Here is a 126,684-nt window from a genome sequence, read left to right as displayed (position 1 = left end):
AAGCTGTATATAAGACAATATCTCCATTGGTGTATTATTCAGAATATGGCTACCAGGACAACCTTGTTTCAGATTCCAAGATACTGAAAGATGTACTATTTTATTACCCAGGCAGGGACTTTTACTAAGATGCATACTTCAACTTCTTTTTCAGCCTTTGAGAAAGGTTCCGATATTGTGTGCAAACCTGGAAGAAAACTAACAGCATGCTATCAAAATAAATCTCACTCAGCTGAAAAAGGCCAAATAAAGGTTAATCCAATTACTTAATGGTTGTCTCCTTTTGCCTCTTCCTTCAGGCAGCTGTGCTTTTACATGTTCTGCTTCCCTCTCCTAACATGTTTTATAGAGTTCTTTCTTTCAAAAAGGAAAAGTACTTCACTGTGCTCTCTAAACATAGTCTTTCTCCATTATGAGAAACAGATATATGCTCAAAGACTTGAACATTAAGTGCTGAAATTCCTCATTTATAACAAATATTTAATTTCATTTAACATGAACAGGTCATTGCCCTTAAATTTGTTTGACTTATTCTTGAGGTTAGACCTTTTAATGAATTAAATATATAATAGGAATAGCACTGAAAAATTAACAATATTTTTCTGGGGATTTGATCAATAACATTAATACTTTATTGTAAATACATGACTCCAGTGACAGCAGCATAAATAGCCATAGGAGTCAAATAAATATGCTTAATAGAACTCTAATGAGAACAAAATTTAATGAACTGCATGTATATGTTTCAACATTCCTGCTTCAGGAAAATTGAATGTGCTAACTCCTGCTAACATCATCTCCCTCTGGGAGTTTACTGCCCAACAAGTAAGCTGCACAAAATGATAACCGACGTACTGGGAGGGAGGACAGCAAGCAAAGAGTAAATGAGATGGCTGTGACAATTAATCTTTGGCATCCACTTATAGCTTGTGGAGTAATTATCCTGCTGCATTTAAGATACGTCAAAATGTTCATATCTAGAGTCGCCTTAATTAGACCTCCTGTTCAGATAAAAAGCACTCCACTGTCATCCTCTCAGCCAGAACTGTCATAGCCCATCCTTGGTGGTGTCCCCTGACACCAGCTGAGGTGGCACTATTTATTCCCCCATCAGCCTGACTCAGAATTCCTCTCTTCCTTCAATAAAATTGCAATATTTGAACTGCAAACATTGCCCAGAATGGATTCTGTTTGGTAGCCTACTCAAACACTGACATCAATCCTCTTTATTGCTAAATGAAAAGGGAAACCTTCTTTCCCCTGTGTGTTTTTACTGTCACACACTCAGTGAGCAAAATTTTAAGTTATAACAATGCGACTAGGAATAATAATAACAATAATAACAATACAAATAATAACAATAACAATAATAATAATAATAATGATGAATCTCTGTAAGATTTGGGGAGATGGACTGGATGGCTAAACTACAAGGTGAATTACTTGCTGGACCAAAAACTAGCTCAAAGTCATGACTACAGTTCAGAGTTTAATTGGACACTGGTTTTGACCCATAAAGTTTAATACTGGAGATAGTACTATGTAACTTCTTCATCAACAGCCTGGAGGAGGGAGATAAAATCTGTCCTGAGAGAGAGAAAACTAAATCAAGGGGAGTGGTTTATACACTGGAGGGCAGATTTCTCCCCAGGACCTCAACAAACAAAGTGACAAAGAACAACAGGATCTTCAACAAAGATAAATTGCAGTGCTGGGGGGCATGAAAATCCCACACAATATTACAGGCTAGTTGCCAGCTGGCTGGGTAGTACTTCTAAAGAAAGAAAAAAAAATGGGGATCATGGTGGAATCAAGTTCAACTTGAGGCAGCAGTGCATCCTTGCAGTGATGAAGGTTAACCACATGCTGGCTTGCTTTAGCAGGATTTTGCCAAGCAGTTTGCAGAAAATGATATTCTCTACAGGGAACCTGTGAAGGAATATGTGGTACCTTGTCTCCAGTTTTGCCCCGTTACAAGAGAGCTGACCTGCACAGAGGCCAGAGGAGGGCAAATAAGGTGGTTGGGCTCCTGCAGTGCATGATGCACGGTTCCCCACGCTGACAGGCTGAGGGAACAGGGTTTCTTCATCCCATAGAAGTGAAGGCTAAGGGTGAAGTCTAACTGCAATCTTCCACTACCTAAAGTGGGTTTACAAACAAAATAAATCTACATCCTTCTTGGAGGTGTAACGGTGACAAGCTGAGTCAAGAGAAAAAATGTCACCATCAGAGTAGTAAGCATTGGAGTAGGTGCCCAGGGATTCTGTGGAAGATTTTCAAAATTTCACTAAGTCAGTTCCTGAGCAAAGTTATGCAACTTTGACAAAAGTTCAGGTTTGTGCAGGATGTAGGACCAGATGACCTGCAGCACTTCCTTCTAACCAGAACTGCCCTGATTCCTTCAACCTAAATTCTATCTCTAACCCTGCTATGCTTAGTATTGAAGCCTCTTGGACCTGGGGGAAACTACAGCCCTGTCAATCTGACTTCAGTGTCAGGGAAGGTTATGGAACAGACCACCTTGTTGGGGGTATTGGTCAACAGCTGGCCAAATATGAGCCAGCAGTGTGCTCAGGTGGCCAAGAAGACCAACAGCATCCTGGTTTGTATCAGAAACAGTGTGGTCAGCAGGACCAAGGAAGAGATTGTTCCCCCTTCCTCGGCTCTGGTGAGGCCACACCTCAAATACTGTGTTGAATTTTGGGCCTCTTACTTCTAGAAAGACATGGAGGTGCTGGACAGTGTCAAAAAAAAAAAAAAAGGTGGGGGGGGAGGCAAAGAAGCTGGTGAAGGGTCTAGAGAACAAATCTTGTGAGGACCAGTTGAGGGAACTGGGGTTGTTTAGCCTAGGGAAAAGGAAGCTCAGGGGGAACCTTATCATGCTTTACAACTACCTCAAAGGAGGTAGTAGCAGGGTGGGTGTCTGTCAGTTCTCTCAGGGAACAAGCAACAGGACAAGAGGAAATATCCTCAAGTTGCACCAGGGTAGGCTTAGGTTGCCCAGTTCTTCTTTGTTTTTGAGTATATAATTATGTTTTTGACAAAAGTTAGCAGCATAACAATAATTCATTCATATCCCCTTCAGCACATATCAGTTATTTTGGTTCAGCAAATCAAAATTACATGAGCAGTAGACAAAAAGCTCTGACCAAATAAAGAAACAGGGATAAAAATGATAGGTTGTTTGTGAAAGGAAGGAGCAATATATATATATATATGTATTTCTGTTTTTCTCTGTGTGTAAAGTGTCATCCTTCCTGTTCTACTATATTAGTACTTAATTAATAGTCACTTGTACATTCACATTGATTTGTAGATATTTTTTAACCCCTTTATATTGCATCTCATATTATGGACTTATTTTAAGAATGACTTGTGTAACTGCAACAATGATTCGTGTGAAGCAAAAGATATTCAAATATTTGACATACAGACATACCTTGTAAAAGAGATCAGAAAGAAATCTTGTCTATACGCAGCTCTGATTCAGAGTACTGTGTAACAGTCCAGGTGCATTATACTTTTTTTTATCCTTATTTTTTAAACTGTCAGATATTATCACTGGAGGCAGACTCTAAGACATGATAAGCCAGTAGTTTGATCTGATATAACAATCCTATGTTATTGTGATGAAAAAGTAAACAAAACATATTTATAGAAGTATCTTCTTCTGTAATGAAATATGTTCCTCAAAACATTCACACACTTGCATAGTTCCTATATGACATGTTGATGTTGTGAAGAAAAATCACAAGGCCCATGTCAAAAATAGTTAAGAAGTGCTCATCATTTTATAGCTGCAGAGGAAAATAAGGCAAGAGATCAGAGCAGCCTTGCCATTAACAACTCTGCATTTAGACCAAGTTAGCCATGCCTGTCATTTCATTTCTCCCTTTGCCAGTTCAAATGTAAAGTACTGAATGCACAAATAGCAATATGTGCAAGCAGTTCCTAAAAACACGACTCTCTTTCAAATATATATGTGTTCTCTGACCCATCTCATTACAAATAAAATACCAGAATTTTCTTCTGAAGGCTCTTTGTGAAAGAAAATTCCTTAATCTGCACAGGCTTTTCTGCAGTGGAGAAAATCACTACTGGCAGGGCATGCTAACATATTTCAGAGAACAGTTCTATCACCTGCAGTAGTAGTTAGGGTTTAAAGATAACTTGTGGTCTGTGCAGGGGGTTAGACTATATAGTCACCCACGAACTTCCTAGACTAGGAAGGTGGAGGTGGGGGTTCACCTAACTAAATGGTAATCTTTACTGCAAATCACCCTTCCTCATCAATGGAGAACTTGTCAGCAATGTCAGAGAGAACAGGTACAATTTATAAAACATGCATCTGAAATAGAATAGGTGAATTGTAGCTTTCTCCATTGTCTTCTGAGCAGGCCTGCACTGATAAGACAAGACACACATCCCCTCTGTGTGGCTATGTCCATGCTAGCACTTCCACTATTGATAGTGCTAGTACAAAAGCAATTCTGGTAAGTACTGTAATTCAAGCTTTTCTGTATGAATGTTGTTTTCATCTCAGTTTGGTGCCTGAGGAAAATGATGTTAGTTGTATATTTCCTATAGGTCACATACAGTTGCTTAAAACCAGATGAGGTATTTAAGTGATTGTTAGCTATCTAATGTGCTATTTTTGCTGCCAATTACCCATTGTTTTTATTTTTATGTAAGGCAAAGAAAACACTGGAAAGGTGGTTGAATGAGTAGTAGTCCACAATGAAAGGAAGTCATAAAATGGCCTAACACTTAGAGGAAAAAAAGCCTCCTACTACACCAAGCACAGGCATCTATGACCTTTTCAGAATCAACCTCTTTACAGTCCACTGACAATGTCTATGAGCTGCTGTCTACAGAGACATCCTCTTCCACTGATTGAAATACTGAGTGGTCATTTTATTACCAGAAAAATATCTGGAGTTTCTTAATTTCTCACATCTCCTAAATCAGAGAGATTTTATTAAATTTAAAACCCTGAGTGATTTTTTCCCCATACCAGTGACTGAATCTTTTGATGAAAAGAAACAGATCCCATCTGTCTTCTGATAACAAAGCTTACATTTGGTCACTGCAGAAAGGACAGATATTTTGCTGTTTACATGGAGAGGAACATAACAGAAGCTGGAATCACACAACTATTGGATTTATTGTCTCTGTGTGTTTCAGACTGATTTTTCCTATGTCATTTAGACAATTCTAGCAATGCCACATTCAGTCTTGTCCCTAAATTAATCTTTACCCAGAGAAGTGTTATCAGAGATCATAAGAATGTGGGAATACTACAGTAAATGAAGGTAAAGATCACTAACACAATAGGATTGCAGGACTGCTGTGCCTGGCTGGGCACTTGGGATATCCCCTTCCCAGCCCCAGGGCTGCAGGCCCAGCACTGAGGCCGGGCCCGGCTGCCCAGGGCTGTGCGGGGCTGGGGCTGGAAACCCCGAGTACGGTGCCAGCGTGGCCTTCCTGGACAGCCAGCTCCATGGCGCCAAGGCCCCAGGGGGAGAAATATGGTTTTGGCTGATGTAGAACTGTAAGGAGACAAAGCAAAGCAGCAGCTGACCGTGCCTTTCCACATCATCTAGTTTCCTAGAACATCTGCTTAGGTGCCTGTACACCAGTGTTATTCTACACAACATGTGACTGTAGGGGAAATAACTAAAGGTGAAGAAATAAAAACCATTAAGGAGAATTCTTGTTTGAATAAGCAGATTATAAAATATATATCTACAGTCTTTTGGAAAATATTTTTTTTTTCCAAAATGCAATGTCTAAATATCAAAAATAAGGACAGAAAGTAGTTATCACTGTCTGGGGAAAGAGATATTTCTTTCTCATGACTGGTTTTGAGACATATGAAGCAATTCTATATCACATTTCAACTTTCCAAAAAATATTCTATGAAATCCAAAGCTTCAGTCTGATATGTTCCTCACTCCATTGCTCCAGCCCATAAGGAGATGTCAGAGAATGTGATGACAGTAAGTACCAACTTCACTGTGAGTAAGAATGTAAGCTTTTTTTCTGGCTTGAGGAACACCAAATCTCACTGAGAATACAATGCCAACACAAGATAAGGGATAAGTGTACAGAAGCGAAATCCATTATAATTTACTGCTGTTTTAACTACAGAACAAGCATAGCACAGAAGAAATATTATTTTCAGTACACACAGTCTTCAGATATGACTTGCAGGCTGGTCTTGGACAATAGGTCTGTTCCTTGTCCATTTCCTGCTTTATAACTGTAACCTGAAATGAACCTGAAATGATCATCAGTAAACATATAAAAATCATCTCATTTTAAATCTTAGAACTACTAATTCTAGATCTGGCCTTCTAAATGGCTTATGTTAGATGACTAGAGCAAAGTCACAAACTCCTGCTACTGTACAGTCTCTGGGGTCTCTTTCCTGACATATTAAATCATGGCAGGAAACTTTAACAAATATGTGAATGAAAGTTCTCCAGAAACATTTCTTTTGTATAATTTTCTGAGTATTATTTCTGAGTCTTTGAAGTTATCGTTTCATAGATATTAGTTTGGATCTTGCTGCAAATTAATATTTCATGTATATGAATGTCAACATATATATTTCAAGTTATATATTTTTTCTTTTTAGTTATCAAAACCAAAACTCTACACACAAAATCTTTTAAAAGTTGCAACATTTAATAAACTACTGTCACGTTATGAGATTCCATTGATCTTTAGGTTTATAATAATTATGATCAATGGAAAGATAATTTAAACATTTTTTTAAGAAAATATATAGTCTCTGACAAAACAAGGAAACAAGGAATAGTAACAAGAACCAATGTCAATATGTTTTGTGCTTTTGCAAGAGCAGGTGGTGTAAAGGAATACACCTGTATTTCTGAAACACCTTCTGATAACAGAACGCACAACTCTCCAGTGTTTATATTCTTAGTCAGACCAGCAGGACAACCTTTATCAGCTTTTAGATCTTTTCTTTTAAGTCACTTGGAACCAGTGATAGTTTACTAAATTCCAGAGAATTAAATATTAGTTTTTCAGAACAATTCACATCACTGAGAGTAAAATGAAAGAATGGAGTTACACTCTTGGCAAAGAAAGAGGCTGATTTAAAGCAGCCAATGAGATTACTTATAAGATACCAGATTATAGAGTTATTTATTTTAAAGAACGTTTTGTTCAGACCTTCCACTGCCAGCAGTTCAAAAACCATGAGCCAGGTTCCCAAAAATGTCATTATACTTAAAGTTTATTTTAGCTAATTTAATTGAGACTCCAGTATACTGGATGTCTCATACTGTATGTCTGCCAGACATTCAGAATCACTTTTGGGTGTTAATATTAATCAAATTTGACAGAGGTATTGAGGTCTCAAAAAGATTAAGTTCTGCAATTGCAATGAAAACTGTCAGTTAGATGGTGCACCAGTAGTGTGCCTGCTGGTGGAGACACGGGCACATCACCACTCTTGCTTATCTTGCCCAACAGCAGGAGCTGCCAGTCAACATTTCCACAACTTTGGATCAGTCACTGAATGTTGTTGCTTGCTTAAGCAGCATTTTGCTGACGGATAAAGCAAATTAGGTTGTTGGAAAAGATTAGTATCTCTTTCTGTTATGAGAAAACTGAAGGTCTTGTCCTGACAGACTGAAGAGGGCTTGAAGGAAAATTTGAGGTTTAATGATAGGGGATATGGAGTAGTTTCAGGGAATTGGGATTATTATGATAGAGAGGCAAGAAATGCAGTGCTAGAATCCACAGGAAACTAGACTTCCTTGGTTCTGCTCTTCACAGAGCAATTTGTTTTAAGAACAGGCTTTTATTGTTAAAGCCTGCTTGCGTTGTGTCCTCAGGCTACCTTAGAATCAATTATTTCAGCCTTTCTCTGCAGGTATGAACAGTAAGAACTTACTTCATTTTTTTTTGTATTGACAGCTTAGATTCTCACAGTGCCAGAAGATGGAGATTAAAAAAAAAAAAAAAAAAAAAAAAAAAAAAGAGAGAGAGAGAGGTGATAAAAATTAATAAATGATAGAAAACAGTGCTTGGAGAAATCTTTAGTATGCTAGATAAACTATGTCTAAACCATTCCCATCAGATTCTTGCCTACCATATTTTTACAACCCTCCAATGATAAAGCTGCAAAAACTTTCCAGGATTCTCTGTTCCAAAGTATCCCTATTTTTACATGAAGTTCTCCTGTTCTTCCTGCACCATTAGTTGGCACTGTCCGTGTTAATGCACTGCTTGAGAAAAACAGGAAACCTTTTAAGCACAATTTAGAGAAAGAGAAGGTCTATGTTTTTTACCCACAATAACAAGAACAATTCATTTACCCTAACTTTTGATTACACTGGGAGGAAATGAACACACTAAGCCATCCTATCAACCAAAAATTTTACAGAAACAAGGGCCCAGCAAAAGTAATGTAGAAGAGAGATGGTCATTAAGCTCTTACCATTACTTCTAGAGCTACACATACAATACAAATATGATGCACAAAAATTCTTATTAGCTACTCTTAAGTAAAATATTTACTTAAGGGGAAGATCTGTTTTGATTCACTTGAATCTTTGAAGAACCCTCATTGAAAAAGATTTAAAATTGAAGTCCATCATATTTATTGCTTTATATTCTGGACAGATGCTAGCTGACCTCTTTCTGTAGAAAACATAAAGGCTCTTTCAGAGGCACCTTCAAGAAGAGACCTACCTATAACTTCCCAGTCCAGTTCTGTTCACTGCCTACAACTGAGGAATTTTAGTGTTCTTATGTTGTGCCACTTCTTCCTGACTGGCAAGAAGTTTTCTTCAGCTGAAATACCACCCAAGATTTGGCCATGTGCATATACACATATATTTTGAGACAAAATGGCAAAAATTTAATTCATAGCAATAATATTTGAATGTGGAATAAAATCCTTACTAAAATCTTAGCAGAAAAGCAGGATCTGCCTGTGTTTCATAACCTATAGAACAGTTTTGTTCTGTAGATCTTCCTTAAACAATCACAATGTTGCAAATGGAACTGAAATGCATCTACCATGACAAAATTCACTGAGAAAGCTCTGAGATCTGAATATCTTTCCTTCTGCAGCACTCCGAAAACAAAACCATCATTTAAATCTAATTACTTTAGCCCAGGAAAGACATACACTTGTTAAGAGGAATCCTAATATCTGTAAAAGAGTCTTAAAGTACCATTCACATACCACATAAGATTCTCTCACACAGAGATTATGCAACTGAGTTTCCAGCATCAGTGTGTTTTGCTTCATATTTTGAAGAGAGAGCTTGTGTGAATGTATGCCTTATTATTTAATAGTGTAGAGATCCTTGAGAGTTTAAAAGAGCAGCTAGAATAACATGGCTACAACTTTGAGTCTGAATTTGCAAAGATCAGTGTTTTTCTTATTACGAAAACAAATGGCAAATACATTTGTCTTGCTGACTCACACAGGAAGTCATAAACCCAGCAGAGCTCGTTGTACAGGAGTCTCGCTTGTGCTGGGCTTTGCTGCTCAACAGTCCCTCAGAGACCACCAGTTTTACTAACACTTGCTTGACTAGGCTGCACAACAGTCTTTGGCAAGGCAAACCCCTGCATAACTTCACGAGTTCTCACTGACTCATAACCTCCTCAAAACTTGCTCCTCGCAGCCCATTTCCTGCAGTGCGGTGGCCGGTAGGCTCTGGCCTTGGTGGTTTACGGCTCTGGAAGCTCAGCTGAGGTCCAAGGCTGACAGACACCCACTTTTACCTGACTCCTGCAGAGCTCCTGGTTGTGACTTCTAGACACTCCTCATGCTGCAGACTTAGTGACTGCTAAGAAAACCTCCCTCTCCACTCCCTCCCATGTCTGGCAGTCTGTTCCCTAGAGTGCTCCTTGAGCTAGACCCCAGGAGGTGGGCAACTCCAAGCTGCCTCCTTGTTCTGACTGGGCTCATTGACTGCCTCTGTCAGAGCAGGCCCTCTCAGTTTGCTGCTTTCACTCAGATTAATTACACTGCCCGATACAACACAATGCAGAGGTTTATTTATCAGAGTTGAAGGTATCAAATTCAGAATTATACCTACAAGACTGCAAGTACAGGTGATATAAATTGTTATTCTTGACAGTAATGGGTATTTCACACTAAGCCATTGTGCTGTATGTTGACCTGAGAAACTGATGTTCCTCTTTCATGAAATAATGACAGTCAAGGCATTTCACCAAGTTATGAAGGATTTCTCTCTTTTCCCCAGATATGTTAAGCTGGTTTCCAGCTTCAATTCAGTGTGAATGTTCATCTCACTGCCTCACATTTTGCATTTTTATTGTGGTTTAGATTTTCCACACTGTGCCATCCCTGTCTAAGCTGCATCCCAGGTGCAGGCATAGCACGGCTCCAAGCAGTGCAACTACGGAGCCCACATAGCCCAGCCACTACCAGTGTGGGAAGGGTGGGGAAGGACGGAGGAAGGTAATAAAGGTCTCTTGATCCCCACTGTAAATTTATACTAGCTAGTGTGTATTGCTAGATGTTTTCAGTTCTACACAATTTTTCAATTAATCTCTATTAAAATTCTTTAATAAATCTTCATTAAAATAATCAAAATTGTTGAAAATAATTCAACCCAATAATCTTAATTAAAATATAAGATATCTCTGTTTTATTAAAACTATGACATTTCATGTTTTCTCAGCTACTATATATGACTATTATAGATACAGATTTCAGAAAAGATGGAAGACTGACTACATATGTGGCCACCTGTCTTCCCTCCTCAATACCTGTTTCCACCTCTTGGGTTTATGGCTCAATGATTCAAAAGGAGCTCCCCTCAGAAGTGGAGCATATGAATGTGGGGGTTTTGCTACATTTCCAGATACTTAGAGGACAAAGTCAGGTTAAGAAATGACTAATAATAGACTGAAAGTGTCATTTTGTTCTTGGGAGACCTTGCGAATCCTCAACCCAGACAGCCCTGACTGCTTGGATTAGGCAACAATCTGAGGAATAAAGCCTTCATGATTGTTTCCCTCCTGGATACTGATACTACCTCCAGCCTCCCCTTAGGGTCCCTCCTTAGGGACTAGCACATTAAGCCACTGAACCACTGTTTTTCTAGAAAGAAACACTAAATAAAGAGTCCAGGAGAAGATCAGAGATTGATGGTAGCTGTGAAACTATACACTGTTGAGTTATTAAAATTTTTCAGTTCTGGTTTTGTAAAATCCTAAGCAGTTACTGAAAATGCATTATTTTAAATGTAACTATAAAGTAATGGAACTATATAAAGAACATCTTGGAGCAACCCTGAGAATATCAGTTAGCCTACCAGGGCAGGATCAGTTAGTCCTATGTCATTCATAACAGATGCATGGCTAAACTGTTTTTAATATCTCTAGCAATTAAGATTTTTACAACCTCTGCAGATGCCTGCTCATACAGCACAAAGCTGTATTTTTGACAAATACTATCACTTTCCCTTATAATTAGAAAGTGTTTCCTCATACCTAACTTGATCTTTTCTTGCTGAAAATAACTGTTTCTCTGTCTATCAAAGACTTGGAAAAGAGCTTATCCTCTCATTCTTTTTTAGCAGACTTTTATACATCTAAGGTCTGTTACTTTCCCCAGTCATTTCCTACTCTGTGTGTTATGTGGGTCCTGTTTTTTCAGTATTTCCAGAAAGGACATCTTTTCTAGAGAGTTCTCCTGGACTCCCTCCACTTGCTTCACCTTTGTCAAAGTGCAATGACCACAGCAATACAGTTTAGCCATACACGTCTGAGAGAAGTAAATATCCTCTGAGCTGCTCTTCTGAGTCTACATCTCAATCATGATGTCAACATCTGTACAACCTTACTAACTCATGTTCTGCTTGTGGTCCAAAATAAATCCTAGATCTTGTCTCAAATAAATGGTATTTCATCCCATTTTGTTTTGCCAATTATTCCTGTGTTCCCATTAAGCTTCATCTTCATTTTTTTTCAGACAAAATTGTCAAGATCTGTCAACATACCTGCAGTCCTTCTTCCCTCTTCTCTTTAACTGTTAACCAGAGAATTTTGGCATACACTTTATACTTTCAGCCACCGAGTGTTATTTGTATATACGTAGTAACATATTTCCCCTTCTCCCTTGCTTGTCCATCTTGAGAATACTATGCTACACCAATTTAAGTTCATCTTCCAGTCATATGAATTATCCCATCTTTGTTATGCTTATTACATCGCCATAGAGATGAGACTAGGTTTCTTGCGTTAATATAGAGGTGTCTATGCTACGTAGTATAGAAATATTTGATGTGCTGAACAGTTTTTTTCCATTTTTATTCCTCCTGAAAATAATATTAATGATTTAGTGGCCACTAAAAATAATCTTTTTGTTTCTAGGTCCTTGTTGCTTACATCTAACAAAGACCTTGTTACCTATAATAGCTGATACAGGGCAGAATCTCTTACTCTAGGTTGTCAAGAAAATATTCTAAGATAATTTAGATTGACAAAATAATGCCTCATTTTTTGTGAGGTGAACTCCCCTTTTTCAGTGGTCATTGAACTTCATTTTCTGTTGAAAGGACCTGTTCTTGAAATTTAAAGTAGTCAAAATTTGGGTTTTGATTACAAAGAAAGTAATTACAAATGTAAATATGTCTATTACTTACTTAAATGATGGGTTACATGACTACCTGTTCATTTGCATGCACAATTACCCAAACTGAATAAGCAAACATGATAAATTTAATGTGCAAATTGGGTGTGCGATCAGGCATTCAGCTAACTCACACCTAATTGGGCACATCTCATTTTGAAAATTATTTTTCTAATGTTCTGCTTACCTTTATCATTTTGAATGAAGGCTCTACAATCATTCTTTCATAGTTAAAAATCAAACAAAATGGAATCACATTAGCCCATGTGCAGTATACACAGTAGCATTGGCTATAAGCTATATTTTTTTCAGTTCAGCCTTGTCAGAAAATTATACAAGGCCTTACCAGGCTGTAACACTGTCATTAATCAGTTTACAAACTCCATTCCACAGCAATCTATTAAACTTATGAGGATAACTCAGCACCAACAGCACTAACATGCAGAGTGTAAGACTGGGTTTTCTTTCAGTCCTGGGACTCATTGATTGTACTATGTGCAAATACCACTTCTATGGCATGAAGCTCTGTTTTTAACGAGGATGGCATTTAATTCACTGAGGACCAGATTTTCTGTGACAGGCAAACACAGATGTTTATGGATGTCTGATGTATGTGCATAGATGCCACCTGGGTAATCACAAACCAGGTATCTGCACACATACATGTTTACATTCTGAGTGGCTGTGCATATAAGCAAACAACACATGTAAGTTTACAGATCCACTTCTAAATCAGAAATGGGCTAATATTTGGGGTGCAGTACTAGCTCCTACATTGATGTTAGTCAGAGGTACAGTGGCTGAAAGTAGCTGAAAGATATAATGATGCAACATGAAAAGACGTTTGAACATTTCATTTGAATGTTCATAAGTCTATGGGGCCAGACAGGAGTCATTGAAGGGTACTGAAGGAGCTGGTGGAAGTAATCACCAAGCCACTTTCAATAATTTACCAGTAGTCCTAGTTAATCAGGGAGGTCACAGTTAACTGGAGGTTAGCAAATGTGGACAGGAAGGAGGATCCAGGAAATTTACAGGCCTGTCAGTCCAATTTCCATACCAGTGAAGGTTATGGAACAGATAATCTTAAGTGCCATCACACAGCACATGCAGGACAATCAAGTGATCAGATGTAGCCAGCATGGGTTTATGAAGGGCAGATCCTGCCTGATTAACATGATCTCCTTCTATGACAAGACGATGCAGTCAGAAGACAAGGGAAAGGCTGTGAACGTTGTTTACCTGAATTCTAGTAAAGTATTTGACACTGTTTTCCACTGTATTCTCCTGGAGAAACTGGCTCAGACAGGAGTACAGTTTGCTGTGTGAAGAACATACTGAATGGCTAGACTCAAAAAAGTCATGAATAGAATTCAATCTGGTTGGTGGCCAGTCACCAGTGGTGTTCTTCAGGGCTCAGTTCTGGGGCCAGATTTGTTTAACGTTTTTGTCAGCAATCTGGATGAGAGGATCAAACACACCCTCAGTAAGTTTGCAGGTGATACCAAGTTAGGTGGGACTGTAGATCCTGAAGGTAGAAAGGCTTTGCAGGGGGATCTGGATAGGCTAGATCAACAGGTCAAGTCTAATCACATGACATTCAACAAGGGTAAATGCACTTGGGTCATAACAACCCCGTGCTGTGGTACAGGCTTGAGAAGGAGTGGCTGAAAAGTTGTCCAGGGGAAAAGAACCTAGGGGTGCTGGTTAAGAGCTGTCTGAGCATGAGCCATCAGTGTGCCCAGGTGACTAAAAAGTCCAATGGCAACCTGGCTTCTATCAGATAGTGTGACCAGTAGGACTAGGGAAGTGATTGTCTGCTTGTATGTGGCACTGGTGAGACCACACCTCAAATACTGTGTTCAGCTTTGCCCCCTCACTACAAAAAGGATGTTGAGTTGCTCAGGTGTGTGCAGAGAAAAGCAATGAAGCTGGTGAAGGGACTAGAAAATAAGAGGTATGAGGAGGAATTGAGGGAATTGGGGTTGTTTAGTCTGAAAAAGAGGAGGCTGAAGGGTAGACCTCATCACTCTCAGCTACCTGAAAAGCAATGGTAGTGAAGAGAGTGTCAGGCTCTTTTCTCAGGTGACAAATGATAGGACATGAGGAAATTGTCTCAGGTTATGCCGGGGGAGTTTAGATTGGATATTAGGAAGAATTGATTCATGGAGAAGGTTGTCAAGCATTGGAATGGGCTGCCCAAGGCAGTAGTGGAGTCCCTGTCCCTGAAGGTATTTAAGACATGAATGTGGCACTAAAGCACATGGTTTAGTGAAGGGACTTGGTAGGTCAGGCTGACAGTTGGACTTGATGATCTTGAAGGTCACCAGCAGTCACAAAACAACTAGAATATGTGGAATGATTAGGAAAGAAGCTGAAAGGGAAAAAGAAAAGAGAGCTACATAATGTCACTGAATAAAACCCTTGTGAATTTAGGTTTTAAAATGCTGTGTGTGGTTCTGGCTACTCCATATCAGAAATCATACAACAGATACCAGAAAATGATAAAGAAGAATCAGAAGAGACACAAAGAAATATTACAAGGATAATCAGCAACATATAGTGACCTCTGTAGGAGAACAAATTACTTAGAGTAGAACTCTTTTAAAATATTGAAAGATATAATCAAAATTTATGAAATTATATATGTCATGGAAAAACATCAGTAGAAAACACTGATATACCATTTTTCATAATATATAAGCTAAGGGGTTTACAAAGTAATTGCAGGTAACAGGCTTAACATAAACAAATGGAAATAAAGATTTATGTGGTACTCAAATTATGGAACCCTTTGCCACAGGATGATTTGGGTACCATAAATACAAATATGTCCAGAGAGATTTGGAAAAAATCATGGAAGATCCACTAAGGTATATTTAAAAAAATGTTGGAGATATAACTCTGCTTCAGGGAACTCCTAAGGCAGAGTGCCAGCAGGGCAAAGAGTGCTCAGGGGTGATGTCACTCTGCCTCTCTTATTTCTTGTAGTCTTCTCCTAAGCATAAAGTGTTGTTCATTGTCATAAACAGATGCTAAGCTAGGTAGACCTTAGTCCTAACCTCATGTGGTCTTTTTTGTATTTATAATACAACTCTTGATCCTTTTCTTGAGAACTTCCACCTTGTTGCCATTTTCCCATCTAGTATGCTTCTCTTATTTCCGTCTTATTTCCAAGTATAGTCTTTGTTCTCATTCTAATTGGTCTGCAACATGGTTGTTTTTGGTTTTTGTTGTTTTGTTTTGTTTAAAATTTGTCAAAATTATTATATTTAAATCATTTGCCTCCCACCTTGTCTAGTAACAATGAGTACCTGAAAGAATGGCTGGTGACAGTAACTCTAAATCTTTCAACATCTGCACAGTTAAATTATCCAGAAGCTCATAAAACTGACTGATGCCATATGCAAGGGAATTTTGGTATTTTAACACTGTGATATAGATGTCTGCATAGATTTGGAAAGACAGAAGTCTACATGATTTTCCTTGCATGCTGTTATTTTAAAATATATTACTATTGGTATGGAAGATCCTAAGAGTTGTTTATGACCTACTAATATTTATAAGATCAGCGTGACTACTGTCCTCAGTTTATAAGTAACTGCTGAAGAAAAATTAAAAATGAAAAAATATGTTTAATGTAATATTAGTTTAAATGAGTGCTTGCACTGCAACCCCAGGTCCCCCAACACTTTTGTCCAAAGCACAGTGTACTAAAGCCTCTCCCACAATTTGTGGTAAATAGGTTGAGTAGCAAAAATATTCAGAAAGGAAACTGCCAGTGAGAGAGAAGCAAGAGTAGGTATCTTCATTTCTTCCCACTGAAGACGCTGCACCTGATATTATTTCACTTATTTCACTTATGTAGGTGGATCAGGAACTTAGTTGAAAGGAGGCTGCACCTGGGTTACACTTCTAGCTTCCAGTTCTTAATTTCCTTGGAAAAATTAGCCATAAACAAATATTTAACTACTTTTCTCTTTTGAAGATGTTTTGTTTCAAATTCTCTAACTCAGTCCGCAAGATGACTCTACTTATGGTTTTCCTTGATGAGATTTCTAACTCATTTGACAAAAGTAATTGGTAAATTTTGCTGTTTGTAAGGTGTTTGATTTAGTACCACATGTGAGTTCTATTATCAAATTAGTCTTTTATAAACCAGTAGAGAACATATTAAATGGATTAAGAATTCACTAACTGGCAGATGCCCAAATGCAGCTGTCAATGGCAAGTCATCATCCAGTGAGGAATATTCTAACAGGATGATCCCTTTGCAGAGATTAATTCAATAATGTTTTATTAATGCTCTGGAATAATACACAATATCACTGCTGGTAGCATTTGTGGATGACACAAAGATTGCCAGAGTAGCAGATAATAATGATAAAGACATTCAATTTGTCAGTCTGGGCACACTCAAACAAATAATCTTTTTAAATGCCAAGTAGTTCTAGACGAAAGCGTCTGGACTGTGCCTCTCAAATTAAATACTGCATATGGAACAGGAGCTCTATGAGAATCACACTGAATGAGCAACTGAGCAGGAGCTTCCAGTACAATGATGCTGTGAGAGGGGTCTAATGAAGTTACTGCAAGTATGCAAATAATGGGGGAGAATTTGGGGAGAAGGGTATATCTCTGTAGGAGACACAGGTGAGGCCAACACTGGAATGCTATAGGAGAAACTTCCCAGAATTGTCATTGCCTTCACACACAATCAGGTACCTTGCTCACTGTCCATTGTTCATCACATCTATTTCTAGTTTGCCTTTGTGTGATACCCATTAGTTAAAGAGTATGAGTTATTTCCGGAGCAGGGGAGTGCCATACATAACTACCACAAGGCAGCACAGCATTACCACACTCACAGCTCCTTTCCCTCTTCCTTTCACCTTCATCTTTGGTATCACTGCTGCTCAGTGCCCCAATGGTGTGGTGGGTGGCAAGTGCCCCAATGTCCCCAAATCTGTTTCCCCACAGCCTGATCTAGTGCATAGGACATTTCACCTCAGGCCAAACTTTAGTCTCCTCTCTACTAAAAGCAGTTGTTGCAAGTACCCTGTTATTCAAAGATTGGGCAAGGAAAACTGTGTTTTTAAGGGCTAAGAACTTCTCTCTCTCTCTTTCTCCCTTTCTCTCCCGCTTCCTCCCTCTCTCTCACTCTCATGAAAGGGTGTAGAACATTCCCATTAACAGACAGGCTGTGGATCCTGAGTAGGATTTAAGAGCCTTTCATGGGGATGTGCTCAATCTTCCAACCCTTTCTTGGCTGTACAGTCAGGCCAAAAATACACTGCATTTTGTCAACGAGACTCAACTTGCTGATTACATGACTACTGGAAAGGCATTTTTATTTCTAATCCAAATACCTGCATGCATTTTCCTTGTAAAATGGGGCCTGATGTATGGCTGCATATTTCTGGGCTGTTGAATAGACATAAACTAGTTAAACACACTTTTTTTTTTTTCAGTTAATAGATCTTTTAAAACACACCAAATTATTGATTTTTTCTTATAATAAATACTTATGTTAATGTAGTAAACTAGTAATATAAAAGTTTATTATAAATCTTCAAATAAGCTTTCTATCAAAGAGAAGCTGATACATGAGTTTTCTGTTTGGCTGCTACTAACAACATAAATGACAGATGTTACAGGTTTTTGCTACAAGGAAAAGTTCCCCTCCTTTAATATGCTATTTTCCTCAGACTACCTAACTGAAATAAGCATACATAGACTATGATTGTTGATTAAGACTATTACACATTATTAAATATACATCTACAGTTTAATGTTTTTGGAGTCACAGTACTGCTGGAGATTAACCTTTTTAACTTCTTAGAAAATGCAGGAAGAAAATGGTGCTAAAACTTCTCAATTAACTAGACTGCTCAGACAAACATTTCAGTCTCATACAGAAATATATCACACAATAAACTATTTTTTGTTACTCTAACAGGAAAAATGTCCTTTTCTCCCACTAAATTAAAATGCATATTTAAGTCTACCATGTGCTCAAAATCCAAATACTCTGGCTTAAAAACTTTTAAGTACTTACAAAAGTATACCTGCTTTCTGCTTGTACACTTACTGTTTAAAATAATCTTAGTAAATATCTTCCTAAATACTAAAATGTCAAATATTGACAAATATCAGAATGCAGTCAGTACAAATTTCTTTCTTTGGATTTGGCAGAAAGATCACTTCAGGCCATCCCCACATTAGAAAATAATAATCTGACTCCTGATGAGCTCATGTGTAAGAGCAGGCACACATGCCTTGCACTAAAGCACATACTCAGACTTCTTATAGAGCAGGATGAGCTTTCTCTACCCAGAGAAGGCCTTGTCTTCTCCTGCTTCTCAGTTCTTCAAGGAGCTCCATGCTGTCCAAGCTGAAGACTTGGTTTATAGCCTGCTCTTCTCCTGAACCCTTTTTGGAGAGATCATACATTGAGGCATGAACTGAAGAGGACAATTATAACACCATGGGAGATGGGGAACACAATGCAAACCCTCTCAAAGGAAGAACACTGCAGTATTCTTCTATGAAAATCATCTAAAGCTGCACTGTTTTTATAAATTCTTCCTGTCCTTATATTCACAGTTGTATTTTTATTTATTAATAATGTTGAGCTTAGTCCTCTAGAATGAAAGCAAGATAGCTTGGAAACATACCAAGTTTGTTCCCTGTAATCCCAGAGACAAACTATGATTAATATACAATGTCTTTATGGAAGAATTTAAACACAGTAGGAGAACAGCTAATTAATGTCTTTTAGAGATGCCAGCCATCCTAAATCATTGGTAAATACAAGTCCAGGAAATCACAGTCTGCTGCAAAATCAATCAGTGAAGTGCAATAGATTGCTATGATTAACACGGTCTAATGGATTCCCATGGAAAGAATGATTGATTTCCAATAAGAAATCCTTGGATTCACAATGGGGAAGCTACCACCTGCTTCTTTTTAAGAACAATGTCTGAAATTTATAAGCTAGTTTGTGTACAGCATTTTCTTTTCCTGCTGTGAATTCTTTAAATTACCTTTTAACCACTACTGACGCCATGTATTTTTTGTTAATTTACCTTGGATGGCCCTACAACAAAACTCTCCCAATAAACCAAGAAAATATTGTTCAAACCTGTGTAGTAATCACTGTTACCATCCACCCCTCCACAAAACTGTGACAGGAGAGAATGGTACAACATGTACTCAGAATAGACAATTGCATGTCTGAAGGTAGTACTGTGATGTACATGAATTTGTTATATTTTAACACAGCCAGTTCTTGATAAGACAGGGAAGCGTTTTTTAAATTTCTAAGAGGATCAAGTGCCATTCTGGAATAAACTCAGCCCTCAGAAAGTCCTGAATTCAGATGAAATAGATACTGCTTGGCCACACATAGTTTTCAGGATCCCAAGTCTTCTGATGGTACTCTTGGTCATTCTGAAAAGTAGCAAATTTGGATGCATCATCAATATTCAGGATTTGGCTCTGGATACACAGCCTGACTCTTTTGAGGGAGAACCATATACATCTTGAACCATCTCCAGCTTTCTGTGTCTGACTGCACAGCTAGCAACAGCTCTGGTTGCTTTCAACACGCTGTGCAAATGACAGGTATACACTTACAGACGTTAAATGAGAGCAGCTTTTGACATTAGAGTAAAGTTCCAACTCACACACTGAAATAGGTATCCTAATACTTTAAACGCTTTGCTGTCATCTCTTCTCTCACTTTCCTTTTGCTCTTTTGCCTCTTTTGAAGCCAGCATATAAGGGAATGGTTGTCCATTTAAGTTACAGTACAAGCTAGTATGAAAATAATTTTCTGCTGGCCATTACAAGCAGCGAGCAATAATTCTTCTTGTGCAGACTGTTGGGACAAGAATCAGAATTGCATCTCTGTTCACAAAAGTCAGTGTTCAGCCAGTGCTCATACTCACTAAATCATAGTTCAGAGCAGAAAGCAGAGGTCTAAGTTATTGATACCAGCTAAACAAAGTACAGTAACCACAATTTCAAATGTGCAAGTACTGCCCATTCAAAAAAAAAAAAAAAAAAAAACACCTCAGGATCTCTGAGTTGTGGTACTCATTTAGCTCCTTTTAGGACTGGGAGACCTTAGAGTAAGGATTCCAAGTAGAAGGTTTGAGGGTTTGAGTCTCCACTGCTGTTTGAGTAGAGGCTGGGAAGAGATCTGGTTAACCACACAAAAACAATTGTCCCGATTTATAGGTAATGAATATGAATATCTATTCATGAGGTAGATCTGGCACAGTAACCTATGATTTTGACATTTTTTTTATTGTTACGGAAAAAAAAAATACTTCAGACTGTGGTATGCATACATCTCAAAAGCTAGTTCAATGTTCAGTGTGCACAGAACGTGCTAAGAGGCACTTTCTCTTGAGATCCACTGTGGTGTCTTTTATTGATTCATTACCATGCAGATCAGCTGTTCTGAAAGCCCAAGCCCACATGCCTCACACTCCTGAGGACTTTACTGTTCACCATAATAAACATCAGCTTGAAAAGAAATGTAGCGCGTTCCTTTTTCCTTGCCTCTGGAAACAGTAGCTTGAGAAATCTTTCAGTACTTATATGAGTCATCATGTCTTCTGTGAAGGAGAGGGGAAGCACGTGCAAAAGTGTCTCTTTGAAGTTTAAGGCCTTGATTATATATATTTTATTAAAAAAGCATTTTCCTTTGGAGACCTACCTTTTTGTGACACGTAAAATGTGTGAAATGGCTTCCTCTTAGTGTTTAATAATTTGTGAAGGAAACATTCTCTTCTGTACTGCTTCTGTGGAGCATGTATGCAATTTCAGTTTCCCAATATTCCACCCTGGTCGGTCATACCAATGGTTCCCATAGCTAAGATTCCTGCTTTAGGATGAGATGTGTAATGTCTTAGACGTAACTCTTTCTTGTTATTAGCTAGGGTATATAGAGCTAGTTTATATTTAGCTGACATTTGGTCAAATGAATCCCACCCATTTTGACCCAAATGATAATCCTTAGCTGATGTTATTGTGCGTTCTCCTTCACATAAGTATCCAGTAGCTGTACCTTTTTATGAAAAGATCACACTGTGATAGCAAGTAGTTCCCTTCAGATTCACAGTGCAAAACACAACATTTGGAGCATAGATTTTATAAACAACCCTCTCTCAGGACAGATGGGGTATCTTCAAAGCACTGTGGTACAATTAATTTGGCTGAAGAAGGATCAACGAGCAATTTCATAGAAACATAGAATCATTAAGACTGGAAAAGACCTTCAACATCGTCTGGTCCAACCATCACCCTACTACCAATGTCACGTACTAAACCATGTCCCTAAGCACCAGGTACAACCTTTCCTTGAACACCCCCAGGCACAGTGACTCCACCACTTCCTTGGGCAACCCGTTCCAATGCCTGATTACTCTTTCTGAGAAGAAATGTCTCCTAATTTAAGTGTCATCATGAAGAAACAATGGCCTATTATACATGCAGACAAGCATTAAGGAAAGAGAATGATTGACAACCTGGAAAAAATATATAGATAAAGGTATAGCTATAATTGTAAGTATAGATACCAATAGATTTGGGAAGCTAAAATTTGCTGGTGATATGGGAAAATATTCAGGTTACAAACAAGCTTGTATATGGCAGAAGGTCAGATAATCTTAGCCTGAAAACAGAAACAATATATCATGGGTGTGGAAGATGACTGTCCTTGGTGTGATAGAGGAAGCCTGCACCTAGAGAGGTATATAGCTCTAATAATAGCTCTAATACCTCTAATACCATTCTATTGTGAATGGATTTGGCCACCAATTCCAGTCTATATACAGTCCAATTCCCCTAAACCTAAGTAACAGCCACCCACTGCTCCTAGTGCTGCCCTTCAAATGTACTGCTATATGCATTATCTCCTGTCTGACACCATTCTTAGGCAGTCTTCTCTCCATAACCCAACTGCGAAGAGCCAGGAGTGACTTAAATGCATTTTTCTCACTCCCAGCAATTTGAATTGCAGAACTATGACTTTGGAGGAACTACACAACAGTAGAGCAATGAATATATTTTTTCTAGTCATATTTATCTTCCGCAGACAAATTACACTCAGGAAGAAAATAAAGAATCTTTCTCGATAAAAAAAAAAAAAAAAAACTGTCCTTAGAACTTTGTGGACCCCAAACCTGGTTAAAATCTGTATGTCAGACAACCTTTCCTGATGGTTTGCTCTTCCACTGCTGTTTTAGACGATATAGTAGTCTCTTTTTCGGGGAAAAAAAAAACTTCCATTTTTATGCAATGAACTCCACAAGGGAGGAATCAGAACCAAGACATAGATCTCTGGTTACTTGCTTCCCTTCTTTACCAGTTCTCCTCTCACATTATCTCCAACGTGGACAACCAGTCAAGTGCAATTATCCTAGTTAGTCCATCACCTAGGTCGAGACACAGAGTGATTCATATATCTAAATTTTGACAACTGCAGTGTAGGTGTGTACATGGGAGTTACTTATTTGTTTCCCTTTAGAGAGAGTGATAGGCCCTGTATTTCACAGTCCATCTCCTAGGTGAGATGACTCTAACCAAGAATATTTGGGTGAGATGAATTCTCACTGTCTCTCTTAAATGATAGCAAACCTCTATAGCACAGCAGTTTTCAAAGAACCCCAAAAAAAAAAAAAAAAAAAAAGACAACATATACAATTGAATACAAGCAAACCTCAAATCCATTTCAGAGCTGGAAATGACATAAATCTGCATCACATTAGTTATTTTTAGTTAATGTAGAAAAAGCCATACTGTGCCTGACTAAAGTCCCACCTGGTCCTGTTTCTAACAGGCAGCAGTAGATGCCCAGGAAGGGTATACAATTGCTACAAGAAGATATTGATTCTCCCTTGGTGAACTGTACATACTCCTGAAGCCTTGTGTCTCAAGATCTCCTTAAGCCAGTGGTTTGTTTGTTTCTTTGTTTGTTTGTGTGGGGTTTTTTTGTTTTTTTTTTTGCCTGTAATGACCCTACATAAATAATTTTTTATGAAAATAGTTTTGGAAGTCATATATACTTACAGTATCTACAGTGCCATGTGGCAATGAGGGAAAGATTCTAATTACAGGTCACATGAAAACACACCCACTTTTGTGTATCCTGAATATAAATAAATAAATAGATAAATAAACTGTTCAGTTTCTCCAAGCCGCACATGAGTTTGTAGGCTTTCATTATGCCTCATACCCCACAGGCTATTTTCAGGGCTGAACTGTCCTAGCACATTTACTCTCCATGTGTAGATTACATCATCCTTGTTGTTCCTCTTAGTGAATTTTTAGCTTTATTGTATCCTCTCTGTGCAAGCCAACTAAGAATCCTCTCTAGATTGACTGCTGATGGCAGTCAATAATACTGCACAGGGGAGACAATCTCTTTTGTAAATATTACAACAACATGTGGCGTGCTCTCTGCTAATGTAAATTGATTTTCAGCTGATTATCTGATCAGAAAGGAAAGGAAACCCTTACACGTGGGGATTACACATAAAGCTTGGCAGTATTTATCCTAATGCTTTACTTCCTAGCCATCACTGCCAGGTTTGTATCTGATGTATGTGGTTATTATTGCTTTCTTGATATACATGAGTTCCTTGTCTATCATGATATCAAGAAATGTTGTTCTCATGTTAATTGCTTCTGACACGTGCGATAATTGTAAGATTTTAAGATCTAAAGCCATCATCTTGTTTATTCAATATAAAACTCAAAAGATCTTTTGGTGTATCTGTTAGGTAAGAGTTGAGGAGGCAGAAACTTTGGGATAGATGAAGAGGAAGGAAAAAAAAGAATAAAACTTTGAATGTCTGAATATATTTTGATACTCTGGAGGCAAGTACTGATCAAATCATGACCTTCTTGAAGGTTACCTACAGCAAACTAGAGAAGCTGATGCAAATCAAAAATTAAACAAGGAAATTTTGTTCCTCAGAACTATTATGTATTTCGAAATTATGTTTGTCTTAAATTCTAACGAAGATCTGAAAAATTGTAATAAAATATCCAAATTGAAGCAGAAATGTTTTATATTATTGTTTTAACTAATGTGTCATCAAAAGAAAAAAAAAGTATTTAAACTGTTTAAGAACTTTACTCTGAAAATGGAATTGAGAGAGAGGAATGTTTCATGGAGTGTTTAGTCTTTCCTATATCCAGACTCTTCAGTGGAAAAATGGCTTCTTAGAAAAATATTGACCTGTTTCACTCAGGGCAATAGGGAAAGCAAAGTATCATGAAGGAAAAAAAAATCAAAGGTTTAAAATATTTCCCTTCCTCTCTGCCTGATCACACAGGTGCAGGTAGTCTCTGACGATCTCGGATACTGGGCTACTGCATGGAATTCAATGAGTGACATTAATCATCATTGCTTTGGAAGTACGCACCTCACTGTGTAAGTGTCATGGAGGTAATAAAGTTGAAGGATGAGTTGCTCAAATTCATAAAGCAGGTGCAAGCATTAGCTAAAGTTTTCAGAAGCCCAGTCTTACATTTTAAGATAGGAGCTAATGATCTGATCATTTTTCTGGTTCAGGCAATCAGCAAATAAGTGACTTACAGTCTCCTTTTTTTCTCTTTAATCTTCCTCGAGCAAACTGGTGAAAGCAACTAATATGTGTTTGCTGCCTTTGACTTATTTTGGCAGAAGCCAAGCAACAGAGCAGCTTCAATCTAAGAATTCCTTTTCCATGATAAATTGTGGTAGTGTGACAATTGAATTCATTCTGACACAGAACCAAACAAAACATGACCTGAGACTTCCTTCAAAAAATGTAATGTTAATAATTCAGACTCATTAATAATAATACAATTTCAATATTAATAATCAGGATAGTGATTTTGATAAAAACTTAAATTACTTTAACCATTTTTAGCTATATAAACTGTCCAGAAATCATTTTAAAATTAAAACCTTTTTGAGAAGGAAAATCAAAGACTAACATACCATTTTAAACAAAATGTGCTTGCAAAAAGATGGCAAACTAGAATATTGAAATCAATACCAGTAATGTTACAAGGCTATGGCAGTTTTCTCACAAAATAAAAAGTCCCTTTGGGAATCTTTGAGCTCAGGAGAGCTGACAGTTGTTCTCTGCCTTTCCAATATGATTTTTCTGATAGCACCAATACTTTTCTCCCTAGGGTGAAGCACTTTCCCTCAGTGAGGCTATGTGACAAAAATTCCACAGAGACTAAGAACCATATAAAGTACTGTTTACAGAAAAAAGAGGTTTTTGTTTCTCAAATCCAAACCATGGATACGTGCTGCATCCACTCTTCATAGCTTCTCATTATTTAGTGACTTCAGCCCATAACACAAATTCAGTAAAAATCACTTCAGTAATCTGAAACCCACGAATGTCACTCAGTGAACCAGCAGTCACAAAAGCCAGCCGGCAGGTGCCTGATCATTATGCGGCATCCAACAAATACAAGATATTTGCTGATAGCCATTTATAATAGACAATTTTTTATCTGAGCCAGATAAATAAATATATAAATTAAAAAGCTGTAATCTTAGTGCATATTTTTTGTGCAAGGGAAAATAACAAGAAAGTAAAATTAATTATTTCCAGAGGAAAATACTCAAGCTAAACCATGCTATTTGCATTTTATTGTCTCTGCAGAGGTACTTCATATTGCACTGATAAGGCGTTTCCTGGAAAGGGAAACTAGGCAGAAAATTGGCATCATTATGCAAATCTGAGATGCTTATATTTAATAATTACAAACAGCTGATCTTTGAATAATAAACAAGGGGATCAAACAGTCAGAAAATAAAAGTCTGCAGCTGCTGGATTATGAAAACATCACTTGATTAATTACCTTGAAAAGGAAAAAAGGATTCATTTACCCACCTTCCCCCCCCCCAAAAAAAAAAAAAAAAGACAAAAAATAACCTCAGCATTGATAGAATTAGAAGACAAGGAACCAGCTTGAATGGTGAATAAAGAAATTTCTATATATGAGATCCATCTGCTTCCTTTCATAATGTCAAGACCTTCGTAGAGAAAAATTAAAGGCAATGAGCCTTAGAGAACATAAAGAAGAGAAGAAGCAGTAGTAATAACTCACATTCCCACTTTCCCTGAAAACCTCCATAAGATTCTCTCCAAAAACAACGAGAGTCTAAGGATGTCATTTTCCTGATTTTGGCTGGGACAGGGTTAATTTTCTTTGTAGATGCTCACACAATGCTGTTTTATGGATTTGTGATGAAAATAGGGGTGATAACAGAGGGATGTTTCAGTCGCTGCAAAGCAGTGCTTGCACAGAGTCAAGGCCTTTCCTGCTCCTGGTGCTGCCCTGCCAGCGAGGAGCCTGGGGGTGCCCCAGGAGCTGGGAGGGGACACGGCCAGGACAGCTGGCCCAGGCTGCCCAAAGGGATGTCCCACACCATGTGGTGCTGTGCTCAGCAACAGCAGCTGAGGGAAAGGAGGTGTGTGTGGGGGGAACACTCACAATGATGGCATTTTTCTTCCCATTAAACCATTACAGATGATGAGCCCTGCTTTTCTGGAAGTGGCTGAACACTTGCCTGCTGATGGGAAGCAGAGAATGGATTCTTTGCTTTGCTGTGCTTGCTTGGCTTGTCTTTATCTTTAAAACCGTCTTTATCTCCCCATGAGTTCTTGCATTTTTACCTTTCTGATTCTCTCCCCCTTCTCACCTGGGAGAGTGAGTGAGCAGCTGTGTGGGGCTGAGCTACCTGCTGAGGTTAAAGCACAATGGTTATTCACAAGAATCCTAAAGAGGCCAATCTCAGTTAGTGCCTGAATTTTAATCAATCTACGTTGTGCTGCAGTTGCCTCTGCATTTTACCAAAGCCTTACATTGTGACAGTTTTCTCATAGTAAGAACTTAACAGTAGGCTAAAGCCACTTTTTCATAATGAGTTTGCTTATCAAGTTATCAGATTTACATATATTTCTAGTGGATATATTCATTTTCTGCTTTCTTCACTTGGGATTTGAAGACCATCATGCTCTAAAGTAACTGTAGACCATACATCCTGGAGAAACTATGTACCAGACAGGGCTCTTTGCAATGTTTTTTTTCCAAACCCTCTCTTCTGTGCTGCAGCTTTATTTCATGATCAGGTTTAGTCCATAAATACTTTGAAATAGTTTGGGTGTAATGACACTATAATACTGTAAGACACTATTATGGTTTAGCATGCTTGTGCATGGAGGAATATGCAAGTTCCAAATGCGATCACCCTGATACACTGCATGGGCTAATATCCATGGCTACAATTTTTCGAAGAAGAAAAGAAAGTCATATGTATGAGGAATAAATCAAAAATCAGCAAGAGATCAGCACAGAATATGATACGCCTGCCCTTGTTCATTTTCTGTTTTTGTTTTCTGCAAACAAGATGATTTATTTCTTCCTGAGGTCTTTACTATATAAGCATTAATAGGATCTAATAATAATGTAAAGCTTTAATAGATAGAAAATTTTAGTTTGCTACATTTGATAGTCTGGTGCACAGCTGTGCTTTATATTTTATGCCGATCACTTTAATATTTCAGGTTATTTTCTCATTTGTTCATAGCTTGGTCTGAACTGTAAAAGTTGATATGCATTAAAAAAAAAGAAAGAGAAAGAAAGAAAGAAAGAAAGAAAGAAAGAAGAAACATTGTAAAGTTTTTGAACTTGTTGTCATTTTCCAGCAGTGTCTATTTAGAAACTTAATAAAATGCTTCATATTTCATATTCAAATTTTACAATTTTTCAGTTTATACATCAAAATAAAATCAAAATTTATTAAGATCAGCATTTAAACCCCAGCTTCTTCATCAGGGTGAGGCTTTCTGCAGTGATTCTGAGGACTGAATATGGTACTATCTGTCTGACTCCTATTTTGTTGCTTCATGAAGAAGAAATGACATCTGCTAACAAAATATATTTATTTTAAGAGACTGAAATGAAAAATATTGCTATCAAATCATATGATTAATTGTATCCTCTAGCATTACCACTGCTGGAAATAAAATTTTAATAAAGATAATTCATTACTTTTTTTTTTTTTTAACTTTGTAGGAGACAAGGTGTTAAATTTTTCACTAAAAGAAAAAAGCAAAAAAGTTGCAGATGTGAATAAAAGAGAATGATAGTTTTAAAAATATTATCTCCATTTTGATAAGCGTAACATATTTTTGATGCATATACACTTTCTCAGCTGTTAATCTCCAGAGTTTTCAACAGTTAAGTTGATGGATGAAGGGCAGAACGATTTCTTGACAGCCTGGTAATCTATCCAGAGGGGAAGGAACACTCTGTCAGTCAGGGTTCAGGTGCTGGAAGTGCTTTTGACCAGCCAACCACCTGTACATGTCGAGAAGGCCAAGTGCTCTTTTTCCCTGCTACTCAGCTTGTGAGAATGAAACCAGCCCTGTCAAGACACATGCAGACAATGAAGCAAAATGCTTTATTTTCTACTGGCATAAAGAACCTTCAGCTTTGTGAACATTTACTTGTTCATATTATGCCCAATAGACATATGCAGGGTTGTTTAAACACCACCAGTACTACTGAAATTAATAGCACTGCCCCCGGTTTCACTAGCCATTCCTGAATCCTACACCATTACTGTGCTATTGTAGCCCATACCAAGGTTGAGGTCGCATGATCAGTAATTAATTCTCCAGATGAGTCTCTGATACACCATGCTTCCACGGAGGTGGGAGCAACACTGACACTCTGCCTGTGGCTGGAAGATTTGTACAACCTCCTGCCCATATATTGTGGAACCTGAGGTTGGGAATTATAAGGTTGAGTCCCTATGGGTTAGAATCAGCGGGAAAGCCAACAAGGCAAACATCCTGGTGGGGGTCTGTTATAGACCGCCAAACCAGGATGAGGAGATGGATGAGGAGTTCTAAAGGCAGCTGGCAGAAGTTGCGAAATCATCAGCGCTTGTTCTTGTGGGGGACTTCAACTTCCCAGACATATCCTGGAAGCATAACACAGCCCGGAGAAAGCAGTCTAGGAGGTTTCTGGAGAGCGTGGAAGATAGCTTCCTGATGCAGCTGGTTAGTGAGCCTACCAGGGGAGGTGCCCCGCTAGACCTTCTGTTCACAAACAGAGAAGGACTGGTTGGAGATGTGGTGGTCAGGAGCTGTCTTGGGCAGTGACCACAAAATGGTAGAGTTCTCTATTCTTGGTGAAGTCAGGAGGGGGATCAGTAAAACCACTGTCCTGGACTTCCAGAGGGCTGACTTTGAGCTGTTCAGGACACTGGTTGGCAGAGTCCCTTGGGAGGTGGTTCTGAAGGGCAGAGGAGTCCAGGAAGGCTGGGCACTCTTCAAGAAGGAAATCTTAATGGCTCAGGAGCGGTCTGTCCCCATGTGCCCAAAGACAAGCCGGCGCAGAAGAAGACAAGTCTGGCTGAACAGGGAGTTGTGGCTTGAGCTTAGTAGAAAAAAGAGGGTTTATAATCTTTGGAAAAGAGGGCGGGCCACTCAGGAGGACTATAAGGATGTTGCGAGGCTGTGCAGGGACAAAATTAGAAAGGCCAAAACTCATCTGGAGCTCAATCTGGCTACTGCCGTTAAAGATAACAAAAAATGTTTTTATAAATACATCAACACAAAAAGGAGGACTAAGGAGAATCTCCATCCTTTACTGGATGCAGGGGGAAACTTAGTTACAAAAGATGAGGAAAAGGCTGAGGTGCTTAACTGCCTCGGTCTTTAGCAGCAAAACCAGTTGTTCTCTGGATACCCAGTACCCTGAGCTGGTGGAAGGGGATGGGGAGCAGAATGTGGCCCTCATGATCCACGAGGAAATGGCTGGCGACCTGCACTTGGATGTACGCAAGTTGATGGGGCCGGATGAGATCCACCCGAGGGTACTGAGAGAACTGGCGGAGGAGCTGGCCAAGCCACTTTCCATCATCTATCGGCAGTCCTGGCTATCAGGGGAGGTCCCAGTCGACTGGCAGCTAGCAAACGTGATGCCCATCTACAAGAAGGGCCAGAGGGTAGACCCGGGGAACTATAGGCCTGTTAGTTTGACCTCAGTGCCAGGGAAGCTCATGGAGCAGATTATCTTGAGTGTCATCACGCGGCACTTACAAGGCAACACGGTGATCAGGCCCAGTCAGCATGGGTTTATGAAAGACAGGTCCTGCTTGATGAACCTTATCTCCTTCTATGACAAAGTGACACACTTAGTGGATGAGGGAAAGGCTGTGGATGTGGTTGACCTTGATTTCAGTAAGGCTTTTGACACCATTTCCGACAACATTCTCCTCAAGAAACTGGCTGCTCATGGCTTGGACTGGCGTACGCTTCGTTGGGTTAAAAACTGGCTGGATAGCCGGGCCCAAAGAGTTGTGGTGAATGGAGTCATATCCAGTTGGAGGCTGGTCACTAGTGGCGTTCCCCAGGGCTCAGTACTGGGGCCAGTCCTCTTTAATATCTTTATCGATGATCTGGATGAGGGGATCGAGTGCACCCTCAGCAAGTTTGCAGATGACACCAAGTTAGGTGCATGTGTCAATCTGCTCGAGGGTAGGAAGGCTCTGCAGGAGGATCTGGATAGGCTGGACCGATGGGCTGAGGCCAGCTGTATGAAGTTCAACAAGGCCAAGTGCCAGGTCCTGCACCTGGGGCGCAACAACCCCAAGCAGAGCTACAGGCTGAGAGATGAGTGGTTGGAAAGCTGCCTGGCCGAGAAGGACCTGGGAGTATTGGTTGATAGTCGGCTGAATATGAGCCAGCAGTGTGCTCAGGTGGCCAAGAAGGCCAACAGCATCCTGGCTTGTGTAAGAAGCAGTGTGGCCAGCAGGTCTAGGGAAGTGATTGTCCCCCTGTACTCGGCTCTGGTGAGGCCGCATCTCGAGTACTGTGTTCAGTTTTGGGCCCCTCGCTACAAGAAGGACATGGAGGTGCTCGAGAGAGTCCAGAGACGGGCAATGAAGCTGGTGAGGGGTCTGGAGAACAAGCCTTTCGAGGAGTGGCTGAGAGAGCTGGGCTTGTTCAGCCTGGAGAAGAGGAGGCTCAGGGGCGACCTCATCGCTCTCTATAGGTACATTAAAGAAGGCTGTAGCAAGGTGGGGATTGGTCTATTTTCCCACATGCCCGGTGACAGGACAAGGGGGAATGGGCTAAAGTTGTGCCAGGGGAGGTTTAGGTTGGATGTTAGGAAGTACTTCTTTACCGAAAGGGTTGTTAGGCATTGGAATGGGCTGCCCAGGGAAGTGGTTGAGTCACCATCCCTGGAGGTCTTTAAAAGACATTTAGATGTTGAGCTTAGTGATATGATTTAGTGAAGGACTTGTTAGTGTTAGGTCAGAGGTTGGACTCGGTGATCTTGGAGGTCTCTTCCAACCTAGACAACTCTGTGATTCTGTGATATAGAAACACCGGTGTCTGACAGCAAGGGCTTGCTATGCTTGCCATTAGAGGAGCTAGTAGTATCACCGTCCTCTGCCCACCTACCTGTTTTGATGGTACCACACATCTAAACTATCCCTGTTGCCCTAGTGTAGGTGCCCATTGCAACCCGGTTCCCTCAGGCCAAATGCAAGGCTTCCCCTATCTTCCAGCCCACAACCTGGCCACCTCTGGTAGGAAACAAAGGTGCCACAGTTGCACACGAACTGCAGGATGCTCCAGGCAGCTCCCACAGCAGGGCTGGGCTACTTGGGCATGTAACTCTGTGCTGTCACATGCCAGCTTTGAGGCCTCTGTCTTTTTCCCAAAAATAACTGAAACAAGTAATACGGCTCCAAAACAGGAGGTCAGAGTAGACAAGCAGACATGTACATGCTCACACGTTTGCATACACATTATGGGGTCACTTTGTTTCCAGGGCAAAGCAGCCTAGAAACATACAAATCAATAGCGGTTGTAACTTGAAGTGCTGTAGTGAGGGAGGTATTGCATAAAACCACACCAGCTTACAGGAGCGTTAATTTTGCTCAGTATGAGGGATGTGAGTGAGTGAATGAGCGAAATAGTGAGCAAGTGATTTCAAAGGGAGCAGAGAGCTGTCTTGTTACAGTTGTAATGATGAAATGAACCCTTGTGCAGCAACGGCTTCTATACTGTATACTTCACGTTGCCCAGGAACTGAAGGATTACATTCCCATGTAGATAAGAAACTGTGGATATTTTTTCAACAAAGTAATCAGGAAATCTGTACTTCTTGGGAAGTTATACCTTGTAGAATTTGTATAAGGGATGTTTCTCAGTATACAGCTGAGATCGTGTATGAAGTAGAAAGTTCCTGCAGGATATTTTCTATAAAAATGTTTCTACACTAAAGTTAAGATATGGAAAATGTACAGAAAATGTGTCTTTATGCCTGAAGTGAGGAATAGCACAGAAAGAACAGTGGAGAAGCACATAGACACACAACTGTTATTTACGGTCTTTCCCACTACTAAGAAAAATAAAATCTAGGATGAAATATGGCTGCTCCACTGGCACTGCTTCAAATTCACATAGTCTGTGCTGTCCTGCTCTGGTTACTCTTTATTGAGAACATTACCCTGAAAAAAGGGGCATCTCTATGTGGAGCTAATACCAATTCTTCTTGGTGCAACATCAAAAGAAAAGTCAATGGTCATGAAAACCATGCTAGGTTACACAGCACAGAAGTTAGAGACAGAAGAGGAGGAAGAATCTTTGAGGAAAAAATAAGCTTTTCTTTTACTATATCTCTTCATGATCTTCATCTGAGAGGACATTCATGACCTGCAGGCTTCCAAAAAGTACAATCCACAATATCATTGTAAAGGTGGAATATGTTAGCTCTCTAAAATTTACTATAGGGCAAAAAGAGACAGTAGGCTAGAAAGAGATAGTTACCAGAAAAAATAAATAAAAAAAAATAAAACAAAATATTAAAATAAAATAAATAAAATAAAATAATAAAATAAAATAAAATAAAATAATAAAATAAAGGGGAAAAATGTACATGCTGATTTACCAATCAGTTCAATTTCTCATTTTTCTTTCAAACCCTTCTTAAAAATCAAATTCAGTTCATTCTGTTAACATACGTCCTCCATACTTAGTTTAGCGCTAGGAAGCTAGACAAACATTCCAATGCACAAACACAAAAATATATATGTATTTTAATTTTCATTTGGTCATATTTTATTTAACAGAATGTCATTCATCCTCAGTATCCAACAATGATTAAAAGTAGTAGTACTCTCCAAAGCAGCCCATTGATCACAGAGAACTGATGATATTTAAATATACAATATAAAGAGTGACATATTTCACAAAGTTGCTTAATCTTCTGATTTCATGTTGGAACACAACAGACCAAAATTAACAATCTTACCAGGTCCAATAATGAAATTCAAACTGACAACAAGTTTTGAAAAGAATACTTATTGAAAATATACATAGAGAGAACATGGTTGATAGACTCATCCTGGCTTTACAGATCTCAGACCCCCTGAGTCCTAATAATACTGAATTAGAAATGAACAAACAAAACTAATCCTGAGGATACAAGAGCTATTTCAAAATTACTTCTGTAATTTTTTATTTCTTGATACGGTGCTATAGCATTTTCTGTAAGGCTCCAAAGTAGATAGTTGCATGCAAAAAAAATTTATTCAGTGGTTGCTGCTACGCAAGTACTACAGATCATGAGAGCCTTAAGGCACAGATAGGCAATCTAGCTACTGCAGTTTCAGATGTTGCCATGACTAGCTGTTAATCATTATTCTCATAACAGAGTTGTTTTAATAGATTATATGAATATTTTATATGTGCATGAGAGGAGAACCAACAGTCAGTGTGAGCTGTGCACAGCATTCATTGGAACAGGAGTACTTCCATAATCTACTGCTGCTAACATGTTGGGGCAGTGATCCCCAGCTGAAGAGTGATAATTAACAGTCACAGAAAGGCAACATCTTAAATCGCAAGAGCTGTCTCAGGTGATTGTCTATCTAGACCTTTGTGGACTTCTAGTCAGAATCTTTCTTGTATTCCTCTATGGGGAGGTCAGCCACTGCTCTCCCTTCCCATTTCACTCTGTTACCAGAGATTTCTGTAAGGGAAATACTTTTAAACAGCAATTCTCAAGCTCCAGTCTGCAGATCATTAGTGTTTTGTTTGTTGTATTTTTTTTTTGTTTGTTTGTCTTTTATAGTTTTCTCCAGTTATTCACAGAATAAAATATGTACAGAAAACAGAATGTTCTGCAATGCAAGGGGGTAAGAGAAGAATGGATGCAAATCTGGGAAAGTTTTGCAGGATGCATTTCACACGAGTCCACAGGATGAAAAAGCTAGAGCCAACTGATTTTAAAGTGACATTATTGTCAAGTTGAAAGACAGTTAACTGCAAAACACTTTTTTTTTTAAACTGTCACGTATTCTGCATATGCCCCTCTGAATATATTCATAGTTTTAGAATCACAATTTCTATTTTTTAGTTTCTTCGGCCACTGATGCATGAAAGATGCATATGAACCTCAGGAAAAAACATATTTAAGGGAAAGTGATTATGCAATATGTCCTGTCAATGATACAGTGCAACCAAACCCTGAAACCCTTTTATGTTATTATAATCTTAGGCATTACTTGTAATATCACCAATTTAGTATTTTTAGATTAAGTGGAATGCTTAAAATTGTCAGTTTTCTTTAAATCGTCTCCACTCTTGGTAACTAATGGCTACTATTAACATCACCAGCAAACCTGTTTAAAGACACAGAACATATCACCAGCCACAGCCTGAAGGCTGCATAATTAGCACAAGACACCAAGGTGGATTTGGGGGGGTCCCCACACCACTTAAAACACAGCTTTCTGCACAGAGGAGGTGCAGATACGGATGTCAGGGTAAGACAGACTTTAATCCAAACAAGTGCTGAATTCTCCAATGAAATTACCTCCATAGCAGGAACTTGTGGAGCACATCTCTTCCTTCTCTTCCTCTGAACAGGTTTGTGAATATGAGCTTTGCAGTTCCTGCGTGCTATGTGATACTCACATCCCAACATCCCTCATGGAAACAACAGCAGCAGAGACAATTCAGGCCTGGCATATACATCTGTTTTAAATGCATCAAAACCAAGTTTGTGTTGGAAAGAGAGAAAGAAGCTCTCTCTCTTCTGACAGATGTGCTGTTGGGCTTTGTAAGGCCTTTTTAAAATCAATTTCAGAGCAAGTGAAAGCCTCCTTCCCCATTACGTTCTAATGACTGATCTGTTCACTCCGTCTACCCATTGTCCTTTCTTCCACAGGCCTCCCACCTTTCCTCATGGGCATGTGGCTCCTTTCCTTCTCTCCCTGCATGGCTTCTACAGCCAGGCAGGACACTGCAGTTTGCGTATTTCTCCAGGTCCCCAAGTCTGAGTCAGCCCAGGGCCCATCTCTAGGTGAGGATCTGGTGGCATGCACTGATCCATTAAGCCATGTTCACAAGCTCAGCCACCCTATCTTTGATTCCACACGGTAACTCAAAGCATCTTCTAAAGATTCAGAAAACTCCATCATGACCATAAAAGTGAAACGGTGTGAAAAATTGGAACACTGCTCATATGTAGATGGAGGATACAAGATGGCCACAGATTCTCTTCTGTGTTCATACAAATTCCCTTGCATCATTTTTGCCATTCATCTGGCTTTCCAGTGCAGGCCAACTTCTGTTTTTAATTAATGTTTTACTTTTTTTTTTTTTTAATTATTTCTCCCCTTGCTTTTTTTCTCCCCTTAAATTTTTATTAACCAAGGGACCCAACTTGAGATGCTTGCCTTCAGGCACTGCTGTACATTGCTGATGACACAGCAGCCTCTTAAGGAATCCGAGCAGCATTTCCATATCAAATACAAATCCTAATTAACCCCCACCATTTGTCTGCTGCTCAGATATGTCAATGTTGTGGTAGTGAACTCTCTGCTAACAGCAAATAGAAGCTTTGCAACACCTTTATTAGAGAGGATTTGTTGTGTGTGACTGATTCTGAAACAAAAGAGCTGACTGACCAGAGTCAGTCAAATACTGACAAATACTTTGGCCATGTTTTAACATAAACAGTGTGCCATAAGGAAGCATCAACATCTTCCCTTGTACCAGTCTCTGTTTTGATTATACACAGTGTTTCCTTTCCAGTTGAATTCCACAGCAATACCACCAACTCAGATTTTGAACTCACTGCAAAAAACTGAAAGTTTTTTTTTTTTTTTAAAAAAAACTCATATCATATGAGTTTGATATATCTGCTATCAATCAAAACAGTATATACACACAAAACACTGGAGAATGAATGACAAAGTAGTGGGGTCTTGTGACCTATGTCTCAACTGCACCAATGCCCAGCATACCACAAGTTGTTATTTTTAACAGCAAAATCATATTGCAAGTTGTGCATTCCAACAGGGGTCAATGTCATTTTTTTTGCAGATACAGACCTGTATGAAGGAAACAAATCAAGATCTCAAAATCTGATATGAAAAAATTCCCACACAACTGAAAGTTGAAATACAGACTAAAGGATATGTCCAAGTTAATATGCTAAATACAGACCCTTGACACAGCATCATTGAAGGTTACAAGGCAATACAGGATGTGGGGTCCTACCTACCTAGCTTGCACTTTCATTTGAGGTCACTTCAAGATGCCTTTAAATGCCAATGTTCCCTGTATAATTAATAGGACATAAATATTGTTCAAGGCCCTTAAGAGGAGATCGTCCCTTGCCAAGTTCAGAGTTCTCTGTCAGGCAGCCTGGATGTAAAGTCTTCGGGATCAGGTCTTCAGAATTTATTTTTTTTTTCCATTACTTACATGGAGAACAAAGGCATTGCATGTTGGGGACATACCCTTTTTATCAATTCCTCAGCAAAAGGCACGTACATTCAGATATAGCTCAAGCAGACCATCTCTATTTTGTAAGGGGCTCAAGCTAAAATATTTAGGGCTTTTCTAAGGAAACTAGTCATGACTGAATCAACAGCCAGACATTGTTTTCATACAAAATATTTTCTCTCTTTCAGTTCAAACCAGTCTGAGTGATCAAAGTGTCACTTTTGCTGTACATAAACTTAACACAAATGTCTTCTATTGAGATTTGAATATATCTAAGTGGCTGTGTTTCTATTTTGCTACCTGAGAAATGGGATAACTATTATTTTCTTGATTTCTTAGTGTGCTTTGAACTTTGTGGATGAAAGTACTATTCTCAGCACCACAAGTCCGTGCTCTAAAGCTACTCACAAAATGCCTTTTACTAAAATGACATTACACAGCTGTGTGATTTTTTGGTGCAATCCTTTGAGACCTTTTTCCTTTTTTTTTTTTTCACTGATATTCATCTTAATATTTGTCCCAGTACCCAATGTTGTTGATAGTTCAAAAGTACTTTCCCCAGAGGCAAATAAAGATTATCAAAAACAAACTCAGCTCCCCCAGCCTCAAAGAATATTTTAATATTCTAAACAAAATTCTGAAGCCTTATTTTGAATTTTCTCTCTTGCATGCTCTTCCAAACATGACTTTTTCAAAAATCTGGACAATTACTTACATTGATAATAACACAAAAAGTATAACAGGGACATGACCAGAGCTTATTGCAAAATGTTTCCCAGATAATTCTAAATGGTAGAATTATTACACTTGGCAAACTTTTTAATTTCCCAAAGAGAGCAGGTAAATCATAAAAGACATTAACAAAATACTCTCAATTTACAATCTTATCAGGTATTGTGCTTAGGCTTTGCTGTGATTTGTTTAAATGATACAAAGAACATCCTATGCAACGTACTGAATAAAAACAATTTCTTAAGAGAGACATAACTGAAGCTAAACTGCTCTTCCACACATCAATGCAGCTGACTCCTTGAGGTCCCTTCTACTTCTGTTTTCTTTAATTCTGTGTTTTCCTTATGTACACCTCTGTAAATATTCTTTGTGTCTAGGCATAGTATGTTTGCAGAGTGCAAAACATATTTTTAAATATGCTATACAATAAATTTACATTTCTGTAAAGACATCTTAAAGCTATTTTACATTTAATAACTATTGGGATCCTGCACGTTTATTGGAGCTTAGGGGGACTGATTACCTGTCTTTATAAAGCCAACAGAGTTGTACATCTGCAATTACAAGATCAAGTCTTTGAGCATGAAAGTTTCCATAACTTCTCCATATATTTCCATCCAAGTCTTTCATGGAAGAGATACTGTTTAGGGGAACATTTTGGGATCTTGCCAAAGGCATAAAATTATTTTACACTTTTCTTCTACTTTATTTATTTATTTGTTTGCTTATTTATTTATTTATTTTACTTGGCTGCTTGGACAGGTATATCAAGTCTTTCCACTAAGTTCCTCATATTGCAGGATTTATTTTTTCTTTTGATATGCATATCAGCATGCATAAGCACAACATGATTTATTCTACCCAATATACATTGAAGGTAAGAAATAAAAATGACCCTCCCAAGCATCTGAATTCTATTTTTAGCAATTCAATTCTGCTATAAAATTCAACATCAACTCCTACAGTAATAAAGATTGGAAAAAGTTTTCAGTCCAAATTTCAGCTATTAAAAATTGACCTACCTATAACGATTTTCTACAAGAAGCAAGGGAAAGGAGGAAACCCTTTATGTACTCTAATGAGTAAAAGAGAAATGCCTTCAAAGAATACTGAGAGCATGTGAAGGATAATTATTTTTCTTACCCATTTTCAGATTCTTATCCAATATCACAACTGCAGTTACCACTGCAAAAATTTGTTTCAGTGAAATGAAAACTGCAGCCAAGAAGACCTGTATCCCAACTCTTTAACAGTGAGGATCTTACTGAAAAAGTACTTTCGTTCTTGGTGAAAGATAAGGACCCAATTAAGCAAATTTCTAGTATATCCTACTTTCGCTATCTGAAAATAATATATTAATACTCATTAACCGCAAGCTGAACTCAGGCACCAGAAAACATTACATAAATTACAGCTAAGTGCATAAATAAAGGATTCATAAACAAAACAAATTTATCAGTTGGTGTGCAGAAGCTTCATACAATTGAGCAGATATATTTTCCTACAAAGATACTCTGTAAGGATTTAAGAGGCATTTGCATTTTCTGACCAGACAGCTGGTGTACTCTGCAATCAGCATTGTGCTGGCATACACCAAGGTTTGGCTCATGTATACAAAAGCATCCATGAAGATTTTGATCACCACTGGCACAGTTTGCATAAATGTGGAACACTAAATCTTGAAGCCCTTAAAGGAGAAAATTTCTATTGATGTTACAGTTTTATCTGACAAGGATTTAAGAATCAGATCTATGGCAATACACAATTCTACTAGCCATAAACATGGGTATGTATAACATGCGTTCAACTATGGCACTTACATAAACCCTAGAGATATAGCTTACCTATACAGCATGATGTTACAAGATTCATGAAAGACAGAACTGAATAAAATTGCTGTTAAGAAATCATTGGTCTTTCAAGCCCCTCAAAGCACAGAAGTACTAATACAAAAGTTTTTACTACTGAAAACTTGTAGGATGAACTGCAAAGATGTAGGCACCTACAGTTCCCATGTACACTTTCTGGAATTGCCTCTGACAAACACTTCTCAAGTTCAGGCTACATATCTTTTCCCTTTGCATTTCATAACTTGTATCATGAAAACAGAAATAAGAGAGTGGAAAGGTGATGACTAGTTAGACAAGATTCTGTAATATGATTGCATGTTGGGGCATACTCTACTTAGCAATGTTTCAAGGACAAGAGCTTTATCTGCATGCTGCCTGAGCTAATCAAGGTTAATGCTGGAAGAGATTGGCTTGTCTCAGCACTGAGGAACACCAAAGTTGCCACCATAGGAGTTACATCTAAATTCTGGGATGACACATTTCCAAGATTTCACTCTCTGCACTCTCTTAACTCTTTACGGCCTACTTATTCTTACATCTGCAATCACCCCGGGAAGGAAAAGTGACCTACAACCAGCAACTTTGAAACTTCAATGATCACTGAAGTAATGGAAGAAACTGTTTAAATCACAGAGTTTCAGAGGCAGGGTAGCTATTAGCTATTTCCTCCATTGTGGTCAGCTGTTGAGAGTATTCTCAACTAGTCCCTGCATTGTCCAGATTATGCTGTTGCAATATCTCTAATTATTCAGATGTTTTGGTGAGTATCCTGTGCCTTCTCATTCTGATTGCAAAGCTAAGTCCTAATAAGAAATGCATGGCTATTTAATGGATGTATTCTTGTCTCAGTATACAATAGATTGCATACACATCAGCACACAAAAAAGGTGACACAGCCTCTGCATTTCAGCTGACTTAATTCCTAGCAAAACCTGTTGCCTTTTTGAGGTAAGATGTATTTTTCTATTATGGCACATGTTCAATATATACATTTACACTATAACCAAAACAAAAGTGCCCCAGAAACATAGGCTGAGATGTTTGACTACAACTTATTCATATTGTTTGGAGTGGAATGCCATTGCTCTATGGAAAGTTGTATTATATTATTCATGACATCATCTCAATATACAATCTATAGCATATCTAAGTACATTGAATAGGTATGATTTCCTGTATAAACCTTCAGTGAAACATACTTGTCTAACAATGTAACCTTATAAGTTTGTCAGAGATTGGTAAAAATATATATATATATGTATCCAAGTCTCCCAGTGCACAGGATTCAGTGATTAACTTTAACCTCTGCTGTCAAGCTTTACTTTCAGATACTGGTTCTTACACTGTACTTTCTCATTCCAAGGGAGAACAGAGTTCTGGAAAAATTCTTGACATGCATCCAAAATGCAAGAGAAGTAACTCCATTATGGCCCATATTATAACACCTAGATTAGGGTAACAAGCCAAGTTACTTGCAAACTGTAAACAAAATAGTTAAGGAAAAAAACCTCACAGACTCATATAGCCAAACAACAAAGCTGTCAAAGAGTTGGTTCCAGCTCATCTGTTATCTTTTTCACAATGCTACATGGTTTATGTTAAATCACAATCCTAAGCCACAATGTTAGTTGGAAATAAATTCCTACATTGAGGAAATACTCGACTGGTTACAGCATCTCCAAGTTCTTATATTCCCTCTTTATCTTTGCACACTACATGAGCATTGCAGAGAGAGAACAAAACAGCAGTCAATATGTTAGCTGCAGTATGGCTTCCTACAAGAAGGATAACATTTAATTGGCTTTGATATTTTTCCTTGTCCAGTATGTGTCTCTATTTGTGTACACGCATGTGTGCACACATTTTCTTCTCTTTTGTATGGTGCACTTCAATGATATAATTAATAGTCATTTATTTCCATAGCATTTGCTTACCATAACTTACAAAGTCAAAGTGGAGGATTATATCGTATTTACAAACAAGTTGGCACTTACAGAATAAATTATTGATTCATTTTTTAAATTATTTTATTTCATTTTTTTTATTTTACTTTCCTTATTTCTTCTCCTCTTTTTCACCCCAGGGCATCCAGAATTCAGGCAGAATAGTAAAGCTTTCTGCCCATTTCCATTATGCTACATTAATGTGAGTAAATAGGATTCCAGCTGGTACACTCCTTCCTGATGGTTTGCTTGTTGCTGAGAGGCAATGCCTTCCACCTCAGTTCATGCCCGATGCTCAGGAACTGTTAGTCAAGGGAAAGCAAAGGCTGCATGTTTTCTTCCTCATTCTTATCCATGCGTTTTAGCACCCCAGGATCCACCACCGATTGAGACCTGCAGAAGGGTGACATGCTCACTTAACATTTCTAGATGAAGAAAAATGAGGGTAAATCTCAGCTCTCTTTTGTTTAGTTTCGTTTCTGCCAGGGCTTAAAAATGATGATACAGGTACTCCGGGCATCTGATCATCACAAATGGTCAGAAAATACATTCAAGAAGTGATCACATGACTTTAAAGGGCTCTGTGTTGTTCTGTGGAAATAGGGGTAAAAGGCAGAAAAACCAGATCCTCTTTTTCCAGTGAGGCAGTGAAAAAGAGCGCATTCTTAGCACACAATAGAGGGCAAACTAAGCAGGCTTTTGTATTGATGTAAGCACTGACCCTCTCTACCAGAAGGCTGTATGGCAGTGGGCTGGTAAAGAAGGTGTAATTCAGCCACCCAAATGGATAATGGCATGCTGCAATTAGTGGCATGGAATTAGTTAGCTGGAAGCATATTTGCTCCTTTTCCAAAAAGCACTTAAATGCAACAGTGTGTGCTCCTAAGAAAATCCTGGGGAACCCTGCCATGGCCAGCAGGATTTCTGGAGCAGTGGACACATCTGTCAAACTCACTTCTCAGCTCAGCTAAACACAGCAGAGAAGGATGGCAAAAGGGCTAGTTCAATGATGATTGTAAACTTTCTCCAAATTCTCTGATTCAGCACAGAAGCATAACACTGGTACTGATACTCTGCAACAGCCATGTGTGAGGGAGAAAGAGGAAATCTCAGCCTCCAGCAAAATCAAAATGCTCCATTAGAAACAAAGTCTGAAGTGGTAAGAATGGGTTTCACATCACATATGTCACAGCTTGTCAAAAAACAGACACTTCTAGGGTACAGTAAAAGAGACCTTTGTTAGATGTTTCTTTTAAAGTGAGATGAGTATCACACTAGAAATGTGTATTTCTCTTCTTTTCTGTAAAAAGGACTTGACATGGCTAGAGTATGTGTACATCACTACAATGCAGGCATGAATTTTTGATCAGAAGAAGAACACTGTGACTGCAACACTACTAGAGATTTGCCCATTTGCAGGGCTACAGCACAGAGAAAAAGCTTTACTAATTCTGATCTCTCCTAACATGAATAAATGCAGTCAGTCCCACATTCTCATACACTGGCACCATCCACTGAAACCAATGAATGAGGCCGATAACAGGAGATTAATTGTCTTTTTCTCAAAAACTATAAAGAAAACCTTTAAAGCACAGACAAGAAGAAACATCTGAATCAAACTTTACATCAAAACTTTGAATATAATAACAATACAATTGTTATTTTCAAATAGCAATTATCACATTCTCTTCCTGATGATAAAGTCAAGAAAATTAGCTTTAAATATCTTGTGGTCTTTCTTGTGATATACATAATTCTTTATTTATTTTTAGCACTGTACAATAACACCCATCTAGAATGTTAGTTCATCAGGCTGAAAGCTAAACCACTCAATTAAGAACAATTTATTTTTTTTTTGAAAATCTTCACAAGACACTGTGCAAAGCTGACTGAAATGTTGCTGGTAGAAAGCTGTACTCCTGGAAAATTCAGTTCAAGATAAGTAATGCTGTGGGAGCATACTAATTTCAAAGAATTCCTAATTGTATGTAAATACTAATAGGAGACAGAGCTTTCTCCTAGGCTGCCAATGTCTGAGCAACCAATGTTTCCAGTTTTCATCTGGGGAACTGAAGGGGAGACAAAAACCATAAACCTGGCCTCACATTTCCAGGAAGGGAATTTTGACCATAAATTCCCTGGGTATCCAAGCTTCCCAGTTACAAGGCAGATGTGAAAAAGAAACTGCACAAAGCCTGATGTATGGCTTGCAAGCTCAGGAGCTCAAATACCTTGTAGAAGAAAAAACAGTTCTCATTCATTTTAAATCAACATTTACTGTCATTCCATTCAGCAGCAATTTATGCATGAAGGCACACAAAATATTTGTACCTTCTATTTACATCTCCAAAATAACTTTAAAACATTGCTGAATAAATTCTTACAAATCATAGTAGGACAGAGCTGTAATGCAAAGTCCCATTACAAAGGTGAGGAACCAAAGCCACACATGGATACTTTGCAAAGTTTGTCAATACAGACATCGACCCTGTGTAGTTAGCTGAGAGCTGGACGCATATCCCTGCAGCTCCAGCTGGTGCCTCAGCTGTGAGAGCCACAAACTTTGGACAAAGCCACAAACTAAACAAGATTGCTGAGACAGCTGCAATAGTGCCACAATATGAACATGTTCTCCTAGGTGGTCTGTGTGGGATTAATTCTTTCATATCTCCACCATTCTCCCCATGCTCAGCCTTTCCTTCAAGCAGAGGTCATCCAATTCACCCAAAGGTCAAGGAGATCTGAAAGAACTTCAGTCATTCACGTGGGGGCAGAAATGAGTAACAAAGAAAGGAACTCTCACCAGGATGTGGGTTTAAGAAGGATATTGTTTCAGAGCAATAAACTATAATTCTAAAATGCCAAGCCAAATTAAACAAAATTGTTGGACACTTCGTACACCCTTGTGAAATTTGGTCTGTGAAGTCAAGCACTTTTCATTGATTTAATTCATGGTTTTTAGATGTCGTTCTTCCGCAGTAATGTATCACATTTAGTGTGGTTTTAAGCCAAGAGAAACATAATCCTTCAGATGCCAAATTCAAATTAAATTTAAATTTAAATGGAATTGATTTATCTATTTATACCTTAACTTTTCTATTTCTACTTTATCACAGTCTGTGCACTTAATATACCAAAGTATTGGGACTTTCTGTTCAGAATCTTACTACCACTCCCTTCTACTTGGTACTAGCACAGTAAGTCTGCTTAGTATTTTTTATATCCAGCAACTGAAAAGGAGGATTTCAGCAAGCACTGCAGATATGCTAACTGAAAATGAATATGAAGAAGGTGAGAAAATTTCGTCTGAATATAATGTAGATACAATTTTCAGCATGCTTATTTTCTGCAATATGCCTCCTACTGTGTCAGCTAACCCAGACTGAAATAATATCTGGCAGTAAACTGCAGATTAGGAGTTTACACTGAAGTATAATTCTGCATGAAAGACTTTTCAAGCACAAGTTAAATGGGAATTATATAAGTATGCTTTCTCCTCTTAAGAAAGAATGAAGAATTTGTCAATCCATTGCTTTTCTACTGCACTTTTTCAGAATAGTCTGGGTCTTTGCTGCATCCTTGGATGAGGCAATTTCCTCTCATTAATTCCTTTTGCATCAGTAAGACTTTAGCATTTTAGCTCCTATATTCCATTCTTTCTTTCTTTCTTCAGTAGCTTCTCTACCATTTACAATTCTTGTATATTGTGCAAATCATATATAAATGTATTGCTCACTTCCCCCCTCCCCAACCCTCCCCAGGCTCTTCACTTTCTCATTTTCTCCATTACTTGTATTAGTTTCATATTTTCTCATGGATTCAGGATCTTCTTTAACTTCTCCTTGTCCTAGTTCATTCCCAGCCAATCTTTCGCTATTTCTCATTTTCAAGGTTTTACAGATTTTTTGATACAAAATCTTTAAACTTCACTGTTTTTTTTTCTTTTTTTTTTTTTTTATTTCTACAGCAATATCCTGTTGCCTCCTCTCTATTTCCTAAAAAAAAAAATCTCTCCTTCAAACTGCACTGTCCTTCCAAATCTATAAGATATTCACTAGCCAAAATCATTTTCCTGACTGATGAGTCTCAAAATATTTTCTCCTGTTTGATCTGCTCCAAGAGTCTCTCTCCTTTCTACATCAAATACCATCTCCTTAAACTGAATTCTCAAGTTAACATATTTTGACTTACTCTGGAAGACTTTATATATAGTTTTCTGCCCTGTATGTTCTCTGATTCACTGCTAAGCTTACCCAGTATGAGCTGCACTCTGACTTTTGCTGCCTTACTCAACCTTTTTTACTACCCTGTTGTAACCTTTTCCTTTCTCTTCTACTAGCCTTTCTCTTCTGCTGGCCAGAAGGCTGGACCAGATTCACCTCTCCCAAGTGAATAACCTCTCTGCTTCCATAGTTACAGTAGATGTAACTAACCTCTCCCCATATGTCCTGGTTTCAGTCAGGATAGAGTTAATTTTCCTCCTAGTAGCTGGTAGGGTGCTGTGTTTTGGATTAGGATGAGAGGAGTGCTGATAACGTGCTGATGTTTTAATTGTTGCAGAGCACTGCTTGTGCTAAGCCAAGAACTTTTCAGCTTCTCGCTCTGTCCTGCCAGCGGGTAGGCTAGGGGTGCAGCAGGAGCTGGGAGGGGACAAACGCAGGACAGCTGACCCAAACTGGCCAAAGGGGTATTCCATACCATCTGATGTCATGCTAAACAATATATAGGGGTGGCTAGCCGGGGTGGGGGGCTGGCTGCTCGAGGATAGGCTGGGCATTGGTCAGCGGGTGGTGAGCAATTGCAATTGTGCATCCCTTGTTTCGTACACATTATTATTAGTAGTACTATTATTATTATTATTATTGTTATTGTTATTGTTAGTATTATTATTTTCCTGTCTAAATAAATTGTCTTTATCTCAACTCACAGGCTTCACTTTCCCGTTTCTCTCCCCCATCCCAGAGAGGGAGGGGGGAGGGTGAGCGAACTGCTGTGTGGTGTTTAGCTGCCGACCGGGTTAAACCGCAACACCATATTTTGTTTTTGAATGGTAAAATACAGCAAGTAATTATACTGTATCTCCTCAAAGAGAAGAATATCTTAATCCAGGAAGTTCACCAGAACTGAGTACAACAATTGGCACTGATTTTGTCCTGGTTCTCCTCATTACTTTTTCTCATGTTGCGTGCAGTCACTGTGATGGACAGTTCAGGCAGTGAAAATGTCCTGGCCCCTACAGGCTGGCAGACACCAGGCACTGGAATATGAGATGGAGGAAGGCAGGAGTCACCATCACTCTCCAGCTGGACAACTGGTCCCATCTCATCCTCTGCACTGAGTCTCAATGACTCTCTAATACTTGATGTAAGCTGGGGTGGGATATCAGCTTATTCCAAACAGTACTGTATACACTACCTATGTGGCACTGCTGAGATAATTTACTTTACTCAGCTCAAAACTCATATAGGTAATAGTTAATATTAAGGGCTATACTCATCATCAATCTTCTTAGGAAAAAAAAAAAAAGTCCTTGTACACAATAAGCTGAGGAAACTACCTACAGCTTCATAAAAGAGGAGGAAGGCAAATGTTAACCTCATGGCAATACTAGAAAACGATGGTACCTTTAACCCACCTTTTCATGGACTTGGGAGAGAGATCCTTTTCTATATCTTTTGGGGGAGCATTGAAGGAGTCCACATTGCATTCACTGTCATCATCATATTCATGGTCTAGCAGTGTTCTTGCCCACGTCCCCATATCATAGGGGGGCAACATTCCTCCAAACTCTGAAGGCAGGATCTCAGGATGTATTAGCTGATGTAGACTGTTGAGGTTATTACCATGCAGGAATATCTGTATGTGCATAAACAGGTAAAAACAAAGCAGTATCACATCATCAAAGTTCAAATTACATAAGCATTATTACAGGATATTTTACAGTTTCAATATTCTGGCTGTGTTGGGCTAACAGCAACGGCCACCAAGGCACACAATGCCTCTGCCTTAAGCACAGTCAGATTGCATTTGCAAACCAACTAAGTGATTAAAGGATAAATGACTTAAAATGTCTGCAGGACAAGGGGTCTAAAGAGGGTAAGAACTAATGTCAGGTAACTAGACAGACTGAAGACTAGACAGAGTGCCGACATTTTGTAATTTGCTTTCCTTAATCTTGATATTAATTAATAAAGTACATAAATTAAGTACATAAATTAATAAATAAAATCAACATTCATTCTGTGTATTAAGGACTTGCTGAAAGTATTGATTTTCAGCATCTGGTCTTGAGTTCTATGAAAGATAAGATAAATAAAAATGTAATGAAAAAGATTTTCTTCCTTTATATGATACCACAACTAGCTACCATCCATACTTGACAACATATAAAGTAAGTAATACCATTAAAATAATTTCTGTGACCACAAGTGAATAGTTGATGCACTACTTAATATTGTCCATCAATGTTTTCATGGGCTGAACTATTTTCAAATATGCTTTACTTTTATATAGATAAAGCATGTATAGAATGCATACGTAAACTCATATTTATAGTTCTGCTTATATTTAACCTCATCATTTCTCCTCAGAGATCTGCAACATGTGATCGATGAACACTAGAAACAAAGCACCTCTGGATTTCAATAGCCTTCTCCCACTTCGGAGGACTTGCAGAACTTCCACTAAGAGGAAATACCTGCTCTTGGGCTTGGCTACACAGAAAACTCACAGTAGTTATTACCAGACTAGCAAATGAACCAGGATTCACTTCAGGCACGAGGAGAAAGTGTCATGGCACAGTTCACATCCATATGGTTAAATTCCCTTTATCTCTAGAAGAGGCTCACTTCATCCGTACTTCTCACTGGTCCTTGCCATCCTCAGATAGGTCCTGGGTATTGTGTAAGAAGGCACCAGCTGGCACTAGCCGGTGACATACCAGTGAGTGCCTGTACAATCAAACAGCAGGAATAGCAGTGCCCAGCACTCTTTTAATTTACTAGTGCAGAAGTAGCCAGAAAGGCAAGGTAGGATGTTGCCTCATAACACTGTCTTTTGCTCCTCATGGGGCAAGCAGGGGTATACACACAGACATATCAAGTACTACCAATTCACATCGCACTTCACATGTCAGGGACTTCTCTGGACAGCTGTATCCCTAGAATGATTTATCCACAGTTAAATTCAAAGGGCAGAAAGACAAAAACACCAAATATATGCTTGTCTTGTATTTTAGCCCACCTTCCAGTCAGCTGCAGATACAGGAAGCTTAATATAAACATGCAAACCCAATAATATTCTTCCGTCTCAGAAAGGAATTTATCCTTGTGTGAAGGAACAAATATTAATGGCGTAAGTAATTTGGTTTACCGTGTCATTCAAAGTGAATGTTTCACTTTTTAGCAATTACTTTTATACATGCCTAGTACTACATTAATCTGAATATAATTGTCAGTTGCAAATCTACAAGACTTATTCAAAAAATGCAAAAATAATTCAGGATAAATACAATATAAATAATGAGATCCTGATAAAATTATGAAGATAATTCTGTGTGATTTTTTTCCATAATTTTTCTTTCTTTTCTTTCTTTTTTCCTTTTTTTCTTTCTTTCTTTTTCTTCCTTCCTTCCTTCCTTCCTTTCTTTTTCTTTCTTTTTCTTCCTTCCTTCCTTCCTTCCTTTTCCTTCTTCCTTTCTTTCTTTCTTTTCCTTCTTCCTTTCTCTCTTCTTTCTTTTAAGCTGCTTTTAAGTTTTAAGTGGTGGTCACAGCTTTCACATTTTGAAAATAAATTTTGAACTCCAAATAAATATTTAACAACCTGATTCAGAATTGACAAAACAGTTGTAGAAAGTTAGCTTTTCTATAAATATAAGATACAGATACAGGCATCTTAATAAAAATGTAGATACCTAACTGATAAGCACTCACATTCAACTACCTTCTCATTTTTAATCTTGTAACATACACAGGAGTTTTACTTTACTCCCTGGTTATGCATATGTAGTGCTTGACTTAAATAGGCCTCAAACATATCTGGCACTGTAATGTTCTTTGTTGAAGCTGTAGTCGGTGGAGTGCAACTGAATCCTGCAGAATGAGTATTCATTTGCATATTTATAACAGATATTACATAAAAGCTTTTGTGATCTGTAGTTCAAAATGCCAGAGGCCTCTCAAGCATAATCTGTCAGCAAAAAACAGCTAAACACCAAGGATTATTGTGGCCTTGTAGTCTGTGTTTCAGGAGAGAAAATAGAGTTCCTCAGAGAGCTGACCCCATAAACAAACGAAAACAAAAAATATATTCTTTGTAGTGGCTTTGTATGCAACGTTGATTGTGTTTTCCTGGATGACAAATTTCCTCTTACTGAAATAATAACTTTCTATGTGTTATCACCACCAACCTCTAATTTAATTGCACTGATGCAAATGCTACAAATTAAGCAACATCTGAAAGACTGCTCATGCTCATGCATGCACACATATTTCCTTTTATTGCCTTTCATTCAAGTCACTGTGTACAAGCTCCTATGCACCAGCTGTGTTTTTTAGTTCATGTTAATGTCAAGGAAATCACTAGGAAAGGACTCGGTACTCACTAACTCTGTCATAAAAGACAAACATTAATAATTTTAAGTTTTTATTGCAATGACTTTCTTATAGAAATTGCAATGTTGACAGTATTTTTATGTAACCCAGGAGAAAGCATATGCTTGTGTGTAAAAAATACATTTAAGTACACAGCTTGACTGTGTCCTTGAAGGATAAATTAGTGTTTGTCTCTAAAATGGGTAAAGATGCTCTTTACAATGAAGATGCATTTAAACACTTTCCACTCATAACAAGCTGGTATACTGTGCATATCTACTTTATTTATGGCATAATACACCTGCTTACTACAATTGCCAGGTAATGGAAAATTAAACAGAAGAATACCCTTTTTCGTGTCTTCTCCTTTAAAAAGGGCCGTATAACTGTGTAGAGGGCATGGATATACCACGGTTGATTGACAAAATGTATTCCTCCAAAACGAGCTGGAAAACTGTCCTGTATGTCACAAAACAAAAACAGGCAATGTGAGTTAAATCATAACAGAAGTCTCACATGCATCAAATCATTTTTGTTATGCTGAATGCTTTAATTTCCATAATAAGCCTTAAAAGAGAAGAAACATTCTTCAAAACCATGTCCTCTCAGCCTTCCACGCTAAGGGGAAAAAAAAAAAAAAAAAAAAAGGAAGAAAAAAAAAAACCTCCAGATATATTTAAAACATGTATGATTTTTCAATAATCCAAATATACGATATATTTTTCTCCTTCCCACTTCTATGGAAGTTTATTCATTGTATTCATTTATCTCTTCTGGTGTCACTAATGAGCATTAGGAATGTCCCTCATTTCCACCTTAAAAAAGCAGGTGTAAATCTAAACTACCAGTCAAAGTGTCTCCAATATTATTCATATTTCATAAAACTGAGAATGCATTAGATATTGTGCATAAACTGTCATGCAATATCCATGACTGTAATTCTTCTTATGTTGTGAGAGGCCTGGGAGCTTAAATTTAAGGATAGAATATCTGTGTTGAAACAATAACTTTTTTTTTTTCTTAGTGAACACAAGGGGTAGACAACTCCCTCAGAAAGATTCTGATCAGCATTTTCAACTTCCAAGTGAAAAGAATATGCCAAAGGGCTTGTCAGTTTGAAGGGGGCATCCTCTCTGTCCTTGAACACAATTTGGTAATAGCCAAATTCTTTACATATCCTCAATTTGGTTTTACTTGATTGATCATATGCTCAAATAATGCAAAAAGCTGCAGCTGCCTCCCGTGTTGCCCAGATTTACAGGTATCTAATTGATGCAAATCCCGTTATTGTTTCCCTGAATTGTGTTAGACCCTTCACGGTGTTTGGGTATACAGACTTATGAAATGAATGGCTTCCATTTGAACCCTTATTCAACAGGTGTCCCAGACAAGCCAACAATAGCAGTCAGATCAAAACCAAATTTTCTCACAGCAGCAGCAATTCCTCTATCTGGCTTGACAATACAGATACAGACAAGGACACACTTGCCAGCTATGACTTCTTTTCTTGTGTGGCTGCAATAATGGCAGATTCAGGCCTGTGTCAGCGGGATCAGAGGCTCAGAAGGAGGCAATCAAATGGTTAGACAGGACCCTCTGAGCAAACATATATTTTTTTCTCCTCTGGAGACAAGACAGCAGGCCATATAGAAACATCCAACAGTGTAGACATAACCCACAAAGTGCCATTTGAAGCCAAACTGGACAAGAAAAAAAGAAAAAAAAAAAAAAGAAAAAAAAATCTTAAGCTGTATCAACCAAGACCTCTCAAATAAGAAAGGCAGGAACTGCAGGAAGGAAATCTTTAATGAAATGTTTCCAGATAGTAATATACTTTGAAAAGTGCATATGCCAAGAAACCTCCTTAGTTCTGCAAGTGTTTACAGAGCTGCAGCAATAATGAAGCCTAAAGAGGCCATTTGCTCTTTTCAAAAGTACAGCAGACATTCCTAACACAGGGTGTCTTATCCATACAGAAGCAACATGACACGATGGAAAACAGCAGAATCAGAATAAGGACTTAACTGTCTTGTACATATGCATGTGCCTTGAAAAGCACTGACACATGCAGACACACCTATACAAACCTAGTTTTCCAAAATCTCAATCTACTTGATTAATACAGTATTGTCTTTTTTTTTTTTTTCCCCACCTCTCTGTCACCATTTCGTTTTGTGCCACCCACCTCCAAATTGTGAGGTCTGTGTGGGTTGAAGGATGAAATATTTCCCATCAAGGAGGCAATACCTTAACAATATTCTGAAGGGAGTATGACAGCTACAACAGACACCACCAACATCTGGCTGGCCACAGCTCAACAGTCAGTGTGATTAACAGCCTACTTTACGGATTTTCTCCAGAAACATTTGATTAACAACAGCCTTGAAATTAAACAACCTTATTGGAAGATTGTGCTACTTGCTAAATGCCCAGTTCTTGTCAACACTGACTAAATGTCAAACAGGATGGCTGATAATTTCACATGTAATTCACCCTGTTCAATATCATAAATCCCCAAACACCATTTTGAGAACACAATCTCTGATATATGAAAGGTAGTAAATTATGAGCCTATCACAGGAACCCAATGAATCCATTAGGAAGGATAAATCTTTAGATGACACTTTAACCTTTAGTTGCAGGATATACCATTCATCTACAAAAGGTTGTGTTTATTTGGTTTATCCAGGCTGCTACTCCAGGAAGGAAGCGCAGTGTAGTGCAATGTGCTGCACACACAAAAGAACATACACTATATCTGCAGAAGACATCTTTTGCTAGTTTTATCTAAATGCCCTTGAAGATATCTTCAGAATTAACACTGGAATGGTAACTGTGTTAAGGTTCATGGGGATCAAACACTTTCTATAATGTAGGTAATATGGAAGACAACAAAGTAAACAAGATATTCCTAAGGGTAGATAATGTTTTCCTGAATACTTTTATAAGCTTTTAAATTAATAGAAGTGCCCCTAAACTTACACACACAAAGAAATGGAGTGTTTGCTCTTTATTGCTCAAAAAAAGCCTCTCACAGAAACTGAGGACCATTTGTGAATAGGATCTCAATAACCATACATAGAGACTCAGAGGAGAGAGGCAAAGGCACTTATATTCTACTATGTGCTCAAAATGGATGCTCTGTCAATACTTGGTTATATATGAAGATATTACATTTCTAAGAGATAAAAGGAGTGTCTTTAGGAAGTATCACTTTGACATTTCAGCTTGTCCTGCATCTTGGAATCCATTTACATGGACAATCACTAATATATCTGGAATGATCCTCAAGTACGACGTGGGACTTGGCATTAAAACACAGTTTGTCTTGGTGTTTTTCAGCAATTCTAAATGTATTTCCCAAAACTGACTAAGGATATTGGGTATTTATCAATTTCTGTGGCTGCACTCATGCCCATTTTCAGAAGTACTTCCTGAAATATGAACTGTAAGTGAGAACCTCCAAAATTTAGACCCAGAAAGAGTGATTTGGTCAGAATGATCTAGCATTATCAAGAGTGCTGGGACTTAGAATCAAAAGCTCCTGAGTGCAGATAAAACAACAACAACAACAACAACAAAAACACCAGTCTCATCAGCACCTGATAAGAAAATAAAAGGGCAGAATAAAACACAACAACTGCTGGAGAAACAAGTGTCAGAAGGTTGTCTGGCTCTTCTCAAATGTATCTGAGTTCCTCATTGGGATTTGCCAGACAGATGGCCATCCTACACAAACAGCAGGTAAGAATTTCTTCCAAATTACTGATTCTTGTGTTATTTTTGTTGGTGGTAGTGGTGTGGTTTTTTTTAATGTAGATTAAGTCACAGGCATGGTGGCAGTCACAACTGATTCTGTAGACACACTGCATTTCAACAGAAAAAACTGTAATCCATGAATCATATGAATTTTATGAAAAAGATATCCCATGCCAGAAAACAGTAAGAAATGGAGATCAGCCATAAAGTAAGCCACACATTTGACTGGAAAAGTAACAAATCAAATGGGGTATTACCAAACCACTGAAAAGACCTAGTTATATATACTCCATGTGTGGATTTTTTAGCATTTACAATAACCTCTAATGATGCAGAAGAGCACAACCTAAAGGTGCTCCTGATGAACATGGGAAATGGCCGTTCCACCACACCTGCAGGAAAACGGGTGGTTACAATTAGGGCCTGCAGTCCTTGTGATTCAAGGTTTACAAGTGACAGTAAACACTGGAGGGTCAAGGAAGGGGCAGGCCTCTACCCTGTTGTTTGCAGGACTAGGTGACTACCAGTGCATGGTAGTAACTGATCTTTTCTCTGATGTCCACAGACCAGCTATGGAGAATGACCCCACACAAGCTACCTTCCTGGGCTTCCAACCCTGACAGTAGAGTTTTGCTTCCTCACAGCACATCAGTTTTCTCTTTCTGCTTCACATAATTTATATGACCTGTCTCCACCAGCTTCACTTCCAAGTAGCCAGCTGATGTCGCCTCTACCACCCACAGCACATGCTAAGAGGCCATGTTTCCTCTTGCTGGACACCACATCCCACCCTCTGCTGGGTTCAACCATGATCTGAAGCAGCTCCAAGGGTTTCATAGAGGGCTCTGCTCTCTGCTGAGGCCTGAAGAAACTTTCCAAATTACCAGTGAAAATGAGAGTCTTCTTAGTGGTGTCATCGTTATTGTATTGACAGATAATACAAATTTCCACTGTTATCATAAAAAAATAAAAGAGCTTCTTAAAGCCCACAGTACTCTCCACTCTGAGTCCTGTGTCTACATTTAAATCTCTTAAGTCTACTCTCAGAGAATTGGCTCTCCCAGCTGAAATCAACACTAACCTCAACTTTGTTTTCACATCCCTTAGAAGTGGAGTCTCAGATGCCACTGGGACCACTGCAAGCCCAGAGATGCACCCACAGCCCAGTCACATCATGACCTCAAGAGTACATTGCCCATCACCTGCAAATAGCCACACTGGGCACACTGTGCCGCATACTAACACTGCTCTTGGGTACGTGTGCTCTGAGGTTATACCCAAGGGTTTCTTGTTCTTATGGGCAGTGAAACTGTTTTTGTGGGCAGCCTTGAGGCATCCTTCAAAGGGCTGTCTAGACAAATACAATGAACACACTCACATGCTTTACTTAAGGTTGTGTTTTGGTGCTGTGATGAATTCAGACTGTAGCATCTGCAGGCAACAAGAGGCCACCGTGTCAAAACTGTGAAAACTGTTTCTTCATAACAAAAATTACAAGTTCAAAGATATCATATTAAAATTATTAAGATAATTAATTAAGATATCGTATTAAATTATTAATATTGTAAAAGAGTTATCCCTGAAGATAACAAATTCAGATGTCCTCCAGCTATTCAAAAAAGTCAAGCACTTCAGAGAAGAAAAAGAAAAAAAAAATCATTATGATGAACCAAAACAGTATATTTGTAATGGAAAAGTCCCCAAGAAAGATACTGGAACATTCTACATTCTCTAAGAGATGCAAGATGCAGTGTGACTAAACTTAATTTTTAGCATTAAATTAAATTAAAGAGGAAGCTATGGAATATCAAAGACAGAAAAGGTCTAATTAGAAGATCAAACCTTCATTTCCTTGGTACTACAAGATTTAAAGTACCAGAGAAACCAAGAGCTGTCCACATGAGAAAAGGAAACCCCAGTCTTGCTCCCAAGCTGTAACTTCCACTGAAGGAATTAAAGAACAAGCCATTTCTAATACCAAGCTTCCTGCAGGCATCCATCCATGACAAGTGTGATTATAATGTCTCAAAACAAAACAACTTGTGTGTCATGACAGATCACCTATGCTCAAGACATGACCTTAGTACTAGGACTGTATGAAGTGGTATGGTAGGATGATACAGAGACTGGGTCTAAAAGAATTTGGACTGTTCAATTCATGAAATACCAGAAGGCAGATACTATCTTTAAACACACTAGGGAGAATAAATGACATGTAAAGAAAGACTCATTCAAAACAAAGACAACACTGACACCTGAACAAAAGAGAAAAAGGTCCACATGAGCACAGCTAGGCTGGAAAGTGGTAGAGAGATTTGAATCAACAAAAGTCCAACAAGTTTTCTGGGGAAATAACCATCTGAGCCTATTTTCATAGAATCATAGAATATCCTGAATTAGAAGGGACCCACAAGGATTAACAAATCCAACAGACACTTTGAGGCAGAGATTACTAAATTATGAGGAAGCTGAGCTCCAGGTTGTCTGTAAAAACAGGAGACTTCACCTTGTGATCCTTCTGCTCCTCTGTCCTAAGCTCTTTAATGTTTGGACCCAAAAAATTTGCTAATGTAAAAATACTAGAGCAGATGATTACTTCCAGTCTATTATAGCAAAAAGATTTCATTTTTCAGGTTTCAGTGGTGGTGAAATTTTTCTGGATCACTGAAATAGTTATAAAATCTAATGAAGCTGGATCAAAACTACTGTTCAATGACAGGGATATTAACTATGAAATTTCCTCCTATATGCTATAATTATTTGCTTTAACAATTTCCCTCTGTAAGAGTATGGTGTTGTCCTCTCCTAGCTTAAGCTTTTCTTGTTTATTAAACAATATTAAACCATTTTTAAGACAAACTAAAAGTGCCCAGATAAATTTCTGTTACTGTGTTCAACTAAAAGAGCACTACCTAGAGGCAAATTAACATCATTCAGTGGCATTTCCACAAAATAAGATTTAATTATCTAGAACTGGATGTTGTCATTTTGCTAAGAAGCTTCCAGTGAGGCAATCTGACTTTTGGCAGTCCTCCTTTTCATTTGTATTAGTCATGTTATCTTACAGCTCATATAGAAATATGTTAAATCGAATGAACTGAGAACAGAGAGAGATGATATCTATCCAGTGAGAATATTGCTCTTTTTACTAAGTATCTGTTTTAATTTCAAATAATCTTCCATCTTTCATTTCAATATGCTACTCATAAAAATTATATATTGGTTAGATTAATTAGGTGGAAAGGGATTGAAAAGCCATCTGACCACATGTGTCTACGCTATATATAAATATAATAAAATATAAAATCTACACAGATTTTATGTTTCCATTATTTGGATAAAAGGCTCAGATCACTCTCATTTTTTTTTAATTATATGGACTTGATAAAGAAAATATTTTGCATAAAAGCTCTACTTTTCATTTGGAATTACTTTCTTTTTAAAAATTAACTTCAAGAGAATTTGGCCTCCTTTTTTATAAGAGTTTGAAATTTCATTAGAAATTGTGTGAAATTCTTTTTTTTAAAAAATGCTTGTTTTAACAAGGGGTTGGAGTTTGGGGTATTTTTTTTCCCCTTGGCTCATTTGTCATTTTGAACTTGGAAAAATGAATGATTTATTTTTAAAAAGGAAATGAAAAATGCCATTTTCCAAGGAGAATTCTGTTTTCAGCTATAAACACCGTCTCCTTTTTAATTCTAAGTATCACTTCAACAGTCTGGAATATGTGATATTATAAAGGAAAAAGAAAATATCCCTTTTCAGAGTGTAATGCTGTCCCCAAATTGGTAAAAACAGAAAAACAGTAAGAAAGAGAGTAGAATAGGATCTTCTATTCTTCTATACTGTTTTCTTTTCCTGTGATGAAAATCGTTTTTTACAATAGGCAATTATCAGATGGTGATTTGTGCTATGGAAACTCCCATGGGGGAGAAAAATCCATTTTCCAGGCAGCTTGTGAATGTCTTATTAGATTAAGATTACAGATAAATGGAAAAAAACTATACTGAAAACTGTGCAGTGTATAAATATAGCAACAATACTTTCATAATGCTGGTGGAATGAAAATAATTTAGGAAATTACTGTTCATAAAAAATGCCATACTCAAATTCCTGAAGGGAAAAGTCTTTGGCTAGGAACTGTGTACCAGAGAATGAAATGCCACACCAGCATCTCAGCTTCCGGTCCTTAAGTCACCATCTTTTAGTTAGAGAGGCTAACCTCATCTCCAAACAGCCCATGGTTTCTACTGAGACCACTAACTGCAGAATGACTGTCATGGTGCTTTTCATGATGAGGAAAGCCTCCCACAGCCCAAAGGCCATTCAAAGAGGAGCAAAAATAGTCATCAGATAGCTTCTGCCTTGTACAGTGATCACTTCCAAATGTGAGTAGGCTAACACCTTATCTTGATTTCCCTTAGGGGAGCTACACCTATTTGTTCTGTGTAGTATAACCAAAACATGATCTCGTGTTATCTCACAGCTCCTTCATAGCAGAAGGAAGGGAAACCTTAAGAAAATGTTAAGGATGGAAAGAAACAATAAGAGGGCAGAAATTAGAGAAATAAGATAGAAATGAAAAACCGGAGATTAAATTAAAGTTAATTCAGAGAGAAATATAGAGAAATTACCATGATGCACAAGAGAAAAACATATTCATCATATTTCTTTTCTAACCCCTCTTCAAAATTTGAACAGAAAGGCAGGGAAAGAGAAAGGAATAGTGATCTTAAATGGAAGACCCATGTTTTTTAATCACATGCCAAGACTGAAATGACTTTGAAAACCTAAACTCAAAATGGGTAACTAAATACCAAATCTTATGGCTTCCATGTAATTTCAGCATATCATGCCAACTGACAATTTCCCAGAAGAACCAGAGCCTACCTACAGATTTTTAATTCTGTTTTGTCTTCAGACAAAATTTGCAAGAAGCTATATCTGAAATAACTATCCTTAATGATATACCAGTAAAACTGTGCAGGCAATGGGGTGAAAAGTTCTGCAGACAGATAAGGTGTACAGAGATGCCGCATAGAGGCAAAAAAGTAAGTTTCCTTGTTGTGGCAGTTTTCAAACAACACTGCATAGCTTTGCAGTGCCAACAATTAACAACTGAGCTGAAAGATACCAATTCTTCAACCAGAATAATCACCTTTTTCCCTACAAATAGAAAATTTCTAAACTGTTGCCTACAATTTTATTCTCCAAAGCTCTCCAAGACATGCAACTCTTAGTTTCAGACAGGATGAATTAAAATTGGATTACCATTTTACCAGTTGCAATTAACAATAATACAATAGACTGAAAACTGCAGTGATTCAGGAGTTCATAGAATCATAGAATCATATAATATCCTGAGTTGGAAGGGACCCATAAGGATCATCAAGTCCAACTCCTGGCACCGCAAAGGTCTACCCAAAAGTTTAGACCATGTGACTAAGCGCACAGTCCAATCGCTTCTTAAATTCAGGCAGGCTTGGTGCAGTGACTGCTTCACTGGGGAGCCTGTTCCAGTGTGCAACCACCCTCTCGGTGAAGAACCTCTTCCTGATGTCCAGCCTAAACTTCCCCTGCCTCAGCTTCACACCGTTCCCGCGGGTCCTATCACTGGTGTTTACGGAGAATAGGTCCCCTGCCTCTCCACTCCCCCTCGCGAGGAAGTTGTAGACTGCAATGAGGTCCTCCCTCAGCCTCCTCTTCTCCAGGCTGAACAGGCCCAGTGCCCTCAGCCGCTCCTCATATGTCTCCCCCTCTAGGCCCTTCACCATCTTCGTCGCCCTCCTCTGGACACTCTCCAATAGCTTCACGTCCTTTTTGTACTGTGGTGCCCAGAACTGCACACAGTACTCGAGGTGAGGCTGCACCAGCGCAGAGTAGAGCAGGACAATCACTTCCCTCGACCGACTAGCAATGCTGTGCTTGATGCATCCCAGGATATGGTTGGCCCTCCTGGCTGCCAGGGCACACTGCTGGCTCATATTCAACTTGCTGTCAACCACAACCCCCAGATCCCTCTCTGCGGGGCTGCTCTCCAGCGTCTCGTCGCCCAGTCTGTACATATAGCCAGGGTTGTTCCATCCCAGGTGCAGGACCCGGCACTTGCTTTTGTTAAACTTCATGTGGTTGGTGATCGCCCAGCTCTCCAATCTGTCCAGGTCTCTCTGCAAGGCCTTTCCACCCTCATCCGAGTCCACAACTCCTCCAAGTTTGGTGTCATTGGCAAATTTGCTCAAAACACCTTCTAGTCCTACATCCAAATCATTTATAAAGACATTGAAGAGGACTGGCCCTAAAACGGAGCCTTGAGGGACCCCACTAGTGACCATCCACCAGCCAGATGTGGCCCCATTTACCACAACCCTTTGAGCCCTGCCCGTCAGCCAATTGCTCACCCATCGTATGATGTTTTTGCTAAGTTGTATGCTGGACATTTTGTCCAGTAGAATCCTATGGGAAACCATGTCAAAAGCTTTGCTGAAGTCCAAAAAGATCACATCAGCTGGTTTCCCTTGATCGACAAGTTATTTCATGAGCCACATGTTTCTTCATACTATGAGGAATCAATCTTCATCACTGCAGTAGGCACTAAGAGCAGTAATCATTTTAGCCATCCAATATTAATCTGTCACTCTATGCAAATGAGAGTCCTGAGAATTGAACTGAACTGTAAAATTGGAGGGATAGTGATTTAAGAAAAATCAGCTGAGGACAGCCACTGAAATATAGAATGCAGCATAATTAAGCTTTAAATTACTAGGGAAATTGAAAAACTGACTTGAGATCCATTAATAAGTGTTATATTTTATTAAAAGTAGAGGTATCTTGAACTATGCAGCATACAAATTTTTAAAAGGTCAGTTTTCAGCAGTGCAAAACTATTCCAGTTCCAAAGAGTGTTCAAAAGTCTTCATCATAATATAGAATAGAGATTTATGTTAACCTTTCAGCTTTAAGAAAACCTCAGTCTGAACTGCCCAGCTATGCTTTATCTTTGCAAAGGCGCTTGAAAAGGTATGGTTTCCTATAAGGTAAATGAACCTCAGCTTCCCTCTTCTTCTGCACTCCTGAATGACTACTGATGGTACACACACGTAAAATTCTCCTGAGAGCCCAGGGAATTTCAGTATTGTTTGAGGGAGAACTGTCATTCTGGTTATTACTCTGGAGGATCGCAAATCACTGTTGTTGAATTCTAACTTCAGACATCAATCCCATGTCTTTTTAAGTTATATGAGCATGGCTATTTCTGTGTTAGTTGCTACAAAGGAAACTCTAACAGTAAAAAACAGAAGTTCACAACTGGGCAAATAAAATATTATTTATTTTATCATACTTATCTAGGACACAGTTAATACACCTACTGTGCTATTATTGGCTCAGTAATGAAAAAATGTGATGCTGATCTATCCTGAAATCACACTTGAAACTCTTGAAAATGCATGCCCAAAGGTTTCAGGAGTTAGAAGATGAAAATTAGAAATACAGACCTCTACTTGCTAAGACAGACATGTAGCCCATGTGAATCTCTTCTCAGGAAGAGAAAATATCAATAGCCTCATTCTACATTATGTTAATACCCACAGGGGAAAAAAAAAAAATGGACAGTGAGACCATCTGGAGTGCCAGTCCAGTTCTGGGCTCCCCAGTACAAGGCAGACAGAGGCATGCTGGAATAAGCCCAGCAAAGGGCCACAAAGATTATGAAGGTGCTGAAGCACATAACTTTGAAGAGAGGCCGAGAGAGCTGGAATTGTCTCGCTTGGAGAAGAGAAAAATCAGGGGACATCTTATCAATGTATATAAATACCTGAAGGGAAGGTTCAAAGAGGACAGAGCCATGCTCTTTTCAAGGGTGGCCAGTGACACAACAAGAGGCCATGGGCACAAACTGGAACACAAGGTGTTCCTCCTGAACATAAGAAAATCATGAAGGAGTTTTCTCCTTCAGAACTGGCAGCTCTGAACAAGTCAGTCATTGCAAAAAATATAAAACTACTGATGTTACATGACAACTTTGCGTCTGATATTTTCCAAAATTTCTTCACTTTCCTAAGCTGTGCTGATTTGAAGTTCATCACCAGCCAAAGCACCAATGTGACGACAGAATTCTCAAGCTAAATAAAAAAAATGATTTGCACGTACACATTAATATTTACCCCGTGTAATGTACTCAAGATCTTGGTTTGCCTGAGGTCGCCCATCTTTTCATCAGAAGTGCCTGCAGAAAATGTAAATGACTTATTCCACCTACATAAAGACTTACCTTACTCTGAAGGTTCATGCATCACATTCACTGGACAAGGATTTACAAAAGGTTGATGCTGCCAAACTATCTGCAGAAGACTGAACAGGCTCAGTTTCCAAAAGCTTGGAATGAGCTGCTCTCCTATTTCTGGATCAACACATACCTGGGAGTCCAGATTTACAGAAATGCCAAAAAGGGGAAAGCATGCAACTCGCAGACCAGGGAAAGCCTACAATGCTGATTAACTTCATTAACAAAACCTCTAGGAAAGAAATTCAATTTTCATTTTGAGACTTTACTGCTGTGCTCTGAGTTCTAGCAACCTAACAAAGGTTGATTGCAACTGAAAGTGTCTTTTTTACAAATGTAGCAATTGTTTAATGAAAGGTATTGTTGTTGCACATGTAACATGTTAAATGTTTATAACTGTAGTTTGTAAGATGTTTATTGCTCTAATGTTAAAGCATTATTCAGATCTTAAGTCTAATGCAGTATGCTAAGACTGCGTAACTTATTTTTTTAAATATAATGGCCTTAAAAGTGCACAAAAAGGTATTACTTCCCTCCCCTTTCTTACTACTTTTTTTGACTTAGCCACCTTCTGATTTGTAGCCCTATTCTACAGCATGGATTAAATTTTCTGTTTTCTTACATTGTTTTCACTCCATTGTTAGTGGTTGATACTAACAGGAGGATTAAATACCCAGTACATGGTGGATGACGTATGGCATTCCTGAATGGACTTAATGGAAGGGAGAGACACCCTGAAGGCAGTCACTTGCTTCCCATCCGTTAGCACCATCCACTGTACCACGCCCCACCATACAGCACATACATGCTATTAGTCACACAACCATGCAACCATCATCCACTTGTCATTCATGCTACAGCTGCAAATTTCCCTGCTGTGACTGCCATGTGTACCTTAACAGGAGCCTGAAAATACAGAAGAACTCACTTCAGTGAGAATATTATTAAACATTAAGCCTTAAACAAGCTTCCACCTCCTTTTAACTGAACAGTCAAGAGTCATTCCTCAGCAAGTGAGAAAAGTGACATATGACAAGCTGAAGCAAAATCAGAGCCAATGTTAATGTGAGCAGACATGGCCTTTTTCAATCTGTCCACTCACAAAGGGATGTAGTTGTTGAGGGATTCTGAACAGCATGGTACAACGCTCTCACACCACTATAAAAAACACTTAACCAAGTAAAATCTTCTGTTAGGTACTAACAGGTGCGGGATCACAGCAAGAGATAAATACAGAGTCCTATAGATAAGGTATTTTCAACAACCAATGAAAAAATTCACACTGAAATTTAAAAAAAAAAAAAGTGTCAAAGTTTGTGAATCTGTGTGTGTGTATAAAAAACATTATATCTCAAATATCAAATTAATATCTTAAACAGTTTATTACCATGGGTCAGTTTTCAGTAGCCTATTCACTTTAATTTGAAATAGATTAAAGAGCTCAGATTATCAGCATAGGACAAAAAAAAAAAAAAAAAAAAAGACATTTCCTATCTCAGAACCAGAATCAGTTCTTTGTGTCCTACTGGTAGATCAATTATGTATTAGAGCAGCTGCTTGACTTTTAATCCACATTAGTTCACAGACCTTGAGCAAATGTGATGTTACCATATGAAAAAGAGAAAGGACTAGAATAAGCTGTATGGAAAAAGAAAGGAAAACAAATCAAGCAAGGGGCCAATTAGTCAGCCAAATGCCGGCCATGGAGAGACAGGCTGCCTTCTGCCAGCACAGGAAAATAAGAAATGCAAAGATAATTCACTTAAATTCCCTAAAATGCAATGCATTTCAATTGAAATAAACATCAGATCAATTTTAATATGTTGCATTTTTGCCCTTCTTTTTGGTAATTCAGGCAAAGGAATCTGCTGATGTGTATGTATGTGTACATTTTAGTACAATAAATCCAATTTCTGTTCTCCTTCTGAATGAATAACATTTCAAGCCACATTCTAGATATCAGACGCCAGCTGTATGCTTAGCCATTTAAAGATCCTGGCTGTGTATTTACTGAAATAGATAATTTAAAGCAATACTCCAGTCAGCTTTGCTCACTTTGGAGCCCAGCTGAAAAATATTCACACATAGCTGAAGCACTAAAAAGTCTTCCATTTTCTCAGCACAAATTCCTGCATCATCGTATCCACTACAGCCTTGCAGCACTGAAATTAAAAGCAGCATGAATATTTCAGTGTTTTGTGATAAGAATGCAGTAGCTAAATCTGCCATATACAAAAGGCAAAGGCAACCTTAGAATTTGAGTTCACTGACATAGAGGATGGAGGGGGATTTAAAAAAAAAAAAAAGAGAGAGAGAGAGAGAGAGAGGGAGAAAATATCTCAAAAAGCTTGCTGGTTATTACTATTGCCCTAGGAATTGCAGTCTGAGTGCTCTAGGCTTCTATCCCCTCATACAGACAATGCTATTTGGATGAAGTCTATTTCCTGTGGTGCACAGTAGCCTCTCCTGGAGACAGGAACAGATAGAGTCTGGAGGTAAATGGGAACGTGAGGTGTCTGAACACTCCATTCAGTACTGGCAGCCTTCCCAAACTGAAATGTTTCAGTTTTGACCCATTTGATATTTGTCTGCAGAAAGAAAAAAAAAATCTCAGGAAGGAAGACACTAAAATTTTCATTTACTCCTGATGAAAAATTTGCAAGTCTTCTTAGAAAAGCTGTAGTCTCAAAGGTTATGATATTTCTGTTTAAATTTTTAAAAGGAGTAGAACGTCCATGTTTTTATGTGTATTAATGCAGCACCTTGGAGCTATACTAACAGAGTCCACTTTGTTATTTGCTGTGATCATATAAAATGCAAGCATACACTAGGATCAGAGATTGAATTTCGTGTAGATCTAATGTGGAAAGATATGTGATGAAAAAAGGACAGACAAGCACTGTCTGTGTGTCCCAAGACACCCTCAGTATTCAAACAGATTCTTTTGTTACTTTAAGCTGTGACACTGTTGGAAATGTTATTGCCCAGTACTGTGACTGTGACACAAGACCTGTAAAGGGTAAATCTCCTGGTGGAAGCTGCAGCGATGCACAGTGGTTGTTGGCACTTCAGTAAGTGGTTCTTCTCCTTCTGACTCAACTCTGCCCCAAAGCTCCAGCATAATCATGTGAGATTGCTGTGCTTTCCGGAGTTGCCAGCTTTCAGCAGAAAAAAGCAACCAAGGTCTTGACTGCTTCTGTTTGTATAAAGTCCCATGGTGCCACTGTAGAAGTGGAGGTATTAACCCCAATGTTTTGGTCAAATAACAACTCAAGTAATCTCATTCTGCCTATCTAAATTCTCTCTACACTTTCAGCTGACTCCAGCATTTTTACTGCAGCTTTCAGCTGCCTCAAAGTGTCACCAAGCTTTGAAAGACACCAGACATTAATATTTATTCAGTGCAAGATATGCTCATGTCATCACTGCAAATGCTTTAAACATAGAAGATCCATAGGAGTTAATAGCAAGTGTGTCTGCTAGGCTCAGCTCTGTTGATATTCCAGTCCAGCTCCACCACCTCCCCACAAGGGTGAGTGCAAATATCTCCAAAGAAATATTCCTCATATAGAGCTCACTCACTTGAGCTCTTTGGGGTCTTGCACCCCAGGAACCATTCCCAAAAGGCTCTTCACATGTAGCCATCTGTTTAGGATGATAACTTTAACAGCCATGATGTAGCCACTCTGTAGCCTCAGCGGCAGGCAGCAGCCCTGGTAATGTCTAGTTTATTGGTACAGGCATAGCTGTTCTCTCTTAGAGACATTCTCCACTGGCAGCTGCCCATTATAAAACAGCAGGAAATGCATAAAAATATGAAGTAATGTAAAATTATGATCTCTCATACAAAGCAAATACATTTACTTTCAAATGTAAGCTATAGACCTTTTAAATTTTATTGATTACACAGATTAAACCTTTTAAATACCACTAATTAAACAGAGTGGCTACTCAAGCACTATGACGTCTATTGTGTAAATACATTTTAAGATGTCCTGGGAGCTGTTTCCATCCACAGTGATCCATAGTGATCTCTACTGAATAGCTTTTTCTAAAGAAAATTCATATGACAAAAATGCCTATGTTCATACTGTATGTTGTTGAAACTTTTGTTGTCCCCGTTCTGTATAGTCTGAAAAGCAGAATGGAAATGGCTGCAAGATGTAAACTATTCTCTAAGCAAAGCACTTCCTAATTGTTACTCTCTTATCCATTAGCTCTTCAGAATCCCTATTCCTTTCATACAGGACTGAACAATCATTTTTACTTAAGATAAATGTTAACCAGATAATCTTAAGTAAGATTAAACAAACACTATAATCTGAGCAACTGATACACGGATGACACTGTATTTTTAACAGGTAACTCAAGGATTTCAACCTTAACGGACCTGGATCGATAAGGAAATTGGTACTTATGGGAGGTGAGGCACAGAAAGAGCCCAGCTCTGCACATCACCCACAGGTGAAGGACGCCAGTGCTCTCTGACTGGTCTGAGCACACAGGGTTATTGGAGAACCTCAGCTACAGCAACATAACTACCTGCTCCAGAGGAGATAGACCCTGCAACAGATGAGAATCAGGCCCAGTTTGATTACATAATTAACAAATCAAAAATCAATAATAATCCACGTGTAGTATTGTACATCTTCACACCAACAGTTATTTCTGATGGTCTTAAAGAGTACATCACCTGGGATGTGATATTCTTCTTATTCAAAATTACATACCTGTCAGGAAATGGTTCACCATTCCTATCTACTGAATGCTTTTTCTGTATGAGAGGCTTCATAAGCATAATAATAAAAATAATTTATCCCCTATCATCAGCAGGGTGAAAAGCATGCGCCAGTGTGAATATAAGATAGGCTAACAGAGAAGTTGAATTCATAGTAAACAAATACTGTGATCAAGACCTTTTCATGATTTTGCATTTCACAGAAGAAAAATCAATTTACAAGTATTTTATTTGTTGGAGTTAAGCTCTCCCTCACTGTATTTTTTGACATAAAAGTAGATATGTTCACAAAAAAAAAAAAAAAAGTGATATTTTCTAAAGTGCTATTGTTAAACAAGTGGTGACAGGTTAATAGAACCAGCATCAATGCAGAAAGCTTGCTACGCACATTGCACTAGAGCATCAACTTTATAAAATAAAAGTATCATGGCATGATTATCAGGCTATGTATAGCTTATATAGTCCACATAATCTATGAATCTTCCCTGCTCTGTATCATACTGAGATGTGTTTTTCAGTACCACACAAAGCAGTAAAAATTACAGATGATATTCACTCTCAAAGCACGTGGAAAAGTAAGTGGGTGATCTACCATTGTTGCAAATGAAAAGTATTCCCAGAGAAGATCATACTGAGTTGCCCTGAACACAGCTCCTAGCCAGGAAGATAAGATACCTTTTTTTGAGACATTGGATCTGAAATAATGCCTGAAGCAAGAATCAAACCAGAAGCCAAAATTTTGAAATTCAAGCAAGTAACTCTCTGTCCAATCTGGTAGGCCTAGCTTTGTTTAAATCCACATCAAATTGACACCAGTTCTGGTGATCTCTGTGGACAAGCAACTGCTGCAGGGCTTCAGGAGCACAGGAGGGTGCAGGATGCGGATGCTGCGATGCACCAGAAATCACACATGGTGTGAGCACAAAAGCTTGCAGATGGGTACGGGGCAAGAAAACATGTAAAGATGTCTGGGAAAGAAGGAGACAAGCAGTACACACAGGAAATTTCTGACCTGCATTGAAGTATTTTGCTTCAATGCAAGAGTGTGACAGAGGTTTGGATGAGCTTTGGCAAAAGCTGCCTGCGTGCTTGTAAGTTGGGAGTCTTTTCAGCTGGGCTGGAGAGCAGCGTTCATTATATTGCATGTGTTAACTAGAAATGCGATTGTCAAAACTAATTAAAGATCTAATGCTGGGTTTGACTCACTGTTATGTAATGCTAAGGGAAACTTGGGATCTATTTTAGGAACCTCTAGGAAAGAAAACAGGGCAAAACAAACAGCAAACAAAAATGAAACTCTACCCCAAGTCATTACCACACAGCAGGTATGCTCCACGCCTGGGCTTCACCTGTGCCCCTGACACTTCCACCCGTTACCTTGGAAACCTACCCAGTGATGTGGCTTTTCAGCACCAGCTCCTCTAATTGTACTCCTGATTACATTTTCTTGCAGTGACGGTTCCTGTTCTCACCCCCTCTTCTTCCCTTGTCATTTTCTTTAGCATATAAATGCATTACAGCATCTTTCACTGTAAAATATCTCTTTCTATCACTGCTCATACCACCTCTATTCTAATTAATTCTCCTCTAATTAATGAGAATTAATTGTTAATGCTCAAGAAATGGGATGCCCTCAGTTACTGCATTACCCCTTTTTGTCTCCTTTCCACTCCTCCCCAGCCTCCCCATGCCACACAGACTGCTCTCCCCATATTTCAACGCTGTATGTCACCCTTCCATTTGCAGCCTTCCCCTTACTATTTTTTTGTTTGTTAGTTTGATTCCTCTGTTAACTCTATACTCTATTTCAACTTCAGCAACTGTCCAGTTCCTGTTTTTACCACACTGCCAAAGACTTCTGCTCTTTATCCCCTATTCTCTTCCCACTAAGTGTCATCGCTGCAGAATTAACTTCACTTGCAAGTATTTAACTGTCATCCCCATGCTGAAACACACTTCCCTACACATGTTCTGTCTTCCACAGGCAAGCCCAACATTTCATACTACTTGGCTGAAAGCTCACTAATAGCACCAAGCTCAAATTCTCTGATTTTATTTTCTGTAGTGTTACTGCAATCCCCCCAAACACTCAGCTAATCAAACATTCTTGGTATTAACTGTAAAGTCCTGTTCTCCTCTAATACCACTGCTCCCACTGCAAGACCACCACCTTCCCCCACACAACACTGTAGGGAACTAGACCCTTTTTTCTATTCTACTCCCACAATTTTTTTTGTTTCTTTATTTTGTTTTTAATTATTCAGTTTAAGGGTTGGTGTTGTTTTTTTTCTGATCACGTTAGGTTTCATGTGTTCACTGAAGCTGTGAAATTCAGTCTATGTTGGAAGGATCAAACCCAAGAAAGGAAGCATGGGAACATGGCTTCCACAAGAAAAAACAGGGAAGAAAACCAGGCTGGCACTATGTGGAAGAGAATGCTTGCGGTCTATGTGAATCCTGACTGAATCTGACTGAGTTCCCATTTTAGTTTTTATTGAGTTCTCAAAAGGAAAACAAACTTCTGAATGAGGAGGGGTAAAACTAAGCAACATCAAGCCCAATTTGAATAGCGGGAAAAAAATAATGTTTTTAAACTGTCTGCTTTGCAGAAAAAATGTGTCTCCTGCAATACAATATGTGAATCAAAGCAGATTATGCTTTGAGTTCACTGCAGAACGTGGAACAAAACAAGTTATTCTAAACCAACCTCCCCATCAGCCCGCAGCTGATTCAAACTCTGGAATGCCAAATAAAAAGCTGAACTGCATGCCAGAGCTTTGCTCACACCATCCGGTCTTACCTCAGGAATAGGGACAGATGGTACCAGTGACTCAGAAGATCTCTGAAAGGCTCCATTCTCACAGCAATAACCTATGTGCAGCCCTGTAACAGTCTGTCATCCATGCAAGCAGTATTTTTCAAGGACGTAAGTGTGAACCTGGTGCTGGTAGGAAAACACTACAGAGTGCTGTCAGATAATTTCTCCTGTTGTGACCTGGGCAAATTCTCTTCTGCACCATTTCACCAGTATAGACCTATGTGTGAGAAGGCAAGGCATTGGCAAATAATGCTTGGCAACAGAAATTACCACTTAATGTACTTCTTTTGACTAAGTTAAAATTGTCAAAAATGTTTCTAGGAAGGAAAAGCTCCAGGAAAACATAAAAGGCTTGTGAGCTATACTTCATAGTTTTAAAGAAAATCAATCCAAACGTCAAGATCTGTTAAAAATAATAATAATAATATAGATTGTGCTTTTATATTTTCTGTGGTTGTTTTTTTTTTTTTCAATTAATGTATTTTCAGAATGAAGCAGAGCAGTTGTAGCTTTGTTCCTTAATGTCTCTTCAAAATCTTTTACATTTCCGAACTTTAAAATTAAGGCTTTTCTATTTCTAATGTAGGAAAACAAATATGAAATTGTTATTGCAACTCTTTTCCCAAAAAGCAAGCACATCATAGACTGAATAAATAAATAAATAAATAAATAAAAAGACAGAGAAGCACTGGCTGAATATCTAGTCCTGTCTAGGGGCACCTACCAGTTGACGACAAGGAAATGGAGAAAAAAGATTTGCTTTGGTAGAGCAAAACTTGGGCAGAAACAAACTGCTGAGAACTGTGCAAATAATAACTATAGTGATGTTATTCTTAGAGCCATAATGCTGTAATAACATGAGCACATTAAGGTTCATGGGGAAGAAGAGTTTTCTCTTATTAGACAAGATAGAACAGAATGACACAATTACGTATTGACCCAAACTGCTATTTTTGGAGACTGTTGGAAAATGAAAGATTTAGATGGCACATTTATGTCCCTCAATGGTGATGCAGATATTTCCACTCTTAATTCAGTTCTCAGCTCAGTGCAACAAACTTGTCACTCACAGCTTACTCTCCATTTGCCCTCCCAACTCTGTGCACATTGCTTGTGTGGTGTCTAGATGTTCTACAGCCCACTCACTGCTCTTCTGCATTCAGAGGTCCTAAATGTTTCTGAGTTTCAACTGCTCTGAGTTTCAACTCATACTCTACCCCAGTCTTAATGAAACTCAGACCCTGTCCTGTCCTCCCACACAAGTCTACTGGTACATCTGATTTGTACACGATTTGGAGTTATCCTAAACTGATTTGGTTACTCAGCTGGTTCAGATCCTTCCTGGTCTGTCTTTTGGTGAGCTTTTTTCCCAAACAACTTTCCTTTGCACAGACCCCAAAGTACTCTGCCCTCACTCCGTTCCTCTTCTGTCCCCATCTCTCAGCCAGGCCATCCACCTCCACAAGTATGAATTTAATCCTCTCTGTGCTGGTAGTTCACATGAAGAACTTCTCTTCTCTAGCCTCCTCCTGTACAATAACTTAAAATCAAACCTGTTGCTCTGGGCAAACCTAAAAAATACCCAGCTTTTATCTAAAGCCCAATGTACCAAGAAGAGCCACTAAAATTGCCACTTTTACCTCCATGCTCCAACACTGAGCATAATGGTGCTGAGCTATTCGTCATACTCAGGCCCTAGTGTCATACTTGATTTTGACCGCTCTCAAGTACCACACATCTCAGCCCTGTTTACATCCTGCAAATTATGCCTTCATGGTGCTGCTTAGAAAAAATATGTGGTTGATAGTGTGCTCATAATGCAGCAAATTTTTCTTTCCAAAAACACAAAGTCATGCCTTTTATATTTTTTTCAGAGAAGACATCAATGCTGCAAATGCATGATTTTTTCATCTCAGTCCTCATGTCTGCTTTCCTAGTCTGTGATTTAATGAAAGATTAAAGACTAGCTTATGAAAGTTCACCACGGCAACTGCTGATGTCATTGGGAATTGTATTCCCAATTGGGGCTTAAAGAAAGATGAAGATCGTATTGATAATTGACAATATTTCCAACATTATTCATCTAGCTAATTAAGGCACAACCCTATGCCTCCACCTATGCTCAAGACTGAATGAACAGAAAATGTAGCATTATTAACATGCTCAGATATTGTCATTATATAAATTTAGCCCACAGAAATTAACTGTTCATGGAAGATACAGATTATTTATTCCTTTCCTATTCAGCAGCAGAAAAACAGAATTATTTACGCAGCTATTTCAAATGTCGTGTCTTTGATTATCTTACTGGAAAAAAAAAAAAAAAAAAAAAAAAGAAGAATTCTTCCTCAGAAAATGAACCTAAGCATTGTATCCCGTATGCTGTAAAATGAAGCAAGATTTTTATCTATTTAATTGTAAGCACATTTAATCATCAAAGGAAAGGAGACACATGTTACTAGCTTGAACAGCTTTGCATGTAAGTTTAAGTAGTGATTCTCCTCCTTGCTGTTTGTCACTTTTTTTTTTTTAGAATAGATAAGTCATCAAAGAGTATGTGTGTTCCCCTTTTGGATCCTTCAGAAGCATGTTACAGGAGGTTGTTCCTTGCTCCACCTTGCTACAGCAACCCAAACACAGTGTATTGAAATGCAGCCAGCCCTGTGTCATGCAGATACACACAGTTAAGGAGGGTACCTGACAAAAATAAAAATTAAAAATCTTGGAGATGGAGCATGGGGGGTTGTTTAGGACTTCTAGTAGACATCATGAGGAAACAAAAATGAAATTAGAGGAGGAAGCAGAGATCTGTACATGCAGAAAATACGTTACATGGCCTTTAAGAAACACTAGCAATAAGTATAAATGGTTAAGCTTTGTATATCTACCACGATCACAAGTGTTTGAATGACAGGAATGAAAATGGAAATAGAAGGACCACCTTCTTCTTCCTGGATGTAAGTGAAAACCCTGAGACTTGGGACTGTACTGGGACCCTGGTCACAGAGCCTAGAGGCTGTGCAGTCCTGCTACAAAGTGTTACTGCTGTCTTCAGAGAGGGACATCAGAGCTCATTACAAAAGAGCTGTAAAGGCTGTCAAAGGGGGGTTCTTGAAAGAAGACATTTACAGTCACCATATGAAAGTAAAATAATTCATCAAGATTTAATGGGAGAGAATATCAATAGGATGAAGAAGAAAATATATAGTAAGGGTAACCTTGCAAGTAAGATGCTATTCGGTTTGATTTCTTTTTTGCAACTTGAAAAACACACATGGTCCTAGCTGTCCCCATGGATCATCAAATGGATTCATACTTAATTGGCTTTCCATGCAGGTCTCTTTAAGAGCTTGAGTGCTACTTTCATTTGATACCACATTGATTTTCTCTGAAGTTTCCTCCTATCATGGCTACCCTGATCAATTAGTGTTCTATAAATAGAGTGGTCAGATTCCTTTCATTGGTCTCATTAAATTGCACCCCTGCTGAATTTCCGTGGAGAACAGAATTGGATCATACTGATAGCAGTAGTATAAAGATGCCCTCAGGTTTTCTAGTGAAAATCAATTGCTGAATATTCCTAACAAAAAGCTTTGAAACACAAGACCCAACTTGCAGCAAACCTTACTTGCTTAAGAGGTGTATATCTTAAAACCACCAGGGATAAAGGATGGGAAAATAAATGGTTAAAGGGATCAGCCAGCTCCTCGCTGATTCTTAAGAACCAACTTACATGAGCAAGCTAATAACAAATACATTTAAAAACACAATCCTTAACCACAGATTTTGTGGCATTAGTGTCAATCATAAGGGGACAGAATACTCATTTTATAGCCAGAACTCAAGCCTAAACTGTGAGGCACAACATAAAATGTAACCCAAGAAACAGCAAGCACTTTGACAAGAGCCAGAACTGTTCTGAGTGAGATGCTGATATAAGGCTTTACCAGTATTGGATTTTTTTTTTTTTTAATTGAATCTACACCCAAATATCCACCAATGGGATAATAAGTGCAGCCACCTCAGACTTCAGTCCATATCTATGTTTGGATATTCATTAAATTTAGACAAACATATGTGCTCAATCTTTTTATTACAGAAGACACTGGAAAAGATTACAAGCTCTTTCTCATTCCATGTAATAATAACTCAGAAGACTGTTTTAAAAACGTGCTCTGATCTTTGCAAAATATGCAGAAAATGGATGGAAAAATCTGTTTTGCCTTGGGTTTATTTCTTTTCTATTTGCTTTGTTGTTGTTTTGCTATGTTTTTATTTTTGTTTTTAATGTATTATCCATTAGATACTCCAATCGTAGTTGGAGTGTTCTAGAAAGTTGGATGTTTAGATAAAGTTCATACTTAATTTTTCCTTTAAAAATATATATTTTTAATGTGTTATAAATCTAAAGTTTCAGATCCTGAACTACTTTAAAGCACTGGATTAGCACCTATTTAAACTTAGTTATGCCAATCAAAACATATGAGAATTGAATTGTCCTAATTTTTTTTTCATTATGAAACATGAGATGAGAGAAAACCATCACCAGCCAAACAATATAATTTCATGTTTTTGTGGCAGTACCCCTAGAGAAATCTCCCATGTGTGCTTTTTCAGCGTTAGGGAAATAACATAACACTGCTTTTCCTGCATGACAATCGCTTATAGCCAAAGTAAAATTTTTGCTTAGAAGTAAAGTCAATTTGGATTCGATAAAATAATTGTCATAGGAGCTGAACACTTGTGAAGGACTATAAACAAACAACAAAAATCACAATAAATTACACTGTATTGCTTTGAAGAGAGAGCACCGAAGGTTCAGCTGATATGCCAGGGACTAAGTGCAACGGCAGTATATACAGAAGACAATAACAGAAACCCAACTGTGCACAGCCTAATAAGATCACAGAGGATTTAGGAACATTAGAGAAAACACAGGTTATCCAAAAATGATCCAGCATATCCTTATAAGGCAAACCTGAAAGAGGTGTATATAAAATGGATTGATAACACTGGGAATCTGGACACTATAAAGTAAATTTAAGTTCCCCAAATAAGAAGAGTTTCATTGATTTTCATATCACGAAAGAAAACACAAATCTCACATTCCCACTGGCAAATGAGACACGAAGAACCTCCAAAGATCCTGATTCTAGATCACCACTGTTGCAGATATTTCTTCAAATAATTCCTTTCTTTGGGTTAGTGTGAGACAAAAACGGATACTCACACACCAGCTCAACAGCACCAGGTGAAATAATGAAGGGCTTATAGAGGGTGACATTTTGAAACAGAAAATTTAGGATTAATGCTGAGAGGAAATCTGAAGAGAAAGAAGTCATGGAAAGGTTTCCAAAGAATGTGCCAGACCTACTTTTAAGACTTTAAATTAAACTGTGTGAAGTACTAGAAAATATAATACATGAGAGCTAATCTTGCCTTAGCAGGAAGGTGAACTATGATCTTAAAACCTGTCTTCGATTTCTGTCTTTACAATTTAGAAAAAATTAGCTTTATTTCTGAGTGACCTTATGAGGAAGGAAATTATTTATATCCCTCATGAACTTATGATGTAGAAGCAAAGAGAAATATTTAGGTGTTGACTGAGGATGATTACTTCCAAAAATAACTATATATTTTGAAATTGAGGAATGTTCGTAACTGTATAGTTGTTGAACTGTGGACTACCAGAGACAACAGAAAGTCAATCATGGTGCCAAAATTTAATTCCCTACACCAAGTTCGTGCTACAAGCCCTTCTTTTTTCATGCTGGTGCCACTCGCCTCAGCATAATACTAATTTTTCAGCTTAATCAGGGTAATGCATTTATTATCATTATTTAATACTGATAGATTCTGTTTCCCAAGGGGAAAAAAAGTGGTTAGCATTTAACAAAAAAAAAAAAAAAGTTAATGAAAGAGATAATATGCATGTACAAAAAGAAACTCTTCTATTTTCTTTTTCTCACGCTGCAATAACTCTAATTGGATGCTCTTTTCTGTTAAGAGAACGGATGGGAAAATGGCAACTATTTCACTGGACTGTAAACTAACCATGGCTGGCTTGTTAAAGCAGAATTAAAAAATGGATATGAGTAAATCTTTTCCCAGATCATACCATGTCATTCCACTACATCCCCCAGAAGTTCCTGTCATCTTCTGCTTGGCCCCATGAGCACTGAGTCGTATATACCAAGCACACCAGTTCCAGTCTGAGCAACTGCAGCAGCAGTTTCCTTAACCACTTGCTGGCTAAAGGACTCACTTCAAATGTCAAATGATCAGGACACACTCTCTAGTGCTGCTTTCTGGAATGACATGAAAAGCAATGGGAACACTGGTTATAAGGAGATCTGAAGACCACAATATGCTCAGATCTCCTTGGGAATCTAAGATGACCTTACCATGCCATGCAATCACCCACAACAATAGAGATATTGGGGCATGCCATTAGGACACTGAGACAAAAGCCCACATCAGTGAAGACTGGTACAAAACTAGGCAATGTGTAAAGGACTGGGATGAGGATCTGAGGATCATAGGACTAAGACAAAGGCTGCTCAGAGGGCAGAAGGAACAGGCACAAGAGTCTGTGCCAGCTAGATCAAAGGGCCTGAATAAAGCCAAGATCCCCACAACACATCATGCCTTGCGTACAACAAATATCTGCAAAACACTGGCAAAGTGCCCACTCTCTTTCTCATGTTGTTTCACAGGGATGATGACAACCCTCTACAGTCAGTTACTCTGCTAACTCCAGTGGCAGTGCTTCTGTGGTGGATATTTCACTCCATTATGGATCCTTGCAGCTATCAGCAAGATGCCACACAGCAGAGTTTCTGGGGATGAAAGAGGAGCTCAGTTTATTGCTTCCTACTACTTGTTTCAAAGAGGCAGCAGCCCACACAGAGCCACGTTCAAAGAGCATTTAATGAGGAGCTCTAAATATAGGCCACGCTAGAATTCAGGCTCCTGGTTTGAGGGTTGGAGATCAAATCTTCACAAGTCTTGAATCCTCCTGATGGCAAGTCAATGGCAGCTGGACTGGGAATATATAAAATATGTCTAAAAATCAGGCCACGGTCTCATGGCCTGTCACAGTGGGCACCACAAATTAGCAGATGCTTTTAACAGTAATATTTCAGTAGAATAGTTCTTAGCTGAAATAAATAAATAAACAAACAAATAAATAAATAAATAGGTAAATAAATAAATAACTGAGAGATAATTGTATCCCCTCATCTTAAAAAACATGTTTGTGAAAATAAATAAATCACCATTTAGAAGGCATTCGATGACTTTTTATTGATGATCATAATAAAAGAATCAGGCAAGGAAATGAATTATTCTGGCTTCAAAGAACAGGTTTTTAACAGCCTGGACCATGCTGAATAATGGCTATGTCTATACAGACATGCCTGTAAGCAATTGAACTCAAGCTCTGGCCATCAAGTCCTTTCTTACCTGGCAGGTTTAGCCCATCCAGAGGTGAGAAGCCAGAACTAACAGTCAGCTCCAGCCCACCCTTTTTCCACAGCAAATTGCCAGCAAGCCTTTTTGATGGCCTTTTAAAAGTAAAAGAGATCAAATATATATAAGCTCTTTTAAAATAATGAACTCTTATTATAAATACCCTGTTCTGCTGCTGCTGCTGCTGCAGAACATGAATTGAACTGATACGAATTGTGCTGTTTACAAGCACATTCCTTCAATCTCTGAGCTGGTCCTGGGTTCAGGGAACTCTGACATTTACAAAGAGTTTAACTCTTTGTTAAGACACTGAATGAAAGCAGATACATGACTTGCTCACCCTCGTGGAAGTAGTAGATACTCTCATTTAAATCTTAAGCCTACTATCTTGAGCCTACTACTTTTTAATATCCTCCCCAGTGCAGGACCCTAGTCTCAAAAACTGACTGAAAACTGAAGCAGTAAAGTCAAGTTTTCTCAGTTATTTTTCTGTTTTTAAGTTGGGATGAAAAGATATTTAAAAGTTGTGTGTGTGTGTATGTCTGTGTATGTGTTTTACAGAGCACTTGACCATGTAATTATGTGAAAATGTCAAAATACAGTTTTCAGAGGCATCCTTTGTTCTAGAAGTTCCTGACCTACAAATTCTTGACACTGCAACCTGCTGGTTGTAGAGATGTAGTCCAAAACTAGGTGGCTGTTCCATCTTACCCTGCTGAAGCAAATCTGATTGGGGTTATTATGCTTACAATTCACAAGAACAACTGTTTTAAAGATGTTTTGGACAGCAATAGTAGCTGCAAGCATGCTGTCTTTGTGTTCTTTCTGTTTTGCTTTCACATTCAGAGTAATGAGTATGTTTTAGCTTATGAATCCTTCCTTTGTAACAAAAAATAAGTCACAATCAGTTGAAAGACCTGCCTTGTCCCCCAAACACTATCAGTCTCTGTCCCTGTAAACATCCTCAACTCAAAAGCGAGATTCTTCTGTCTTCTGCAACAATGTTGTTGATATATGTTCAGTTTCCAATACAAATGTGTATCATCTCCTTTTCCCCGTTGTTTCACTTAGATGAAAAGCGTTAATATTCAGCCACCAATAACTATGCAATTTTGCAAAGTATTTGGAGGTACAGCCTGCCCGAGTGACAACATGAAAAATGAGTCTGTCATGTATGCAACTACCATTATGAGCTAAATAGAAATCAAGCATTTAAGAAGGATTTAGTGTTCCAGGTCTTAGAATCCTGAATATCAGTTAATCAATCATCATTTAACATGTCTCATGCATGCCCACAACTTTCTATTTTGCAAAACTCATTTATAGTTACCCCCCAAGCTGCCTATCGGAGCTAATAATAAAATGGAACTTTCAACATAATTTTCCTATTGAATTTTTAGTCTTTGCCACCTTTTTTTTTAATTACTTCTGAAAACAGTGGTGTCCTAATACTTGAGAAAAAGCCCAGGTAACTATAAAAGGACTATCACAAAGAAAAGAATCATACCTAGAACCTCTTCCCTCCTGCCCGTGTTCCCAGCTACATATTAAGGCAAAAGAGATTATCAGAGAGACAGGAACAGTAAAATGAAAGAAAGGTTATAAGGGCGGGGAGAAGTACATATGACTTAATTATGTCCCACCAAAGGTCCATCTAACCCTACATCCTCTCCTTAAAAGAGGCCAAAAATGAGTATCTGAAGCACATACAAGACAGACAGTTTATATGATATTTCCAGTTGGTATTCACCTCACTCCAGCTGTATGCAGCCCAAGGAATCCTGTATGAGGTTTTTATGTAGTTAGTAATCCTCTGTTTATTTCTCTTTCACTAACTTATCCATCTTACCTGAACACAATATTTTAGCACCCAGAATTTCCACAGCAAGGAGTACCACAAATTATTGGCTACTGTATAAAGAATCACCATGTCATATAAATCACCATGTCCTTGTCCATGGCAGGGGGGTTGAAATTAGATGATCTTTATGGCCCATCTGCAGCCTGTCAGCTCTCTCCAGCCACCCAAAACATGTTTTGTAACCAGATCTGACCTTAAAGAGACCCTGCTTTAAGCAAGAGTTTCGTGTTGCTGATCTTCTGAGGTCTCCTCCAACCTGGATTATCCTGTGGTCTTATGGTTTTAAAGATACATGTAGTTTCCCTCCACATTTTTTTTCTTTCATCCTGAAGAATCCCAGACAATTTAGTTGCTCCTTATATATCAGACCATACATTTGATTATTTTCTTTCAGTTAATGCTTTCCAGTTCTACAGAAGCCTTTCTGAGACAGAAAATCTAAAGCATCCACAAAGTTCAAGATGGAAGCAATTGCGCAGAGGTATTCAGCGGATTCAGCATGTTCTCTTCTCTCCACCCCTTTCCTTATAATTCCTAATATTTGATCTGCTTTTTGACCAAAGTTGTGTATTGAGATTATGTTTTCTTAGAGCGATTTATGAGACTGTAACTGCAAGATTTCATTCTCATGTATTAATAGCTCAGAGTTCATCACTGCCTATGTAAAGACAGGACTGGGTCTGTTCTGAGCTCTCAAGAGTTTTTCTCTCTATGGGAAAAGTAGCTGAAGCACTCAGATTACAGCACCTTGCTGGAGAAAGAGACAAAATTTTGTAAAATTTTTAGTTTTTGAAAAGGACTTATTCAAGACACCAGAGCATAGAAACAAGATATAATATTTCCTGCTTTCAGGAGCTGAGTTGTTGAGTAACATGAGCTCATTCACAAGCCCAAATTCAGCACTCAGAAAGCAATAAATAGGGAAAAGTGGGCAACAAAAGACTGTGATTCACAGACACCAGCCTATTAAATATTCTGGGAAGAGCCAATACAAGGTACCACAGTCAGAGTTTAGGTTTAGGTCTTACTCCTCAAACAATGTTTGATGCTCTCATCTGCTCAGGTTTCACAGCCCTCAGCTGTTAGGTACTCCCAGGTAACTAATCCAGATAGATCCTTCTCAGAAAATAGAATACCACATGTTGCATTTGCTTATGTGCTTATTCTTCACTACAGAAAGTATAGGGGATCTACGTTTTAATTCTCCTTCTCATTGACTAGGAGCAACATAAATCCTGTAACCACCAGCATCCAAAAGGAAGAGTATCACTTTCTTCCATTAGGACAAGGCCAATGTATCAGCTGAAACTGCAGCATCAAGAATCCCAGCTGAGTGTCCCAACCTCCACAGGAGTCAATCACTGTTTCTTGGCCAGTAAACCTCTTTGACCTAAAAATCAGAAGTGGTCTAAACTGCAACGGTTGAATGGTACAGCAAAATTGGGATGGATATGCTGGAAATTCACATCAGTTAATCACTGAATCACAGATGATCACTGGCCTTTAAGATTAAAAATGCCATGGCCAAAAGGCCCTTTACCTGAAAACAACTGCAGGTACCTAGGAGGTTTTTCTAATGTATTAAAGTCCTTTAGGAGTATGCTTCTTTTCATACTCCCACTTAACACATATATGCAGATGAAGTGTAAAGCAGAACCTGTCTTCATTAGAAAACTGTATATATTTACTTATTATACTTTTAGAAGCAATTTCATAAAAAATAAGCAGTTGTGAAGAGCCCAGAAACACCACAGCTTGTAATCAGTTCACTTTGCTACGTGCCATATTCAATATTCTGCTCACCATGGAAGCTAAGCAAATATAATGCAAATTTAGTAGATTTCATGGAAGAGGCAAAGGGATTTGATCAACATCAAATTTAGTGGTCACTAATCCCACTTCCCCTGTCCCTTCCCACCCAAGTAAAACAAATGTTTAAATTCCCAAATGGTAAAGTTCAGTATCTTGAGCCCTGTTAAACCTTATAAGCCAAAGTAAATTCCATTTCTCTGATTAAACAGAAAGTATTTACAAAGATCATAAATAAACTGTGTTCATGAGTTTTTCTTGTTCTTTTCCCTGAGTAAGCACTTTTAACTTTAGTATCATTCAGAAAGATGTTTCTGCTACATATTTTTGTCCAAAATGAAAGAAAAGATAATCTCTGTTGAGGGTAAGAAAATGGAATATTTCAAGAATTAAATATTGTAGAATGCAAATAAATGTATCCCTTGACCAGGGTGTCTCTACACTATCTTTTCACCATGCGCTCCTCTTATTTCCTTCCTGATCATAATTATTTTTGAAGGGAGGTTCTCCGTCCAAGATGCTCAACACAGTTGTCTTCAGCCCTTTTCATTAATTCTAATATAACGCTACATAGAAAAATGTTTATTTAAGTAATATATAAATAAATAAATAAATACAAGTCCCTAGGTAGTATAACAACTAACAAAACATAACTAGCAAATCAGTTAATTTTGCTAGTGTAGGAATGTTAGCCCTCAATCCCTCAGTGCTTCTCCACAGAAAATGAAAGAGTGTATTAAAATGAGCCCATTTAATTGATTTCTGCAAAATCATAGAATCATAGAATATCCCGAGTTGGAAGGAACCCATAAGGATCATTGAGTCCAACTCCTGGCTCCACACAGGTCTACCCAAAAATTCAGACCATAAGACTGAGAGCACAGTCCAAACATTTATTAAACTCTGTCAGGCTCAGTGCCTTGACTACATCCCTGGGGAGCCTGTTCCAGTGCTTGACCACTCTCTCAGTGAAGAAGCTTTTCCTGATATCCAACCTGAACCTCCCCCACCGCAAAAAGAGTTGTGATAAAAGGCCTTGTGAAAGTTGCTGCTTACAGATAACACGTCACACATTAGGTCAGACTGCTCAAGTGTTGGGTAAGTTTTACCTCATATTTGCCACTTCAGAGCTTTCTCATTCCCTCTTCTGCAGCATTTTGTGCCCGGTTTTACATCCCTGGAGTCAACAGGACTGGAAACAGTGGGCAAAAAATGATGCCCTGGGTGATAGCCACTGTCAGACTGGAGATATTGGGGATTATTGGGGATTACAAACTTCACCTCAACTCAGCAATAAACTATATGGTGGCTGGAGAATAGAGTTCCAAAGTCCAGCTGAAGTTTGGTAGGTCGTATATCATACTTTCAGATGTAGGTCATACATCATACTTTCAGATTCACTGCAGCTCTCGTCAAAAAAAAAACTGATTAATGTCCAAGAAGAGACATCACCATTTAAAAACAAAGACTACTAAAGTATTTATTCATGATCTATATGAGAAAACAATAGTTAACTTTTAAAAGCAGCACAAAGAAAACAATGCTAAAAAACTATAAAAGAAAACAGCACTATTAAAGTACAGATCTCTCTGCTGTCTTAAGATGTAGATCTCAAGACCATGGAATCACACCGTTGTATAAGGAAGCACAACAAAATGAAAGTTCAGATCTTCATCTCATGACTGTCACTACCCTTCTGTGTGCAACAGCAGGCTGAATGCTGTTTATGCAACAGCAGGCTGAATGCTGTTTAAGCCATTTCAAGATGTAGATCAAAACTCCATACTCCTGCTATACATGTTTCTTCAAAAATAGAAATATCAAAGTGAAGAAAGTTCAAAGTTAAGGTTGCTATTTTGCTTTATAAGTAATAAAAATGTATAAATGATAAAAATATTACAGAAAAGAAATATATGTCCTTGTAAAACCAGAGCACACTGCCATGTGTGGCAGTGAATTACAGGTATTTTTAACACACCACCTCAAGCTTGTACAGTAAACAACTACCTCACACATTCCAGTTTTTCATTTTAATAAGCATTAAAGATCATGGGAGACAGGTAAGAGTTATGTGGTATCCTTTCCACATATGTGCCTGTGCTGTGTAAAGTACGTTTACAATGAGTAGAAAGAAATTTAAATCACTACATGCTCAAACCTAGAAGCTGCTGTCCAAATTAATCCTGACCAAAAAAGTCAAGCACATGCTGAACTTTCAGTGAGTAAATACTCCCAGCTACCTGTCTCTTCACAGTGTGCCACGCTTTTCAGGACAAGTGATATAGTGTGAGCCTGTTTCCAGTGGAATCTATGAAACAAATGACCTGGGGAGGCAGCAGAACCACACACTCCATTAGTCCTGTCCAAAACGACAAGATAAACTGATTACTTGCAACTTGCTCCAGAAGCTATGGTCTGAATTTACAGGAGGTCAGCCACGTTGGGATAAAGACAGAGAAGTTACCTCTTAGTTATTGCAAAGAAGGAGCTTATACGCTAAGAGTTACTGCAGTTACCATATTGAATTCACAACTTAGCTTCATCCAAAAAGAAAAGGTGGGGGGACAGGGGGGAGGGGTTATTAGGAAGAGAAAGAAAAGAAGAACGTTACCTGAAGGCCTTCTATGGCTAATCTAAGCATGCTTGGTGTGAGCTTGGAGGCCTGCTTGAAGGTGAAGTTGCTCCAGTCTATAATCAAAACAAACCCATTCACTTGCAGCTCGGGGTCTTCTATCATGGCTTCTAAAGAAAGAAGTATGGCACGCAAAATATCCACCAGTGTGTACCTGTGAATGTGAAGGGGAGAATTAGTTAAGCCATGTATGCCAAGGTAGGTTAACAGCACAGACAGGGAAAAGTTCTGAGCATTCCTCCTTTGCACTGCTTATCCAAAGGTTAACAGAAAGGGATGCACACGTAACCTCAGAAGCTAGCGGTATGTAAAGCCAGGAAGGTCTCAAAAGCTCAGTTAGTTGACTTCATTCTCTGGAGCAGGATTATATACATCTAAACCATCAGCCATCCAAAAGAAAAATACAAGAATATAAAACACCAAAAGCAAGCTTGAACTTTCTGTAGAAGTCTCCTGCCTAACATATCCATGCATTATATTAAATGTCTGTATAAATTTAAAACAGGTAAACAACAGAAAGTTTGTTTTCCCCAGGTAAACATAGGGGAATCTTCCCCATAGGGGAAGCTTTGTTTTCCATGATTCTTCTCTTCATTTAAGAAAATTTGACTTTGATTTTGAATTTGGTTTGGTTGACTAGGATAAGATTTTTCATATTCTCCTCTGTATTTTCCACTTTTCTGAGATATAACTTTTTTCTAATATTTTACTCTTACGAGATCTAAAGTTTGCAGGTAGTTTGATATGCTCCCTCTTTTTTGTTCAGATTTTTTTCAGCAAGGAGAGTGAACTGCACAAGCAAAATTCTTCTCTGTAATTTCCCTATGGAAATCCTCAAAACTCTGAAATTCTCTATCTCCCTTTGGCAGGGAAAAAAAAAAAAAAAAAAGGCCATTACTGAAAATGGAAATTTTTCCTTGGGGGATCAAAGGTTTGATTGTTTCTGCAGCAGGTACAGTAAAGCAAGCTTGGTGCACCCTGCCTGCCCTGGGCAAAACTCCCCAGGGGAGCATGAGCAAAGCTTCAGGCATGGCAGAGGTGATGCTCCCCCTCTCTCCAAGCAGCACAGCTCCCCAGCCCAACCACTGTACATGACATCCAGTCACGGGGGGAAAATGACAGAGTTGTTCTTGAGGTCCTTCAATGACCAAATAAATACCCTCAGCACTGCTACAAAAAAAAAAAAAATCATTCATTGCCTCTTTCCTGACCAAGCTGTATGTGAAATGGGCTGTGTTAGGAGCATTTTGAAGCAAGAATACTACAAAATATTTCACTGGCACCAAAATGGGCTTATTGAACCTTGATTATCTGCAGACCAGTCTACCTATCTGCAACAATACAGGCATGCAAAGGCAGTGGAGGCACCTCATCAAGGTGCCTACTAAAATTCCCTGTATGATCTACATTTTGTAAAACTGCCAGCACCAGTGTTAAAGTGTGCTTACCCTGAGGGAGTGAGGTGTACAGCATTGTGTTCAGGGCCAGGGGCTGGGACAGAGAGTGGCCAACTACCTTCAAACGCACCGGTTAGCTCCACAAGGTGGTACAGGTCTCATAAATAGTATTTTTTTAATAAAATTAGTTGCAAATACACCCTGTAAGAGACGTTCCCAGGGGAAAGGTCCCACAGAGAAGGAAATTACATCAATTGAGTCATTGGGAGAGCTATTTACAAATGTCCTCAGTATGAGGAAGATCTACTGGAACTCATATTTACAGGAAAGACATTAGAAATATTCAAATCATAAAATTAGCACAACCCCACTTGCCATTTATACCACCCCATTCAAAATACTCATTCTCCGGGAGAGGAGCTCCACAAAGCAGATGGCTGTTGCAAACACCCAACCTCCAGTCCAAGAAGATTCCCACGTTCCCGATATAGATCTCTAACATCCTCCCTAGGGACTTTAAGAACACATCACATGCCTTGGATTAATAGCTCTCTGGTAGCATAAGGCTGCTAGAAATCCCATGCATTAGACATAAGGATGCTTTGATCAGTCCTCTAAGACAGTCCCTAAAATATTTTATGTATACCTAAGTGATACATGTATAGATGTATATATGCAAACACATATATACGTAATAATATTCTTAATTTGTTCAAGACAGTGGAAAAACTTTCAGGTATCAATGAGGCCAGGACTTCAGACACCACAGAGGGTAACCAATAGTCACGGGCCTGGGTCTCCACAAATCTGTGCCATATTCAGCATAACTCCTATTTCATGTTTGCTTAGTGTAAGAAATACTGTCCACAGTGCAATGACAATATTGTATATTTACCCACAGGAAAAGACAAAAGGTTGTCCTCTCAGTGAAAACAAGTCCTGAAGACTTGCATGTTGTGCAACTTTTCACCTCCCTGCTACTGCTGTTCACATCAGTACCAGGATGCACAGTCTGTACTAAAACATGTGCTCAGCTCTTGGCTGGACTTTAGGGAAACGAAAATCCTATGTATACAAAAGGTGGGAAAAATTACTTGGTGCAGATATACAAAAAACACACATCAAGCAAACCTATGGGTACACCATTACCCACAGGTAACCACAAGATAACCCAAATTCCACTGAACTTCTTTACACAGTCCCACACCAACTATCTGCTATGGGCTGTCTCCAGACAAGCACTGGAAATTTAACCAGTAGGTGGGTGTGGGTGACTGCAGTATTATGCTGGACAAATTATCATTCTGAGCATGGAGAGCTGTTTTTCACAATAGCCATGCTATGTTATTCCTGCATTAGTTATTCTAAATGCACAATTGTCTCCCCTTAATTAACACTATCCCAGACAAAGCCAGAACAGGAATATTTGCCAAAATAATTCTTTTATCAGCTTTCACAGATGTGTGATGAAATGTATCCCACACCTTCATAGCTAAAAGTTAAACTTCATCTGCTGAAAGCTGATCTTCCAGTCCTTTCTGAAGGGTGAGTCCCTGGAAAGCTGAAACACCAGTTCCAGAGGCCTGCATTACTCTGCATTTCATAAATTCTATTTCTGCAGAAATAGAGCACCCAGAGCACTATGTAAAAGTTGATGCACAAATTACAGTTTTAAGGTGGCGCACAAATTACTGGTTTAAGGTGTGCTTATACTTTAATGTTTTGCAGACTAGTATCCACTTTTGCAAAAACTGATTTAAGAAGATAGCATATTTTTTTCTTAGAAAAAGCTTTTCTTTACATAAAAGAGCCAACCTTGTCCTTGGGACTGCTGATTAGAGAAGTTGAGATAAAGGAGGAATAAAATGCAAACAGACCGTTATGTATAGGACAGGAAACAGATGTATGGACGATATATTTCAAACAGGACATTGGAGGACAATATATCTCAAACTGGACATTGGAACACAAGATAAAGAAATAATTAGCAAAAGCCAGTCCTTGCGGTTAGGAAGAAAGCAAACTCAGCAGAATCCTGACCAAGGGTAAAAAGTACACTGTGAGGAAGACTTATGGCCTTCCTCTCTGAGACCACCACCCACAGCCCGATGACCACTGCCCAGAATTGATGAGAGGATCTGCGCAGACGCAGGACACAAAAAACTAATTAGCATGAGAAGCGAGAGTAGGCGGGGTTAGATAATGAATATGTATAGGCTTTAATAAAATATTCATCACTCTGCTGTATAAATTTGGGATGGCTTTTCACTTCAGGTATGCGCGATAGGCGGAGAGATCCCCCGTGCATCCAGCGCTGCAATAAAGAATATACCACTTAAAGAAATTGGACTATTGATCTTTGAATCAATCTGGCACCCCAGATGGGACTTCTCCTCTGTCGGACCGCAGGACCCGCTGGGAACAGGACTCCCTAGGGTACCCCCGGGATTTCCCGGAGGGACTCCTCGACTCACCGGATCACTGCGGAGGCAGACAAGGACCCCATCATTGTAAGTGAGTATATTCTTTATTTTGGTTTGTTTGTTTGGCAGACCGGTCATTTGGAACTGTCTGTAAGTCGGAGGGTGATCTTCTGCAAGACAGTATTTGGTATATACTTTTGTGATTAATATCATAAGTATATGTTGGGAGGACCTCAAGGAAAGAGCTCGTTCTTGAGGTCCATTTGGAATTGGAACTGTTTATTTCGGGTTAACGAATCTGTTATATGTGGAATTTGACATTGATTATCGGGATAAGTGCTACGGCAGTGTTGTTAGGAATTTTGGTGGGTTTCTGGTGTTGTTGTAAGGATATACTTGTGTGTATTCTGTGACATTCTTTCATAATATGGGAGGGCAGCAAAGTGGTGAAATCCTCAAGAAAAGCCCGTTAGGTTGTATATTAAATCATTGGAAGGATATAGGAGGATCCCCTGGAATGACTGAAAATAGGAAAACATTAATAAAATATTGTAATCAGTGGTGGCCACTCTATAAGCTGGAATGTGAGGAAAAGTGGCCGTCTAATGGAACTATAAATTATAATACGTTACTGCAGTTAATGTTGTTTTTAAGGAGAGAGGGAAAATGGGATGAGGTGTCCTATGCAGATATGTTTTTCACCTTAAGAAACCACCCGGAATGGCAGAGGGAGTGTGGAATTAACTTAGCCCCACAGGATCCTTTGATCCTGGCAATAGAAAAGGACATGAGAAAGGAAGGGGCAGGAAAGATGAAGAGATGTTGTTCGGCGTGCAGTATCAGGCAGAGATGTTTGAAATTAAGTGAACCAGAGGAGAGAATAGAGGATTATGTCCTCCCGCCCCAGACAGTAGAACGAGGTGTGGAGGCAAGTCCAGGAAACAGCAAAATAGATAAGGATGATGAGAGTTGGGGGAATGAGAATTTTACCCCGACCACGGCCCAAACCCGAAGTAAAGTTGGACCTGTTATTCAGGCTCCATTATGGCAGGCCATGGGAACTAATGGCCCTGCCCGGATAAAAGTACCTTTTACAACCACTGAACTAGATTCTTGGAAAGAGGCTGTAAAAGGATACCGGGATGATCCGGAAGCCGTGGCTCGAAGATTTGAACTAATTGTGAAAAATTTAGACCCAGATTGGAAAGATATAGAAATAATGCTAGCAGCTCTGTCGGAGACAGAAAAACAGCTGGTAGTAAAAACTGCTCGGACCCAGGTGCAGACACAAGTAACGTCAGGAGTTCTGCCTGGGACAGTAGAAACATACGTACCTAGGGTGGACCCGAACTGGGATTATAATGACGAGAATGACTATAGATTGTTGAAAAGGTATCAGGAATGGATAAGGATTGCTCTAGAAAATGCGATACCTAACTCTGTAAATTGGTCCAGATTGTATATTGTAAAACAGGGCCAAACAGAAACTCTGCCAGAATTTCTTGAACGTTTGAGAACAGCAATGCAAAAATTTACAACGTTAGATCCTTCCTCGGAAGGAGGTAGGCTTCAGCTGGTATCGCTATTTCTGGGACAATCGGCAGAGGATATAAGACGGAAACTTCAAAAGATGAAGGAACCAGATGTGAGGGATTTAGAGAGGTTAGTGGAAGAGGCATGGAGGGTATTTAGGAATCGAGAAGGGAATGAGAGACAAAGGCTGGGTAAGACTATTGCCGCGGCAACTGTTGCGGCTTTACAGAAGCAAGAAGAGCCTTTTCGGAGTAAAGGAAGAGGAAATGGAGGAGGGGGAAGGTCAGCAAGGCCTCCCCTGAGACCGAATCAGTGTGCATATTGTAGGGAAGTGGGTCATTGGAAGAGGGAATGTCCGAAGCAACGGAAGGAGAACAGAATAAGGATAGCTAGTGTATCTCCCGATCAATGAAATAGACCGGGGGATTCTACCCTAGCAGATCCACTGGTTAAAATTGAGCTAGGGAAGTTAGGACAGGAGGTGGAGTTTTTAATTGACACAGGAGCGACCTACTCTGTGTTAAACCAGAAATTGATACCGGAGGATAAGGATTTTGTAACTGTAATAGGAGCTACGGGCCAGCACGAAAGAGCCTTTTTCCTGAGGCCTTTAAAATATAAATTAGGAAAACAGATGGGAATACATAGGTTTCTATATTTACCAGGATCTCCAAAATCTTTATTAGGGCGGGATCTGCTGGAACAGTTGGAGGCAGAAATTGTTTTTGAAAAAGGAAAGGTTGGGTTAAAAGTGGGAGAAGAACAGCTGATAACCTGCGCTAAGCTTAACATTAATACAAGCAGACCCTATTGGTGGGGTGACTTCAGAAATTCTAGACCAAGCTTACCCGGGAGTCTGGGCCACTGACGTTCCCGGACAGGCCAAAAATGCGGCCCCGATAGTGGTTAGACTAAAGCCAGGAGAAAAGCCAGTTAAGATTAAGCAATATCCCCTAAGAATAGAAGATAGGAAAGGAATTAAAGGGATAGTAGATAAGTTTTTACAATATGGGTTGTTGGTTGAGTGTGAATCTGAATATAATACTCCTATACTGCCAATTAAGAAGCCAGATGGGAGGAACTATAGATTGGTGCAGGATTTAAGAGCTATAAATAAGATCACTGAAGATATACACCCCATGGTAGCGAATCCCTATACACTGCTAACTAAATTAAAGGATAATCTAGTTTGGTTTACCGTGCTGGATTTAAAGGATGCCTTCTTCTGTCTGACTTTAGCCCCAGAAAGTCAGAAGCTTTTCGCTTTTGAGTGGGAAAATCCAAACTCGGGACGAAGGGCTCAATTGACCTGGACCGTATTGCCACAGGGATTCAAAAACAGCCCCACGATTTTCGGGAATCAACTAGCAAAAGAGCTTGAGGGTTGGGAGGCCCCAGACACTGAAGGAGTTCTGCTGCAATACGTTGCAGAAATAATCACTCTCACACGAGCATTGGAACTGGCAGCAGGAAAGAAAGTAAATATCTGGACAGACTCTAAGTATGCATTTGGTGTGGTGCATGCGCATGGGGCAATTTGGAAGGAACGGGGATTATTGACTGCCCAAGGAAAACAAATAAAGCATGCTGAAGAAATTTTGAAGTTATTAGAAGCAGTAAAGCAACCAGAGAAAGTGGCTGTTATGCACTGCCGGGGACACCAAAGAGGAACCGCCAACTTCAAGGTAGGGAATCGATTGGCTGATCAGGAAGCGAAAAGGGTGGCCGAGGTGGCTGAGGTGGAGGCGCTTACTTTAATACCAGATGGTGAAATACAAACTTTAGGTGAAGGACAGGAACCTAGGTACACACGGGAAGATCAAAAACTAATTGAGGACTTGAAAGGGAAAGTAAGATTAGATGGATGGGTATATTTGAAAGATAATAGAATTGTGATACCCTCTAATTTAATATGGCCTACGGTCATGGCGGAACATAATAAGACTCATTGGGGAGCAGACACCTTGTATAAAAATCTGAGTCGAGTCTTAGTGGGAAGAAATCTGTATACTACGGTAAAACAAGTAACCCAACAATGCAGTATTTGTTTGCATCATAACCCTAACACAGAAAATAGGGTAAAGTTCGGAATAATTGGTAAAGGAAACTATCCCGGACAACAATGGCAAATTGATTTTTCAGAACTGCCTAGAAAAGGGGGGTATCGATATTTGTTAGTTTTAACAGATACTTTCTCAGGGTGGCCAGAGGCTTTTCCCTGTCGAACTAACAAGGCAAGGGAGGTGGTCAAGGTTTTATTAAATGAGATAATACCACGGTTTGGAATTCCGGCGGCAATGTCCTCAGATAGGGGCTCCCATTTTTGTGCGCAAATAGTCCAACAAGTAAGTAAGGTCCTAGGGGTAGATTGGCAACTCCATACCCCTTACAGACCACAGGCAAGCGGACAAGTGGAGAAAATGAATCACCTAATTAAACAACAAATGGCCAAAATCGGACAAGAAACTAACTTGCCGTGGCCTCAGTCTCTTCCCTTAGCTTTGCTCAGAATTAGAGTGAAACCACGGACTAAGCCCTTTTGAAATATTATACGGAAGGCCCTATCAGTTTCTGTTCAGCGGGGAGGATCTGACGCAATTGGGGTCAGGATACTTGTATAATTATTTAATAGGACTCCAAAAACAGTTGAATCAAATATCTAAAGTTGTCTCAGGAACCAGGGCTAGAGGGCTGGACCAACCAATCCACCCCTTTAAACCTGGGGATTATGTGTATGTAAAAGTATTTACAGGTCACCCTTTGGAGGAAAAGTGGACGGGACCATACCAAGTGCTGCTGACAACGCATACTGCTATCAAGATCAAGGAGCAAGCAGCTTGGATCCACTATTCAAGGGTGAAGAAGGCACCTGGGAAAATATGGACCGCTACTCCAACTGGGCCAGTCAAGTTGCAGTTCTCCAGATCCTAATGATTGTGGGAATATGGTTCTCGGGTTCAGGTTGGGCGGCCTGGGATGAGAACTTAATCTGTCCCTAGTACAGAAAATATCTCAAGCTATTATGTATGTTATTCAGACACCTGCTTTACTACATTACCGCTAATGATAAAGGCATTTAATGCAAAAGAATTTGCATGGAGCAAGAAAAGGGGGGATTGATTAGAGAAGTTGAGTTAAAGGAGGAATAAAATGCAAACAGACCATTATTTATAGGACAGGAAACAGATGTATGGACGATATATTTCAAACAGGACATTGGAGGACAATATATCTCAAACTGGACATTGGAACACAAGATAAAGAAATAATTAGCAAAAGCCAGTCCTTGCGGTTAGGAAGAAAGCAAACTCAGCAGAATCCTGACCAAGGGTAAAAAGTACACTGTGAGGAAGACTTATGGCCTTCCTCTCTGAGACCACCACCCACAGCCCGATGACCACTGCCCAGAATTGATGAGAGGATCTGCGCAGACGCAGGACACAAAAAACTAATTAGCATGAGAAGCGAGAGTAGGCGGGGTTAGATAATGAGTATGTATAGGCGTTAATAAAATATTCATCACTCTGCTGTATAAATTTGGGATGGCTTTTCACTTCAGGTATGCACGATAGGCGGAGAGATCCCCCGTGCATCCAGCGCTGCAATAAAGAATATACCACTTAAAGAAATTGGACTATTGATCTTTGAATCACTGCACTGCTGAAGACTGAAATTATTTTCTCTATAGGTACAGAAATATGACTAATGAAAAGGATGTGCTGCTAGTGACTATGAAATAAATTTGGTGCAAAATGGCTTTGACTGCTTTTCTCTATTTTACAGTGAAAAGCAAAGAAAAAAGAAAAAAATGAACATATTAACCTATAATACTAAAAGAATGTGGTGTTCAGTGTGAAGGAAAGACACTACCATTTTATTCTTACTGATCAGTGTTAAGTTACAGTGTTTATTTAGGAGCCTCTCATTTTGCTCTGGCCCATTTCAAAGTGACTGCAGCAGCGCTGCAGGGTAAGCAGGTAAGCAGGGTGCGCTGGGCAGACCTGCTGCGGTGTGTGTCCTGTGGCCATCTGGGCTGTGCACAAACAAGTCCTGGTTTATTTATGCCTAACATTAGTCACATTCACTTGTTTGAAGAGACACTTACAGGATTCACTGTATCCAGCAAGGTACCACTAATTCATAGGATAATCTAGAACTCATGGTTAATTTAAATATATTTCATGCCCTTTATTTATAGAACCGCGCTTAATTCAATGGAAAGTTTAGACAACTATTTTAGCCCAGCTGTTAATATGAATAACACAAGCTAGAAATATGTCAACACATACATAATGCACTCATAATGTTCCTTTTCTGTGTGAGTCCCAGCCTGAGTTCAAATGAGGTGGGGACTGGTGTACAGATACACTCTACTTCTCTCGAAATTTTTCATTCCAGTTGGCTTTGAGGCAATGAGTCTGCAAAGGCCTGACAAACTAATACTTATGCTGACAGAGATTCTTACAAATGCAAGAGGGTTACCATTTCTACCACAACAGCAACAGAGCCTACTAGAATAATGCCCCACTGAGGCTTTGATTTATCAAAAACAGAACATCTCAAACTACAGAACATCTTACTCTCTTGTAATTTAACAGTGGCAACAATTTACAGAAAACTTCTTTGAGTTTTTTTTAATGGGACACAAACAGCATCAAAGTTTTCAAAGGACTTATAGGAAAAACTGCCTGGCAAACACTGCTATCAGTTCTTGGTAGTACTTCACTATGATCTTTCATCTTTAATTCTTGGTTATGTGGCCTATGCATCCTCTCCACTCCCAGAGGCCACCGTGATTTCCACTAGGCTAAGAGAAGGGGAAGACAGAGAGAACACAGGAGGCAGAATTCTCATGTCAAATCCAGCTGTGTCAGCTGTTTTCAATATTTAATGTTCTTGGTGATAGGTAACATCCACCATATCTTCTGTTTAGGCAGCTTTTGGTCCCAGCCAATTTACGTCTAAACTGAATAACAGATTATCTGATTTTGCAAGGTTGCCCTCTTGCTTCTGTTGCCACATGCCCACCCTACCCCTAGTATCATGAAATTTTAAGTAAATCAAAAAATTAAACCTGAGTGGAATGATTCTGCTTCTCAGGATGTAAACTGTTAACTAGAAGAGAGAAAAGGTAGGTATTCTTCATTTGAATTTAAGTCACATATCTCTTGAAGGTCCCAAACATGTAAGAAATGCACAAACCTGTATTCTAAGATCATCACTGTCAGGGCAAGTAAAGCATTTCTGTCAAAGGAGCCTTTGTGCCACTGAGATTTAAAGGAGAAAGCTAGCCAAGTCTCTGAGCCATCATCCCATTTCTAACCTACTGTTCTGGCTTAATATTTTTTAGAATTTTATTGAAAGAGCCCTCAAGATATACACAGGAGTAACTAGACATGATGCCTCAGATCTCATTGATTCATCAGTCTGGGTATAGATTTGAGTGCTGAGAAGATGAGGGATCAAAAGTGGCAGCAGGCCCTTATTCAGAATAGAAAAGCACCACCAGTGTTACGCAAATGTACAGGGAAAAAAAAAAAAAAAGAAAACATGTCAAAGATTTTACAAGATTTCATCAATCTCTTTGATTCATACTTAATACCATTCATTACTCCTTATGTTAGCCCAGTGTCTGAGAGCCACAACCATGGAGAAAGAATCAGCTGACCTAAGTTTTACACACACACTGATCATAAAGATCCCTAGCCAAAACACAATCCAAATACACATGTGAATAGGTGGATAGGGATACACGGGGAAAAGCTAGGAAACATAAGACATTCAGCAGGAGAAGCTGCAGAAAGAAATTAGTTTGCACTAGTTAATAAATATTAATTGAAATATATTACTTCCATACAGAAATTGATTCTATTAACCAGGTATTTTTTTATTGTTAATATGCTACTACTGTTGGTATTGCTATTTATTTTGTCACACTGCCTCCATCAGAGCTTGAAAAATACCCTACCAATTCAGCTGGTTAATAGCGAGCTGAGGAACAGAGCAGCCACGTAATAGATACAGAATTTAAATTTTCATATAACTGAAGGAAAAATTTCTAGCATTTCTGCAAATAAAAGCACGTATTTGAAAGCAAAGCAGTGGACTCTGCCTTTGCTTTAAATTATCTGAAGCAACAGCTGCTCTAATGATAATAAGGGCAGTGGATTTCTGTATTCGCTGAGGATGTTGTGAGCTACTGGGTCACTATGACACAGACAAGAACGATGGATTAGTCTTCTGCAGTTTTCTATTGCACTTTCTAGGAAAGATCTGAGATAATTAATGCAGGGAAAGATTTCAAATAAACAGTATCAAAATGGACCAATTTTCATGGGGGAACTTGTGTACAGATGCCATGAAGCATACAGAAGAGCATGCAAGACAACAGATCCTTTGCTGCAAAAGCTGAAGTTAACTGTACCATTAACTGGAAAAAAAAAAAAAAAAAAAAAAACTTCACCAGCTGGACACATTAAAAAAGAGGAGTCTTCAACTGCAACTACACACCTACAAGCCAAATGTAGTTATGAATCAACAGTCTGGAAGCTCATAAGGAAGGCTGATTCCTCCCGGAGTGCTGTCCTGGCAGGAATGTTATCCATCTTGACTTCCCTAACAGCAGAGGCAGGATGGAGAGTTCAGCGGGGTCCCGCTGAAAAGCTGCTGGGCTACTCCATGCCTTATCCTTCACCTTGCTTCCTCTTATTTATTTTTTTTTGGGTTGTTTGTTTGTTTGCTTTAAATACATGTCTGATTTGGTTGTTCAGATGGTAGGACATCTGGTACAGTTTTCAGGCCCTTCTTTAATTTAGTGATTTAACATTGAGTACACAGGCTTGTTTTACCACAGGAATTCTTGCCTCCCACGCTTTTCTTTCTAATTGGAACTATGTAAATCATAGGCTGCTGGTGCTATATAAATCATCTATAGTATGTCTGCAATTCATTTAAATAACAAATTGGAACTTTTTATTTCTAATGGTTACATGCTGGCCATAATAACTTGTACACACATGATAAATTTGGAGGCTTGCTGTGCTCTATTTGCTTAGTTTATGAAGCATGCAATGAGGTCCTAACAAAACAAACTTTGAAAAGTAATCCTCCCAGTGATGTTGTCAGAGGAGCGGTTTACATGCTGCAGTACCTCAAGTCAGCTAAGGCATAAGCTTGAGACATACTGTGCAGCAACTCCACTATGCTCCCTACACAATACCCCCCCCAGGTCCAGTAGTGAACATCACATAATGGAAGACACTCAATTAATTAGAAAAGAAAGTGGCCTAGCTCTATTCCCAGATCTGCCACTGACTTGTTTTGTGCCTTGGAGCAAGCCACTCCCCATGGCTGGGCTTCAGTGCTCTCCCCTTTGTCTGCAGGGTCTGTGTGAAAGCAAATCCCTCGCCCTGGCAGAGAGGCGTGCCTTGGGCGTGCGCTGCTGGAGAGCAGTGGGGACCCTGTTGCAAACACGGCCCTTAGGTACTTGGGTGGACCTCAGTCACTTTGCTGTTATAAGACAGAGCAAAAGAACTGTAGAAAGGAAGGACAGTTTCTTAGGAAATAGGACTTCCTGAAAAAATCACAATTCATTTCCTGTTGTGTCAGCTGGTCAGTTTAAATATCAGCACATCCAAAATTAAGAAGAAAATAAAGCTATTCTTTTCACATTGCAATTATTTTCTGAAATGCAACTTTCTGTATGAACTCAAGTTCTTGGTGTTCTTTTGACTAGGAAGTATTGGTCTGAAAATATCATATAAACTTTTGGGAATTGCTTTTGTTATCGAGAAATAAGGGAATACAGTAGGCCATGCTACCTGTAACAAGGGAACACCTTCATGGTAGATGCATGATTTAATAAACAGCCTAAACATTCACTTCTTTTCTAATTCTTCCTTTGGAGATTTTAAGAATTTTTGGAGTTTGTTTGTTTGTTTGTTTTAAATAAAAATTTGACCTGGTCTTTATGGGGAAAATAATACAGTGAAGCCACTCAGTCCTTAGCTGTACCACCTCTGTTTGTCATTGTTTCTTCAGCTCCATCTGCCAGAAGACTAAAGCAGGGAAAGGACACTGGCCCCAGCTCTGCCCATCTGCATGCACACTTTTTAGTTGTCAGCGTGGTTGTGAGCACAGCTTTGATTTGTGCCAGACAGCATCCTCCTGGTCCCTGGGAATAATTCAAGGACTGGCAAGGGCCAGGGAACTTTCCCAGTTGGCAGTGTGGATGTGGCCACCCTGTCTGGAGAGGAGGAAAGGCATGGTGGTCACCCAGGCAGAGACCCATCCTTAGCTGGAGCACCCACTGGTGCCAAGAACGGAGTGATCACTCCCCGCAATGGCCATCGAAACAGCCTGCCAGAGGACAGCTACCACAAACACTTTGAGGGCAGGCTCAAGCATGACAATCCCCCAAACTGCGGCCTTTCTATCCACATTGCTAGATGTTTGTGTTCTCCCCAACTCAAATTAGGTGAGCTTGGGATACCTGCACAGTGCATTATATCAGCCCTGCCAGTGCCCTGCTCGTGTTGACTGCACAAGACAGTGTGGATGAAGGCAACTAGCAAAATTTTAAGTTCTCTCACTTAGTGCTGCAGATCTTAAACCTGCTCCCAGCTGAGAACCTAGAGAAGCCAAGAGATGCAGTTCTCAAAGGTGCAGGTTTTAGAGAGTCCGCTCTTTATGGACTCATTCATTTACATGCACTGAAGTCGAGCTATTTGGTGACTGCAATTTTAGACTGCTGGAGAAAATGGGCATGGCACCTGATATTATCAAGCCAATTGCTAAAAGAAAGGGCCTTGGTGATAGACAGATTTTGGGTCAGCCTGCTAAGTCATCTTCATGCTACAGCAGTCCCCAAAAGGATCAGACATTGTTGTGGGAACTGCATTAGCCTCTTTCAAACTGCCACCAAAGCTTTGTATGCTTGGATAACATTGTGCAGAGGATTAGAGCAGCGTGAGTGGGGAAAAGAAGTGGTTGCTGTAACTCCCATCCTGGCATTTCCAGGTGGCTCAGGAAGAGCTTTCTTTGGCTGAGGGAAAGGATTCAGATCCTCACCTTCCTGCACAAGCAAACTTTTCAGCTCGAGGACCATGATGGATACTCCTGATTTGCAAACAGCATCTACCCACACTTTTTCCTACTGTAGCTGGGCAGCTCTGTGTTTGCTGAAGCAGAAAGACCAGCACAGGGAATGCAGACAGCCTTTGTCAGAAGGCTAAGCACATCATCTACCATGCCAGCTCACTTGGGCTAAGGGCAGGCAGGCAGGTATAAACCTCAAATCGCCCTGCTGAGAAGAGCACCTGAGCACTTCCCACATCCCTCCCGAAATGCAGCGTGAGAAGGTTGAAGAGGCCCTAAGCCACAAGATACATTTCTTCTTTCTTATCTCCCTGTTCCTTCCAGGCTGGTACCCAGCCCCCGTGGGCAGAGCCGGGTGTGTCCCCACTGCCCACCTCCCTCTGCTCTGGCGCAGCCTTTCCCATGCATCCCCCGGGGGAAGAAGGGGTTAAGGCAGGCGGGTGGCTCCGCGTTTACCTGCTCTGGTCCCAGTTGGCAGCAAAAAGGACGAGGATCTTCCTGCCGTAGTGGTCCAGGTTGGCCAGCCCGCCGGGGAAGCCGTCCTTCAGCGCCTGCTTGATGCCCGGGTCTGTGGCCTTGAAGCTCTTGAACATGTCCAGGTTCTGCTGGCGATATTCAAAGTACTGGGCCAGGAGGCGAAACGCCTCGAAGTGCTGAAACTTCCTGGCCCGCAGGAACCGCAGGATGAAGGCATCGTCGGTGCGGAGGAAGCCGATGTCCGGCCGGGTGATGACCATGTCCCGCACCTCCTGGATGTCCTGGTGCAAGGTGTCGGGGTTCTCGTTCAGCTCCAGCCGGGCTTTCTCCAGGGTCTCGGGGGAGAGACCTGCCTGCAAATGAGTCATGGCGCTGCCCTCCTCCTCCTCCTCCTCCTCCTCCTCCTCCCCGCCTCTGCTGCCTGCGCTCCGCAGCCTCCCGGCCTCCGGCCCCGAGGCGAGCCTCCGGCCCCGGCTCAGCCTCCGCTCCCCGCTCCGCCGGGCCTCGCCCCGGCCGACCAGACGCCGCGGCGGCTGCCGGCAGCCGGGTCCCGGGGGACTGGCTCCCCCCGCCGGCACCGCGACGCCCCCGGGCTGCTGGCGGAGCCGCGTTATCTCGCCGGCATAGCGCCCTCCCCGCGGCGGGGGCCGGCGGCCCGCAGCATCCCCGGGGCCAGTCCGCAGAGGCACCGACACCCGCCGGGGACGGGGCTGCGGGCTGCCGCCTGCCGCCTCCCCCGCCGGGGAAGGGGAAGGGGATGGGGACGGGGGCGGTGCCGCTAGGCAGGGCGAGCTGCGCCCCGGGGTGCTCCCCCGGCCTGGGGCTGGCAGGGGGGCTGCCCTCCCCGCAGCGGCACCATTTACGGGAGACCGGCAGCGCTTCCGAAGGGTTGGAAAAAAAAAAAAAAAAGAAAAACAAAAAAAAGGAGGGGAAAAAATAAAAAATAAAATAAAAGGAGGAGGAGGAGGAGGAGGAGGAGGAGGAGGAGGAGGAGGAGGCAAGCCGATCCGCAGGTACTTCGCCGGTACCGGTGCCAAGGAGCCTCCCGCTCGCCGGCAAGACAAGCGGAGCCTCGGCCTTGAGGATGCTCGTCCCCCTCCTGCTCCCTCCTCCGCTCCACGCCCCGGCTCCCAGATGGCACCAGCCGGCGCGGGGCGGCACGGCCCCGCCTTGCACACAAACACGCGCACACACACGGACGGACGGGCAGACAGACAGACAGACACAAGGAGCCGCCCCCGCGGGGGCTCAGCCCCTGGCCGCGGAGGGGGCCGGGGGGGAGGAGGGCCGGGGGCTGCGCGGAGCTTGCGCGGGGGCTGCGCGCAACAAGATGGTGGCGGCGCGGCGCGCAGGGGCGCCGAGCTCCTGGGGGACCTAGGGTCCCAGTGAAGCTTGGAGCCCGTGAGAGATGCCCTTCGTCGAGAGGAGCCTCGCCTCCCAGCCCTCTCTTCGTGAGGATGCGAGCCTGGGTTTAAAATAGAGCAGCCCCTCTATTTTTTGCTTCGTATCGGAGGCTGCGTGACTTAAATTTGCGTGGTGTTGCAACGGGCAAAAATATCCTGATTTTTGAGCATCAGTGAGGAAAGATGCCTTTTTCATGCAGGAAAGTTTGCTCCTGCAGTCTGATTTCGGGAAAAGTTCCCGCTGAAGAGCATCTGACCTTTGTCCGAGAGACTGGACCTTCCCGATGCAAATGTGCCTGAAAATCTAGCTTACACCAAAGACAGAGGAAGCACAGGGAAGCCTACAACCTGTACCTCCTCCTCCTTCCTATAGGAAGTGCAGCTCTTTGATACTGCATTGGGCTTCTTTCCCGAGATGACATAGCTAAAGCACACGGGCTGAATTATTGAAAAGGCATCGAGGTCACTGATCCTTACAGAGAGTGTATGTGGGAATTACACCAGTGGGAAGCATAGCTGGTGTTCTAAGACAAGTAAAGATACTCATAAAAGCATTTAAATGATACCCCGTATTTTTTGCAGACCTTCATCAGATGACAAAGATGACCTCAGCAGCAGGTGGGAGTCCTCAGCCATGAGCATGTGCTGGGTGTGTGGCCATGCAGTGAGCAGTAGTCATCAGGTGGCAAAATCATTATTTTTTCAGGGACTTAAGGGACCTTTTGTTTTTACACGGTTTTGTATTGTTTAACAGTTCTTCACCAGATCTCTTTCTTTGTGCCAAGTTGTCCTGGTTTCAGGTAGGACAGAGTTAATTTTCCTCCTAGTAGCTGGCAGGGTGCTATGTTTTGGATTAGAATGAGAAGAGCGCTGATAACATGCTGATGTTTTAATTGTTGTAGAGCAATGCTTACACCAAGCCAAGGACTTTTCAGCTTCTCGCTCTGTCCTGCTAGCGAGCAGGCTGGGGGTGCAGCAGGAGCTGGGAGGGGACAGACCCAGGACAGCTGACCCAAACTGGCCAAAGGGGTATTCCATACCATCTGACGTCATGCTGAACAATATATAGGGGTGGCTAGCCGGGGTGGAGGGGGCGGCCGGCTGCTCGGGGATAGGCTGGGCATCGGTCAACGGGTGGTGAGCAATTGCATTGTGCATCACTTTGTACACATTATTACTATTATTATTATTATTATTATTATTATTATTGTTATTATTTTCCCTGTCTTAATAAACTGTCCTTATCTCAACTCACAGGCTTCACTTTCCCGTTTCTCTCCCCCATCCCGGAGAGGGAGGGGGGAGGGTGAGCGAACGGCTGTGTGGTGTTTGGCTGCCAGCCGGGCTAAACCACAACACAAGTCAAGTTTTCCCTGTTACTTCATAGCAGCCTGGTGTCAAAATGTCTGCAACACGGACAGATGCGAGGACAGACAGAAACACCAGCTCTTACTCAGCTGGGTACCAAATTTCCAATGGCATGGCCTAAAGCAGAAAGTGTTGGCAGGACCAGTTTTTGAGTGCCCAGTGATCATGGCCCAGATTTATTCTATGTAAATTGCACCATGTTCTTCAGGACGCTTTACTAGAGAGGAATATGCACATTCTAGCTGAGGGATGAATCACTCTAAAAATTCTTATATTTCTATGCTAAATGCACTTAGATTCCTTACACAGATGTGATTCATCTGGGTTGATAACTTTTTCTTAGAGCAGTTATTGCTCCAGAAATAGTTCGTGCCTTTTTTTCTTTCTTTTCTTTTTTTGGTGACATTTTTTATCATTGTTAAATCTTCCTTTTCTTTTGCTCTTGCTATCTAACTATATATTATTTATATATTCTTCAGGAGAGACCCTTTGAGAATAGTTGTTTCCATCACCCATAGGGAACCACCAACCAGACTTTTCCTGTCATCATTTCCCATTTCTGATGCTACTGCTCTGCCATTTCCACTGCAACCAAGATAACAGAAGAGATGGTCATGTGACAAGTGCATCAAATACACTCAGTGCAAGGTGAGCTGCAGGCTTTCACAGACTTCCCCAAAAAAAGTTCATGATATATCCTACGACCTCCAGTAACACATTCTTAATTTGCTTTATTTTTCTTTTACAAATAGAAGCATGCATATAATAGCTTTCTCACGTGTTCCAGTGCATAGATGCACTGAACAAGGCAAAAACTGAGCTGGCCAAAATTAAAATATTAACAATTTTGAAACTACAGAAAAGGCTAATTCTAAAGATTTTTGTTTCAATTTGATTAAGAAACTACATCGAATTTTATCTGAAAATTCATTTGCGGTATCATTCTATTTTTTCATTTTCCCTCTTCTTGACCAAATTTAATTCATTCCCTCTTCTCCTCACCCTCTCTTAAATAAAATAAAAAAAAAAAAAAAGCACAAAAATACCATAGGGAAGAGTGTGAAGAAAGAGGGTTAAAAAAAAATTTGGAAGCCAAACATGTTAATTAATTTCATTTAAATATATATATATATATATATATATATATATGTATAAGCTTCCTTTCGAAAGCAAGGTTCCGTCTCTATGAAAATTGATTTAATAATTTAAAAAATTCTAGCCAATACTTTGCCACATTAAAATTAAATTCACCAAATATTAACAGCATTTAAAAAAAAAACATTTTGCCATTAATTGTTGAATCTTAGACCAGAATGTCCTCATCATGAAGAAAAGGGTTTACACAGTTCTTTCCTGACCTGAGTAGACTTAGAAGGATCTCATTAAGAAAAGTGGAGGCAGCAAGGCAGCCTGTAGATAGAGCAAGTCAAAGAACAATATGGTCGTGTTCTACCTGAGACACAGATGGGGCATATTAAGATAATAACATTTAAAAATATTTTGAAACCTTGTGCATAGTATAAACACATGAAAGATTTGTTTTAGGTATAAATAACGTGGTAAAAGCAATAAAAATGTTTTTTTCATCTGTAAAAAGAGTTACCAAAACATTTTAAAAATATAATGAAGAAATATGTGTTTTCCAACATGTCATCCTACCTAAGTCATGAGGGAAAAAATGGAGCTGCTAATGTGGTTAGATGCAACATACTGATGGCACAATGTAATTTATTTATTGTGCACATGCATTTTTCCCTTTATGAAACAGTAGGGGTGTCTGACTAAATCCATTATGTAAATCTAAGCAACTTTTCACTTGCACTTACAAACTATTATTTTTCCTTGATGTTTTTATAGTCACTTTTGCCTGAACTTCATACAATTAAAATCTGAGAGATTTTCAAGCACTACAATTAAGCACCTGATTTGAAAGAAAAATAAAACACAGATAAGCCACAAAGGTGTCTGTGTAGATGTCATCAGGATGCTAATTCACATTCAGAATGAAAATGTTTAAAAGCAGTAATAGACCAGGGCGTTCAGGAACAAAACTGGAATACAAGAATGAAGCTAAACAAAATAAATACTAGATGGTGGATAAGGAAAAAATGCATTAATACAAATGTTCATATCTTATTTTCTGTGGAGTGGGGCAAAAACTGGACAGCTCTTGCTTGTTGTCTTTGACTACGGTTATACTGTCCCGAACATCCTGCTCTGGGTTCAGAACAGCTGTGGATATAAGGTCAAATTTCCAAGAGGGTTTGTCTCATTTCACTGTGATTTAGCTAGAGAGATGAGTAATATGTTTGAAAGGATATAAAACCAGGAACATGTTTACATCCATTCCTCTTCATCAAAATATTTACGGAGGTGTATGTTAAGTATGTCACTGAAGATTCTGAAAAGGGTTAAATATAACTTCGCACCTAAATGACAACTTAATCAAAAGCAGCTAAATTCAAAGACTACGTCCCATTTTCAGAACTGATTTAGAAACTTAATTCAAACATTTTAAGAGCATAAGAACATCTGTAGGGGGGCTGGAACAAGCATCTTCATGCCTCTACAATGGCTTAACATGGTGGCCTAAGGAACCGTATTGGAGTGTGTTAGTCTCCCAGACTCCTGAGGTATTATCTTCAATGTGAGATAATCTTTGAAGTAATTCAGTGAAGTTCCAATATGACAGCTGAGATTTAATAACTAATCTCATGCATGATTTTGTTTCACTCTTAGTGTATAGTAAAACTTACGAGTTTAAACCTCAGTGAAAGCCATGCTACATGTAGGATTCACCTTAGATGTCACTCTGTAACTAGCTGAGTTATGGGAATGTAGCCATGTACCTTTAATTAAACATATATGTAGAAAGGATTAGGATGCTTGACCTATATAGTCCCATTATAACTGAAGAAAAGAGAACTTCTAGAACTGAGCTTTGTTGGAAATCTGTCTGCAAATTCAAAATGCTGACCAGCTGAAAAATTGGCTTCTGAAAGCAAACTTATCATCTATGTCTTTTATTCATCATCATAGGTCCCTAACAATGTAAGGATAAATAGCCCTACAGTAGACAAGGGATAGCATTAGACCTTAATCAGAGAAATATTTCAGTATGACAAGCCTACTGCAGAATCATAAAAGATAGAACTGGAAGGGATTTTAAGAGATTGCCTAGTTTATCTGTCCCCCATCCTGATGGATGTTTGTCTGAATGGTGTTTAAAAACATCCAGCAGTAGATACTCCACAGCTTCGCTAGACAGCCTGTCCCAGAGCTTCAGTATCCATGCAGTACATTTTTTCCTAATATCTAGCCTGTCTTTCACTTGCTGCAATTTAGCCCACTGCTTTTTATCTCATCTACTATAGACTGACAGAGTAGTTTATTTTGTAGCTACATTTTCTTTATTTGGAGATTGCTACAAAGTCCCAGGTAAAATGTCTATCTTTTTTTTTTTTTTTTTTTTTATGCAAAATATCTGTACTTGCAATTTATGGCATTTTAAATACTTGAGATGTACAACAGTAAGAAGGGATGGGTGTGAGCATGTTGGGGATAGTACTTTGCTGGGCTTTCCTCTTCTTTCTACTTGGCATGCCATTTTTACTACTGGAATAGACAACCTTCCAGAGGTGCAATTCTAGATTGAAAATATGAACCTGGGATTTAGAAAAGTCAGTATCCCACAAACAGGTGATAGACAAAAGTAAAAGTTTGTGTGTGTGCCACCACAAAATATCTTAATATCTGTACTGATTTGGAAAAAAAAAATAGGCAACTGTAGGACTCAAGCAAGTTTGAATATTAATTTACTGTAAGTAACAAGTTATCTGGAAATGTAATGAAGTTCATTGTTATATTAATACTACATTAACTGGAAGCAAAGCAGTCAGACATATTTCATTGCTATAAAAATTTGCATATCAGAGATATGTGAGAAATAAAAGTTAATGAATTCATAACTGAGCCAATAGTTTCAGTAAGCTTAGTCAAATGATGAGTTAGGACGTTAAACATTCCAAAATTTAGGTACAGAATTAATACAGAATGTTGAAGATTGCTAAGTTTGGAATAAATGTTCATTTTATTAAAAATGGATGAATGTAGTCATAGAAAAAAAATATTCATTAAATCATTTTTATGCAAGTATGAGAAAGATATATAAGTCTGAAAGGCTACAGATAATGGTCTTTGCCTTGGATTTCTTGAAGTCAATATCCAATCTTGCATACTTAAGTAGAAGGTGATCAGTTTTCTCCTTGAATATATATCAACGCATGCACCAGATGGATGAAGGCCACCTTTGGATGCAATGTAGAATGAAGACTCTCAACTGTTTTATGTTACTGATTACCTATGCCAGAGTAACTACCAAATTCACTGCATTGGAAACCAGGTAACACTTGGTTTGGCTGCGCAAAATTAAGGTGTTTCTGAATTCAGTAAACCTCATTCTGTTCATGGCTCAGGAAGCTGAGCACTGTCCAAACTAGGATTCTTCAAATGCTAGTGGGAGAGACACTGCTGGTTGAATTCACAGCCATAAAGGTACTTCCAGAACCCCTTTGCCTAATGGGGACATGTTTTCATCTTTTTAGTAGTGATTTTGGGGAACCTCATTATGTCTGGCTGTAAAATCTCTTGGTGGATTTGCTTTTGGAGTAAGTTGTGTGTTTCACCCGACTGGGCAGACCGAAGTGATTTGTTTTCATAAAGAATGGTCTTCTGCTGATGAAAATCCAGCCTTTGCAGAGTTTTCTGTCGCTTATTACTCTCCCTGACTCACTTTTCTGTCTGTGTGTCTGTCTAACTATATATCATGTTTAGAGCTCATTTTCTACCAAGCAAGTAAACATTTCCTATTTGAACTATTATACCCTGTTCTCAAGCTCTCATTTCCTCATATCTCTTTACAATATTTTTTAACTCCTACTTTGTCCACATGGTCGGTTAACTTTATACCTCCTCACTGGAAATCTATTTTACTGGTTGGGTGACATGGATGCCAGCTGGTGTGCATAGCATCACCACTATGATATAGCACTTTGCAACACATCATGTCTCTTGATAAGACACACAGGAATTTTTCATTTTAATAGAGCTTCTTCTTTAGGATAATTTCCCCATGATATGTGATTTCATTACCAGTTGCATAAATAGTTCTTAGTACAGTATTATTTTCAATGTTCTCTAGGCAAGCTTAACTCAGATCATGCCCACAGCAATAACAGTACATGTGACTCTGTCAGTTGTAAGCTGGATGCAGCTTCTGCTATTAATCACCACACTACTTCTTGCAGTGTTTAGTTCTCACATCTAGACACAATAAAAAATCTTTCAATGTTGACTTGGTTACATCCACTGATCAGCATATTACTTGGTAAAATCTATAGGTTAATTCTTCATAAACATTCATGTCACCTTCCACACATGGCAGGCACAAAACCACATGTTCTCTGTAAAAGTTTATAATATTCTTCTACCTTAACAATATAGTACTTTCCAGAAATTTTCTCAGATATATCCATTCTAAACCAATAAGTCAGAATTTATATCATTTTGAATGACTGAGTTTGTGAATTTGGCTTGATTCTGCCAGTCACTTTGAAATATCAGAAATCACCTGAAAGCAAAGCAATTGAATAAAGCTGAGGTCAGCCTGTCTTCCTAAGGCAGCATGTTCAGCTTGTTCAGCAAAATGTGCTGGTACTCCATCACAGTACAAACACTTACGTGGCAAAGTAAAGTATACTAATATGAACTGTGCTTGGTGATATAACAATTTCATTAGGATTTTCCAGTTTACTTCCTTTCTTTGAAAACTTGGGACATCATCCCTATATTTCATGATATTCTGAGAATATTATGAAACATGAAGAAGCTTGTTGCCTCTCAGTCTTGCCTCTAGTCTTTTTTCCTTTTTTTTTTTTTCTTTTCAATTAAAGAATTCAGGCTGTTTGAGAGCTTCATCTATTTACTCAGTCAAAAACACAGTGCACTCAAAAGATATCGTGTAGCAAGATTGTTTTCTGCTGTAACTTGTTTCAAAATAAATGGAGCCATTGAAAATTATTAAACCAAAAGGGGAAGGGAGGTGGCCTTGTTTTCTAAACTTACACAGGGAAAGCTTGTTTTCACAAAGTCTTGCAGATAGCAACAGTAACAGGGAAGTGAAGTTCAGTCTTCTTTGAAAGCAATGATGGAAACAGCTTAACACTACCAAATGTTAACACTATCAAATGTTGACACATGTTGGTCAAGGAAGATCAGGTTAGCGATCAGGTTAGTGATCACAACACCCACAAATCCATGGGCCCCAATGGGATACAACTACGAGTGCTGAGAGAGCTGGCGGATGTTATTGCTAGGCCTCTCCATCATCTCAGTAAGGTGACAGAGAACAGGGGAGGTGCCTGAGGACTGGAAGAAAGCTAATGTCACTCCAGTCTTCAAATAGGGCAAGAAGGAAGACCCAGGAAACCACAGACCAGTCAGATTCATATCCTTCCTTGGAAAGGTGATGGAACAGCTCATCCTGGAGGTCATCTCCAAGAACATGGAGGCTAAGCAGGTGATCAGGAGTAGTCAGCATGGATTCACCCAGGGAAAATCGTGGTTAATCAATCTAATAGCTTTCTGTGATGGGATGACTGCCTGGGTAGATGAGGAGAGAGCAGTGGATGTTGTCTACCCTGACTTCAGCAAGGCTTTTGACCCTGTTTCCCATAACATCCTCATAGGTAGGCACAGGAAGTGTGGATTAATTGTGTGGACAGTGAGGTGGATTGTGAACTGGCTGAATGGCAGAGCTCAGTGTTGTGATCAGCAGTGCAGTTTAGTTGGAGGCCTGTAGCTAGCAGTGACTGACCCTCAGGGGTCAGTACTGGGTCCAGTCCTGCTCAATTTATTCATCAATGACCTGGATGAACTAAACAACCAGCAAAGAATCATGGGTTCTATGTCTAAGCTTCCTTCACAAAGACATTGCAGAGAAGATGGGGGAGCAAAGGAGAAGAGGTGAGGCATGCACTGAGGCACACAGCAATGCTGATAGCAGCAAAGGGAATCCTGCTTGTTGCACTCAGCCTATACAAGAAGAAACTCCAGCATCTGCTGTGAGTTGTTTTTGGTAAACAACTGGGCAGAAGAGACGCACTTTCAAACAGATGAAAATACCAGAGAACTGAGCATACTCTGTGCTGAAGAGAAGAAATTGAGAGCTCATGTCCCTGTCAACAGATCATAAATGCAGGGGGAAAAAATGGAATAAAGAGGTAACACCCTGGTGTGGCCAGGGCCCAGTAGGTCTTGCTCTCACCAGTCCTTTTTATGTTAGCAATAGTGGGGCATGTGGGCACTTCATGGGGACCCTTCACACTGGGAAGGTACCTTCCTAACTTCTCCTTCAGTCTGGCCAAGTTTACCAGCTGAGCCTAGAAAGGCCCTGTAGCTCCTGTAAATGAAAGTAGCACATGCACTGTGTTTGACGAGTCTCTTTTACAGCAAAAAGCCCCCCAAAGCCCCTTTTCACCTGTAAAGATCTTTTGAACACCAACATTCCCTTCCGGCCTTTAGCTCTCAGCATCTGTCAGTGAATTATCTTATTGAGGTGATTGCATCAAACCTAAACAAGCTTACATGTTTCTACACACAGTTCAAGGAAAAATGTCATGCAGACATGAAGTCTTGATCCACAAAGTCAGGGGAGTTTTCATATTGCCCTTGAGAAGTAAGGGAACTCACTTAGTTCTCCAGCTTCTGCAAGAAAGGGAGAATACTTCTTGCAACAAAGGTCAGCGTAGACTAACATAGCAGTCCCTCTGGCTTTAAAAATATATATGAATCTATAAAGCTTAATGTCTGTGAAAAGGTTAACTGCCTCACTGTTAATAGTGAAATAAAAGGAAGCAATGACATACCACAGTGCTGACTAAGGAACCTCCTGCCAATGAATTACTAAAATTCAGAGAAAGGCAAAACCTACATCATCAGATGAAACAGATGTGTTTTCAAGGTCTGAACATTTTGTCAGAAATCCATAGAAAATGAAGCTGAATTTATAGAAAATACATTTGATGGAGGAACAGCTGTACTTCTGAAGGTTCTCTGCCTTTCAGGATAAATGCTTTTCAAAATCAGAGGTATCTTGTAAAAAGGCACCCTTTGTTACTGGACAGAAATCATTTGATACTCCAGCACCACAGAAGTGTTAAGTAAATCTTTGAAACCTAAGTAAATCTAGGTCCAAATGCTATGTGGTTTTAAACTGTTAGGACCACAAAAAAGTCCAGAAAATACCTGAGTCTGTTGCAAGAGAACTTTACAGAATGAATTCTGAAAGCGTATTTTGCATTAACACTTCCTCTGACTTTCACCATATGGTTTCATAGTCCATGAGATAGAGGTAAATTTTAATTCAGCAGAAAAGCATTCAGCTTTTTGTCTGCCACAAATGCTAATGAGAATCTTTTGGCTAAAACTCTTCCCACTAATCTGAAAGTTTAAATTTAAAAGTCAAAGTGATACCATGGCATTTGAAGACAATGAAATAAATTCTCAGGGCACTATTTATTCAGCCACTGAAAATCTAGTTGTGGAGCCTCAGAAGTCCTCCCAATTACATTTATTATCATTTATGAAGAACAGAAAACTACACTGGCTGTTAAAATAGCAAGAATCCAGCCAGACTCTCTTGCAATTTACTCTTGAAATAACCACAAAATCAAACTGAGGCCAAAAAAAAAAAAAAAAAAAAAAAAAAAAGACTGATTCAGGAGTAAAATTCTAATCTTCGGTAAGATACAGGTGTGGTTTGCACCAGTTACTGCCTTCTAAGTTTGTTTCTACCATGAAGCAATGGTAATATATATATGTGTTATATATATATATATATATGCATATAAAAGAAAAGAGACAAGAAATCCAATGATTTTGCACACATACAAGTGAAAAAGAAAAAAAAAAAAGAATATGTGGACACCATGTAAAATGGGTTTGAGAATTTATTTATTTATTTATTTTATCAAAAGCATTAGCTGATCCTCCAAAACAGTCTGAGAAACATTGTTGTATAGCCAAGGGTGACACACAAGTCTTCCTACTCTCAGGAGCTGAATGTCTCTTGTAAGTCAAAAGTCTTTGGCCACTTATCTGGTTCTAAAGGATTTTTTAAAATAGGCCTCAGAAGAGTTGTGAAAGAGTAATTGTTTGCTCTCTGAGAAACAGTTATTTTATGACAGGTAGCTCCTGTGTTGTGTCATTCAATTCACAACAACCCTCCTATCACAAGCTGGCTGATCCAAAAGGACTGGAACGAGAAACGCGATAGCATATTTTCTACTACTTTTTTGTGACACTCTCCTACAGAGTCTGTCCAGGCACAGATTTAATGCTGTTTTCTTCATATATTTGCAGCAACAAATTGTTTGTCTTTCACAACCCTTATGAAAGTTACAAAAATATAATATGCTTAAAGAGACTTTACCAATATTTTTATTGTATGGCCAGCTGCCATATTAAAAATGGAAACATTTCCTGAATAGTCAAGAAAGAAAAGTAGATAATTGGATTTTCTTCTGCTTGTCAGGAACATACCACTCAACACCAGGCACTGAATGGAAGAGATACCACTGCTTAGTAAGTCATGGTAATTCAACAGCTGACCTACAAGGCTGTTGGACTGTGAACAATAGGTATCTGCTAAGGATTTCTCACTGCTCCTGATTATATTGCCAAAGCCTTGTTTAGAAAAAGTCACAAACATTCAGCAGGATCAAACATTTCCTTCTGTTGTCTGGATTTATGTCCATGTAACTCCACCAGCCTTAAAAATTTATCCCTGATTTACAGTAGTAAGAGATAAGAATCAAGCCAAAGATTTCTTAAATTAAATATTTGCCATATCATGTGGTTATTCCAAATTGAATCTAAGAAAACCCAATATGTTCTGCTTGAGCATAAATACAGATTAAGGACAATCCACTATACGTTCTTCTTGAAAACTGACACAAAGGAAGATGAGCTGCAATAACTGGAGGTCTAAGATAGTAAGTACATGGTGGACAGTGCTGAAAATTATTCCTTCATTAGTCAGGCAAAGTAAATCTTGTTCTATCCACTAACATTTTTGTTCTAAGGGAGCAGATCCTTTTGCTAAATTTTGGATATCTAAACAAATTTCCTGGTTTAAGGAAAAAAAAAAAAAAAAAAAGCAATGTCCATTATCCAACAATCTTGTAATGAAGATGGAAATGAAGTACTTGAAATTATTTTTTTCCATTATTTGTATTCTGTTCATTTAAAAATAGACTATTTTTAAATTTTCTTTTTAATAGTCTCTTTAATGTTTTTCATCAGAAGTTTGATTCTGAAATGCATTGCTTTCTTCTTTTATATTTCCTCTTATTCTTTCCCATATTTTTATCCTACACTTTTTATTCTCTATCCCTGTCTATCATCTCTACCCCTTGCCATCATCTCATCATGTTTTTTTTTGTTTTGGTTTGGTTTTTTTGGTCAGTTGGAGTGAGAGCTGGAACAGGAAAAGTAGGAATGAAGGTCAAGGAAAATGGAAAGAATAAGAAAAGGAAAATGAAAAAGAAAAAGCTAATGCATGAGACAACTTTATATTGTAAGTCGTTAGGGAAAATATATATATATATATATTTCATACCTATTATTCTGAAAAGTTTGGCCAGCTGTATTTTCTGGGGTCATTTAAGTCTCTTTTCTTTGCTACATACGACACTATACTGGGTATCAAACTACCAGCTGCAAAGGACGATAAGTGCTAGATTAGGAAAACAGGGAAGATCTGGCTGGCAGTTGGCTAGGCCATGGGGCCCATTCCCTTCTTGGCAGCATATCCCAATGCAGCCTACACCTTGAACAAGGATTGTCTACTTCTGACAACTGTCATAACTGCAACAGCTATACTGAAGTCAGCAGCTGTGAGGAACTTGCCCATAGATAACTGTAGCCAGTGCCCTAGCTCCCCAAGCACCTGAGCATCAGCTAGTGTGGATTGCACCATTTGCATTCAGACAGCTCAAAAGCCAAATACTCCAAATGTCTCCTTTACACAGCAACCAGCTACTTCTCGAGAGACCATGCTGAGACTTTGCAGGGAATCTGAGAGTTGTGTCACTTCTCTCTTTCCTCCTTTGTGCAGTTCCCTGCAAAGGCATAAACTATTAAATGTAATATTAACATTAAAGATAAAACTATTAAATAAGCATATCACATTATTTGCACTGAAAATATACGCCTGCTATTGACTACTTAGAAAAGCCTCCATTTAAGAATGCCATGGTCACTCCAGCCACCTTCTGACTGCCAGGATTTTTTAGCTCATCTTACAAGGTAGGGACTATATTTTCCCCAGTTTTACTTTGAATCCATATCTCCAGTACTGCAAGTTATTTATATGACAAGTTTGTTCAAGTGAATTTTATTTGCCATTGAAGTGTTGAAAATAAACTCACAGATGTTTGAAAAATTAAACTTGACCTTTCAAACCTGGGGAATGTCATACTTCATTTGACAACTCCTTCCCATGCAAGCTCCAACTAATAAAGAAGTGAAAGCAGAAGTTACATCAACTAATAAAAAATTGAATATTTATCATCATTTTGTTTATTAACATCTATCATTATCTCACTTATTTTGTCTCTATGACATGCGCATACACAGCTGACATCAGCATATGTAGCAAATGGCAGTGAAGGCAAGTATCCACAAGACAAACATCAGATTGAGTGGATAAAGATGCAGAACATCAACTCTCTATTTCTGAAGTGGAGAGTCTCCATTTTAGAAGAACCAATCAGAATGGTAAAAATTAAAAGGGATGGATTAACCACGTGCTGCAGTTTGATTCAGTTTTTATCAAAGTCAGTGTTCTGCTTTTGCATAGCAACCCATTATCACAGTGTGCTTATCCGCATTTCTCTTGAACATTATTGCTTGGACTTAATTGGCAATACAACTGAATGGTCAGGGTTAGTGACACCAGCAAACGTTTTCTTAAGAAAAAGTACATAAAGCAGGATCGGATCAGTAACAGTAGAAATGATATCACAGCAGTAACTGCAAAAGTTTCTTTTATTGTTCTATAACAACACATATTTAAGCTCAGAGGCATCTATCCAGCTTTACTGAATTTATGTTTCCAATACAAAAGACTTCAGAATATCCCTTGTCTCCTTAATGGTATGTGTTATTCATTAATGTTTTATATTGATCCTTTACAAAAGCACATCAGTAAGTTGTTTTTACACAAAAGTCTCATGATGAAAGCCAGTGTCAAATTTCAATCCGCTGAAGCCAGTATAAAGGGTCTAATAGATTTCAGTGGACACTGCATCATATCCTAAATGCCAATAACTCTTCAGAATAGCTATGAAAACACTCGAAAACCAATTCAACATATCAAGACTAAAGGAGCTAACAGGCCATTTTCCCACAATTCCTATTTTCAGTTTATACAGCGCTGGGAGGTCATGGGATAGACTTGACACTTGGCATTTTCTTTTCCTTCTCTGTGTCTTTGCAGAATTATGCCTGACACCCTCAGGCTGTCTCTGAGGTGTGTATGGAGGGCAGAACAGAATAAATGCACAGGGAAAAAAAGAAAGGTGATTCCAGCAGAGGACAGTCTCCTGTTAGTCTGTCAGAAGAATTTGTGTGTTGAGTACTTTTGCCACCATTCTTGTCAGTTTCAGGTTAGCATCTTGGGAGTTTACAGAAGTCCTTGTCAAAATAATACAAGCAGAATTATAGAAAGAGAAATGAAGGAGACATCACAAAAAGGGAGACTTAAGTTTAATTGTGAAACTGCGCTTTTCCATTTAGAGAATTTTTTCTGCCAGCCAGTTGCAAGGTGACACTTGACTCTTGCTGGTGTCCTTTAGCACAGCCAGATTACAGAAAAAGATGAAAACTGAGGTAGGTGAATTTCAAAGCCACAAAGGAGGAGTTGGGCTTTTCCTCTGTGCAGGGTAACTAACTTTCTTTGGAAAATCTTCCCAACAAGGATACAGTCCAGTTAGGACTTTTTTTCCAGTTGTCTGGGTAAGTCTAGGGAAGACCCTCTCCCTCCCAGGAATGTGGTTTTGTGCATACAATTAAAACTACAAATTACAAGCATATGTTGATCAGAGGTGATCATCTTAAACGAATCATCTTAAAGAACCAGAAGGGAATAATTACCCATATGTAGGAAGGTACAAAAGGGGCCTAGAAAGAAAAGGAAAGAAAATAATAATAATAATAATAATAATAATAATAAAAATAAAACATGAGAAGATTTTTAGAACAGAAAATAAAATATGGGCTGAGAGCACTAGAAATGCTTCCTGACAAACAGTGAAATGGTGGGCTCCTTGAAACCCTAGAGACCTGGACAAGGAAAAAAAAAAAATCAATGAGGGACTTTTTTTTTCAATCTTACCTATTTACAGACTGTATTTTAAAGTTGATCTGTTTGTTTTTGTTTGTTTGTTTCCTTGTTTGTTTGTTTAAGGTGCTTATCTCTAAGTATCCATCTGTCATTAATTTCTCCACTACAATTCATGAAAACATTGTCCTCCTCTCTTCTCTATAGTTACATAGCATCCACATACAAATTAAAACAACAGGTTGTGTAGAAAACTATTACTACAAAATTCATCCCTGTAGATTTCACCTATTTTTTCCTGCAGCCAATCACTTAGAAAAAATGAAACCCAAAAAACAGATAGGTCTCTTCAGGCTGTCAGCAATTATTCCATTAATCATCTATAGTCCTTGGATTATTTTTTGTAGATCAGAAATGTTAATGCTTCATTTGCCTCTAGTTTCTGTGGTTTGGGAGCAGAAAAATGTACCTATTTCCCTCTCGACAGTTATATGATAAGTTTTCACTCATTTAAAGTAGTAAAGAAAATGTTTACAATTTGGACTTTTGTTTTGATTATCTATTTGACTCTTGTCCTATATGATGCATGAAATCTTCCTCCCTCTTCCTATTAGTGCAGGTAATTTTTATGCAAGTCCCAATATGTAGTTTATCCCAAGCTCCAGAACAACTGACAGGGAGCAAGAGAATGAATGAAAACTGTAACATCCCCCATTTGTATAGAATCCTTTGGATTTTCTCTGTAAGAACTATTTAAAACACAATGTACTTAGCAAGAACAAGGGGCTAACGCAGTCAATAATCACAATTCTTAACTTTGTACTCAAGGTAAAGGGCAGACCACAAACTCTCATGTAACCGGAAAAGGTTGAATGCATGGTATATTGTAGCAACACTACCCCACATTCTTCCAAAATGTTTGTCGCAAACTAGTCAATGGAGCTTTAAATTGGATTTACTTCAATTCTTTTGCAGACAACACTGGGAATACACGTCTGTGATTTTGACCAAACTGAGACATGTTTATCCATTTGCAGTTATAACCCCCTAGGATATGTATCATAATATATAACATTTTATATGTTTGAAGTAACTCAAGAATACCATACTAGACTGAATATCAGTGCAAGAACATAGAGAAAATAAGCCATATGCTAGCTGGTATAGTTATTTTTTTTTATCAGTGTACATGAGTAGCATTTCATTTGGAATCAAGTCCTTTTGGCAGAAGAGGCTTGAGGTCTCCTCTCACTTACTTCTTATCAGTATCAGTCAGTTTACCAAAATCAGGATATTGACATCTCTGAAATACCACTCTGAGACAGGAAGAAAGGGAATTATTGACCTTCTAGTTACTAGAAATGGCATGGTAAACATTGTCTCTGTCTACATTTCCATTTTAAATGTCTATGACTTGTTAGGAAGGTGTACACAAGCCATTAGCTATGTCCTCCTCTAGGAAGTTCAAGAAATTTATAGATAATAAATTCATGGAGCTCTGCTTAGGGAGGGGTGATGAGCCAGCTAATAGTTTATATGAGTTAGGATTGGTAGACAGACCAGCAAGGGTAAGGATGGGGTGGGTGTCTGCTACAGACCTGTATCAATAAAAGTGATCGTGAAGTAGGTGCAGTCTTCAGACAACTGAAAGAAGCCCTGTGTTTGCAGGCCCTGGTCCTCACGGGGGATTTTAACTACCCTGATGTCTGGTGGAAGGACAACACAGCAGGGCACAAACAATCCTGGAAGTTTCTGGAGTGCATTGATGACAACTCCCTAACACGGGCAACTGAGGACATAATGAGGAAAACAACTCTGCTGAACCTCATGTCTGCAAGAGGAAGAACTGATTGGAGATGTGAAGGTCAGGGGAAGCTTGTTATAGTAAAACTAGGTAGCTGGCCATGGCCCTGATCAAGGTGATCTTGCTGTCCCTGCTCTGAGCCAGAGGTCTAGACTAGTTGATCTCCAGAAGTTTTTTCCAACCCCAGTGATTCTGTGATCTTTAGCCTTAGGATAACATTTCTCCCAAGCTCTCTTTCCTATAAAATTCTGGGAACTATCTAAAACACAACATGTACTGTTCCAGTCCTGTCTTGAAAATTACAGGTATAACTCTCAGGAGTTATTTCAACATTTGTAAAATGTAGTTTAATCTGTCAATGACAGTATATTTTATAGGTCTGTCAGAATAAATGTAGTCAAATATGTTGTCTTAATAACTCCAGTAAAAACCTCCACAAAACCAAATATGACCAGAGAAGAAAATCAGACAGTAACCAACAGTTCTAAAGGATTCAAGGAAATAAAGACATCATCTAATCCAGTCTGAAATCTCATTATGTTAGGAAATCTCAGAAGATACTCAAATATCATTAAAAATGAGACAGCTTGCTTGTTGAAATCTACAGATCATATTCTTTCATACATAGGTTTTTATTCTTGTTCATGTGACTCTAGTAGGCAAGTGTAATTTCTACCTATGATAATTCTCACATCACCCAGAGACACTATGTTAGTGAGCACAAAATTGGAGACATTCTTTACATACTACCGAGATAACAAACTTTCCTTAGTTCAATCTTATTTCCCTGTAGGTTACCCTCAGCCTGCATCCACCTCTCCACCCATTGAGATTTAATATTCCAGCTTTTGCAACAATGTCTGGAATTACATGGCGATGACCCCATGGTCTTACAGTAACCTGGTTCATTCTTTTCTATCTTTTATTGCTCCTCTGAATTGATATTTGTCTCCAGAGGAAATGAAACTTGAACATTAACTTTCCTGAATGCAAGTGCTTTCTCGCACATTTTTTAACTGATCACAAGGCTAGTTTTATAACTTACATATTCCAAGAATGTAATCACTATCCCCCTCTGAGAGTCATAGCTACTGTTTCAAAGAGAAAACCAAATATTTGCAGGGACACCAGTGCAACAGCTGCCCCTTCCCTCCCCAGCCTTCCTACTGTCAAGGAAAAGATATAGACAGGAACTTCAAGCACTTTAAAATCAATGGAACTTGTGCTCTTGTATCAGTTGGGTGCTTATAAAAAGTCATGTCTCAGAGAGCTGAGCACAAGACTGGACAAAATCACATGCCATGGTCAAAGAAGTTCAAAAATCTGGCACCTTATGGAACATGAATGCTCTCAGATTAGATATAGTTTCTACCTCAGCACTTCCCTGTTCAAATCTGCAACATTTCTGTGGTGCTACTGAAGTCTTCAGAGACACCCCATGAAGCACCAGTCACTGGATTAAGCCCTTGATTTATAGAATAACTCATAACTGTATGATGCAATATGATGGATGGGGTGGTATGGGATTTGGCACCAACTCTTGGCTACTTACCACATTTCTGTCAAGGCATCCAGGTACACATGAGGCCCAGGACTCTTCACCTTAGTAGACCAACCAATGCTCCTGCCTGCGAGCTGTGGGACTCAGGCACTTCCCCAGTGGCCTCCCAATATCTGGAAACCCCAGCCAAACAGACAGTACTAATTCGACGGACTCCAACCATACCTTGTTCACTCCCCAGCTGAACATTCTCCATGGGAGACTGTATGATTACAGTTTGACTGTTTAGAAGGCATAAAAACCAGAAGTTTAAGCAGGCTTTACACAGTCTCCAGTGGCCTTTGGTTTTTGATAGTTTTTTTGTTCATTCACCTTATCTGTTGCTGGTGACCATCCCCAAACACAAGCCCATCTATCAACCAGCTTTGTAGTGCCCTTTCATCTAAAACAGGTACGCATCTCTTGCCTCTTTACCTGACTTGATATGCCAGCACACAACAAGAGAAAGTAAATTTCTTTTCACAGAACTGGCTCCCACATTAGGTTGCCTGCAACAAGCCACCCTTCTACATACAGGCTGTCTCTGCTGATTATCTAGAATCATGTCCTATTGCAGTTAATGGCAAAACACACTCTGACCACAACACAGTCAGCCTAAGGGAGGATCACACCTATTTAAAAAAGAAAGAAACAGATGTGCTTTGTTGAGAAAAGACCTATATATATATATATTATGGTTGTAATGCTTTGTACCCTTTATATTGCTTGCAAAATGCCTGAAGACTTCCAGAGTTTTTGCAATTATTGGAGAAACCAGGAAAAAAAATGTGCTGCTTAGAAAGAGTAGTATTTTCTTCATCTTTAAAAAGGTATAAAAAGTAAAGAATTTATAAATTTTTAATCTATGTTATAGTATTATGTTAGTTGTAAATTATGTTATTCTCTATTATTTTAATTTAAAACATTGACAAAGTGTAAAGATAGTTTTAAAATATTGTATAAGCAATGATATATCCAAAACATCTAGTACAAGAAGACATTACGCATGCATAACTAGCAGACACAACAAAATATGTTCTGCTGAATAGAGGGAGTATGTGGGATTCAATTTTCTTAGCCATTTAGAAATTAAATACCTTGTCTAGGACAACAGTCTCATTACTTAATAAAAAGAGAGCCATCTCCAGGGTCAATTTGCTCACTCTGTCCTGAGATGGATGTTCAAGGTATACAAGATTGATCACCTTTTGGAGAATGTTCTCTTTCTGTGATTTTTCTGATGATAAGGAGCCCAGATAATTATCTTAGGTTAGATACTGACCTTTTAGATTAGCTTGCATTAGATGAAATGTATTGCCCCTCAACAAGGTCTCATCTTTCCCAGGGTTTTCACAGTTTCCTCTGTGGATAGCTATTGCTCATATAGAACATGAAGAGCAAATAGAAATGGATTCCTCCCAAAGACTGACTTGGATTTCCATTAGAGTCAGTAGAAAGAGACTATTGACCCTGAAATCACAGTCATTATCCTATTCTTGGGATCAGCTCCGCCAAGAGCAGCAGCCTCAGGCTCTGAACCTTACCATTGTACATCCACACAGGTTCACTTTACGTCCTTTGCCTTCCACAACAACCAAAGTAGCTGCTGGAATATTTCCTTCCGCATTATGAATATTGTACACTTTGCCTCACTATTGAACAAAAAAAAAATATTTTAAAATCCAAATCCTTACTGACTCATTTAGGGATTGTGAACTATAAAGATTTTTGCTTCTGGCAATTGCTTCTTTGATCACTCCGGAAAAGCATATAGTAGAGGTAAGTACAGACAAGCAACTTCCTTTTTATTTGAAATCGTCTGTTTATCTGCGTCTCAGAAAAGAGAAGCTGATTGAGTTGCTTTTACAGCAGCAAAACTACTGACTCTTCCCTTAAGCTACAGCCAAGACAGCACACATTAAGCCAAAGTGGATCTGCCCAGCATTGCTTGGGGTAAAGCTGGACCCTGGAAACAGGGTTCAGTCTTTAAGGGCTAGTCTTTAAGCACAGGAAGTTCCTGGAAAGAATAAACCTCTTTTGTTTAACTTTAGAGACATGTTGGTTTTTTTTGTCACAGCTGGTCCTTGTTAGTCCTGCAAGTTATTAAACGAGACCTTCTGAGCTCAGGGTTTATTCAGATCAGCTGACTCCAGGGTCAGTATGCCAGCAGACTGTTGTATGTTGAATTCCCCAGATTTCACTGAACAGTTAGTAAGTCCAACAGCCTGGCTTTAAAAGAAGCGCTCTAAGATACATTCCCTTGGCTCTTTCAATCGGACCCAATACATTCACCAACATTTGCTCTTACTGCAATTTGGTGTTTCATTCTTAAAGAAAGTGAGTCACTTTGCTCTGACACTGATTTTCGTTTGTCACCATCAGCCAGGCTGAAGTTCTGAACTTCTCAGAAAGGTTCAACTTCTTAATGCACAAGTCAATGGATGAAGTGGTGCCCTCAGACTAGCAGCAGCTTAACAGTTTTTGTAGGTTTTGGCAGACACAAAGGAGAGCCTGAAAATGAACAGTGAGTATGCTTTGCAGACAGATTTGGGAAAAGTAATTTTAACTGATCTAAATGCATTCCAAATACCCCAAAATTATATCACACCAAGAAAACAGACAGAATGAGATACCTGCAGGTAAACTTAAACACCAAGTTATGGAGACTTGAACTGTGGGGTAAGTAGAAGCAGCTGTTGATAATGTAAATCCAAATGAAAGATGATAAATAAGCTACACTTTTTAAGGGGCTGGCTGTAGAGAAGAATTGGGTAAACCTGATCTACAAGAAAAATAGCATGGCACACAATTTTGTCTAGAACAAAAATAAAATAGACAAAGATATTGTGGAGATATAGTGGAGAATTGATTTCTCCTACCTCATTCTTTGGCTGATATTCTATCACTATACAGCAAATTAGAAAGAACTTTAAAAATAACAGAAAGTGTAAATAGTTAAGCTGTCCATGGGTATGTCATACATAAATATACCCCAATATCACTTGTATTTCATCATTTCTTGTAGCTTCAGTAACATGAAAGCAGTAATTGTAAGGCTGCTTCACTGAACTTCCTTCTGAAGCAGTATATAAAATTACAAGTGATTTAAAAATGGAGAATACAGCTGAATTTTTAGGCTTTTCCTTTACCACATAGTCCATGAATCCTGAAGATGATGAAAGCCTAAAATAATGTGCTACAAAAGGAGATCATCTGCATACAGAATGGGGTTTCTGTTTTTTGGTTTTTTTTGTTTTTTTTTTTTTTTCAAAATATTGCATATGAACCAAGAGAGTTGGAATTACTCCAGTAGAGCAAAACAGAAAAATAACTCATGAATCATTTCTTTCATCTAGAATAACATTCATGTTCAGTTCCTTAATCCAGCATTCTCAATCAAAATAATAATACTAATGACATCCAGGTCTGTAGAGATAAATTCCCTTCCAAAGCAAAGGATGAAACTGGAAATGAGGGAATTGATGCTGCATATGTCTGACTTTTTCCCCACCAGGCCAGATAGTGGAGGAAAGCACAGAATTTAAGAGCATATTAAATTACATTGGATCTCTTTGTCTGACTCCAGTGACATATTATGAAAAAATCATGGCCTCCAGTTGAAATTTGATTACAGGAAAACAGAGACTTAGAGAAAGCAGCTTGTTAGAAGAGGTAGCAACTAAACACTCAGTAGGCTGATATTTTTGTAGATAGAAAGTATGTTTTTTCACTGATTTTTTTTTTTAATTATGAAATGGAATCCAAAATATTAATAAAATAAAATAAAATAAAAAGTATAACATACTTCTTGGATGCTAAGGTGCATTTCTATTAGGAAAAGTAGTTTTTACAAAATGACCCAAAGTCATTTGTCAATTTTGAAAATGTTTCAATGTCCACTGTAATGCTATCAATGTAAGCTCATAATTTTGTTTGCATGAGTACTTATATATGTATCAAGACTGTTTAAATTCATAATTTATATTTAGGATTTCATATGAAATGTGATTTTTCTGAACAATTTTACATATTGCTACTTTATGCAATTATTTGGTAGAGGAAACTTTTGAGGAAACTTTTCCACACAGCTAGGGTTTTGCATCTCACAAAGATATCAATAGGAGATGTTCTTGTACATATGTAAGGATTGAAATACTGATATTTGAGATTTTTCTGGAAAGCCACTGGAATATTATTAATTGAAATGAGCACTATGACATGTTCAAGTTGCATCCCCCTTTTGCATTTTCTAAAGAACAGTGATTGCTTGACATTCTCTTATCTTTATTGTGACTCAGTCATAAAGCCTCAGTTAAATTATAGTTTGAGATGTTAGTATTGGTATGTTAATTGCTTGAACATCAGCTTTTAAATATAATATGACAGCTTTTGAAAAGCACAACTATGTATGTATACTAATGCATTTTTTCTCAGATTTCTTTATTCTTCTAATCTTGCCAATATCTCTGGGGGAAGAAGAAAAATTATTTTTAGAGAGAACATGTTCTTCTACAGATTCTCCTTGTTTAGGAAGGTATTGGCATAAACTGAGCTTGAAGTCCTTTCAGTTCTAAAGCAGCTTTTTCAGAGAGATTAGAAATAATATTTGCCACTCCCTGGGTTAAAGTCATATTCATTACAAAAGAAAGGTCTGTGCATTTACAGACAAAGCTCTCAGCAAACTGTGCACAACGTGCACAGGAGGTTAATTGAACTTTGCTTTTATATCTGTGCTAAATAGCTTCTAACCCTATCAATGATTGCATTCTACAGTCTAAACCAACCTGTGGGTATTTCACCAAAAACATTGCTGCAGTGAACTGCTTTGTCTTGCCACCTTCCTCTACTATATCTTTCCCTCTCTTCCACCTATGTAAATACTCTACTCTCCTCTTCCTCATGTTACAACCGCTGCTGAAAGCAGCAAGCTGTTTCAGACAGAGAAGAAATGCAGAAAATAAGAAATCTTGTTTGTTCAGCTATCCAATGGCTATCCAATGGCTTTAGCTCCTGAACAAAATTACCCTTTTGAAACTCACCATCTCCATGTAACTTCATTTTTGGAGGGGGAAAAAAAAAACTTTTTCCTTGTACTTGGTGGGAGTGAAGTAAAATCTCTCCCTGCTGCACATGCACAAATATTAAACTGGGACAGAAGATAACATTTTCAACATCTAGTGGTCAAAGTAAGACACCTGGGACAAAACAACATCGATACAAGCACAGTATGATTTACTACTGCTATGTAGGAAAGAGATCCTGGGTCACACTATGGCACTGTGAATAAGTCATCCTTGCTCAGCAATAGGCAAAAAATCTACAAACAAAAGATTGCAATAAAGATAATGAAAAGTGTGGAATGTCTATTTATACTGAGAGTTTAAGAGAAAAGATCACATAGACCATTATTACTTGGTTTGGAAAAGAAAAATGAAAGAAAACCTAAACAGAGGGTCTGAACAACTGGAAAGACGACAATCTTTCAACACAACAGACCAGAACACACAGTCTCCTGGTTAGAAAACAGTTGCACTCCACACATAACTAAACTGGGAAAATCACTCCCAATGCCAAAATTATTAATAGGTTCAAAAGTAGGCAAATAATGGAGGGTTAAGTTAATTAGTGGTTATTAAACTCATGGCCATCATAAAACCTAAAGAAAACGCTAAGCTGGGGACTGGAAGAAGACCTGGAAGAAGACTGGAAGGAACACTGCACATTTGCTCAGCTCCACAACAACTGCTACACAGCTTTGCAGGAGGCAGGATTAGCAGCTGGATAGAGCTTTGATCTAAAGGAGCAAGGCAAGTGTTGCACTCTTATGATAACCCATAACTGACAAAGTGCTTCTGCTGAGACTTGTTTAAATTCAAGAGTGTGTAAAGTGGCCACCTGCTTCCCTTTTCACCAAAATGTTTCTGGTGACAATTGGAAGGTTCAAAATGTGCCAGATTATGTTTTATGCCTTTCCCTGGAGGCCCTTCCTTCTCAGTCCAATAGTAGTCTGAAGCCTATTATGATGTTCCCATCTGTCTTCATCATTGTGCAGACAAGTTATTTGTATTTAGCTCCCTAACCTTTCCTTATGAATCAATTTCTCTAACTCGGTAATCAAGACTGTCTGACAGGGAGGGAAAGTAAATCTTGCATTTGGAAATAGGGCTTCACACAGCAAATAAGCAATAAGAAATGTAGAATTTCTCTGGGTCCGTTATGCTACCTTTGGGTAAATGTGCATTCTTGCGCGGGGGGTGGGAGTGGGAATGAAGCAAAAAGAATTGACTGTTCTTGGAAACTGGAGAGGCAAGACTGCTAAAAAGTCTAACAGCAAAAGGCAGAAAAAAGATGTGCTTTTTTCTTTCCTGGAGTCCCTTCCTTCCTTCCTTCCTTCCTTTCTCCCTCCCTCCCTCCTTTTCCTTCAATCTCTCCATCACCCATCTGTGTTCATGCTGTGATGCTGTGGCTAGACCATGGCTTTGAGATCTCTCAAGAGCTCTTTGAACCTCTAGAGATTCATACCCTAATAGGCAAATGTGATGAAGAAGAGAAAAAAAAAAACCTACTAGAATGTAAATTTATACAGATCTTTGACAATTCCCCCTAAAGAAAGTATGTGTTGCTGGGAAGAATGTAAATCAAGTTGTGCCCCATCTTTGGAAATTTTCTTCACTGTGGTCAGTGAAATGGATTTTTTGGTTGCCGATACAAAGTAGACTTAGCTGCTGAGACAGAGAATTTCTGTGGAGCACAGCCCACAAAAAGTGCATTTTGAGATGAACAAAGACCTCTATATACTGCATTATCAGCATTTGAAGTGCATTTACAGATATCTTTGATAGCATTCATTTTCATGCTTTGTAGATTCCTGACAGTTTAATGATAATAAATTAGAAACAGTATCAGTAGCTTAGTTAAAAGCATGGAGGTGCTGATTCTTACACCATATACTTTTTTAGAAAGGTATGCATATTTTATAGCTAGGAATATATTTTGCCAGTTTTTTGTTTTTTTGTCGTTGTTGATGTTGTTGTTGTTCTTGTTTTAACTCATTGATTAAATGTTACTTACATAATCTAAGGAATTTTTATGTTACAGAACACCACAGTTCCTGCTGTGAACATATTTTCCGTAAGTTTTAGTAGGCTAAATTAAAACAAAAACTTTTTAATTAGGAAGGACATACCATTACTAGCTTTGTTATTGATTTTGATCTATTTTGGGATACTTAAATTAATGTTCAACAAGTGAATGCATACAGTCTAGTCAGTTATAAAGGTAGTTCTGTACAGGATCTGTACAGTGCTGCCCAAAAATATGAGTGGCTGTTGAGAAGAAAATTTTGGAATCAAATTTAAAGCCACAGACTTCTCATGAAAATGAGCTAACAAGAATCTTTCATTGCCTAGTAGTGAAAGTAGTCATTAATGAAGCATTAATAAAGCTCAATATTTGGAACAGCTGCTTCTGACTTTGCCAAGTTTTAACCCTCCACATTTATTTTCTTAGTGTTTCTTTTCTGCTTGAGGGTTGCTTTTATGAAATCAGTTCTGGAAACAAAGATTAAGGAAAAGACACAAAATTGATTTGAAGCAATGCCTTGGATTTGAAGCCAGACCTACTCATGATTGCTTCTCCATGGGATGTTTGCCTTGATTATGTTCACGAACATCTTGGCAGCATTTCTTGACAATTACAGATGCTATGGAGAATGGGTTTTACCGAGCACCTTTAGTCCCATCGGCTAGTGCTGAAGTGGGAGATTAATGTAACAAGATGCAGAGTCAGATCTTATGGATGGAGAGGTGATATTCTCTCACAGGTTCCTCTGGATTATCTTCTCAAACCAGCACACTTACAGGCAGCAAGATGCATGTGTCCAAGCTGCCTGTCCAGGATTCCTTGTGTGCAGCCCAGAGGGCAAGTGACAACAGCTGCAGAGCCCTCACTATGTCCCCTGGATTCCTCTTGATTGGCAATGACAGACTGTTTTTTGTGCAGGACTTTTGATGCTCACCGTCAGAGCCAAACAATTATTACAGTTGGATCTTTTGACTCAGAATGTTGCTTACCTCATCCCCCATAAATCTTAGACAAGATTGTCAGGCACGGCCTTTGTTTGCTTCTTCTGGGTATCTTTGTGGCTCTTTTCAGTCCTCCTGTTTGGAAGAGCAGAGCACATACTCTGCGACCTACAGCCTGCATATAAAAGTTGTTCACTGAACAAGTTAAGCTGAAAATCATCACACAA

At 39.1% G+C, this 126,684-nt stretch overlaps 1 protein-coding gene across 1 annotated transcript; it reads right to left on the bottom strand.

The window, feature by feature from the left end:
* Window positions 1-36,610: 36,610 nt before the first annotated feature.
* CLVS2 (clavesin 2) lies at window positions 36,611-99,447 on the bottom strand. Its single transcript, XM_035538356.2, has 5 exons — window positions 98,896-99,447; window positions 83,970-84,144; window positions 50,971-51,081; window positions 47,667-47,887; window positions 36,611-42,424 (listed from the first exon to the last, which is right to left on the bottom strand). Exons 1-5 carry the CDS (start codon window positions 99,282-99,284, stop codon window positions 42,337-42,339), a joined length of 984 nt encoding a protein of 327 aa, XP_035394249.1. The 5' UTR covers window positions 99,285-99,447; the 3' UTR covers window positions 36,611-42,336.
* Window positions 99,448-126,684: the final 27,237 nt, after the last annotated feature.

The sequence above is a fragment of the Cygnus atratus genome, chromosome 3, assembly GCF_013377495.2.
Source record: "Cygnus atratus isolate AKBS03 ecotype Queensland, Australia chromosome 3, CAtr_DNAZoo_HiC_assembly, whole genome shotgun sequence".
Classification (NCBI taxonomy): Eukaryota; Metazoa; Chordata; class Aves; order Anseriformes; family Anatidae; genus Cygnus; species Cygnus atratus.
Note: the sequence above shows the minus strand (reverse complement) of the source record. Positions and strands in the feature narration are given on the sequence as shown.

What these genes read in the sequence shown, in the direction of transcription:
- CLVS2 (XM_035538356.2), bottom strand. Translation starts at nt 99,284, where the DNA reads ATGACTCATTTGCAGGCAGGTCTCTCCCCCGAGACCCTGGAGAAAGCC. An exon ending in GCCAACTGGGACCAGAGCAG is followed by an intron (nt 84,145 to 98,895) that starts GTAAACGCGGAG and finishes TCACATTCACAG; the next exon opens with GTACACACTGGTGGATATTT. An exon ending in TCTCCCAAGTCCATGAAAAG is followed by an intron (nt 42,425 to 47,666) that starts GTGGGTTAAAGG and finishes ACCCTTCTGCAG; the next exon opens with GTCTCAATCGGTGGTGGATC.